The sequence below is a fragment of the Oryzias latipes genome, chromosome 18 (genome assembly GCF_002234675.1).
Source record: "Oryzias latipes chromosome 18, ASM223467v1".
Classification (NCBI taxonomy): Eukaryota; Metazoa; Chordata; class Actinopteri; order Beloniformes; family Adrianichthyidae; genus Oryzias; species Oryzias latipes.
In genome coordinates, this window is record NC_019876.2 from 20173628 (window position 1) to 20295523 (window position 121896).

The window sequence follows — 121896 nt, forward strand, 5'->3', positions numbered from 1 at the left end:
CCCTTTGGCGGTTCTACATTGCCTCTCCATCCAGGTGCCACCCCACCCCACCCCACCCCACCCACCTACAGACACACACATTGACCACATCGTTTTGCGTTCCCTGTTTTTATTTGGCCATTTTACACAAAAATTAACCAAAAAAAATGCATGAATTTTATGTACTTTTACAGGGGTGTCAGGCTCAATTGCACAGGAGCTAAAACACACTTTAGGAATGCAGTCAGAACAGGATAAACATTTATTGAACACACTAAAGCTAAACCTAACTGAAGGTAAACTTTTTCATCTTTAAAACTTAACTTTTTGAAGATAAATATGAATAAAAACAGATAGGAGTATTGATCCAAAATAAAATCAACTTAAACCTTAAATAAAACATTTTGCTCTCCATAAAAATGTATCCTGCCAAAATTATACAAACATAAACATGCTCCAGAACAGAACGAACAAAGACTGGAAATAAAAATAAAATGTGTGCTTTTCAGTAATAACAAATAAAATCATTCAGTTTTCTTTGCTCTTTTGTCCAATTTTCAGAGTGGAAGACCTGGCATTGATTTTTAGCAACAATCCAAATAATGGATTGGATTTATCTGCGCTTTTCAAGACAGACACTCAAAGCGCTTACAGTGTGTCCATTATTCATTCACTCCTCATTCATACTTGGTGACGGTAAGCTACGGTTGTAGCCACAGCTGCCCTGGGGCAGACTGACAGAGGCATGGCTGCCATTTCGCGCCTACGGCCCCTCTGACCATCACCGGGACCCTTCATGCACATTCACACACCAGTGGAGCCCCACTGGAGGCAAGGAGGGTGAAGTGTCTTACCCAAGGACACAACAACATTTTTGGCTGGTGGGAGCGGGGATCGAACCGCCAACCCTTCGGTCATTGGACGACCCGCTCAACCACCTGAGCCACTGTCGCACTGTCACAATGGGCTGCAGATCTGACTTCTTCCTCCTGAAGTCCACGATCACTTCTCTTGTTTTTTAGGTGTTTAGGACCAAATTGTTGTCTGCACACCACCACACCAGCCTCTGGATCTCATCCCTGTATGCCGTCTCATCACCACCAGAGATAAGCCCCACCACAGTTGTGTCATTGGCAAACTTAATGACTGGGTGTGTGTGCTGATACAGTCATACGTGTACAGTGTGTACAGCAGAGGACTCAGCACACAGCCTTGTGGGGAGCCGGTGTTTACACTCAGGGCTGTGGAGAGATGAGGACCCACTCTGACTCTCTGCACTCTGTCAGAGAGAAAGTCTCTGATCCAACAGCAAGTGGTGGGAGGAAGTCCAATATCCAACAATTTTGCTGACAGTCTGTCCGGCAATATTGTTTTAAATGCAGAGCTAAAGTCGACAAAGAGCAGCCCCGCATTACTCCCTTGTGTTTCCAGGTGGGAAATGGTGGTGTGGAGCGCTGTGGCAACGGCGTCCTCTGTCGATCTGTTAGCTCTGTATGCAAACTGTAGTGGGTCGAGTGTAGGTGGGAGGTAGGACATGATGTGACGTCGGACCAGTTTCTCCAAACACTTCATAATCCCTTGTGCTATCCTAGGCACTTTAACATTGGGAGTTGGGTCATCTAGACCCACCAGACAGTGCGCTGAACCTTTGTTCTTCAATGATTTGTGATCTTCACTGGTGTCCATGGATTACATGAAATCTTTCCACCTTTATCCACCTTTGTCAAGGTAGGGAGAACACGTCAATGGAAGGGTGGGGGTCATCTAAGATAGCACAAGGGTTAAAACAGGTGTCAGAGCTACTCGTCGGTAGTCAATGAGGCTGTTGTGGCAATTCTGGCTGACTTCAGGCATATAACAGAAAAACAGAAAAAAGAAAACCAACGCAGATCTATTTTCCCCAAGCGCTTGGCCGGCACCATCTTTAAATTGCTGACCCTGGGCAGCTGCCCATACTGCCTGTACCCAAAACTGCTACTGCCTTTATTGATTATTTTTACAAGAACACCAATTCACTGGTGTCAGAGACTGATTTCAATCTCGTGTCGTAATACGTAGGTATAAATATTGGAGCTGCTGCTGCATAAGAACCACAGACTTCAATGCCTTCATGGACCAGAAAGGCTGCACCACAGGGAAACACAGCTGGGTTCCAAAGCAGGTACGTGCATTAAGACCCAACCAGTGACAGGTAGATCTGAAGCAGTTGCCTCAGAGACTAAAGAAGAGAGGAACAAATCAAAAGGTGAGACAGGATGTAATGACCATTGTTGTTGTATTGTTGTAGTCTAGTGGGCACAGTTTTTTATTTTTTCTTAACACACAAGAAATTCAAAGAAAATAGTCCTGCAGTAACAGGGACAGGGAGTATATTTTTTTCAAGATCCAATCCGATCATCTTTTGTAAAGCATTTCCAGTGGTCTTTTGATAATGATTTTGCTGTTTTTAGCTAAAACTTAAAAAACCTGTGTCGTGTTCTAGGACACAGTATCAGCAGAAGGCAGGATATCATCAAAAATTATTTTTTGAGTTGTTAGTGGGACTGTTGCCACGTGCCCTCCCCTCTGCTGAGAACTTGGAGCAGGCACCTTGTGCCCTGCCCATCCTATTTTCTACGCGACAAATATACTCTTTTGCAAACTGTTTTTTTTTCATCTGCTCCTGATTCAATAAATACTCAGAAATTGAATTTTGAGCTTTAAATTTAAAGTGGGCTTTAAATGTTATTTAGTCTCATCAAGCTGTGTTTATACCAAATGCAGTTCGTGCAACAAATCTGTGTCGGCCGCCCCTCTTTTGCCACGTGGTAAATTCTCTGCTCGCCGCCTGTCCAAAAATGTGTCCATAAGCTTGAACCGTGTGAAGCCGCGTGTGGGAGGAGCTACCAACTCAAATTTTTTAGCCTGATCGCTACATGGATAAAAAATGGAAGTTCAGGAGGAGAACTATTGGATTGATCCACCATATTGGATGTGCATTCTACCAGCTGATCAAAACACTGAAAATGTCAGAAGTTGAGTCCCTGAATGGTTGATGCACTGCAGCGACCTCTCCAAAGTTTGAATTTTTAAACTTTGTGAAATTGCGCCGTGCCATTCAGACCGCCGCTCTGCACTCGTCGCTCGAAATGCGCCACAGGATCTCAGATCTGTACCATTGACTTAAAATTAAAACAGTGGCTCAGGAGCGGGTCAGCGCTTTGATCCCCGCTGTCCCCAGCCAACTGTTGTTGTGTCCTTGGGCAAGACACTTCACTTCCTCCCTGCCTCCAGTGTGGCTCCAGGCAGGCAATGTGTATGAATGACCCGGAGATGGTAAGAGGGACCCGTAGGCGCAAACTGACAGCCACACCTTTTTCAGCCTGCCCCAGGGCAGCTGAGGCTGCATTAGTAGTTACCATCACCAAGTATGAATGAGGAGTAAATGAATAATGGGAAAATTGTAAGCACTTTGAGCTCCTGGAAAAGCACAGATAAATCTAATCCATTATTATTCCACTTTCGGCTTCTCCCATCAGGGGTCGCCACAGCGAACAAGTCACATGGTAAATTTGGCAATGTTTTACGCCGGATGCCCTTCCTGACGCAACCTTCTCAAACCGGGCTTGGGACCGGCTCAGAGGTAGAGAAGGGAACAGGGAGCAGCCCGGAGTCGAACCCTGGTTTCATGGACGCCGCAAACCAGCACGAGCTAAACCAGCTCCCCAATCCATTATTATTATTATTATTATTATTAGTATTACTATTAAAACTGGCAGCCTCTCCTGCGCGAATTGTGTTAGGTATGAATGCAGCTTGAAAATCTGCTCGCCATTTCTGACTGTTTGCATGTCTTCCCAGGACAAGAAGAAAGTGGCATGTCGACATGACTGGCATCAGACCCGAAATGCTGTTGTCATAACAATTTATGCCAAAAATGCACTTCCTGAATTCTGTACAATAGAGGCCAACCAGACAGTGGTGAGTAACCCAAAAATAATGGCACTCGACACGCCAAATGGTTTTGATGCTTCAAATATTCAAATGGTTTTGATACTTCAAATATTTGCCTTTTCCACATTTCATAAAATTGTCTGCTTGCAGGACTGATTTATAAGTGTAGCATCAATGGCGTTTTACAAATCTTGCATTTCAGTTGTTAGCACAAATAGGTTTTAGTGGTATAGGAACTCTTAATCTTTGGATCTGGAACTCTTTTTCACCTAACTATGACATTTTTTGTCAGAGATGAAAAAAATGTTGAGGTGTTACAAAAATGTTCTGTTGTGTCTCACAAACACTGCAGATGCTGATTGTGTCTTTAGACTAACTGTTTTAATAACTGAAAACCAACTGCATGACAACAAGCTATTTAGTGATATTTACCAGCCAGTGATTTATTTAGTCATATTCCACATGTTCCATTTTTTAGCATCATCTTAACCTTGTAAAATAATTTTGATAATCAAACAACTATTTTAGAAACATATTAAAAAGCTTTGTCGGTTCATGAATTTCAATGAAAAAAAGCAGGACAGGTGTCATCCTCACTCAGTTAACACTGCAAAAATGGATTCTTAAGAGGGTAAAAAGACTATTGTTTTAATTTCTGTCTTGATAAAGAATTTTTGCCAGATATTTGGCCCATTTAAAGATTTTTTTTTTAAATGTAACATATTTTTCACTTACTTCTGGGGTTCCTGTTTTAGCAGTGTTTAAATATTCACATAACCACAAATCCTCCTTTCATCAGAGGAAACTGGTGAAAAAGAATGTATTTCTTAAAGAAGAAATTTAATTTAACCCTCCTGTTATATTATGGGTCAAACTGACCCGGTAATGCTTTCTTTTACAGTACAGTACTTACAGTGTACTTAAGTGGTATTTACATGGTACTTATTGTGTAACTACTGGGTGCTTACATGGTACTTTCTATGGAATTTACTGGGTACTTACAGTGTGTTTACATGGTACTTTTTTTGTGTCTAGTCTGTACTTACATGGTACTTACCGTGTATTTATGTGGTCCTATTTGTTTCATACCTATGTGATACATACTGGGTATTCATATTATTCTTACTGGGTATTTACATGTTGTGCAAAGGTGTTTTTGTGGTACTTACCACATGTATGAACTAGGTAAGTACAAATAAAGTACCTTGAATTTAAGTCTGAACTTGTATGTTTCATAGTATTTACTATGAATTTACCACAGAAACTACCCCTTAAGTACACTGAAACTGGACTGTAAAAGAAAGTCAGCCCTATTTCCACTCAACTACATGGTACTTTCATTACTAAATACTGGGTATGTTCACTTGAATATTACTTGGTACTTACCCCTTAAGTGCAATGAAACTGGGCTGTAAAAGAAATTCAGCCCTATTTCCACTCAACTACATGGTACTTTCAGTAGTAAATGCTGGGTATGTTCACGTATTACCTTCCTATACAGTGTACATACACACTTGGTCTTCCGACCTTACCAAATGAGACAATGCTAACTTGTTGGTAAAGGTGAAGTAACTGCATTGTAAAAACATATTCTGGCCTGATTACTTCTTGTAACATGAGGCAAATGTAAAGAGAAACAAGACAGCAGTGAAAACAACAATCTTTAATGATACACTTCTGCAGCATGCAAAGTGTCAACACAATGACATTTTTTTAAAAGTTCTCAACGAAACAGTAAAAAGGAGCATTCCAAAGAACACATTATTGGCCTGAGGGTCGTGTTTTTTGTCTGTCAAAATTCCTTCAGCAGAGTTTGGTAACAGTGCAGGACTTCTTCAAGGTTTGTAACTGCAAGAAAAATCACAATATGAGCTAAAATGAACATAAAAAGCATAAAGACTTTGATGAAGAACAAAATATATTTTACTTATTTAATCATTTCTGTAATGAATTTGATAAATCTCTGTGAATTCTTTATTGCTTTGACTGCAATGCTTGAAATCAATCAATTATCCTCATTTATAAACATGACAGATTATTCACATCTCGATATTTTGTTAACATAAACAAAAACAACAAAAAAGAAAATAAAGAAAAAAAAATCAAAATTGCCATATAAAATCTAATTTGTTTAGACAAAGAATGACAAAAGTAATGTTTTAATTGGCAATTGCTGTGTGTATTTCTTCTTTATAAATGTTATTCGCACCTACAATTTGCATTAGCATGAAAAACATGGCAGTGTAAATAAAAGGAAAAAAAGAAATAACAAGGCAATTTCAAATTCAACACAGTTACTCACAAAAATATGAGCTGTTTTAAATGTTTCAAACAATTACCTTCACTGTTGGGTGGTATTGTTGTCTCTATCATATTTGAAAAAAAAATAAAATAAAACCAGAGAAAGAAAAGAAAATGGGGAGAATGCAGTTAAACTCTTCATTCATGTAAATAATATGTCCACTTAGTGGATTTAATTTACTTTAGCTTACTCTCCTGTGACTTCACGGATTCTTCTGGAATGTCTTCACCATGGCATAGCTCTTCTGAAGCGGTAAAAAAGACGGAAGTACATCATCATTATTTTAAATAAACGGCTTTCGACTTCTGCAGCATACAAAGTGTCAACACAATGACATTTGTTTTAAGTTCTCAACAAAACAGTAAAAAAGAGCATTCCAAAGAACACATTATTGATTATTGGCCTGAGGGTCGTGCTTTTTGTCCGTAAAAATTCCTTCAGCAGAGTTTGGTAACAGTGCAGGACTTCTTCAGGGTTTGTAACTGCAAGAAAATTCACAATATGAGCTAAAATGAACATAAAAAGCATAAAGATTTTTATGAAGTACAAAATATGTTTATATATATATATATGTTTGGGGCTGCACAGTGGCGCAGTGGTTAGCGCTCTTGCCTCACAGCAAGAAGGTCCCCAGTTCAAGTCCCAGCTGGGGGACATAAAAAACACAACATCAGTGGGGGACCTTTCTGTGTGGAGTTTGCATGTTCTCCCCGTGCATGCGTGGGTTTTCTCCGGGATCTCCGGCTTCCTCCCACCGTCCAAAAACATGCTTCATAGGTGGATTGGCAACTCTAAATTGTCCATAGGTGTGAGTGTGAGAGCAAATGAATGTGTGATTGAGGATATTCTACCCTGTGAAAGACTGGCAAGCAGTCCTACGCCCAAGTGGCCGGGATAGGCTCCGGCAACCCCGTGACCCCGAAAGGGAATAAACGGTAAAGAAGATGAATGAATGATGAATGAATGAATGAACAAAATATGTTTTACTTATTTAATCATCTCTGTAATGAGTTTAATAAATCTCTGGGAATTATTTATTGCTTTGACTGCAATGCTTGAAATTAATCAATTATCCTCATTTATAAACATGATGATAAATTATTCAGAACTTAATTTTTTTAAAATATTGTTCTAAACATGAACTTGTTTTAATATATAATGTCAGGAAAATATGTAAAACAACAAGGCTAAATATTTACTTTTAATACTTAAAACATCCCGAGTGTGTGTTTTTGTTAAGTAGGTCGGGGCGAGCAAAGATGCAAATTCCCAGCGCACTTGAATGCAGCATAACTACCCCCATGGTGAACGTGCATTAATCCGGAGATCCTCGACGCGCTCAACGGTTTGAATTTCTCTTCATTTGGCAGGTAAGCCAGTGTTTTGTTTTTTTAAATATTGGATACATTATATGTAAATATTTAAACTGATCAAACTTTATAAAGAAGCTAACCTCATGATTTCAAGCCGCTCTCTCTGTATTTTAAACCTGACGTAAGAGCATGTCTGCAACCTTAATGCAATAATTTTAGTTATTTAAAAATGTATAAATTTTCAAAGTTTGTAATGAAAATCTACAAACATTGTTGTTACTTACCAGGAGAGAGGCACCTGTTAAACAAGCACGTAGCCTAAATTATAAAGTCTGTGGTTCTGTGCTCGTTTGAGCGCACATCTTTCTGGGAAAATCAAAGAAAGGCGTTTATTTAAAATAATGATGATGTACTTCCGTCTTTTTTACCGCTTCAGAAGAGCTATGCCATGGTGAAGACATTCCAGAAGAATCCGTGAAGTCACAGGAGAGTAAGCTAAAGTAAGTTAAATCCACTAAGTGGACATATTATTTACATGAATGAAGAGTTTAACTGCATTCTCCCCATTTTCTTTTCTTTCTCTGGTTTTATTTTATTTTTTTTCAAATATGATAGAGACAACAATACCACCCAACAGTGAAATTAATTGTTTGAAACATTTAAAACAGCTCATATTTTTGTGAGTAACTGTGTTGAATTTGAAATTGCCTTGTTATTTCTTTTTTCCTTTTATTTACACTGCCATGTTTTTCATGCTAATGCAAATTGTAGGTGCGAATAACATTTATAAAGAAGAAATACACACAGCAATTGCCAATTAAAACATTACTTTTGTCATTCCTTGTCTAAACAAATTAGATTTTATATGGCAATTTTGATTTTTTTTTCTTTATTTTCTTTTTTGTTGTTTTTGTTTATGTAAACAAAATATAAAGATGTGAATAATCTGTCATGTTTATAAATGAGGATAATTGATTGATTTCAAGCATTGCAGTCAAAGCAATAAAGAATTCACAGAGATTTATCAAATTCATTACAGAAATGATTAAATAAGTAAAATATATTTTGTTCTTCATCAAAGTCTTTATGCTTTTTATGTTCATTTTAGCTCATATTGTGATTTTTCTTGCAGTTACAAACCTTGAAGAAGTCCTGCACTGTTAGCAAACTCTGCTGAAGGAATTTTGACGGACAAAAAACACGACCCTCAGGCCAATAACGTGTTCTTTGGAATGCTCCTTTTTACTGTTTCGTTGAGAACTTTTAAAAAAATGTCATTGTGTTGACACTTTGTATGCTGCAGAAGTGTATCATTAAAGATTGTTGTTTTCACTGCTGTCTTGTTTCTCTTTACATTTGCCTCATGTTACAAGAAGTAATCAGGCCAGAATATGTTTTTACAATGCAGTTACTTCACCTTTACCAACAAGTTAGCATTGTCTCATTTGGTAAGGTCAGAAGACCAAGTGTGTATGTACACTGTATAGGAAGGTAATACGTGAACATACCCAGCATTTACTACTGAAAGTACCATGTAGTTGAGTGGAAATAGGGCTGACTTTCTTTTACAGCCCAGTTTCATTGCACTTAAGGGGTAAGTACCAAGTAATATTCAAGTGAACATACCCAGTATTTAGTAATGAAAGTACCATGTAGTTGAGTGGAAATAGGGCTGACTTTCTTTTACAGTCCAGTTTCAGTGTACTGAAGGGTAGTTTCTGTGGTAAATTCATAGTAAATACTATGAAACATAAAAAGACTTAAATTCAAGGTACTTTATTTGTACTTACCTAGTTCATACATGTGGTAAGTACCACAAAAGAAACCTTTGCACAACATGTAAATACCCAGCAGTAAGAATATTATAAATACCCAGTATGTACCTCATAGGTATGAACCAAATAGTACCACATAAATACACGGTAAGTACCATGTAAGTACAGACTAGACACAAAAAAAGTACCATGTAAGTACCCAGTAAATTCTATAAAAAATACCATGTAAACACACTGTAAGTACCCAGTAAATTGCATAAAAAGTATCATGTAAGTACCCAGTAGTTACACAATAAGTACCATGTAAATACCACTTAAGTACACTGTAAGTACTGTACTGTAAAAGAAAGCGTTACTACTGACCCGTTCTGAAATTTAAGAAACTAAGCAAAAAAATAAATTGGCACAATTAGTGTAATTGACTTATAAAACACATTATTCGGTAACACTTTTTGTAATTTAAATAGAAACAAACATTAATGCTGTTCCTCAGAAACGACCATAACCTGAGGGTTAAACGTTCACAAATGACATAAATTTGAAATAAAACCTGTTTGCAAAAAAGCTGTAAAAAAACAACTTTTTTCCTTATTCTCAACAGCTCTCATGTCAAATCCAGTTTGACAGAGAAAAGATTTTCAAGAGGAACTTCCACCTCTGGGGGGTGAGTATTTAGAAATGACCTTCCTATAAAGCTGCAACAAAATAAAATATACGGTTTTATACTATTTACATGCAGATCATGAGGTCTGCCTCATGCTTTGTGCAACAGGAAAATGAGACATGTGTTTTCAAACTGCTCTGAGGAAGAAGTGGGCTCAGGGTACTTCACTTTCCTTACATCTTATCCAGTGCTTTTTACTATTTACTTATGATCACATGCTTTCCTCAATCTCATTTCACTAGTTTTATTAAAAAAATAGAATGAAAAAAATAAAAGTTGGGATGTTGTATAAGCCAGCTTACAATTTAAGAAAAGTTCTTTTAATGATAAAATGTATTTTATGGCAAAGTGATTACCTCCATCAGGAAATTGTTTTCTTGTTGCTCTTTTTATGAAAAATAAGTGAATGCAGGCTCAAATCAAAGCTAATCCATGTCAAAGATTATGAAATCAGAATGAATCGTGTTTCCAGAAGTGGAGAAGAAGCTGGCCATGATGCTTGGTCATGAGTGGGTGTAAAGTCCCTGCTGGCAGTTACCCAAAAAGGAACAGCACTCACATTGTTGTTGTTCACCTTTCGGCATATCCCTTGGGGTCGCCACAGCAAATCAGCTTTCTCTAATTGGCACAGATGGTTTGGCAGAGATTTTTTACGCCGGATCATGCTCTTCCTGACACAACCCTGTATTTTATCTGGGCTGGGGTCCACCACAGGTAGACCCAGAGTTGGGGCCCTTTGTGGCTTCATAGTTAGGCAGCAGGTTCTTTATTCCAAAACAAAATGTAACTCTGGGTTTTGGACAAAAATTAGTGATAAGGAAGATAAAAATCAAAAACAACTTGCACTATGAATGTCATTGGGATTCTTCTTTTAGCCAGTCACTATCAGATCTTCCAAAATGATAAAAGAAAGGAGTGTAAACAAAACAAAAAAGAGAAAAAGGTAAAACAAAAGGAAAAGAGTACACAAAAATAACTACAGCAGGTGCTCTGTGGCCAGAACTGAAACAGGGATGATGGCGGAGGTGAACACAGGCCACATTAGCTTCGTCGAGCACTGCTATAAAACACACATAAAATGCAACGACACAGTTGTATAAATCAAAATACTAGTTACACCGGACATCTTAGAACTGAATAGATTGTACAACAATTACAGTCAACATAACTTTTATTTTTACCTTTTAATGTCTGGTAATGGCTCTTAACCCTTGTGCTATCCTAGACACTTTACCATTGGGATTTGGGTCATCTAGACCCACTAGACAGTGCGCTGAACCTTTTTTCTTCAATGATTTGTGATCTTCAATGGTGTCCATGGATTACATGAAATCTTTCCACCTTTATCCACCTTTGTCATGGTAGGGAGAACACGTCAATGCAAGGAAGGGGTCATCTAAGATAGCACAAGGGTTAACGTCAGGTTTCAACCGTCTTGAATCCTTGCCGAAGATCAAAAGAATTGTCCAACAGTTTTCACTCCTTACCCAGAGTTCACCACTTCTTTGCTGAACTGGTCATTGAAAATGCAGGGAGCACCCTCTAGTGGCATAACCATGTTCCTACGTATTTCTCCACTTCACAGCTACACAGAAATAAAAAAATGCCACAAAGATCAATTGAGAAAAAATGTTATCAGGAATATTATTCAAAATTGATCAATATTTGAGGCAGCTGCACATAAAATCATCAAAGGGTTTTTAAAGTAATTTATTTAACCCTTGTGCTATCCCAGGCACTTTGACATTCGGAGTGGGGGTCATCTAGACCCCACAAGGCAGTGCGCTGAACTTTTTTCTTCAATGATTTGTGATCTTTACTGGTTTCCATGGATTACATGAAATCCTCTCCACCTTTATCCACCTTTGTCATGGCAGGAATAACACGTCAATGTAAGGGTGGGGTCATAGGATAGCACAAGGGTTATACTATTTGTGTTTTAGATTTGAATATTCAAAACATAAATTTAACCCAACCAGACAAAAAACTGATATTGTAAAAGTGGTCTATGCGTTCATGTCGGCTAATGTGATGTGTGGCTTTGTTTGAAATGTTTTGATCTCTTTGTTTTTAGGTTATTGATGTCAATAAAAGCTCTGTCAACCTGGTCCCTTCCAAAGTAGAAATAAGCCTTCACAAAGCTGACCAGGTGTCCTGGGGCAAACTGGAAGACACGAACTACAAGCCCGAGCCAGAGCCTGTGGAGGAGCCGGACAACGAAATGCCAGAGTCATATCAACCGGACTGGGACATTGCAGATGATGACATCAGTGACTCAGATGAAGAGTGGGCTTACGACACTCCAGAGAACAGAAGACAGGAGAGCAAAGAGGATCAGGAAAAGATGAAGATGGAGGAAACCATGCAGAATTTGAAGAGGAAGCAGGTGGAGGAGGAGATGAAGAATGCAATGAGGGAAAATCTGAGAGCAGAGGAGGAGAAGAAGAGGCTAGAAGAGCAACGGAAGCAAGAGGAAGGATTTGAAGATATGCCTGATCTTGAGGACCATGATGCAGATGTAGAGTGATTGTTTAAGCATGATGAAGAAAAAAAGTAGAAAATAAAACAAAACATTTACGTCTAAAGTTTTGTCATGGATTCTTTGAAAAAAATGTATTCTGGAAGTAATTTCTAACATTACAGGTTTGTGGGATGAAAAAAAAATTACGATGTTGCTAAAACCCAAGAACTGGTCTTTTCTGTTTGTTTTCATGTCATCTTTTCTCTGAGTGAAGCTAAAGTGGAATTTATCACAAGTATCGACAAAAACTGAGACAAACAGCCCAATCAGTCCTTTGAGTTTTTCTGCAATCGATTGTTCATTGAAAGGTCTTATTAGAGAATCAACTGGTGCAATGATTCGCTGCTGCGGTCAACAGTTTTGTTCCTTAAGAATCGCAAGTGCATACATGTGAGCTTTTCATCATTACAAGGTCTCTTCCGACTCTTTGTTCTTTACTGAGGCCTCTTTGTGCTTCAAAAGAAAAAAAACAACACTTGATTTAAGCATTTGTAATGTAACTGTTTTAACATTTTCACACACATCTGTATCATAAGCTTTTCTTAGGCCTAGGGAAATATGTCAGGGATTTTGAATGTTAACCCTAAGAAAACTAACACAAAAACGTTTATTTTGGGAGTCGGGTAGGAGAGGAAAAAGGAGCCTCTGAGCGCAACATGGTCATAGGCCAGCAGGTGGAGCAGCATTCTCTGCAGAAGAGAGGAAAGTTTTGTGTCAAACCACACTAATGCATAATGACTGTGGGGCTCACTTTCTTGTCCAAGGGATGCTCATGGCAGTAGGAGTCCAAGGCAAAAGAAACTGAAGGATTGCAAGAGGCCTAACCACAGAATGAGAAGCATCATCTTGTTGGGGTTTTGCTTGACATCAGCAAGTCTCTCCTCTTCAAGATCCATGGGGAACAAAAGAAATTCTCAACTCCAAACACTTCTTTACCCTTGTGCTATCCTATGACCCCACCCTTACATTGACGTGTTTGAGAGGGTTAGAGAAGCAACAGGTAGAAATGGCCAGGTCGACACCTCCTTTTCGACATGGCATCGATTTTTTAGTATCCGGAAGTGTCACTCAGTAGTGATTTGAGCCTCATTACTTCACACCACTTGCCGAGCACATTGACAATCTGTCAATGGTCGAGCTGTCTGATGCGCGATTTGAACAGAATAGGTGCAGCATTTTACCCAGGCTTTATCACGGACCAAAAATTATTGCCAGTATGGGTTCATTGTTGTGAAATCCTGGCTCTTCTTAGCCCTACTGCTATCCTAGGCACTTTGACATTGGGAGTTGGGTCATTTAGACCCCACAAGACAGTGCGCTGAACCTTTTTTCTTCAATGATTTGTGATCTTCAGTGGTGTCCATGGATTACATGAAATCCTTTTCACCTTTATCCATATCCTCCCTACCATGACAAAGGTGTCATGGTAGGGAGAACACGCCAATGTAAGGCTGGGATCATAGGATAGCACATGGGTTAGAGATTCGGCTGTTTTGGATTGGCTCACTAAAAACAGCCTCCTTCGGGTCCCAAATGGCTGTAGAGTTTTTTTGTTGCTCTATTTAATTTATTATCAACAGTATAAGATTATTCATAAAATAATAAATAATATAAGACATGGGTTTTTATACATATAAGTGTATAATACGTTTGTTATTTATTCCTTTCAGTTAAAATGTACAAAATAATAATTACAATTCCACTTTTCATTACTTACATTTTAATCTTTCTCCTTTTAAACAAATTTGAATTTCATAAAACACAACATAAAACACTGGAACCACAATCCAAACTAAAAGTTAAAATGTGCAAGCCAAAAGAAAAGACTTTCATTCAGTCTAAAGGTTGGCATTTGAAAATACCAAATGTCTCAGCTCTGACGAACTGATCTGTTTTTTTTTTTGTATTGAGCTGCTCTGTTTTGGAGATCATTCTCTCAGGTGTCTGTACAGGTTGGTTGTGGAGCTGATTTTATATGTATTTTTTTCCTGCAGACTCTACAATTTTATATGATCTTTTATTATCAAAAGAAGTCAAATACACTGACCAAAAATATAAACGCAACACTTTTGTTATTGCTCCCATTTTTTATGGTATGAACTCAAAGATGTGAAACATTTTCCACATACACAAAATAACCAGTTCTCTGAACTATTGTTCACAAATCTGTCTAAATCTGTGATAGTGAGCACTTCTCCTTTGCCAAGACAATCCATCCCACCTCACAGGTGTGCCATATCAAAATGCTGATTAGACAGCATGATTATTGCACAGGTGTGCCTTACACTGGCCACAAGAAAAGGCCACTCTGAAATCTTCAGTTTTGTTTTATTGAGGGGGTCAGGGGACTCAGACAACCAGTCAGGTATCTGGTGTGACCACCATTTGCCTCATGAAGTGCGACACATGTCCTTCGCATTGAGTTGATCAGGTTGTCTATTGTGGCCTGTGGAATGTTGGTCCACTCTTCTTCAATGGCTGTGTGAAGTTGCTGGATATTGTCAGGAACTGGAACACGCTGTCGTATACGCCGATCCAGAGCATCCCAAACATGCTCAATGGGTGACATGTACGGTGAGCATGCTGGCCATGCAAGAACTGGTATGCTTTCAGCTTCCAAGAATTGTGTACAGATCCTTGCAACATAGGGCCGGGCATTATCATGCTGCAACATGAGGTGATGTTGTTGGATGTACAACAATGGGCCCCAGGATCTCGTCACGGTATCTCTGTGCAATGCCATCAATGAAATGCACCTGTGTTCTTCGCCCATAACATACACCTGCCCATACCATAACCCCACCACCACCATGGACTACTCGATTCACAACATTGACATCAGAAAACCGCTCACCCACACGACGCTATACACGCTGTCTGCTATCTGCCCTGAACAGTGTAAACCAGGATTCATCCGTGAAGAGAACACCTCTCCAACGTGCCAGACGCCATCGCATGTGAGTATTTGCCCACTCAAGTCGGTTACGAGGACGAACTGGAGTGAGGTCAAGACCTCGATGAGGACGACGAGCATGCAGATGAGCTTTCCTGAGACGGTTTCAGACAGTTTGTGCAGAAATTCTGTGGTTATGCAAACCGATTGTTTCAGCAGCTGTCCGAGTGGATGGTCTCAGACGATCTTGGAGGTGGACATGTTGGATGTGGAGGTCTTGGGCTGGTGTGGTTACACGTGGTCTGCGGTTGTGAGGTCGGTTGGATGTGCTGCCAAATTCTCGGAAACGCCTTTGGAGATGGCTTATGGTGTAGATTAATGGACATTCAATTCCCTAGCAACAGCTCTGGTGGACATTCCTGCTATCAGCACGCCAATTGCACGCTCCCTCAAAACTTGCGACATCTGTGGCATTGTGCTGTGTGATACAATGCCACTGAGTCCCCTGACCCCCTCAATAAAACAAAACTGAAGATTTCAGAGTGGCCTTTTCTTGTGGCCAGTGTAAGGCACACCTGTGCAATAATCATGCTGTCTAATCAGCATCTTGATATGGCACACCTGCGAGGTGGGATGGATTGTCTTGGCAAAGGAGAAGTGCTCACTATCACAGATTTAGACAGATTTGTGAAACAATATTTCAGAGAACTAGTCATTTTGTGTATGTGGAAAATGTTTCACATCTTTGAGTTCATACCATAAAAAATGGGAGCAATAACAAAAGTGTTGCGTTTATATTTTTGGTCAGTGTAGTTGCATATTTTGCTTTTTTTCCCAATACTGTCCCTCATTTTAATTACTTTACATTTTTGTGTTGCTGTAATTTCTTGTTTTCCCATTGCGCTTTCTCCGGCTCTCCCTCATACTCAGTTCATGTGCTGTTGCGCATGCAACGACCCCCACTCCCCACTTAGCGCAAACTTCCCTCTCCCACGCTTCATTCTCGACCGAAACATAACTAGTGGAGATGATCAAGATCATAGTTGCCAATTGTGTATCTATGCTATACTAAAAGGTTGCTGCTAGCAGAGCTCTGATCGCACCACCTGAACTTGGCCCCTTCTGTTTCACCCCCTTGCTCTGCTGTCTTCAACCAGTTTGAGCCTGTAACTCTTACCCTTTTAGAGGATGTGGTGGGTCATCTGAAGCCCTCTGGCTTCCCCTGTGATCCTATTCCTGCAGGATTTTTGAAACAAATATTGCCTAGTATAGCTCTGAGTGTTCGTAACATCATAAATGTCTATCCTCTGGTGTGGTTCCTGTTAAACTTAAACATGCAGTAGGTTTACCTCGTCTTAAGAAAACGGGTCTGGAACACTCTGTGTTAGCCAACTATAGTCCCATCCCTAAACTGCCACTTCTTTCCCAAATTTTTAGAGAGGATTGTTTTTGTCAACTACAGTCGTTTCTGGAAGAAAATGACACTCTGGAGAACTTCCAGTCTGGCTTTCAGACTCCACAACACAGAATCTACACTACTGCTGTTGTGGTTCTGCTGGACGTAACCCTTGTGCTATCCTATGACCCCACCCTTGCATTGACGTGTTCTCCCTTAAAGTGCCAAGGATAGCACAAGGGTTAACTGCTACTTTTGATACAGTGGACCAATAGATTTTAATACCGGTATCTTGTTTAAACGACGTAGTTGGCATTTGTGGAACAGCACTTGACTGGTTCAGGTCTTATCTGGCTGGTCTTTTTGTGTGAGCATCTTGGATGCTGAGTCGTCTTGTGCCTCCCTGTCATGTGGGGTCACTCAGGGTTCAGTTCTAGGGCCACTGCTGTTCTCTCTCTACTTGTTGCCTTTAGGGTCTATCCTTCAGAGACACAACATTGCCTTCCACTGCTATTCTGATGATTGCCAGATCTACTTATCGCTAAAAAAGAACAATAGCTTCTCAGCTAGCACTCCTGGATTGCCTAGAGGACATAAAAGTGTGGTTGGCTCTGAATTTCTTAATTTTTACTGAAAACAAAACAGAGGTTATAATGTTTGGATCTAGTGGCCCTTGTGAGTCCACTTTTGCTGACCTGGGTACACTAGAACCATATCTTAAACCAACCTTGGTTTTAAGATTGACAGTGATTTTAAATTTGATGGACAGTTTAGATTAATAGTTAAGTCCTGTTTCTACCACTTAACCCTTGTGACCCCACCCTTACATTGACGTGTTATCCCTACCATAACAAAGGTGGATAAAGGTGAAGAGGATTTCATGTAATCCACGGACACCACTGAAGATCACATATCATTGAAGAAAAAAGGTTCAGGGCACTGTCTTGTGGGGTCTAGATGACCCAACTCCCAATGTTAAAGTGCCTAGGATAGCACAAGGGTTAAGACGATTGGCAATGCTGAAATCATTTCTTTCTAGGCAGCACTTAGAAACCTTGATTCATGTGTTCATCCCTTCCCGTCTGGACTATTGCAATGGACTTTACTTTGGAATGAGTCAGTCCTTGCTCTCTCAACTGCAGCTGGTTCAGAATGCTGATGCTCGACTTCAACTGGGACTCGTAAAAGAGAGCACATCACCCTGGTCCTTGCATCACTCCACTGGCTGCCTGTGTTTTATAATGTTCATCTCAAAATTCTTTTGTATGTTTTGAATTGTCTACATAGTCTTGCCCCTCCGTACCTCTCTGAACTTTTACACCTTTATTCCCCCTCTTGGTCCCTCAGGTCAGCCGACCTTCTGCTCCTGTAGGTACCGAGGTCCAGGAGGCGGCAAAGAAGGGTCAGGGTTTCTCTGTTGCTGCTCCTCAACTGTGGAACAACCTCCCTCTGAACATTAGAGTTGCCCCCTCACTGAATACTTTTAAAATCCGTCTTAAAACCATTATTATTCTGTGGCTTTTCACCCCAGAAAGACTTAGTTTCTTTCTTTGTGTTTTTAAACTATCTTTGTCACATTGATGCCTGTTTGTTTTTAGTTTTTAAAGATGTACAGCACTTTGGTCTGAGCTGCAGAAAGTCCAATGCATCTGTGCTGCCTTCCTTTTCCTCTTCCAAGTTTGCTTTCCAACGGTGCTGACCTGTTGCTTGTGTTGGCCAAATCGACAACTCGTGAAGCACTGACCAACTTCAACACAACTGGGCTGAGATGGACCCTCTGCTCGAATCATTTCAGTCAGAAATAGTGACATCTGCTGGTTGTCTGTTAGTAATGTATCCGAGCACACATGCAGTCACAACCTCATGAATTCAAGAAGATTTTAAAGCTCAGTCACAGTTTGTGTTTTTATAAGGTGTGTAATTGTCATTTTATATGGATAATGGTTTGACAACTATTTGATGTGGCAAATATGTTGCAAAGTAATATTGGATTTAGATATCATCATCATCATTATTTTGAATGCACTGTAACCCTTGTGCTATCCTAGGCACTTTAACATTGGGAGTGGGGTCATCTAGACCCCAAAATACAGTGCACTAAACCTTTTTTACATGTGATCTTCACTGGTGTCCATGGATTACATGAAATCCTCTTCACCTTTATCCAGCTTTGTCATGGTTGGGAGAACTCGTCAATGTAAGGATCAGGTCATCTGGACCCCATCGGATAGCACAAGGATTATGTAATTCATCTTTGTCATGTGCTTTATTGATACGTAAGGATTCTTATTTCTGTCTGATAAAAGTTAAGAAAATGATAAATAATGTAATAAAATGGTTACGGTAGATCAGGGGTGGGATTATATACGTTTGCTTCCTTCCACTCCCTTTCAAGCCATATTTGATTGTATGAATCTATAACTGATGATTGTATTGTTTTTGTGTATTATTCTTATTTGATTGCTTGAAATAAACCATTTCAAATCAAATCAAAATAAAAAAAATCGTAGGTTTCAACTTGTTAGCTCAGGATTCATAGCCGTGATCCTTTCCACACCTGGGACACCTCTGCTTGTCTTTACAGACAGAAGCAGTTTATCCAAATCTCTGGCAGAGATAATATCTGTTGGATTTAGGAATCTATTCCCTCACAGTGTACGAAATGCATCCCAGGTACACCCTGTACGGCATGATCCCTCCTGTAAATTCCAACAGTATGCTCTCAGAGTCTCTCTTCACACCATCACGAAAGACACTTAATCTCCTTGCTTGTCTTAATCCCCTCGTATGTTAGCTTTGAGTTCTACAATGGACAACTCCACTGGTGCAACAAATCACTCCTCTCTGCCCCTGACCTCCCAGTCTACCTAGCTCAGGGGTCGGCAACCCATGGCTCCGGAGCCACATGTGGCTCTTTCATCCATCTGATGGGGCTCCCTGTGACTTTAGAAAATAATGAGTATTTTGTAATAATTTTATTTTCGTTTTTTCATTTTTCATGGCATTTCAAAGTCGCTGCTGGCGCCGCACAAGGCGTGTGCCACATAAAAAACAGCTTCGTAATGATCTTGTATTTATCGGGCGAGAACTGCAGAGCTGATAGCAGGAGGACAAAAGTGGGGCGGAGTGATCATCTGCCGGGAACTTGACGTGCCGCGGGGCAGAGAGCAACTCGCTGATGACAGAGTTTGCGCCAGTGTTGCCAGATAGAGTCACAGTTTTCCAGCCCAAAAGTCATATGAAAACCGCCAGACCCAGCCAAAAACCGCCCAACATAACTTTTGTTGATGTTTTTTTTTTCCGCACTGGACTGATTTAACAAAATAAAAGATTTTTCTAAATAAAAGATAGTTCAGACTAATAATAAAATGTGTACACTACTGAATATTTCTTCAGCGGGTCACCTTCTTCCATTCATTTTCTTAACCCGCTCTATCCCCGCTATAACCTGCGTCCTGCTCTTTCATCCTTGTGCTTCGCTGGAGACCCCGACTATCGTATTTTGCGCTCTCTGTGTATAATACACTGAGGAGCGCGGGGGAAACAAATCTCAGCTGCAGAGGATGTGAACAGGTGAACAGGTAGAGAGGAAAAGCAGGTAAAGAGGCAGAGGAGGGGCTTTGGCTTCAAACTCTGTCAGAGAGATGCAAACACGGGCGTCAGATTGAGATGCAGCTTTCCCTGCGGGAGTTGAAGCAGAGACTTTCTCTGGGATGATTTTATGAACTCAAACATGGAAACATGGTTACCAAGTAGAACTCTTCAAAATAATAAACCTGATCTCTCCACATTCTCAGTGTCTACCATGCATTGACAAAAACATCGCTCCATGCAGCGATCAGACCAGAACCAGTAGCTCCTCCCACACGCGGCCGTGGTATCATCCTTTAAAGAACACAATGTGCATTTGCAGCGACGTATGCTTCAGACGATGTCCGATTGGCCAATCTACATGTCAATCAAGTCCTGTACTTCTCAGTGAGGATTTTGATTGGCTGGTGGATTTTAAAGAAGTACTTTTATTTTATTTTTTTAAATCTTTTCTGGCCCGCAATCTACACTCATGTCATTGAAGATCGACCGGTCGATCGCGATCGACATAATGAGCACCCTTGATATAATATATACATGCATAATATATATAATGATGTCAAAACGGGTTGTGGCTCCGGGTGCTTTCTTTTTTATTAGGGGCGGTCCCAAATGGCTCTTTGAGTAAAAAAGGTTGCCGACCCCTGACCTAGCTCATACTAACAATATTGTTTCCTCACTTCTCTAATTTTATAGGCCTTCTCTCTCTGCACCTCACTCTACAAACAATCAACAGATTCCCATGTCTCAAGACTCTAGCAAATTTGATATCCCCCACTTGATTCTTAAGAACAGTCGTCGGTTTTATCCCACGTCGTTTACTTCAGAAAATCTAACAATGACCATAACCATCCCCTCCCTCTTAACCCTTGTGCTGTCTTAGATGACCCCACCCTTACATTGATGTGTTCTCCCTACCATGACAAAGGTGGATAAAGGTGAAAAGATTTCATGTAATCCATGGACATCAGTGAAGATCACAAATCATTGAAGAAAAAAGGTTCAGAGCACTGTCTAGTGGGTCTAGATCAGTGTTTTTCAACCAGTGTGCCGCGGCACACTAGTGTGCCGTGGGAGATGGTCAAGTGTGCCGTGGGAAATTGCCCTCATTAATCATTAACTGATCTAAAAACATTTCCCATCTCCAGGAAATCAGCTCTTTGTTCATCCAAACAGGCCCTGATAAAACACTTAGTTAGGAATATAAAAGATCTTAAAATTACTTTTTCTTTGTGTTTATTTAATTCTATTAGGCTACGTTCACACTGCAGGGCTTAATGCTCAATTCGGATTTTTTGAAAAAATCCGAATTGTTTGCTAGACCGTTCACATTTCCAAGTAAATCCGAACTTTTGTGATCTCCAGTGTGACCGTGACACGACCCAAACGAGACCCGCATGCGCAGAAGCCAGAAGAATACTCAACGGTGAACGACGTCACTTGTTTGCGGAGCAGATGTCAACAACAGTGTTGTCAAAAGCGGAGCTCTTTTTGTAATATTAAATTTATTTTCACGAAGGAGCAGCACAATTACAATCTTCTCATTTTAAGAAGGCAATGGAGTCGGGATCGTCTGTACCCACTGTTGTGGAATGGAAATGTGTATGTGTTGGGCCCGCGCGCCCGCGTGTGTGCAAGCGCGTGCCGCGATAGAGAATAGGGGGGGGGGGGCAGTGTGGGCGCGCATTCATGTTGTGTGTTACGGAGGACGGTAATAGAAGAAGGTTTCCCCCAAAATAAATGCTATGGACTCTTTATCAACCCGTTCTGGAGAATCTAAGGATCAGAACAGGGAGGAGGAGGAGGATCGCCTCGGGTCCCCTGCGCTTCACGACGCTGAAGTTAGCTTCCGATTCACAGCTTCCGATTCGCGAAGGCACTAAAGGAACATTCCGCTGCATTTTTCGCATTAAGATCACCCAAAACCGGGTCCTGTTCAAAAACCGCTGGACCTGGACTGCTCAAACCTGGATTAAATTATACATTAGATACTAAAGAACACATTAAATATAGTTTCTGATTTGTGAAACCTTCCTCTGATTTGTGAAAATCTGAAATAGATTGATGTTTATCGCATTTTACGCACTGAGTCCACCTTAGACCAGGTCCTGTTCAAAAACCGCAGGACCTGGACTGCTCAAACCTGGATTAAATAATAATTTAGATAGTAAAGAACACGTTAAACCCAGTTTCTGATTTGTGAAACCTTCCTCTGATTTGTGAAAATGTGAAATAGGTTGATTTTTTATCCCATTTTACGCACTGAGTCCACCTTAGACCAGGTCCTGTTCAAAAACCGCAGGACCTGGACTGCTCAAATCTGGATTAAATAATAATTTAGATAGTAAAGAACACGTTAAACCCAGTTTCTGATTTGTGAAACCTTCCTCTGATTTGTGAAAATGTGAAATAGGTTGATTTTTTATCCCATTTTACGCACTGAGTCCACCTTAGACCAGGTCCTGTTCAAAAACCGCAGGACCTGGACTGCTCAAACCTGGATTAAATTATAATTAAGATAGTAAAGAACACATTAAACACTGTTTCTGATTCGTGAAACCTTCCTCTGATTTGTGAAAATGTGAAATAGGTTGATTTTTATAGCATTTTACGCACTGAGTCTCAAAATCTCAACATACAAAAGAAACTGGGAAACAGATGTCAGATTGGACAAATAGTTATGGTCATGGTTAGCATGTACCACTGACTTAAGTTTTGTTTTTCTGTTCAATATTTCTTGGTTTGTTTTCTGATTTACTTTAAAGTCCCTGTTATGGTGTTTTCCTTAAAGTTGTCCTTCCCTTGTCCCCATTATCCTTAAATTGCATAAAATTCGATGAAATGATACTTTTTCCCACAGTGGTGTTTGAACAGGACCCGGTCTGAAGTGGACTTAGTGCGTAAAATGTGATTAAAAATCAACTTATTTCACATTTTCACAAATCATAGGAAGGTTTCACAAATCAGAAACAGCATTTATTGTGTTCTTTAGTATCTAAATTATTATTTAATCCAGGTTTGAGCAGTCCAGGTCCTGCGGTTTTGGACAGGACCTAGTCTAAGGTGGACTCAGTGCGTAAAATGCGATAAACATCAATCTATTTTAGATTTTCACAAATCAGAGGAAGGTTTCACAAATCAGAAACTGGGTTTATTGTGTTCTTTACTATCTTAATTATAATTTAATCCAGGTTTGAGCAGTCCAGGTCCTGCGGTTTTTGAACAGGACCTAGTCTAAGGTGGACTCTGGGCGTAAAATGCTGTAAAAATCAATCTATTTCACATTTTCACAAATCAGAGAAAGGTTTCACAAATCAGAAACTGTATTTAATGTGTTCTTTAGTATCTAATGCATAATTTAATCCAGGTTTGAGGAGTCCAGGTCCTGCGGTTTTGGAACAGGACCTGGTCTGAAGTGGACTAAGTGTGTAAAATGGGATAAAAATCAATCTATTTCACATTTTCACAAATCAGAGAAAGGTTTCACAAATCAGAAACTGTATTTAATGTGTTCTTTAGTATCTAATGCATAATTTAATCCAGGTTTGAGGAGTCCAGGTCCTGCGGTTTTGGAACAGGACCTGGTCTGAAGTGGACTAAGTGTGTAAAATGGGATAAAAATCAATCTATTTCACATTTTCACAAATCAGAGGAAGGTTTCACAAATCAGAAACTGGGTTTAACGTGTTCTTTACTATCTAAATTATTATTTAATCCAGATTTGAGCAGTCCAGGTCCTGCGGTTTTTGAACAGGACCTGGTCTGAATTGGACTCAGTGCGTAAAATGGGATAAAAAATCAACCTATTTCACATTTTCACAAATCAGAGGAAAGTTTCACAAATCAGAAAACGGGGTTTAACGTGTTCTTTACTATCTAAATTATTATTTAATCCAGATTTGAGCAGTCCAGATCCTGCGGTTTCTGAACAGGACCTGGTCTAAGGTGGACTCAGTGCGTAAAATGCGATAAAAATCAACCTATTTGAGATTTTCACAAATCAGAGGAAGGTTTCACAAATCTGAAACTGTGTTTAATGTGTTCTTTAGTATCTAATGTATAATTTAATCCAGGTTTGAGCAGTCCAGGTCCAGCGGCTTTTGAACAGGACCTAGTCTAAGGTGGACTCTGGGCGTAAAATGCTGTAAAAATCAATCTATTTCACATTTTCACAAATCAGAGAAAGGTTTCACAAATCAGAAACTGTATTTAATGTGTTCTTTAGTATCTAATGCATAATTTAATCCAGGTTTGAGGAGTCCAGGTCCTGCGGTTTTGGAACAGGACCTGGTCTGAAGTGGACTAAGTGTGTAAAATGGGATAAAAATCAATCTATTTCACATTTTCACAAATCAGAGAAAGGTTTCACAAATCAGAAACTGTATTTAATGTGTTCTTTAGTATCTAATGCATAATTTAATCCAGGTTTGAGGAGTCCAGGTCCTGCGGTTTTGGAACAGGACCTGGTCTGAAGTGGACTAAGTGTGTAAAATGGGATAAAAATCAATCTATTTCACATTTTCACAAATCAGAGGAAGGTTTCACAAATCAGAAACTGGGTTTAACGTGTTCTTTACTATCTAAATTATTATTTAATCCAGATTTGAGCAGTCCAGGTCCTGCGGTTTTTGAACAGGACCTGGTCTGAATTGGACTCAGTGCGTAAAATGGGATAAAAAATCAACCTATTTCACATTTTCACAAATCAGAGGAAAGTTTCACAAATCAGAAAACGGGGTTTAACGTGTTCTTTACTATCTAAATTATTATTTAATCCAGATTTGAGCAGTCCAGATCCTGCGGTTTCTGAACAGGACCTGGTCTAAGGTGGACTCAGTGCGTAAAATGCGATAAAAATCAACCTATTTGAGATTTTCACAAATCAGAGGAAGGTTTCACAAATCTGAAACTGTGTTTAATGTGTTCTTTAGTATCTAATGTATAATTTAATCCAGGTTTGAGCAGTCCAGGTCCAGCGGCTTTTGAACAGGACCCGGTTTTAGGGTGGTCTTAGTGCGAAAACTGCAGCGGAATGTTTCTTTTGTGCCCTCGCGAATCGGAAGCTGTGAATCGGAAGCTAACTTCAGCGTCGTCTGCGCTTCTGAGCACGGTGACGGTCGGAAGGAGAGAAAGAAAAAAAAGTTATAGCTGTAAAGGTTCAACACCACGCTCTGCCATTTAGCTGGAAAATTTTTCAAAAACCGCCCAGTTGCAATAAGAGCCCTGGAGTTTGGCCTGAAAAGAGCGATCAGCCCAAATATTAATCCAATCGGGGATCTCGCTTCCCTTCCACTGACTGATCTCAGCAGCATCGTCCACCATGGTTGATGTTTACGTTCTCGTTCCCGCCTACTTTAACGCAAAATGATGACGTTTGTTGCGTGTCGATGACGTACGATTCGGAATCAAGTCGCCTGGCCGGTCAGACGGCGGTCGCAATTGAAAAGAACGGCTACAATTCGGATTCAGGACGGCAAACCCACGGGGCCTGGGTCGCAATTGAAAAGATCGGATCTGTGTCATTCAGACTGTCATGAAAAGATCGGAATTGGGCCACTTAGGGGCAAAAAATTCGGAATTGGGTCGTTTCAGCCTGCAGTGTGAACGTAGCCTTAAAGACATTTTGATAAGAATCACGGTACCGCGATTTAGCTGCAGCTATAACTGTGTAAGGAAAAGTCCCGCCCCTTTAACTGTCTCCACCAATCATTCTTGAAGGCTTAATCACATGTCATCAGTCTGACCAATCAGAAGTGGTTAAAGTCTTCACTTCCTTGTTCTTTATTCTGCTGATAAAGTCGTTCAGTTCTGAAAAAAATACCAGCTAGAGCTCGTCTTTAGCTGGTGGTTCATCTCTTAGAAAAAAACAGCCGCAACTTCCTGCTTTTTCTGCCACAATTATCTCAAAACTCCACGTGAGATTGCGCGCGGGGGGGGGGGGGGGGGGGGGGGCGCTGTCGATCAATACAGACCATGAATTTCTGCTTTTGTTTTTTTGGGGGATGCTGGTGTGCCGTGGGATTTTTGTCAGGGTTAAAGTGTGCCGTGGCTCAAAAAAGGTTGAAAAACACAGGTCTAGATGACCCAACTCCCATGTTAAAGTGCCTAGGATAGCACAAGGGTTAAGCACCGTCATTCATTTTATTGCATCAGCTCCGTTAAAACTATTCCTCCTCTTTTTCCAACCTGTATCAATCCCAAAGCTCACCTCCATGATATCCTCACTGTCATACCACCCAACATCTCCCCACTCCTTCCGTCACAACACAGCTGTGCCTTCCCCGCTGCTGTTTTTACATCCGGTCTCGTTTTTGCCATGTCTCTTTCATTCCTTACACTGACTAAAGTGCCGCACTCCTTATGAAGGCAGGCACACAAGTGGAGTAAATAAACTCTGATTGCTGAGATGATCTGCTGAAGTGAGCTGCTACACTGGCCCAGGATCATGACATAATGATTCAGAAAGGATAGGTTCATAGCCAGGATTGCCATGTGGAAACCCAAAGACATCAGGGTTTTTTTTAAAAATCTAATATAAAACAATTGTAGCCTAAGTTAAAAATAAATGAACCAAAGCTAAATTTAGGTTGATAAAATAGGTTATAAAATATAGTAAGCTTTATTTATAACCCCATATTTAGTCAGATCATTGATCCAAATTGTTACTTTTTTCTTTTGAGTCCTGTTTAAAAAAAGAGTTTATTTTATAATCGTTTATACTCATTTGTTTTAGTCTTGACTAAAGATGCAATTTTCTTTAAGTTCTGTAATATTTTTCTGTTGTACTCATGTCACTATTATATCAATGTAGTATACATACTGTTATATAGTGTTTGTCAGTTAATGTACTTGCATAGTTTGACTTGTTTTAGACTCCAGTGTGTCCTGCTGTTTGACAGCACATATGCTTCTGTAACCCTTGTGCTGTCCTAGGCACTTTAACATTGGGAGTTGGGTCATTTAGACCCACTAGACAGTGCGCTGAACCTTTTTTCTTCAATGATTTGTGATCTTCACTGGTGTCCATGGATTACATGAAATCTTTCCACCTTTATCCACCTTTGTCATGGTAGGGAGAACACGTCAATGTAAGGGTGGGGTCATCTAAGATCTTAGATGGGGTGGGATTTTAAAAGTTTGCTTCCTTCCACTCCCTTTCAAGCAATATTTATTAATATGTCTAATTATCCTAAGTTTGATTCGTCATTGTATGAATGTATAACTGATGACTGTATTGTTTTTGTGTATTATTCTTATTTGATTGTTTGAAATAAACCATTTCAAAACAAATCAAAACCCCACCCTTGCATTGACGTGCTCTCCCTACTATGACAAAGGTGGACAAAGGTAAAAAGATTTCATGTAATCCGTGGACACCAGTGAAGATCACAAATCATTGAAGAAAAAAGGTTCAGCGTACTGTCTAGTTTGCCCTTTTTTTTGGTAAACTCTTTTTTTAGTTTAGTACTCAAAGTGTCAAATAAAATCAATATCTAGCCCAATGCCACCTATAGAACAGGTATGTTAGATCAGTGTTCCACAACCTTTATGTGGCTGCGGACCAGTCAACCCCTGGGGATTTTACCATGGCCCGGCGGAAAGGGGTGGGGGTTGCCAGGAATGCGTAACCCTTGTGCTATCCTAGGCATTTTAACATTGGGAGTTGGGTCATCTAGACCCTCTAGACAGTGTGCTGAACCTTTTTTCTTCAGTGATTTGTGATCTTCTCTGGTGTCCATGGATTACATGAAATCTTTCCACCTTTATCCACCTTTGTCATGGTAGGAATAACATGTCAATGTAAGGGTGGGGTCATCTAAGATAGCACAGGGGTTCATTTTGGTCCAATTTTAAAAAGAAAAAATACCTCTGATCATCCTAGACACTTTGACATTGGGAGTGAGGTCATCTAGACAAGACAGTGTGCTGAATATTTTTTCTTCAATGATTTGTGATCTTTACTGGTGTCCATGGATTACATGACATCCTCTTCACCTTTTTCCACCTTGGTCATGGTAGGGATAACACGTCAATGGTCATCTTGACCCTGTAGGATAGCACAAGGGATATTAAAAAATAACAGATTACACCAGTGGAACATCAATCTCTGGTAACATAGTCTGCCAATGAATGTTATGAGTATTAGTGTAAACAGGCTTTTTTTCTTCTGCAGCCTGGTGCCAATTGATCCATGGACCAGTACCGGTCTGCGGCCCGGTGGTTCGAGACCACTGTGTTAGATTACTGCTTATGCTGATGACCTTGTTCTTTTTCCTTTACAACTGCGGGAATTAAATAAATAAGCAACACAAAATTCACAATTCAATCTTTTGTTTAATCTCCAGAAGGTTGCACTGACTTTGTCTTTGTTATACACTGACAGTAGAACACCAAAAAAAACACCTCGCAATATACAAAGTCGTGCAACATCTAGTCTGGCTCCCAGTCTTGATATGCTGTTCTGATGAGAGATTGGGGGGGCATTCGCAGTTGTTTATTGAATATGTTTGGCATCAGCAGAGTTCAGCAGGCATCTCCCCCTCTGCTTCAGGTAAGTTTTTGGAAGAGATTAGTCCAAAACAAAATCTTTGCACTTTAACCACCCCCCCCCCTTAAAAGAAAAAAAAGTATATATAGCAAAAAATAAAAAAAGGTTTTACAAGACGTTAGAAAGAAAAAATATTGATTATAACATTTTTCAAAATAGGTAAGCACTTATCAAAAATGGCTTTTATGTATGCCAGTTCCTGGGCAACTGTGCAGTCATTTCCTGGTTAAATGAAAAAGCAATGCATTAAAGATTAACTTAAATAATGACTTTGCACAGACTGAACATTACTCTTGTTTAAACAACTCATTCAAAGTGAATAAATAACACTCAGGAATTTTAATAAGTTGCCTCAAAAGAACAACTTACCTGTGTGGTTTAAGAGTACCTTTTCTGCTGCCAAGACATCTTTCTACACTGAAGTGAGCCATCACATGTACATAGGAGCAATTTTGAACAACACTTGCTTCCGTACCCCTTAATATTGAGCATTCTTTTATGTTTGCATACATTAAATATTACCAATACTTTTATCTCTATACATTTTTCATAAATAGTGTCATTGTTAAAAAAAAGTATTTTATAAACACTCCAAATCTAAAACGTACCGACGCACTCACAGAAACAACTCTCCCTGCCCCTTTAAGTTTGCTTCTTTGTAAAGTGCAAGGCAAGATACAAGTACAGTAAACTTTGAAATGTATGCACATAACAGCTTTTGCTTGTAAAGCGCATCAGAAGTTTGCAAACTCCCAGAGATGCTCCATTTGAAATCCAAACTACAGACTTGGCACAAAACCACTAAAGCCTCAAAGGTGAAGAGCGTATAGCTGGCACACTATGGATACAGAAGCACAATCCTACCACAGTTGAACATCTACAACGACTACATCCCATAAAGGGTTAGTCTGACGAAGGAGGAGGAAACAAACAAAATGACTCCTCTAAAAAAAAAAAAATTTGTTCCCTTATTGGAAATAAGAGCAGCACAGATACAATCCTTCACCAATTTTTTTTGTCCAGTTTACAGAGGCGATAATCAAGCTTGACTTCACTATAATTTTTAATTTTGCTTGTTGATTTTAGCTTAGCAAACATAAAAAATAAAGTTACATGGTGGTTCATTTTTTTAAACACTTTCTTTGAAAATGTTTTTGCCCTGCAAATGATTTTACAGAACTTGCAACTAAACTCACTTTTCTGCATAAATTGGTCCTTTTCCGTCTTTCACCAGGTAAACATTATATATATATATATATATATATATATATATATATATATATATATATATATATATATATATATATATATATATATATATATATATATATATATATATATATATATATATATATATATATATATATATATATATATATATATATATATATATATATATATAACCAGAACAACCAGAACAACAACTAAAATTCAAAACTTTGAGGCAATTTCCACTGTACAGTAAAGGAAGGCTGTGTTTGCACGTGGGACACGGAGGCCAGAATTCACTGGCTGCGACCACGCATTTCCTTGCTAAGAAATTATTAAAAGGAGGAAGCAGCAAAACCAGCACAACTTTAGAGACTGCCATCAGAAAAATAAGGCATACAAAATATATATTTATTTCTATTTTTGAAATAGTTAATTTGAACCACAGACAAGGCAAAAGTCAATTATATAGTAACTTGTAAATTACAATCATAGTAGTAAAAATAATACACTTGAAAGCTGTATTTTTTTTAAATTACTCTTTGATGCTTCCTCCTTTTGAATACATCTAGACACTGCAAAAATAAATCAGACATTTAATCTGATACTGTACTGTAAAATAAGTCACGATTCCAAAAGAGAAATGCACAGAGAGAAGAGTTTTAACTCCCAAATAAGTCACATTTTTAAACTGTATGATGTTTGCTTAAGTATTGGAGGCAGATCATTTCAAGAGATGACAGGGGAGGGGGTCAATTCTTGATAAGAGGATTTCTGGCACTTGCCATCATGTTTGCAGCACTGCTGCAAAGCATCTAACCAACACAAGTCACCACAGCTGAATAAGAACCACTTTAGGATCACAACAATAAAGCATTGTAAAATCATATGGAACATGATTGGTATTCACAGGTTAATACAAGTCCACACAAGTACATTCCTCTGTATATATTTTTTGCAACATTTACGATATTCTGCAGTTGAATAGACAATGACCTCCTCAATTTGTTCATTTTGTTGATTTGTTGCAGACGAAGATTCTGTTAGAAGCAACGTAAGCGATATATGCAGTCCAAAGGCTATGCAGAAGTTCAGGAGAAACCATAATCCAAAGACTGTAAGAAATTCAGACAGAACAAAGAAAATGGCTGCCATGGCATGCAAGGAGAGCACCACATAAATGTTTTTGTTTTTCTTTTCTCAACGCCTGCCTGCGTTGTCTGCCACACCCAAAAGAACAGGGTTCCAGCAGTGGAGGAATGCAAAGCAATGACAGACACCTTGAAAAAACTATTCAAGAATCAGAAAAAAGCCTTCTCTGGCACATCTGCAAAAATGGATAACAAAAAACTAAAACAGGAAAAAATTGGGAAAATGTTCACTCCTTTTTAGCAAATCCACATGGCCAAGTGAAAGGAGAACAGAAGCAGTGCTCCTTCCTCCCTGGATGTTGGAGCAAAAAGAAAAAGAAGACATCTCAGGACTTCAGTTGACTGAGGAATCTGCTTCAGCAGCTACGCCTTTCATATCCCACAATCCTGCAAGACAGACATAGTAATGAATATTAAATATGTCGGTAAGAAAATCTTTGCTGGATTAAAAATCAAGCCATAATCCCGATATGGGCTGACTCTGAAACAATTCAATGTGACACAAAACTGCTGAATTTCCCATTTAATCTTTTTAATTTAATTTTATTTTTTTAACTGAAAAGGAAAGGAGGGAAGAAGAGAGAGAGATGTTAGAGAGGGGGGTAGTAGGGTGACCATAGGGGGGGGGGGGGGGCATGAAGCAGCATAAAGCAACAAGTTGCTGGATGTTTATCAATACGGTCAGGTTCAGAAGTAATACAAATCCAGAAGGGGCGGGGCCTGTCCACAGACACACACTCAAATGTTATAAACACACCTGTTGGCTGCAAAAATGTCCACATGTCAACATGCACACAATACCGATAGTGTTCACACACGCATACTTATGCCCTTCAAACCAACTAGTGTGAAATATTTCATTCAATCACGCAAAGTGTTTGTGCAAAGGTGAGCTAACACCTGTGCTCAGGTGAGTGTATATGTTTTTCTAAAATGGATGGATGAATTTCCTATTTAAAATTTGAATTTACAGTAGTTAACTTTGTACGCATTGCATGTATATTTTGGACAAAGTTTATCTACAGGTTGTAAATAATACAGTTATTCGTTTATCATGAGAGGTTACGTTTAAAAAAAAATAGCCCACAATAGGTGAAATCAACAAAGTAGGATTATAGATTTTTTAAGGCAGTAAAACTCCTCACAAGACATTTTATACAACACCTTTCTTAGACAGACATATATATTTTCACACTTTTCTCTCTTGTTTAAACATTCAAAGTTCAAGCCTTCAAACCTACAAAAATAGGTCCAGTATTATAGAATTTTTCTGCATAAATTCTATAATACGACCAATTTTAATTGCACCTTTTTAGGACACACACACATGCAACACAGCGGAAGGGGGTTGGTCACGTTGTTCCCCGTCTCCGGCCCCCCAAACTGGGTCAGGCAGGCCGGGGGGTGGTGCTGGGGCATTAGTGGTATCCTGGTGGTTCATGCACCCCTGACCTTGCAGATCTTTGCAAGCAGTGAGGGCGTCCACAACATCTCAGCTTGGTGAACCGTATCCCCCAAGTAGCGGGTAGGGCCCTTTTTCTAGGCACAGCAGGGCACCCAAATATTTCCATCGTTGCTCACAGCAACTGCAGCCTGGTCCTCGGGCTCACTGTCCCCTGGCCCTGTCTGGAGCCTCTGCTGGTGTCTGTCTTCCCAGTCGGGTGGTCGGTTTCTGCCTGCTTTGTCCTCGGTGGGGCTGGTGGGCAGTGCGGGATGGCCATGGGGGGTCCAAGCCTGCCTTTGTGGATGGGGGCTCAGGACTCAAGGGTGGTGGCGTGCCTTTCATCTGGCCGCCGGTTTAGGTCTTGTGCGTTTGGGGCATTGGGTCTGGGACCAGAACGCCTTGGGGTGGGGCAGGTCCGTGCTATGGCGGGGGCACCAGGTCTGTGCTTTTTGTTCCTTATCACTTCGGCCGGGGGGGCTGTCCTCTGGCTCAGTGGTGGGGATCTGGTGCATGTGAGGGTGGTTGTTCCAAAGTCTTTGTCTGACGGGGGGGACTCTTGGGCGCCTGGATCGGCTGGGCTGCTGCGCTGTCTACAGCTGTCTCTGGGGTGTGGGGTGTAAGGTGCCAGGCCTCCTGCCTTTGCTAGAGCATTCAATGTGATCAAGGTACACTCTAAGAAGCACACCACCTTCATTCAGCCCATCTGCTTATTCACTTTTGCACAATTATGGGCATGGGTGTTGTTATAACACCCCTGTCTGTATGGCTGTCTTCCACACAGTGCGCCCTGTGAGATAAGTCTTCTATATATGAATATACTTGAGACCTGTAAGTGGTTGGCTGCATGCTATTTGTTGGTTTGTATTGGTGTGTATGTGAGAACTAAGTCATGCAATATAATTGATACTCTTATGTTGACTCTGTAGTATCGACTGCTCCCCTACCCCCTCTATCTCCCCCATCTTAACCTCTTACCCCCATCTCTAACATCCCACTCTCTCTCCCTTGTCTTTTTTCCTGTCCAGTCTAACAAGCAATGCATACAAAAATTATTATTATAAAAAAGTGTTTATTCAACTCATTAACAAAGTTTGACTTAGCTGTCTTTTTTTTCCCTCAATGTCCCTTTTAGTCAGAACTCTATATTCTTTTTTTTTTTTTTAAAGAAATTAAGAAGATTTTTATTTTCTTATACCAGAGGGCCACAATAGAGGGGAACATGAGTCACATGTGAACCACAGAGCTTCAGGTTGCAGACTCCTGATGTAGTGAGTGATTTGATTTAGACTGCTGCATTTGCCTAAATTAACCATCATAATAAAACACATTTCCTTGATAGAGAATCTTTTCCCCTTTCTTAGGACTTCATGTGGCACACTCAGCTCCTGTTGAATTTCAAGCCATAAAACAGGAAAGTGACCTTATGGTCATATTTTCTGAGCCTGCTTCTGCAAACCTGTAGATGTCTACGTATCAATTCTTTGATCCTTGGAGGGAATCCTTTATGATGTTCTTACCTGATAAAGAACTGTTAGACTTCTGCTTGTGCAGCTTCTCTTTCTCCTTCTTTACTTTGGGTATGATCTTTAGCTTCATACTACTGCTGCTCTTACTGCTCCTCACAGATTCCTAAAATGCCGAGAGAAATTTTGGATGTACGCAAAGAAAATGTCAAAATAAGAGTTCAAATGAGCTCTGCCCACCTCTTCCGAGCACTGCATGAGCGGACAGATCCAATGGATGTCATCCAACTTGTGGAGCTCGGCACTGAGGCTATTCAGAGTGGAGCGAAGCTCTTCTTCCTCTGGAGAATCCGCCTGTAGAAATGAGAAATGTTTCTAATTAACTTGTATATATTTAAGAACTGTGTCAATACTTTATTTACACATGCAGCTTGTGTAAATAACTTGATTAATATTTTTTCCTGTGTTTATCAAGCATGAACATGCATCTTTTTTTTACAAATTTACTCAATTTTCTTTTTATTGTTTGTTTTATAAGCTTAGGAAAAGCAGAAGCAGGACAAAAGTAAGCTAATGTTAAGTAAATCTTTCAGTGAAAAAGTGCACTTTCATGCAAAGCTTTCTAAAACAAACTGCCTGAAGTAAAATGTCAGACAAAGAAACTAAAACGTAAGAAGATACAGATGCAGGAAACAAAGATCAGCAGAGGAGACGATTAGAAGCTGCAGATTTGTACCAGTAGTTCTCCATCGAGGAGCATCCTGGTCTCAGCCTGAAGGACTTTACTGCTGTTGACTATTTCCACGGCAGTGCTCCGACTCAGGCACTAACACAAATAATGTTTTGTTACATGTACAGTCATTAACAAAATATCAACAACCAATTATTTTCATTGTCATCGTGTCCGCAAACATGCTCATGTAAGACACGGTCAAATAAGCAAAGTTTAAAGCTGTGAGATTGTCATTTTTTTAAATTTTCATTTGACTTTAAGGGTGTATTCGGACTGTACAAATTTTGTTCCCTTAACCCCAGGGGTGTCAAACTCATTTTGGTTCGGGGGCCACATTCAGCCCGTCTGATCTCAAGTGGGCCAGACCGTAACATAAAAGCGAAATAACAGCTTTGTTTGAGTTTTTTTTACTCAATTTGAAAAAATGCCTCAACCAACATAGTAGCCTAATCACTTGGGACCAATGGATCTCGAATAAAATTAATTTCAATTAAAAAAAAGTTGGTCTATTTAATTTTATACAGACTGAATATTTTACATCTGACACTGAAGCAATCCAGAAACCTTTCTTTATGGTAAGTCTCTTAGTGGTATTGAATGTTATATTCTTTGAGCACTGTGATGTTGATGACATACAAAGCCTTTGGGTTTTACATTCAGCTTCGTGAAAGAAAGAAAAAACTCTGTCCATTTTTCCTGGAATGCTCTTCACTCCACTTGTTTGACAACATTTTGGTCATTAGGGTGTTGCTACTGATCATCCTTATAGCAAAATAACAGCGGTAAGGCTCATAGGGAACCAAAATGCGTCTTACCCAGACACAGAGCTGTTAGGTTTCACTTTTGGCACGTGCAGAGATATGCTGTTTCAACTGTTTTGCCTTTCCTTTGCTCCCCCTAGTGGCGGAATTGCGCATTTCGGTTATTTCTTTAAAAAATCATAACTCGCCACAGGAATGGACTAAAAACTTGCTTTCTTTTTTAATCATCCTTAACCCTGCTTTAACCCTTGTGCTATCTTATGTCCCCACCCTTGCATTGACCGCCCTGCAGGACGCATCCACTGTACCAAAGCAGCAGTAAAAAGTGTTGTGCCTGACGTTGATACAGGCGTTTAAAATCGGTCAGCAAAATATAAATATTGAAAGAACTACCCCAAGAAGGACTGCAAAGCACAGGACTTCCATAATTTCTGTCACCAGCTGCTTTACTGCACCCAATGAGTGAAGAGATTTTTATTAATGTGGTTTTGTTTACTAGCTTTGGTTCGAATCAGGAAAGGCCACTGAATACAGACCAAACAAAAAGTTCAGAACTTGATCTGGACCAAATTAAATGGACTGGGTCCGGAACAAACAGTTTTCTCAGTCTGAATACACCCTAATATTCAGAGTTTAAGTGTACACAAAATATAAACATTTTGATAATTGGTCTGTTTTTTTTTTCTTTTCACTAACTTAATCAATTTTTTCACTTTTCTGATTGTCTTTCCTCCTTTCCTCGACATCTTACCTCAGGACTTGATAGCTTGGCCTCTGTTAGCACCAGAGCTGTGGCATTGACAGCATGAGCAAGTTCCTGCTCCACCAGCTTGTGAGTTTTGGCTGAATCGCGGATTCTTGAAGAAAAAAAATACATAAATAACCCACGAGGATTGAGGAAGTCGGGCTGTCTTTGCCACGAATACATAACACGAGGATTATGTGTGTTATTTTTAAAAGAGGTTTTTCACCAAACAGAAAAATGTCTTATTTGACTCACATTCTACAGTCTTAATTCCACCTTTTTACTTTTACTATAACTGTTAACCATGGTGCTGGTTTGAAGCATTTATAATAATATGATAACATGATAAAGCCCCTTTAATTGAATTACTTTCAACACATTCAGCACAATCCAAATGAGGAGTGACCTAAGGAAATGAGTAAATGTAAATTCTTACGCACTTGTTAATGAGTGTGTCGGCGATGATGCCAAGCTGCTGCACCTGAGCACACTCTTCCTCGGTAAGGTACTCCATGGACTGCTGGGAGTTTAGGCGCGGTCTTGCTGCCCGGTAGCTGTCAATCTTTCTCTTGTCCTCCCACGACTTCAGCGTGCTCTCAAACGCCTGCATGCACAAAAAGGCTGAGCATTCAGACATTCTGTCACTTACTTTCAAAAACCAGAAAAGCAAAATGAATAAGATTGCACTAAAAAAATCTAAACAGATTCCTTAAAAGGGAATTGAAAATTGAAAGGTTTTCATGCATTTAAGGATCAAGGAAGGCGGGGTTCAGCAAAACTATCGTTATTTGACATTCTGCACACTGTACTTAAAAAGGTAAAAAAATCTGAGCCAACGGTTTTCACTAGCTGCAACTGTGAAGGAGGGAAACCATGGATCAACAGCCCAAAACTGCTGGGTCAGGACAGCTCTCAAAGGTCTAAGCAGTATGAGGAAAAGAACACTGGGTAAGGACTTCATTTAAGGAGTCTTGATTGAGTCAACGAGAGGGCAGGGCTCAGCAGAGAGGATTTCCAGCATTTACAATAGCAGAGCTGTTACAAGCATCAGTCTTATTTCCCATAAACTTTACAGCAGACATTTACTCCAAACTCTGACTAGGCAGAGTTCCCCAAAAGTCAACAGATGCTGGAGCTTACCCGGTCTCTAGTCAGCATCTGAGCACGGTTTTTGTGAATGATCTCGACAACACCAGGAGGTTGGATCCAGGCCTCTCCATCCACTTGAACAGGAACACCCTCCTCTCCCAGGATGGTGATCTTCACTTGACGACACTGAAAATGAGACAGAGCAGGAAAGCAGCAGCTGTCAGAGGAGTTTCCCACTGTCATGGCTACAGAGGTCTAACTCAGGGTCAGAAGCTGTACTTTAAAAGAGATGCATGTAGCCCTGCTGACAGACAGCAGGATGACCTAGTTAGTGGATTAGGCAACTACTTCCAGGTAGTTTAATAAGGCTACGTTCACACTGCAGGGCTTAATGCTCAATTCCGATTTCTTTGCAAGGCCGTTCACATTTCCAATTAAATCCAAACTTTTGTGATCTCCTGTGTGACCGTAAATTGACCCAGAAGTGACCCGCATGCCCCGAAGAGCACTCAACAGTGAACAATGTCACTCGTTGTTTGCGGAAGTAGCTAACGTTAACGTTAACATGGGATGTGTATGTGTTGGGGCCGCGCGCTTGTGTGTAAGAGAGAGGAGAGAGGGCGTAGAGCGCCGGAGGGAGTGTGTGTGTGTGTGTGTGTGTGTGGGGGGGGGCAGCGGAAGTGTGTCGGGTGCATTTGTGTTGTGTGTTACGAAGGAAGGAGAACGGTTTTAAAAGAAGACTTCTCCCAGGATAAATGCTATTGACTCTTTATTAACCTGCTCTGGAGAATCCGAGGTTCCGAACGGGTAAGTGAACCCCGGAGGAGGATCCGCCTTCGGCCCTGGAGAAGCCGGTCTCCCCCGCGCTTCTGACCACGGTCGGAAAGGGAGAAAAGTAATCGCGGGAAAGGTTGAACACCACGCTTGGCCATTTCCCTGGAAACTTTTTCAAAAACCGCCTGGTTGCGACATAAGCCCTGGAGTTTGGCCTGAATAGAGCTGTCACCCCAAATATTAATCCAATCGGTGACCTCGCTTCCCTTCCACTGACTGGTCTCAGCAGCATCGTCCGCCATGGTTGATGTTTATGTTCTCACTCCCGCCTACTTCAACGCAGAATTATGACTTTTGTAGCGTATCAATGATGTACGGGTCGGATACATGTGGCCTGGCTGTTCAGACGGGGGTCGCATTTGAAAAGATCGGATCGTTCAGACTGTCATGAAAAGATCAGATACAGGTCGCATGGGGGCAAAAAAAAATTCGGAATTGGGTCCTTTCCGCCTGCAGTGTGAACGTAGCCATCTTTTAAATTTCTGTTATACAGGACAAATATAGCAGAACTGTGTTTAATAGAATGATTTTGTCACTGAGGTCTGATTCTTTGTATGAAATTTCCTGGCAGCTCTGCAGAGCTCTTCATCTCCATGCTTGATTTATACACTGATCTGTGTGACACAAACCACGCAAGCATCATAAATGATCAGCCAGGTATTAGGAACAAAAAAAATAAAAACAACAGTATCGGTAAGTACATGTATGAAAATTTCAAACGTAGTTGATAGAAAATAATGTTTCTTTGGGTTTACAGTTGTTTTTATGAAATAATTTTAATTGCTTGACCTATTTTCATAAAAAAAAATGTAAAAATAACAGACAATGTTAAAATCCCACTCCAATAATCTTTTAATCTTTTTAAATGTATTATTGGTCTTTTAAATATGTTGTTTTTATTCAAAATAAAAAAAACAAAACCTGTTTAGTTTTCTAGAGCAATTTATGCAGGGGCAGGAGTTCATTAGAAATTTACACAGTCTCCCACTAGCTCACGGCCCCTTACTCCCCCAACCTAACATTACTGGTGCAACAAAAGCGATGAGCAATATTTAAGCTCTCCAGACGTACAGTGTTGAGCCAGATGTCAGCTAAGATGAGGAAAACAAAAACGTTGCTCACCCAGCCTATTTTCCATGTAACAAATACGAGCATTTTAAAACAGCATTTTTTCATCTGCTATAATTCACAACGATTTGAATAAAGAAATATTCAGAAATGTAATTTTAAGATAAATTGTCTTTATATATTTGTCCTCCATCATGAGAAAATGCCGCAAAAACATGTTGAACACCGAAAACATGTTTTGTCAGAGTCAAGCTGAGATTTTTTTAAACTGTAGGGAGCAAAGGTGTTTTTACAGCTTTTGTTTAACATTTCCCTTCTAATGCACACTACCTCACAAATGTGTTTGGCATTCCAAGCTGATAGTAAAAAAATACAAAGCAGTACATTTCTAGTGGCACATTACCTGTGCAATGCGATGGTGCTGCAGGTTAATGACTCTGGACATCGCCATCTGCATGCTCCCGAACACCGCCACCACCTCCAGCTTCTTATCATCAAATGATGGTGCTCCAAAGTTCTGTAATACAAGGAAAACTCTCAGACTGAGTTTCAACCAGTGACACTGTGGGATAAAGAAGGTTTTTTTTTTCTTGTGGAACTCTGTTGCACAGCACTCACATTATCCTCCTTGGTGCCTCCCCAGAAATTAATTCCCCCTGCATAACTGGGAATGTTGAGAACAGCCAAGCCCTGCAGACTCGGCAGAGACATGGGAATCCCGTCACACTGCAGAAGCAAAAGAAAATCAACTCAGGATCTTGCAATAAATCGGCTTATAACAGCTGAAGAGGCCTTTTATTTTATTTTTTAAACATTTGCTTTAAATAACTGAAATAAGTGTGTCTGACCTCCAGCTGAACTCTTTGCTCCAGATTTTTGTAAGTCTTCTGAACAAGTTCTTTGGTCCCCAGGACTCCATACCACATCATATTCTTAGTGCGACTACTGCAGACAGAAACGGGAGGAAGCGATGAGTCACATCTGATCCTATTTTTTAAAACATTATGTCAATAATTACAGTAGACTGAATTCAGGTGCTCACAGTCTTGTAATTTGTGGAGGGTTTTTGTGTGTGTTATATTTGACATGCTGCTTTCTTGCTTTTCCTGAAAGGGCTACAAGAAATTATCTTTTTACGGTGGCCCAGAAGGGTCACAACACAACACATTAACTTACCACACAACACATTAACTCACAACACAACACAATAACTTACCTCACAACACATTAACTCACAACACAACACAATAACTTACCTCACAACACATTAACTCACAACACAACACAATAACTTACCTCACAACACATTAACTCACAACACAACACACTAACAAACCCCACAACACATTAACTCACAACACCACACTATAACTCACAACACCACACAATAACTCACAACACCACAATATAACTCCCAACACCACACAATAACTCACAACACAATACTATAACTCACAACACAACACAATAACTCACAACACAACACATTAACTCACAACACCACACTATAACTCACAACACCACACAATAACTCACAACACAACACACTAACTCACAACACAACACACTAACATACCCCACAACACATTAACTCACAACACCACACTATAACTCACAACACCACACAATAACTCACAAGACAACACATGAACTCACAACACCACACAATAACTCACAACACAACACATGAACTCACAACACAACACATTAACTTACCACACAACACATTAACTCACAACACAATAACTCACAACACAACACAATAACTCACAAAACAACACATTAACTCGCCGCAGTGTCAAGCTTTAAAGAACACAATTTCTAAGAGTCGGTCTTGGCGTTCCACACCCCCAACAACAGGTTAGATGACAGAGCCCGGTCCATTAAGCGTCTCTGCCGTTCACGGAGCTTCAGTACATAGAACTCCAACAGCTACACGGCCTAACGTAGTCCGCTATTATATATTCATGAGGGAAAAAAACTAAAACCGCCCAAATTATGCATTTTGACCACAAATTTAGAACCAAAACCGCCCAATCTGGCAACACTGCTGCTAGCTTCTCTTGTAGAAAAAACATGCTCCCTCCACAGCTCACTGTGACGTTACTTTCTATTAGCGTAGTTAGCCGCTCAGCCCAGTGGAAATTTCAGAATAAAAGCACTTCCATTGCAGCTTTACTTCCATTGTGAGTTAATGTGTTGTGTTGTGAGTTATTGTGTTGTGTTGTGAGTTAATGTGTTGTGTTGTGAGTTATTGTGTTGTTTTGTGAGTTATTGTGTTGTGAGTTAATGTGTTTTGTTGTGACAATTTCTGAACTGTGAGTTATTTATATGAACAGGATCTTTACATTCAGGCCTTTGAGGAACGGAAATGTGCTTTTTTTAATACCAAAGGAGACTTTTAAATGAATAAAAAGCACTGATGGAATTGCAGCCCCCATCAGAAGACAGTCTCGAGAACAAACTTTTTTAAATAAACATTTTTTTATTCTTAAAAATTTCAGATTTTTAAGTCTTTACTTATACTTAGATGTACAACATCTCAAGTTATCCCTAGTATGTTGCTCTGTATCACACACAGGATCTGGACACACCTCCTTTTCAAACATTTGGCCAGCAGTGTGCAAACTAAAGGGTTGTGTGTTTTCATACCTGCATTTCTTTGGGTGCTCATCTCTTTTGTTGTTGAACTCCAAGGAAATTTTGGCATCCAGGCCGATGCCAAAGTAGTTATTCATCACACACTTCTCTGTGCAGTGTCTTTAGAAACAGACAAAATGAATATTAAGGCAGGATTGTTTTAGCATGAAAGTATGGTGGGTTATAATCACCCAAGCTTACACAGAATCCTCGCTGAAGGTGACAGTGCTGATGCATTCAGACTTTTCCAGCACAATAGGGGACGTTGGACTCATACCTCCAGGACCTGGACAGAAAAAAATAGTTTGTGACATTTGTGTCCTGTGGGAAAGAAGCCAATTCGTGTTTTTGAAGCCTGACAAAATTGAATATCCTAAGTCTTAAAGGGATGTTTCCTAGTTTCCCCTGAGTTCAAAGCACAAGCACTCTTACATGAATCTGCCTCCTTCAGCTCGTCGCTGTTCTCTCTCTTGATGGAGGATGAGGACGGCATTCTCTGGACCTGCGTGTGTCTGTTCTGTTCATCCACCACTGGCACAACAGCACAGTCAGTGACACGTACACTGGATGACTTCAAATGAGGGCACGCAGGCTGCAGTCTTACCTTTCTCAGCCTGCTCGATGATCTGTTTCAAAGCTTTCTTTAGGCTGTTTGCCCTGAGCATCAGCTGCTCTTTAGATCGATATGTTTTTTCTTCTGAGTCTGACTCAGCCCCACAGTCATTGGCACTTGAACCACCACCCTCCTGGCTGGGAACTGAACCTGCTGGCACCACCTGAAAGAAAAAAAAACACCCTTTTATACTGTAAGGGACATATTTAATCTTTTATAACCATTTGTATTATTTTTGATGCACACATGAGACCCCCATCTTATTAGCATGATCCGAACTTTCCTTAAAAACTAGGGATGTAACGATTAATCGATTTATACTCCTATGATCCAACCAGATCAACCTGTCTAAGACAAAATCAAATCAATAATCAAATCGATACTGGAAAATACAATTTGGATTGAGACGTGGTTGGTATATTTTGCTATAACGTACAAACGACCAAGGGCATCACAGCAGACAACACACGTGATGGCAGCAAAAAACGATCAATTTATCATTGCAGTCCAATGTGTGGAAACACTGATTTTTGCAAAGACATGTGACCATACAGTGTGTTAGAATGTTCTAGTAATGTTACGTTTGCATAATTTTGATGTGGAGAAACAACAGTGGGCTGAACTTTGTGAAACTAAAATGTGAATAGATTTGCCAATAAGTCTTGTTTACTTTTTTGAATCATATTTAATTTACTCTTGATTATCTTGCAAGAAATACAAGGAATCTGGAAAACGTCACTTGCACTACTTAGTACCCAGGTATTTAGCTCTGTGTCACAACGGTTGTATTTTTGGCTAAAGATGTCCTGGATCGATTTTAGGTAAGTGAATCGGATCTAATCGGATCATTCAAAAGGAACTATAATCAAAAGAAAATCACATTGGCAATCACAAATATTGAATAGAATTGTTTTTTTCAATGAATCGTTACACCCATATTAAAAACACAGAACTTGGTCCATGTTTTCTGCCCTGTAGTTCATCATGATTCCATTAGAGGCAGTAGAAGGGCTTTTAATGCTCATTTTAAATGATTGCTTTCATGAAATCTTCAAAATTTTATTGTCAGGAAAGCTTCTGCCAGTTTTCACAACTTTATGGTGAGAAAAACTAATTTCTTGTTATTCATTTATTTGAATGACTCCCGCCTTAGCATACAGACCATACAGCAGCACCTCAACTTTCCTCGCCTTTCTCACATCGCCGGATTCTCTCTGTCTCCCATACAGGCCTCCAGACTAACTTTTTTCACTAGGAGCACAGTGGCCCCCAACTGAAAATTTTAGGGGCACAACCAGAAAATTTAAATGTAAATCAACATGCTAACCAAATCTACAAATTTCCACTGTATTACTAATAAATACTTTAATAATAGATGCAGAAATTACAATGTGCTGTTTCAAATGCAGTGTCACATTTTATTCTGCACTTTTGAAGATGCAACAACAGGTAAACTGAAAAAAGCATCGCTGTCATGACAGTACAAATAAGTAAAGAAAACGGATGGAAATTTATCTTTGTGACAGCAAATAGGTGCAGCCAGGATCCACAATAAGCGTGTTTGAGATCACCCAGGTGAACTCAACGCTGCGCAGATCACCTGGTGTGTGACATATTTTTGTTTTTGCTCCAACATCACCTGTCAATCATCACAAAAATATTGCGAGAAAGGGGTGGGAGCAAGGGGCAAACCTACCCGGACACAGCTGAAAACTGAACTGACTGAAAGCTGCCCTATAGACTACAAAACATTGCATTATGGGACATGTGTCCTGATGGTTTGTGTAGTTGAGTGATTAATTGAAATAATTTAAAATACCAATTCATTAAAAAAAGGCTACATACATCACAAAACATTAAAAGGGAGAGAGGAATATTAAAACTAAATTGAATGTTAAGGACAACTCCAACTTCCTGTCCTCCTTCAGTCTTGCTGCAGATTCGCCTTCATCTCACAGGTCGCAGTCTGAAGCCCTGCCATACATTATGTACTTTGCAGCCGCCCGATCCCAGTGAAATCTGCTTCCTCAACGTCAAATTTGTCAATTTCCATGCGGGAACCTCCCAAATGGATAAATAAAGTTGTCTATCTAAATTCTTCAACCAGCTTGATCCTCTCCCAACTTCCTTGATTAAATCATGTCTCCCCTTTCTCCTACCCTTTATCTCTGCAATTATTCATTCTTCACCAACAACTGGAAACTGTTCCCTCAATTCTTAAAACTGCTGCTGTCAAACCAATCTTAAAAAGAAAAGACAGCTCTGATCCTAGTATTCTTAGTATTTACCGTCCAATTTCTAACCTGCCATTTATTTTCAAAATCCTCTCAATTTAACCACCATCTCAAGCAAGATAATCTCTTTGAACCCTGTCAATCCAGTTTCCACCCTTCTCATCAGAAACTGCTCTCTTAAAAATCTCTAATGACCATCTCCTTGCAGCTGATTTTGGACTCATCAGTATCTTCGTTGAGCTGAGTGCAGCCCTTGATACAATATTTCATTCCACCTCATATTGAGACTATAGATTTTTTTTGATGGTTTGTCGGTCATATGTAAACCATCAGTGATCTTAACGTAAAAGAATACGGTCTTGATTCAGTTGAAAGAAGATGATACCCCATTCTCTGGAACAAACATTCAAAATAACAATTTGAACTATGGTAACACAAAAGAAAAAACACAAAAAGCAATTAGGTTGATTAGGGAGAAAAAAACACTATCAACCTCTACCCTGAAAAAGGAGAGAAAAAGAAAAAGGAAAAAAAAAAAAATCAGGTTGCATTTCTTCTACAGCTGAATTTAAAGAGACTTCGGGATGTCTGATAGGATATGAAGCTTTAGGCCCTTAGGTTTGAGATCCCTCACCATCAGAGCACCTGAGAGAAGCGATGCAACATCCTTGGATGATGGAGTTTGATAACTACGGCGGACCAGGGAATCTGTCGATACTGACATATAATCCCACCAATTTGCATATAAACGTCTTAAAGAACGCTATGGGGTCTTTGCCCTCTACGGATTCTTTTAGATTGAGGGTCCTCCAAATCGGTTATTTTAGCTTCGAGTTAAGTATGTTGCTTCTCCAGAGCGGCCACTTTGCTCTTTAAGGGGACCATTTCGTCTTTCAAGCCAGAGATGTGCGTCTCTGCTTCGGTCTGTCGGGATGCCAGTGAGTCAGCAATCGCAGCAACTTCTCCCATGTCTTCTTACCGATGCCTTCATTCTTTGCATTCAGAGTGGACTCAAACTTGGAGAAAGCTTCGCTGATGGATTTTGTGTATGTTTTCCCTGTTCACCAACCACTTTGGCGATGTAGTTTATCGGCCTCTATAGGGAAATGTCTGAAATCCCATCGCTAGCATCTAATTTAGCATCACTTCTAACATTTGCTTCAACCAACGCAGCAGAGTCTACATTTACGCAGAGACATTGGAAGAGTTTGTATTATTTCAGATGTCTCTGCATGGTTGAAGTCAGGTGAAGAAGGCAATGGCACACTATGGGGAATTTTTACATAAAAGTTAAAGTAAAGAGAGAGAGAAAAAGCATGTCTGGTCACACCAGATTCATGTTTTTTCCCCCCATGCTAACAACTTTTTGCACTCATTAAAAGCCTCTTGTTGCTCTTTTTCCCAAAACCATTTAACATCAACTTGTACAATGGTGCCAAAACAGTGCTTTGACCTGGTAGAAAGCGTCCATAGTAGTTCACCAGCCCAATGAAAGATTGTAAATCCTTCACATTGGATTGTGTTGCGGCCTCTTGGATGGCTCTGACTGTGTCCAATGGGTAGGTGTACTCCACTTTGATTGAGCACATGATTGAAGTATTCAATCTGTGATTTGTTGAACTTATTTAAAAAAAGAAGACGATTGTATACAAAAGGTCCACTGTGTGTTTTGATTCTTGTGTACCTGTTGTAGCATGCTCTCACTTGCATCCTGTGAACTCCATTGTCTAGATGCTCCATCTTTTTGTGCTGCTGTGTGTCTTTGTCCACAGTCTCCATATTAAAAGCAATTTTAAATGCTCTAGATAAATAATCTAGATTTATCTAGATTAAATGCTTTAGATGCGATGAAGTGCAAGATCGTCTCTCCCTGTTCTTGACTGCACTGGTTACAAGGTTTCACAGTAGACTCCTACAGCGCTGAGCAGCACAGGCAGCCGCTTATCATCTCTAACATCATTAGCCATTAATTTTCAGGTTTGAATTTAAATTTTCCAGAGAAAGGCATATCCTTGTCGCCAGTTTAATTTTACATCTTCCAAGCAGGAGATTTCTAATAATCCAAACACTGTTGTGGAAAAAATAGTCACTTTTAATCATATCAATACGAAGAGACACAACTGTCGGCTCAAGGTCTGTGTGGTGCCTAGCAACCGCAGCGTCTCAAACTGTCAACTGTCACCAGATGGCACACTCAATACATTACATCTTGTAAATTGCAAAATGCATATTCATTTAAATTATGGTACCAAAAATCCATTACAATTTAAAAAGGAACTGATTTAGCTTTTTTGTTATTTACTTTTTAAACTTGTAAGATTGAATCATACCTTTTTATATTGAAATTTAAGTTGCAAAATGTATTTTCATATTGCAAGCCTGAATTGCAAATTGAATTGCCAATTGCGAAATGTATTTTCAAATTACATGATGAAATTGCAAATTGAATTGTCAAATGATAATTGCATATTACTGTGAATTATGACTCAAAATAACTTCCATTTTAGTGAACTCAAATAATGCCAGACTTCTTAACATACCATCGAACGAGTGCAAAGAGCATGTGGTAATTGAGACCATCCTATGCTTCTGATGTAGCAAACATGAACCAGTAAAAAGTTGCAACAATTTATTTTGTTTTATACAAGGATAGACAACACTTGATGTCAAATTATATGCAAGATAATTGGCTAGAATACTGCATACATCCTAAACTGGGTTTTGAAAATATACAGACATGTTAAGAGCTCTGTTGTTTTTATTTTACAGCAGCTGAGTACATCTGTTAACAGGTGAGCCTATCTTAAGTAAAAAACACAAGAAAGGAAAAATCTGCTTAGTTTCTGCCTAACAATCATCATACATTTTTTAGGAAAGAAAATAAAGTCTCCCAAATGCATAATTTGAACACATTCTTGACAATGAAGTCAGAGTGGGATTAAAGCATATAAAGATCATGCTGACGAGATGCCAACCTCTAAAAGAATATAGCTATATTTTATGTGCTTTCAGAGAGCCTACGTTTTTTTTATGCATTACTTATCATAATGAATATATAGTTACCTGTGCTTCGGCTTCCTCGCTTAAGGCTTTGACCAGGGAATCAAGTTTCTCGTTCAACAGTGCACACTAAGTGAACAGACAAAGAAAAAAGGAAGTTTATTGTCTAGTAACTCGTATTCTTAAAATCACATTATGTAAGGATCTGGAGGAATCAGAGAAATGTTGATGCTGCACAGAACAGTTTACTTCATTCCTGCAATTATGCCCAAAACCTGCCTGAAACCAGGCTCAAAAACACCTTTTCAGCTCATTGGCAAGGTTTGCAGAGACCTGAAAATGGTTGTTAAAACCAGTTGTGCTTGGACTGTAAGGGTGAAAACAAGCAGGAATCTTCCCCCTAATGACCACAGTTGGGAAATGCTGGTTGAGCAACACAAGTAGTCCAACCAGGTGAAAGTACAAAGGCTTGGCAGGGAATTAAAATCTTTTCCTGATAGTCTTATCTCAGAGTCTGCCAGTTTTCTTTTCTAAAGTCTGTTAAGCAGTGAGTGGTTACACCGTACCTGCAGCAACATTTTCACAAGTTTGCACTCAAACGTAAACCTACATTTGCCCTCATTTTATTGTTATACAAGCACTTACATAACAAAAGTTACACAAACCAATTACCTTCTTTGCCATGGCATCTGCCTCCTCCTTATTCTCTGTGGCTCTCTCATACGCCTTCCCCACCTCCGCCACAAAGTCATTCACCGTCCCACACAGAAACCTGCCGGAGGAAGACAGTGTGGTGGGTGACACTCCACTTTTCACTGATAATTCATCGCAGGACTGTTGATATGTTAAAAATTTGGTGATACACTGCAGTGGAAATCGCACACACAGCCTTCTGTCGACCTTACTATCTTCTTATTGGCTTTGTCGTCTTGAACAGTCACTGTTTACTCACAACTGATACACTTGTGTGTGACTCAACGGGGAAAATCTCAGCTTGTAGCAACCTTAGATACATTACACTGAAAAGAACATGATCACAGTCCTTCTTTGTAGTTCAGTAATGCTCACGTTATCTTGGTTCACATCTATTTCAACACCTCAACATAGTAAATGAAATAAAAATCTGTTTTAAAAATGGTAAACAAGCAAAAAAACATTATCCTATAAATCGTCTATCATATGGCCTCTGGAACACTGTCCTACTTTGTTTTTATTATTGTGAGTGTGACACAGATGTGACACCAAGCAATAAACTGTCATAAATAGAAAACACCACTTGTATGAAGATGATCTTAAGAGGAATTAAGTATTAGGAATCGCATAGATAGCATAGAGGACCCAAGCTCTTGTGAGAAACCACTCGTTGGGTGTGAGAGGGGCATTTTTTTGTTCATATTATGTATATAAAAAAAAAAAAAAAACTCTCAGCCTTCCGCGGGTGGTTTCTCACCCAAGCTCCTAGCATACAGTCTCAGGGTGCTGGACAAAAAAAAATATATATATATATATATATATATATTTGAAATAAATAAATCTGTTCTCTAAACATCCTCCGTGTCTTCAATGCAATGTAATGAGACACACACAGACAAAAATGTGAAGGTATCTGCTGTAAATCTATGACGTAAATTAATAACAGGATAAATGATCGGCTAGTCAGTTAGCATGTATCCTTATAGCTTTCGAAAGTAAAGCAACTGACTGCTAAAGTTAATAAAAGACAAGTCCTGAATATTATTATTCCTATTCGACCCCAAACTACAATATCAGCTGTCTGACAACAGACCAGCAGTTGCCCAAATGCCGGCATACATCAAAGAGCTCTGCGGCGGAGCTATTGGTAGCCTAGCAGGAGCTATCGTTCGTATGACAAAGCAGCCTAGTTATCATAAATCTTTTGATATTTTTCTTATATTCATTGAGACAGTAATAAAGTGATCATTTTTGTTTTTCATGTTCCTTTTTTGAACGAATATGGGTCACAGAGACACGGAAGTTACCGCTGAAAGCGGCTTAGTTTTGCCGGCGTACAGAGAGCATATCCGCGTGAATGACTTATGACGTGAATAATTATTGCGTTCGAACGGATTAATTATTGCGTTCGAACGACATAATTATTGCGTTCGCACGAGTTTATCATTTCGAGGGAACGGAATAGTATTTTGACGGAACGCAATAGTATCTTGTGGGAACGGAATAGTATCTTGTGGGAACGGAATAGTATCTTGTGGGAACGGAATAGTATTTCGTGCGAACGAGATAATAATCTGTGGGAACAAGATATTAATCTGTGGGAACAAGATCTATTTTTATATCTTAATATATATAGTGGTGGACAAAACAGAAACTGTTTAATTGCAGTGATTGCCTCAAAAGGTTGTGCAACAAAACATTAAGTTATGGAGGTACCATCATTTTTGTCCAGCCCTATTTCATTAGTTTGTTTTTTTAAATAATTCTGTTAATCAAACACTCAAAAGTAATGGCTGATTTTTATTATTTAATTTTCAATATATTTTAATTTATTGTTACTTTTGAATGTTTTAAGTCATTTCAGTGAGCATTGTGGACTTTCTTTCTTTAACCGAGGGGGACCAACAATTTTGTCCACCACTGTATCTAGTGTGTATGTAATATTATATCAGGAGTGAACTGATTTGTCTAAGACATGTTGGGACAAATCCACCTTAGGCCGATTCACTTTAACATCTTTCAAAAAGAAAGCCACTGTACACAAAACAAACAAACACATCCTCCATCCATCAAGAGCAGTTCTATGTTTTAAAGAAAGTCTTTCTTCGTTAAGGCTGGAATTCCCAGAGGTGCTTTAAATGTGTTGCTGGTCTGAGTAGCAATTAGTATTGCTTTAAACCACAAGCGAAGCTAGATGTGCTCTGTATCGAGCACCTTATTTTCCCAGAGGAGGCCTACTAATATTCTAAAGCTCTGATGATGACCCCTAATTATGGATACGCCACTGTCATTCACCACCACACCCTAGAATACTTAAGTACGTGTCTTAAAGAGGAGCCAAAATTCCTTGCAGTGCAATGCCTCACTCTATATCGGTGTTACAATCTTTCACTTCCTTTCCTCGTTATTTTCTTCACTTCCTTCTCAACTGTCGCATTGTTTTCAACATTTCTGCTAATTAGATGTTTTTCCATGTTACTCTCCTCCTAAATCCGCTTATGGCACTTACTTGGCAGAGGATATGACGTCGCTATGTTTGTCCGAGTCCAGGATCTTTGCAAGATGGGAGGCCACGGAGTCTGCATACTGAGTGATGTGAACCTGTGGTGTTCAAAGAAGAGAACACAGGTTGTGGGCAGCAGGGTTTTAAACATTTGATAATAAAAATCTTACGAGCAATTGATTAAAGACAGCCACTACAGAAGGAGACTCTCATAGGCTGCATTTGTGTTGTCTTAATTAAAAATGTGCTTTTATGCGAGTCCAGTAAATCTGATTGGTGTCAGAGAAATTCTGAGCAAATTGAAGAAAATGGTTAAATATGCTAAATATAGGAGTAAACTTGCCTTTCAACATTCTCCTGAGTTGCAATCTATTTCTTAGTTTTGATATCTGTACGAAAGCCAACACCCTTAGGTCCCCAAATGATAAAACAGCAAAAAAAAAAAAAAAAAGAAAGAAAACTGTAACAAAGTGGAAGGTTCGTTTTTAGACTTAAAGACCCACTCCAATAAATATCATGTTATTGGGTGCATGTTCTGATCAGTGACGTGCGGTGAGGTTGATGACTGGTGAGGCACTGACTCCTCTGGAGTCGGATTTACAATGAAAGAACTAAATATTTCACCTTTCATCCAATGGCAGCTAACAGCTTATAAAATACACACAAGAACATATTTGTCCTACAGAGAATATTTCTTTTATAGACATGGATAGAACACTCTTCTTGTGTATTATTCATATGTACTGTAAACAAATTAAAGTATCCCTTGTGCTATCCTAGGCACTTTAACATTGGGAGTTGGGTCATCTAGACCCCACAAGACAGTGCGCTGAACCTTTTTTCTTCAATGATTTGTGATCTTCACTGGTGTCCATGGATTACATGAAATCTTTCCACCTTTATCCACCTTTGTCATGGTAGGAATAACAAGTCAAAGTAAGGGTGGGTCATAAGATAGCACAAGGGTTAAACAGAAGTGTTCAGCACACATTTGACCCCTAACTATTTCTTGTGTTTTTACAACTTCAAATTCTTGAGCTTTAATCAGTGTTATCAAATGTTGTCTGTGAAAATGATCATAAAAATAAAAGAAATTATTTTTTATTTACATTTTTTTCACCCATATTATTTTTTAAAAACAAACATTGAAAAACATGTTTGACCTTACTTTTTGAGTCCATGTGTTGATCCTTCTCCACAAAAAAGCTCTATGATTTGTTGGAAAGTCTTCCTTATTTTCCTTTAGTTTAATTAATTTCTCCCTCTTAATGGAGACCTCTCCTCTTTCTGTTCTTTTTCTACGGCACCAGTGTAGCTACAAAGCAGCTGTCAGCTCATGTCTGCCCCCTGCTGGTGAGGCATGCCTCACCTATAGCCTCTACTGCGGGGCTACAGCAGAGTTTTCAGCGCACGTGTCTGTTAACATTGAGCCCTGCCGTCAGACATGAGGCACAGCGCTTCAGAACCTCACCCAGAGTTTCCGCTCCGTCTGTGATCACGCACACTTTGGTTCAGCGATTATAACCTCAGAAACTGTGGAAAACGTGTTGAGTTGACTGAAAATGTATATTTAACACAGATCAGTAAAAAATAATATCTACTTAGGCTAAGTTCACACTACAGGCTGAAACGACCCAATTCCGATTTTTTTGCCACTACGCGACCTGTATCTGATCTTTTTATGACAGTCTGAACGACACAAATCCGATCTTTTCAAATGCGACCCAGGCCACTTGGGTATGTGGTCCTGAATCCGATATGTATCCGATCTTTTCTTTTTGGGGTGACAGCTCTATTCAGGCCAAACTCCAGGATTCATATCGCAACCAGGCGGTTTTTGAAAAAATTTCCAGCGAAATGGCCGAGCGTGGTGTTGAAACTTTCCTGCAATTACTTTTTTTCCCCCTTTCTGACCGTGGTCAGAAGCGCGGGGGAGACCGGCTTCTCCAGGGCTGAAGGCGGATCCTCCTCCAGGGTTCACTTCCCCGTTCGGACCCCCAGATTCTCCAGAGCAGGTAAATAAAGAGTCAATAATATTTATTCTGGGGGGAAGCCTTCTTTTATTATCGTTCTCCTTCCTCCATAACACACAACATGATTGCACGCCCCCCTCATTCCCTACCTCGCTGTACGCACTCTTTCCTCTCTCTTTCACACGCACATACACATCCCATTCCACAACAGTGGGTACAGACGATCCCGGCTCCAATGCCTTCTTAAAATGAGAAGATTGTAATTGTGCTGGCTCCTTTGTGAAAATAAATGTATTAATGCAAACAGAGCTCCGCTGTCGACAACACTGTTGTTGACATCCATTGTTAAGGTTAGCTGCTTCTGCAAACAACAGTGACGTCGTTCACCGTTGAGTACTCTTCTGCGCATGCGGGTCACTTCTGGGTCATTTCACGGTCACACATGAGATCACAAAAATTCGCATTTAATTGAAAATGTAAACGGCCTTGCAATAAAAAATCGGATTTTTTCAAAAATTTGGAATTGAGCATTAAGCCCTGCAGTGTGAACATAGCCTTAATTTACTTTTTTCTATTTTATCACGATAATGACAGGTGAGGCTGTGCCTCACTTGCCTCACCTGTATGTAAGTATGTATGAATGTATCTAAATGTAAGGAAATGCGTCGCAGAAAATAAAGAAATTTATTGCAATTTAGCATTTGCTTCTGCAGGTTCATGGTGGTGGTGTGAGCAGTAGCAAGAAGACTGAGAAAAACTTTTTATTCCAGATACAGAGCTACCTTTTTTCAATACCTATACCACTCTCTGGGTTTTAGTTCAGATTCCTTTGGTTCCCACCTGAATCAATTGATTTTCAGTAAAAAGTTTCAAAAATAGTTTCTGTGAGCTTGTAAGTTCTGGCTATTTTGGAGGCCATCTGTCGAAAGAAAAGCACTTCATAAGAGGTGATTACCTGTGGAGGTGAGTCAAGGCCATCGTCTTCCTTCACTATCGGGGAGTCTTTGTTAGTGGTGGGCAACTCATAGGTCATAATACTCCATCTAAATCAGACAGATTTCAGACAGACAAAAGAGTTTTTTAAGCTGACATCACAGATCAGCAATCTTTTATGCCTTATGCCATTTCCTTTTTATCTGGTAATTAACTACAACTTTTGAACAGTTTTCGCCAAAAACAAAGATGTTAAACCGTTCTTACCGGTCTAACATTTTGGTGGTGGCTCTCTCCAGCTTTTCCAGAATCTGCAACAGCTGAGCGTCGTCATCACAGAGGCCTCCCCAGCCAAGAACACGAGCCAGATCATTACCCGTGCCCAAGGGCAACACGCCGAGTTGACACTGAAATGAATACACAAATATTACTATAATCAGATTAACATACAGTCACGTTCGGGAATGTACAGTTTATTTTGTAATTTTTTTGTCAACATACAGGATTTTTTTTTATCTAACTTTGTTTATTGAACATTTTATATATTAACAGACATATACAGAGTGTATAATGAGATATCAGAGCAAGGACAGTGCTGTGTAAAAAAAACACTCGAATGTCAGCCCCTCCCACCCACCGCCTTCAACAACCCCCAAAAGCCACGACAGACACACAAAAGAAAAAAAGGGGGGGATAAGTAAACCACTTTGTCATTTAGAAATAAGAAAATATATAATATAAAACAAGGAGGCTATGTATTGTAAAATAGGGTCCCAGGTCATATGAAATGCCCTAAGTGAACCTTGATGTGAGTACCTTAGCTTCTCAAGTTTGAGATTATAAAGCGCCTCACAGACCCAGCGGACATGCAAAGCAGGACAGGGGAGCTTCCAGTTCAGCAGGATCAGCCTGTGTGCTAATAAGGTGGTGAATGCAATGGCCCGCTTCAGCGCACTATGCATATCTGGGGTTGGGAGAATACCAAAACTGGTTTGATGGCGTATCTATATGCTCACAATAATATGTCAAGTATATCTAACCAAAGTGATACAAGCACTGGACATGACCAAAACATATGTGCATGATTAGCAGAAGTGAGGAGACATCTGCCGCAGGCATCGCTAATAGAAGGATGTATTTTGGCCAGTCTATAGTGGACCCTGTAAATAATCTTGCACTAAATCAGTCTATGGTGGGCGCAAATAGAGAACAAATGGACAAGAGACAATGCTGACTTCCATTGTTGTTCCATCATGTGATAGTTAAGACTCTTTGTTTCGGGCAGATCATTTAGTTAGAAAAATAGAGTTAACTGCGACTGTATAAACTCTTTACAGGATTCGTCCACCAGGAGGATGGCATAAAACCTCCACTGGTTCAAGGGGCGAGGCTGGGAGAGTAGAGCCAAATCAAGAGGAACCGGTGAATGATTCGATATTGCTATACTGTGATAGTCGACAGAAACCAGATTAGAAAGGAGTCATAAGTCTAAAAGAAAAAATTCAATGCGAGAAAACGTGCCATGAACATGAGAGAAGAAGGAAAAAGATTTTCCTCCAGGGAATTAATGCCTCCATGGGTCAGTAAGACCACACTGTTGAGAGAGAGTCGATCACTTTTTGGCTGCTTTGGCAAGAGGGGCAGAAATGTTAGAGGATCGATCAAGTAACATACAAGATTTTCTTTAAAAAGAAATCGAATTTTCTCCTTCGTTCTAGAGTATAAATAATGTTTAGGTAAGAAATAATAAAAAAAAAAAACATGTATTGCAATATACTCCTTTTATTTACTTTTTCATGATAAATCAGACATTTATTCAAAATAATGTATTTCCATCAATAGATCTAAATCCTTTCTTTTCTCACGAAAATATTTAAACGCTTCATCGTCAAGACAGCTTAAGACTACGGTCACATTTGGCAAATTGCCAGCATGGGGCAATCCAACAGCAACATCAGCAGGTGGCAATCGGGCAGTGGCACTTGCATTTTTACACAAAGTTTTAAGAGAAAGATCAAATTAAACAGCGACCAGACAATTTTTTAACACTGGGGAGTGACCACCCAGGCACATTTTGAGGTTGTGAGGTGGCAGTCCAGTGGCACGCGGGTGGCACAAAGGAAGCAGTGCGATTATTGGATGGAAGGGTCTTTAAGTTCCCCAAAATCGTCTGATGATCACTAATTCTGCCATCCCCTGCCCCCACGTTTCATATTTTTAAGATTTTGTTATCCAAGGTACTAAGAGGAAAAAGGTCCAGAGAAAATGTAAAAGCCAGTCCTGCAACAGCAGTTAGGACAATGCCCACAGCCATCTCACTGATGCATCAAATTATACCATCACAACCTCCTCCTCGTCCTCCTCCTCTACCACTTTTCTGCTCTCACCTGTTTATGGAGGTTGAGTTTATCCAGCTCTGAGAGCACCCAGCCCACGCTGCCATCTCCTCCGCACACTAGAATACGGAATGTCACAAACTTCTGGAAGAGCCGCAGGCTGAGGTAGAAGGTGGGGCGACACCAAAATGTAAGGAGGGTAAACAAAGTGTTCATAGGGGCCAGTTATCTGTTACTTAAAAACTATCAGCTATCAAACTGGCAAGATGTTTACCCCAGCTCTGGACCTCCATTCATCAGGTCAAAGACCTGAGCTGGGTTGAGAAGCTGTTTGAACTTTCGAAGGAACTTGACTCCCTGGTTGTCCCCACTTTTGGAGTTGACAAGAACCAATAGAGGGCTGGAGCATGAAGCAGAGGTGGCCTTCCAGAAGCCTTAAATAGAAAAAAGAAAAGAAGAAGCTATTTTTGACTCAAGCTAAAAAAATGTAATCAGTCAGATTTAGACCTGACACTCACTGTTCACAATGGGAAGACTACACATGTCAGAAATAAAATCCTCACTTAAAATTCAAATTCTGAAAATATTCTTACTTTCTCTAACTTTTCTTTTCTAATTACGTAAAGTTTTTTAAAAGTTAAAAAAATCAAAAGCCTTTTGCTTTTAAAGGCAGTCATAATAGATAATAATTTTGAATTAACAGCATTTCCTGGTCTGATTTGAACGGTTCTGCATTTAAAAGATTCAAGAAAGACTGAGTTGAAAGGTGAGATTTCTGAACTTTGCGTTTACTTATTGCAACGCTGAGGAATTGTGTTTAAGAGACAGTATCTCACCATCTGAATCAATGCTGTTAAGTGCAGTGGGGGGGATGATTGAGACTCGACATTGACCCAAAGGGCAAACCTTCCCCATTTGTTCTTTACAGCCGTTGTGGACCTTAAAGAAAGAACAAAGAAATTCACACATACATAAGTCACTGGTCTCCATAGCAATTCTACAATTTTGGTTCAAGCAGAAAGGTCAAAACATCTCTCTGAAATCCACCAAATGCTAGTTCTGCAACCTTTACAAATTCCAATCAAGATTCGTGTGTGGTATACAGTGGTTTAAACTGTTGGCTGATAGGAAGTTTTAAAACCAGCAGAACTAACTGTGTATAAACTGCAAAAAATGGAATCGTAATTAAAAAAAGAGCCTTCCCTAAAAATTTTTATTAATTTCTTTATCACAAGAAAAATATCAATACCGTTTTTTAATCGCAAAATAATCTTGGTTTGAGAAATAACTTCTTGGTAAGACCATTTTTCTTACCCCAGTGGCAGTTTTTTTTTTGCTTATTTAGAATAAATCTGCCAATGGGTCTGTTTTTGAAGTGCTGTAGCCCCATGCCACCAATATGTTCTGGAAACTGTTAACATACCAGAAAGACCAGAAGAAATTTTGCATATCCCCATTCAAATTAGACTCAGATTTTGTCAAAAAATTTTTCTTTTTACCATCAAATCTTAGCTTAGAATTCTAAAACAAATTTAGCATGTGAACGTATTAAAAAATAAACTCATGCAATCAAATGCACCATGTTCTGGGGCAGACATTTCATCTGTTGTAAGGGGGTGAGCCCATTCCAGCCATAATAGGGCACATAGAAAACACACGCTGAAAAAGTTTAAGTCTCTAAAAGACAGTAGAGGCATTTTGCTGGATCATAGAAGGAAGCTGGCGTGCTAATAGAAAACCATGCATGCTTGTACCTTAATTATTCAATCCAAAGTAAAATTGCCGCTTGTGGAATTACTATGTTTTTTTTTTTATTTTGTTTTACTTTTAAAGTCTTTATTTTAGCTTTTGTCTCTCTGGCAAAATGCTAGCATCATATACGTAAACTTATAATAGCTGTTAGCTGACGGCATTGATTTATGAACAAGCTGACAATGATTTGACAGAACGGTTTTTGACAGGACAGGGCTAAAACCGTGCTCACTTACAATGGCTTTGCACCAGAGGCAGCGCCAGTCCTGCAGCCGCCGCACACTGCCACAGTTCTTGTCGCACACCATACATTTGGCACTGACGGGTAAGTTTCCTTCCAGCCACTGGTGCGGCATGGACACCTGAAAGAACGCATAACCACAGACATACATACATTGATTTTTTATTTGATCTTCCAAGTTTTTTGACAGGAAACGAAGGGACAATGCTTGTTAAAAACAATAAAACGTATGTAATTTTAAAACACAAACAGGGCTGGATTAGTAAAGCACATTTTCTTACCCCATCATCATCCTCAATGATATCATTCCCTATGGAAGCCAGTGTAGTCCATTTACAGTTGTTGGTGGAGCGAACAGCACAGCGCTTATGAGCTTTGAATTTACAAACTGCAAGGAACAGATAAACCAGTAATTTAAATATGAGGGTGCTGCTGATAAATGTCACTGAAAGCCATCTTGGTTGATCAGATTAAAAGTGAACACCCTCAGGTTTATGCCTATATGGTGAATATCTTAAAGCCTTTGATTTGGTGGATGAAAAAGCCAGTTCCTATAAATCTGTAAGGTGCCGCAACTTAAATGAAAATAAAGGCTACTTTATGAAGGTAAAAAAAGTATAAGAGGGTTTGGTTCCTACCTGTTGGGTAAGGGCTTACTTTTTGACCCATGTAGGACAAAGATATTTGTGGTTGATTAAATGCGGATTTGGAATTGCCTACTTACTGATGTTCACAGTTAACATACCTGATTTCAGTGTGGGCCCAATGTGGTTTACCTGTGAGTTGAATTGATGGGCTCCAAGTGGGTATGTCCATGGTTTCTATGGTGGCCCCAGATGTTTTGACCAAGTGGGATTTGCCAGTAAGTTTGGCAGGACCCAGCTGGGCAAAGTATACCTATACCTAAATAATAATATAGGTGGGACCCAGATGAGGCTACATTCACACCGCGGACAACGAGGACAACACATATTCAAGCGCCCCCTTCCAATGAAAAGTTTATGTAATGCAAGTATATATGCTTCTGCATTCAAAACCTTGGCTTTGACACATAGCTATGCAAGTTTCCAAAACGGTTTTTGGGCTCTACACACAAAGCGCATGAAGGAAATATTAATAATTGGGGTTTGTGTCCGGCCAGAATTATATGACACCAAACTTCCTTCAATTAAAACAAAAAATTTACATACACCAAACGTTTGATTGGAATAAATCATTTTGACATGCGCAGAACTGTCTAAAATATTTAAAACGGTCGTAGAAGTAGTGGAGTTCTGTTGTAAACAAACATGGCTGCTTTGGCGAGATGATCCTCTGAGTGTGCTTTTGTTATTATTATTTTTAGTAAATGACTATCTGCTCATAATTTCCTAAATACATGCAACCAGTGTTGAGCTCTTTCTTTGGCCACACATACCCAAAGGAGGGGTTAAGTTTGGACGCATTCAAAAAAACATGTTGCAGCACGTAAATATGTGCAAATGACATTGGCCTTTGTTTGTTTTTTGTTGCTGAATTAACATGATTAATTGCAAGGTTTCACAGGAATGTTTGGCATTTCTGCATTAAAAAGCCGCTTCCGGAGCTCACGCACTGTCTCAAAGCCGCTCCTCTGCACAGAGACGATGTTCTCACAGGAGATACAGTTCTCCGGCAGCTTGCTCGCGTAGAGCAGCCGGCCCGAAGCCTCCTCCATAGCACACACATCGTCTTTGCATGCCGTAAAAACCAGCACAGTAATGACCCAGAATCAGAATAAATTGTTTACATTCAACACGATTGGATCATCAATCTGCATAACCCACCTATCCTGTTCTGAAGGAAATTTTGATTGGATGAGTCTAATCGAGTCAGAATATTCCAATTGCCGCGTTTATCTGACGCATTTTTATTCTGATCAGGCATTTATTCCGATTAATGTAAACACATGTAGTGTCAGCCCCTGTCTGCTCTTCATAATGTGACAAAATTCCAGAAATTACCACTGGAGGAAGGTTTTAAAGAGAAGTAAATTGCCATTGACAACTATTTTAGAAAGTCAAAAATAAATCATATGGAACCAGTGGACAAACCCGCTGAGAACCCACATTGAATAGCCATAATGTTCCTCATTGCGGTTCCACCTATAAAATTATTTAGAAATAGCTGGGTCCTATATGGGTTCGATATATTCTGCCCACCTAAATTACAGGCAAATTCCACTCTGTGCCCATATGGACAAAACAATTGCAGCCAATTCAAGAAGCCAGTCCAGTAGGACAAATCATGTCCTACTGGACAAACCCATGGACGCATAGGTTTAGCCCACAGGGGGGCTCATACTTAAATGTTCACTCAGACAGGATTCCTTTTTCAAGGTCTAAACTTTAAGTCTCAGTCTTCATAAAAAAGGAGTCAAGTTCTTACATTTCCTCTAAAATAACTCTAGAGGAGGTAAACTAGAGGCTGTTGACCTCTCTAGATATGTTTTTATTGATTATACAAAAGGAAAAAAAAGGTTTTCATCTGTGTCAGTGTTCAACCTGTAATAAATCTTGCCTCGCCTTGCAAGAAAGAGCTGTAAAATCACATCTTTATGGTTGAATAAGAAGAGGAGACAAAACGCCTAATGTTGAACCCACAAAATGGCTGAGTTGGACAGAAAAAGAAAAAAAAAGGGCAAACCATTACAAAATTAGGGGCAGCTGGCTGAAAACTTCCAACAGAATTGCCTACAAAATGTGTGAATAAGGACATGAATCCTCAAAACTGAGAGTCTGTGTACCTTCACAGGACAGGCCGTGGGAGGTGACGCCTGGCAGGGCTTCCCTGCAGACGTTGCAAAAGGTTGGTCTGGCGTGCGAACAGGCGTACCAGTTGTGCATCCCAGAAAAATGTTCCATGTTGAACTGACTGGCCTGCAGTGGAGATGAGAAAGAAAATAAATTTGTTTTTTGTTCCACATTTCCTTAGAAAGGAAAGCTAACATTTTGTGCACAAATAATTTTGTGTTTATACACAGCTTTGGAGTTTATACATGCTACATTGCTCAAGTCATAAACTTGCATCTATAAAACAAGAAAAGAGAGTAACTTTCAGCGAGGTATTTTAGTATAAAGAACAGGCATGTGCAAAGATTTATTTTACTACCCTTATGATTGGAAACGGGCTGTCTGAGGGTGAAAAATGGTCAAACATGTATCAGGAACGCAGGTGGCCTGCAGGAAGTATGAAGATCGTAGACTGCTTGGTGAGCGAAAATCTTAATGTGCATTTTTTTTTCATTTTCTATGGGCATCCTGCCTGTGACAGGTAGTCATAAACACCATGCCCATATGTTATTAGTGCGTGTAACATACATTATCTTTACAAATACTCCATAAAATACAAAGTGTATTTGTCAAGAGAGTACTACAATACTATACTTACAAATACACTTACCACTTGTGTGACAATACTACGTTCCATTTTTATGAAGTCCCTTAAGGGACGGCGAAACACAGCTCTGCTCCCTTTAAATACACACTAAGATCAGACCTGTTTACGACATTCTACGGCAGGGGTTCTCAAAGTTTTTGTAGCGGAGGGCCAAATTAAGAACTCAACATTAGACTGGGGGCCAATTTTGGTGAAAAAATGGAAAAACAGATGTTTTTAATAACTTTAATGACCAAGTGTAATTTGTACAATTAACCAGGCCCTTCAAATGTTTTCCCAGTTGCGGTTGGAGGTTGCTGCCCAGATCTTCTATTAGTATAGTAATTGTATCATTTGACAAACTTTCTTTTGCTCTGGACAAACAATGTCAGCTACTTTCAGCATACATTCTTTTTACAAACTCCCTGTCACTTAAGGGCTTGCTACGCCGGGCCCTTTCCAAAGCCACAACATAGCTACTAGTTTCTGTCACATCTTCACTGGATTTAGCCGTTTTTGTAAACATCTGCTGTGCAGCACAGCCTCGTTGTAGTTGTTGGAGCTTATTGTAGCGCTCCTCGCCGGTAAATTTGTTATAGTTTTTATGATTTGGTACATAGTGACGATTTATATTGAATTCTTTGAGCATTTCATTTACCTGCTTGCAAATCAGGCACATGACTTTATCCAGCCGATGAGGTACGACAAAGTAAACATTTGTTTACTTGTTATGGCTCTCTCTTGAGGGCCACAACAAGTCTTCTCGCGGTTTCGTCATTGGTACCCGGGCCACACTTTGAGAACCCCTGCTCTACGGGGTTGGAAAACCCTTAGCACACGTTTAGGTCAACCTCCTGTATGGGTGCATGCGACTAAGGTTTCACGGGGGGCATTCTAGAAATGTAACAACTCTGGAACTTCCAATTCTTCTTAGATGTATGAAGAAACTGAGCTGTTCATCCTTGAAAGCTTAAGTGTCTATATGTAGGAAACTGCAACATAGCTCAAGTTAACCCTTTAAGTACAGATTCATAGAGCCTTTCTGCTCTATTGCTGTTGTATTTTTTGTGAAAGCATAAAAGTAATTTCACTAAACTTTTGAAAAAGAAAAGAAAGAAGGATTTAACCCACTTTGGTTATAGGAGATAAATCAGTCTGGAATAAGAATGTGCAAAAGAGGACAGGACAGTAGGTGAGAGATAAAGAAAAACGTAGGAAATGATCATTCCTGTACTAAACAAAAAGAACAGCCTCTTTAGCACACTGGGTCACAGTTTGAATAATGTGGGCAAATGGATTAAAATGATGGAGTGAATAAACCTTGATGGAATGAGATCAAAGAGGCAAAAATAAGAGAAAGATCCACGCACACACACCTCATAGGTTTCCCATTTTTGTACGGATTTGAGAGCGGTGATCCAATCCTCCATTTCCTTCCTGCTCTCTGCGCACAACATTAATTTACGAAATGGTGTAATCACCTGGAAAAACACAGACAGAGGAAAAATAAGACAAAATTCTCAGCTTGCTTTGAGGGAAAATTCTGTTAGACTAACACCAAGATGAATTTACATTTTTTTCCACATGTAAAATTATCCTTTAGGAATGAATAAATATGAATTGGATCATTTAAAACTACAAATATATCTTTGAAATTTAATTTTGAAGGAATGTTTTTTTAAACCCAGGTGACCAAAATAATGTATTCAAGACCTGAAAATAACAGAGCACAAACGTTGCCAAAAAGCTGGTTGCTGTTTCAGCAGTTTGATGATGGAGAACATATAGAAAATCAAATGTAAAATTGCAATTTTAAGTATTTCTTTATTCACTAGATCCAAAACAGAGATGTGACAAACAACACCAACACTTTAGCACTTTAGCTATATTTAAGCTACATTTACTTTCAACTATGACTATCACCTCCCAGGTTATATTCTTGTTGAAAAGACTGTCATCTTTAAAAGAAAAAAAAGATACATTCAAAAGAAATTGTTTGTCTGTTGACAAGACAGAACCTATCAAAGCTCAACCCACCAACCCCAATTACTGTCACTGGGCAGCCAGTCTAAACCACCCTTTGTGAAGTTAAATGAATGTATCAGCCACTAAAACCTGTGGCCTCCAAACCACTGTCCACAAAACCAGCAGCTAATATCATGCTGTTTACACTTTATGACCTTCAATTTTAAAAGTCAGAATAAAATATTTTTAAAGCATGCACTTAAGATTCAAGTAAACCACAAAATGTCACCTTTCTATTTTCTAATCTAAACATTATCAGCATTTAAAGGCCCACTCTAATGAAAATCATGTTTTTGGTGTTTTTAATATGTTCTTACAGTATTTTTCTGATCAAGGAGGACAGTAAATTAAATGTAAAATTGCATTTCTGAGTATTTCTTTATTTGCTAGATTCAAGTATGTCTTTTTTTTCCTCAACTGAACAGGCATTTGGCTAAAAACTCTATGGCTGGATAACTTCAATATGGCTCGCCATTTTTGTTGCTCCAGTAATGTCAGTGTGGGGGTGGGAGGGGCTGTGGGTTAGCAGGAAAGAATATTAACCGATAGCTGGGAAGGGTTACTCCATGTCAATAGTCCCACCTACAACTCAGAGGTAAATTTCTAATGAACTATTCCGGCTCTGCAGAAACTATGTCCTAGAAAATGACACAAGGTTTCTTTGGGGCTAAAAATTGCATAATTATAATTAAAAGACCACTGGGAACATGCAGTGGGAGTTTCAAAACTTTTCAAGACTTATGCAAAGTTCAAGACTTGTGCTTACAGTAAAGCTGTTGTTGATGTTTTTGGTGCTGGTCTCTGCCACACTTGCATCCGATAAGTCCACTTCATCAAAAATCAGGGACTGTTAAAACAGACAAAAAAAAAAAAAAAATCAATTATCTTTTAAGAACCACATTTCCAGAAACTTCTTGACCATATCAAAGTTTTAATAAAGTTTTTTTTCCTGAACAGAATACAACACTCAGAGTTGAAATGCTCTTGCCTTGCAGTCTTTGGCATAGTAGAGCGTCCTCCCTCTGAGCTTGAAATACCTCCTTTTCCATCTCTGGAAGGAGCTGGTCTGCTTTAAAAGGATCCCCTCCTTCACACTTTTCTGTTTGCATGCAAAATATAAACAAAAAATAAACATTTCAGGCAGCATAAATAAGCGGCATTAGATTAAAAAAAACAAATTTAATGAGTCAGCGATAATAAATCATGAAGACAAGTATTTTATAATATCTAAATCAAAATTTTTGAAAGATGGACAAAAGATATAAAACTAAAAATAAGTTTTACAGGCAAAGCTATTTTACTTTTAATACAAAAATCTGTCATTTCTGAGCAAAAATGGAAGCTGTGAAAATATAGTTTTTGTTTTTTTTGCTTTTCATTTCTTATTTTAAACTGTGTCTTCTAATTTAGTCATTTAACTAGTCTCAGAAGGTATGATGACAACAACCTTTCAGGGTTTTCTTTAACAGAGCTCAGCATGAAAGACAAAAGAAACTCAAGACTAACAATCAGCATGACAACAGGCCACGGACTTTCACGAGAGTGGGTGTTGCAGCTCTTAAATTTGAACAAAGTAGTAAGTAAAAACAAGATTGATCAGCATTTCAATGCACAGACTAAATCACACAAACAGGCTACACAATCGGCTGCAAATCATAAAGGGGGTGAAGTTTTCAAACTGAGGCAATACATCAACAAAGGTCTAGCCGGCCACCAGGAGTCTGGTGGGAGACTTGCAAAGGAGCGCAAAAACTTTTTTTTTCCCTGAATCAGTTGAACAGGGAAACGTGAGAAGAAAAATCAAGCAAGATGAAGTAAGAAAGAGGACTCTGAACTTGCTAACCAACATTCTAGAGATAAAATCTAAAGTGCAATAAACCAGTTGTAGCTATCAGGATGTGACAGTTGCCTGCAAAAATGCAAACCTGACTAAGTAGTCATATATATATATATATATATATATTACTGAGCTATTTTAAATTAAGATTAGCTAGATTTTTTCATGAGCCACATATATGTCACTGAGTTATTTTAAATTAAGATTTGCTAGATTTTCTCATGAGCCACAAAGCTATAGTCTACAAACATGATTGGTGAGCTGCCTGATGTTACAGGACATAGAATGATGTCTGCCACAATTAACTTGTCCATTCCAGAATCAGATCTATATCTTTGCTTTGTAAAATTTACTTTAAACGCCTGCTAAAATATCAGAACAGATTCAAGTTTAGGTTAAAAAGTAATCTGAAACAACAGTGCTGACAATAAACAAAGATTGACACTATTAAAGACTAAAAAAGACTATTGTTAAGCTACGTTCAAACTGCCCTCGGCAATGTGTGTTCAAGCGGCCATTTCCAATAGTCTATCTAAACGCACGTAAACGTTTCAGACTTTCTGCCTCTCACCTTCACATGTAGCTATGTAAGTTTTTACAACAGGTTTTAACTCTTTGTACAAAACACGCTCGGATTTAGTAGACCAAATCCAATGCCATCCATACGTCACTGTAGTGATGCATGGTTAGCATCCCCTTAATTCACAAAAGTTTGAATTGGTACGACACAGAATCGTCACATATCGGAACAGACCTGTAAAATAAAAAAGGGTGGAGCAAGATTCACAAGATTTGCACAGCTTCGAGAAGAAGAATCCTCTCCGTGCTCGCCCATTGTGAACATCATTGGCTAAATTTAATTTAGTTCAATTTTATTTACATAGCCCAATATTACAACAATAGTCGTCTCAGTGGGCTTCATACTGGTAATTGTATAGAAAACATGAAATCATAAAGAACATGAAGTCATTGAATACAATAGGTTGTGTCTATACTAAACAAAACTGACTAAACTAAACTGGGCCTCCCTGCCTTTAGACCCTCCTACTCGGAGGGAAAAACTCCTAAAAAAATTGACTCTGGGAAAAAAAGAAGAAACCTCAGGAAATGCACATTAAAGAAGCTGCTTGTAACAAATTTCTTGAATGGACATCACATGTCGAGTTTGTTCGTACCTTTCCAGCCTTTTTGGTAAAGTTCAAAATACATGTGAGAGATGTCATTTAAAAAGGACAGTTTTTATATCTAACAATAAAAGTCAAAGTACTTACAAATGTCAAGATGTCTAAACACATCTTTCGGGTTTTTTCAGTCACACCATACGTTGGATCTGCCTCAAGTTTGAACAAATGAAATTGTAACCAGGAGAGTAAATAGAATATACTGCAAATATGACTACATAAACACAGGATTAAGAGAAGTCAATGGTCAATACCCTGCGGTGACATTGAAGCCACACCTTAAGGCTCTTCTCCTGCCTGAGGGTTGCAACAGAGTCGATAAAGCACAGCCGAACTAACTAGATCTTCATAATCATCCTCATGCACATACACAGACTGATGAGCACTAAAGTGCATGTACACAATAATCACAATAACACTCCATATTTACTCATTTGTGAAAAGCAAACTGCCATCAAGAGCTCTGAAGGGCAGCCACACAAAACCCAGCCTGGGAATAACCTAGGACTTATTCCATTCTGACTTGCATTTGACAATCTAACCAAGTGCAAAGACACAAGGAAGGATTTACCTTTACACTGTAAGCATCCCACCATTAAATTACTGGAACCTGACAGATATGCACCACAGGTCACTGTCATTGGGATAATTGATCATGTGAGACTGAAGCAAAGCAGGACGTTTTAACTGGAGTGTGATAAAAGCAAAGTGTCAACAATCACAGCCTGAAAAACAACTAGCATTTAAAATACAGGTTCAGCACCAAATGCATAAGGCAAATTCAATTCTTTACTTACGTCTCAATTGCACACAAAAACCATCAAAGTCTTCACTTGGGGAGAGAAAGGTCATGAAGGAAGGAAAAAGACAGTGAATCAAAAAGATTTGTGAAAAGAAAGCTTGGGGAAATGGACAAAAAATAATTTACATGATTTAAACAGTTAGCTTTTTCATTTCTGTTGAAATTATATGGGCCAATGAGTTGCAGAGTGCATAAATGAAAGGTTGGTAGGATAGTTGTGGGTAAAAAAAGATATTGGGGGAATCTTGAAAAAAAACTTGGACTGCAGCAAATTGGGGTCTGAAACAACTTTACTAATGTAATATTTGTGACACAAAGCTTTTGTTAGTCCTATGAAGATGCATTGTAAAGGGCAGATACATGTTACATGTGAATGAAAAAAGGTGAACATTTTCCAATTTGATCTCTTGACTGAACAATCATGTGAATTGGCATTTCCTACCCCATACTGACCTCCTCTGTCCCATTCGCTGCAGACTTGTCACTAAAGCTGGATTCCAAATCATCTTCTCTGAAGCCAACACACCTCTGCCTTTCTCTAAACAACAGTTGTGGGACACAGCACCCGCTGGCCCGACAAAATCCAAACATTTGAACACGCGGATGAAGCTGTCTTGACAGAAGTAGTCACCAGGTTGGGTTCTCTCAAAGGTGAGTTCAAAAGGTTGAGACAAGATTGTGCTCTTTTTAGTCTATTTGGATCTTCTCATCATTGTTTTCCTCCTTCTAAAACTTAAAATAAAAAGAAAACTATCTGCTTTTCTTAGCTTTAAGTCCTTTCACGTCAGCAGTTCTTCAGGCAATGGGGTTTTACTTCCTCTTTCTTGGTCAAGTAGCCACACCCCCCCAGGTGTGCTCCTCCAAACCTTTCAAGCATATGAATGAGTGTCTTTCTTCCCACCTGACACACGAGCACGCCCTGATGAGGTGGAGCATGCAAATGAGCCTGCCATACAAAGCCAGAATGCAAGATGGTGAACCTCTAAGTAGTGTCTCCTGTAAGAACAAGAACCAGCCTTGAGGCTATAAATAGAACTGGAAAAACTTGTCTGGTTAAAACAGGCACTCTTGCAAGCTTGCACAAGCTTTCTTTGTTAAACGCTGCGTTCATTTATTGAGTGTAGTCAAAGACTAACATAACCCCTCAACACTTAAGCCCTTATCTGGACAACTAGTTTCATAAGGAGTTAGCAAAGAATGAAACAGAGTTCAGGCTCAACAGTTAAAGAAAAAAAAGAAACGTGCGCATGTCAAAAAGCTGGTTGCACTCCATTAAAAATAGCAGAAAATGTCACTCAAATTCCTAACGTCAGCCTTGAAGAGCTGCTCTGACTCTGTGAGTGTGTGCACTCATGCTGCTTTTCTGCCTACATACCATCATCAGACTGCTTATGGTGTCAGATCAGCATCTTGTCAGCCAAGGAAATGACAGCCCGTGCAAGTGAAAGTGTGCATGTGGATGTATGCGTGGATAATGCCATTTCATTCTGCCTTTGATGAGCAGAAGCTCTCTTTTCCCTTCAGACTTGCTCACTGCAACCGGTTCTGATTTCACCCGAGTGTCTCTAGTGATAATAATAATAATGATGGATTGGATTTATGTGCGCTTTTCCAGATGCTCAAAGTGCTTACAAAGTCCATTATTCATTTACTCTTCATTCATACTTGGTGATGGTAACTACTGATGTAGCCACAACTGCCCTGGGGCAGACTGACAGAGGTGTGGCTGCCAATTTGCACCTATGGCACCTCTGACCATCACCGGGACATTCATGCCCATTCACACACCAGTGGAGCAACACTGGAGGCAGGGAGGGTGAAGTCTCTTGCCCAAGGACACAACGAGAGCTGACTGAGGGGAGCGGGGATCAAACCCCCAACCCTTCGATCATTGGACGACCTGCTCAACCACCTGAGACACTGCCGCCCAAGTGACGGATTCTCCTCCTCTGGTCCCTCCACTCAATTTGTTGTCTAAAAATTCAATGTCCCAACCTGTTAAGGTTAATTCAGTCACATATTAATTTATGGAATTTTGTTTTTAACAGTCAACATAACAAACAGCTGATGAGAATAGGTAAACACTGTTAAAAGAAGGTTGTTTAAATCTAACTCAATTGGAACAAATAGATCAGAAAAGATCATTCAAAATAAACTTTAAAATTATCACTAACTATGCACAGTTGTCTTAACATTAATGCTATGTTCACACCTGGCTCAAAAACGTGCGTTTGAATGGCTGCTTCCCATGAAAAGTTTATGTAAACGTGTGCATTTGTGCATTTCAGGCTTCCATGTTCAAAAGTCAAATGTTTAAGTCCATTTGCAGGCTTCACATACAAAACACGCTGCAACTTAACGTACACTGAAAGAAGGGAGTCTGCTTTGGTAGTGTCCTTTTTCAAAACACGGGAGTACCAACTGTTTAATAATAGATCTTAAAAAAATATGGCCAACTCTTTTTAAAGCATGACAACCAGTGTACAGGCTTCACAGACACATTTCTTTTTAATTAAGCCCTGATCCTGCTTAAATCATTCCTAAGCAGAGCCCAGTATGAACACACATCACACATGCTGCTTTCCTGAAGTCCTGTGATGTATCTAATAAAATCAACGGCAACGCCCCCATATGCCATCCCAAAAATAGCATGTTACATAACAGCTGCAATATCTAGCTGACAGATATCGCTGCAACACTTGCTCGACAGCAGTAAGCTGGTCAGGGTGTGACGTGTAGGCCACCTTGGGACCCAATTAAGTCACTAGGGGGAAAAACATGTTTCCATTAAAAACAAATCTTCTTGTGCGTTTTAATGCCAGAACAAGCAAAAAACAAGGTGAAAGTAATGAATCAGACAGGTGGTGACATAACAGACTGCAAAAGACTTCCTGACTTGTCTTCATATTTTCTAACACCAAACGGTGAGAGGGAGCAGTTGGTTAGAGAGAAATCAAGTTCAGGTCAAGACCCACTTTATCTGAATGTGTGTGCGTCAGCCACACTTTCTCTGGGAGAAACTTTATTTACTCGCTATCATTTTGTTTGTTTCACTTCATTTGTCACAACACCATTGATAAAACAGAGTATAGAGTAGAGTAAAGTAGAGTTTGCAATTTGCACAGATGCATCGCACCACATGTACATTTGAATTCTTGTGCATTTACCCCAGAGTCAAGCTTCCAATAAAAAAAAAAAAAAAAACTGTACATAAGGAAATAAAAATAAAATAACAATAATGATAATAAAATAGGACGGAGTAATTGAAAGGGTTTTAAAACTCTCATATTGCACGTAATATTATAGCAAATTTTGTAGAAATTGAAATAAAAGAAAAGATGTATATCTATATGGTTTATATATATATATACATATATATATGGTTTATGTATATATATATATATGTATATATCCTCATAACCTCTGGTCTATCCGTAAGAAAGTCTAAAATCCAGTTGTGGGTGGGTGTTGGTATCCCGAGGTCAGAGGGGGAGACATAGTTCTGACTTCTGACAGCAGGAGAGTACTTATGGTTAATATTTTTAAAGATATTTGACTTGAGTTTTTCACAGAAGCGAGACTGCAGGCTACAAACAAAACACTGCTGTAAATTCTATGCGTTTCTATGTGTTGTTCAACACTCGTTCATATTTTCTTTAGCAATTGCTCTTCTACAGAGTATGTATAGGAGTATGTATGTAAAGGTATTTTAATATTGTCGTGGGACAAATGTGAGGTCTGTCCATTATTTTTCTTTAGATCTGTTCTAAAAATGAACATGACTTCATTCTACAGAAAGCAGCTCGTGGACCGCAGCGTAGTGCTCCACCTGCGGACAGATTTCTCCATGACCTTGGGGAAAGTGACGATGAATTCCCTCCTGGACTAGGTGATTACACAATCACGTTGTGCAGAGTTTCAGCTTGTTTGTGATTTTTATGAATGTAACAGTGTAAAAACATGGAATAGATAAAAACTGTGCTCTTTTACAATCAAATTTTTTCTAAACAATGTGACGAAATCAGCTGCAGTGAGTGAACAGATGATGGGAGCAGTAGTGATGAAGACTGATGGCATCATAAACATCTTAGCTGCAAAAGGTAAACCAGCAGCTCCGCCTATCTGCTGGGCAGTTTGACAGGAATAATAATAATGGATTGGATTTATCAGCGCTTTTCCAGACACAAAGTGCTTACAATGTGCCCATTATTCATTCACTTTTCATTCATTTTTTTTTTTAACTTGTCCTGTCCAACAGCTAGGCAAACAGATGAGAGCTGAGGGCCTCTTGTGTTGGACATATTTTATTTTAACAAGAGGGGTTATTCATCTTCAGACAAACCAATGGTATGTCTGAATAAACCCCTTTTGTATTTGAGGCCAAACTTTATTAATTTCAATCATGTTTGAAAATCTTTGGTGTTGGACCGGACGGAAAAGGAAAGAGGGGAAGAAGAGAGAGGGACGTTAGAGAGGGAGGGGGGGGGGTAGGAGGGTGATAATAGGAGGGGAAGGGGGGTAAGACCATGAAGCAGCATAAAGCAGACAGGTTTACTGGTTGTTTATCATTACGGTACGGTTCACTTTTCATTCATACTTGGTGATTGTAGCGGCGTGGTTGCCAGTTCACATCTACGGTCACTCTGACCATCACCGGGATCACACATTCATGTGCACGATGCTTCATTCATGCTGGTAGGCAGTAGCGTTAAAGGTCTTGCCCAAGGGCCCTCACTGGTGGTGTTAACCAATTCAATTGCTTGCGTCACCCCCCCCGAACCCTGGTTTCCTGCATGTCAGTCCTTCACCTTACCACCCTAGCTACCCAGCCGCTTGAACCAACAAAGCCGTTCAAGCACAGGGAGTCTGCAGAGATGCTTAGGGACACTGACCAGTGGTGGAAAATGAGCATAAACCCCGAAGATTTTCAAAATGAGACTTAAACATGGTGAGTGCAACAATCATCGGTGCCCACACTAAAACAGCAACTGCTTTACTGCATTTCACAATCAGACTAAAGAAATGCACACTTTGTGCATTGAATTCCACGGAGTTTTGTGTTTATGTGTTTTTTTGGTTTATGGTAGTGGCTTATTAGTTTTGTCAGTCATTGAGTGAAAATACAGGAAATAACTGTGTTGCATTAAAAAAAGTCTCTTCATGCAGTCGGTGAGAATGAGCTGGGAACAGGTGTTTTTTCATGGATGCGACAAACCTAAAATTGTATCTATTTTTTGTGTTATTGTCAAATTTACTATCTCAACCTAAATTAGCATCTTGAATGCAAAAAATATAGTTGAAATTTTTGTTTTATAATTGGAAATAAAATTTCACTATAAGGGGTAAAGCGATGTATAAATGGCTTATGATGATGAAACCCTTTTTGGTCACTGCTTTAGATTGGGGGCTGCAAAACACTCTCTAAACTGTTAACAAGGACATTCTTAATCTATGTATTAATCCCTTTGAAGTATTTTATAAATAGATTGTGAAGTTGACCCACTATTTGGACACGCTTTAGAGTAGAGGGCGGCAAAACAGACAAAGAGATACCTGCATTTTTGCAAGAACAGAAAAACGTCAGAACTTGCTAAAAGAGAAACAGTCAGGTATCTCTGAGGGGTTAAGAACAGATGCCGAGCTGAATCCTGCAGACAATAAACATCCTGACCTTTCAAACGTGGCTTCGTTTAACTAATCAAGAGGTTGTGCTGTTTCGACATGGACACTGCTGGAACTGCAAATGAGCCTCACCCAGTCTGACCAAATGGAGAAACAAAAATATTGCAGTTATGTTTTTCTTCCAGGAGATGGCAGACTTAGAAAGAGAAGGAGAATAGGGAAAAAGCAACCCAAAAAATAAATAAAACAACAGAAATAAAGGATGAGAAACAAAATGACAGAAGAAGTGGACGGAAAAGCGGTTAAAAAAGGAACATTGGATCAGTAGCATGTATCATCTTTGGCAGAGTTTTGTATTTGGGTTTTTTAATAGAAACACACACTGGGTTCCTCCATGTGGACGTACAAACCCTTTTCCAAATGCACAACTACCTTGTATTTCAGCAAGCTTCGCTACAAAGGCATTGTTTGAGCGTTGCTGTTTGATCCTACCTAACATCACACCAGCAAAAGGAAACATCTGCAAAGGCATGTGTGGTACAGTTTGATGCTGTCATTTTCTAAATTATGCTGACGATGGCATGTGGTGCTCAGGATTTGCAGAAACCAAACACACAAGCACAGATCGGAGGTAATAGCTGACCAACGTCAGCTGAAAAGTGGAACTCATATTCTTTTCTTTTGTCTTACTGGCATCTAAAGTTGGCAATGCAAAGGTATGTGAGGTTCCCATGGCAACAGGGAGACGTTTAACTCCAAGCTCAAGATCTAAGTGCTGTTACATGCGCACTTTTGTTGAAAAAAAACTTACACACACACAATATATGTATATATATATATATATATATATATATATATATATATATATATATATATATATATATATATATATATATATATATATATATATATATATATATATATATATAAGTGTATAAGTGTCAATAAATAATTTGCGAAAAGAACAGCTTGCAACGTTTATAATGCATAAACAAAATGCCTGACCATGCATATGCACTGCCTACACACAAACACACATACATTCAGAACTAGGCGTGGGAGGACTTTGCACCATGGCGACCACATCCTGTCTCATGTACCTCCGTGTGTTTATTAATAGACACACAAAGCAGTGATATGTACAAAAAAGCACCCAAAAAGACTAGGCTGCGAGATGGACAGATGGGTGGAAACATCCAGACACAACACTTGCAAATATTTCCTTAAGTTGAGCCATTCTCCATGTTTGGATATTAGTGTGCTTGGGGAAAGATCATCCATTTTCTATTTCTTTGGCATTGAAGGACGCATAATCTGCTGCTGCTGGTTGGGGGTGGGGTAGATAGGAGTGTATTTCAGGGGTTGCCTGGGAGCATACGGAACAAATCTGGGTCTGATGCTGTATAATCCTTCCATAAAACACACACAAACACACACATTTGGTCCAAGCGCCCAAGCATGATGCACTCATCAACAAACCAACAGGCAATTCTTAGCCAATGGGAGATCGAGAATGAGGAAGTTGAAAGTCTCTTAATGAGCTTTTTCAATTAGCATCTTGTCCCAGTTGTTGATGAATTTGTGATGCTAACCATGCTGTTTTGCCCTGATGTAGAGGTATCAAGCATTTACAGGATTTACATCAGAAATGAAGAGAGAGTACATTGTTGAATTATCATGGAGAGGAGGTGGAGAAAAAAAGTAAAGAATCAGTTGGCGGGACAAATGGAAATAAGAGGACACAAAGCCAGGAGGAAAAGAGCATGTGCTGTAATGCAGGTGAGGCAGACAAGGAGCAGAGAAGATAAGGCAGAGAAGATAAGACAAGCCGCGATGAACGCTGGTGAGTCGGTGCGATGCTGCCAGTGATTATCCTTAACACTTCCCCTCTGCTGTGTAATCTTCTCTCATTGCTGTGAGAAAACATAACACAGCATGGTAGAGTCTTTCCTGTGTGCATGTTCTTTATTATCTCAACATACAATGTGGGTTGACCAGCTTTAACCAGTATCAGTGTCTGTGAGACATTGCATGGGCAGAGATAAAACACAAGGGTTGCTGTTTTTCTATTTTCATTTTTGGAATGAAGATGTACCAGAAATTCTGTCTCTTGCACACAAAATATAAAAAAATGCTATTAGGAAATGGTACGTGCTTGCAAATGAAGAGTGAAAGCTTTACCCAAACATTTTCTCGAGTATTGAAAAAGTCATAAAACAGAAAGTAACACGCAATCTCGTCAATCAACAAGTTTTCCTGTTAAAATTAAACCAAAACTTAGCGTTAGCATTGCAAATTCTATTACATTTCATTAGCAAGTGTGAGGCCTTATAGTGTCTGTCTATAATAAAGGTTTTTTGAAGCTACTATAAACTCTTTAGCCAGGAAAAACAGCCAGACAGAACTTTATTGATATTTGCATGCTGTGTCTGCACTGTCAGATCGAACATCAAGTTAAACTGGAATGAATGCATGTAAAGTAGCGGCACTGCTACCAAAACAGACAAATGGAGTGCTTTAGACATGTGTCTAACTGAGTCCAATTCACTCTGCATATTAGAACATTTTACAGTAGTCTTTTAAGAAATAAACAATTTTACATATTTCGGGCAACTTGAAAATGTAACTGGCAGATAAGGTTGTAATGTTATTTAGGTGTGTGGTGAGGGCTGTCAAAATGTGAGATTGCCCCATGTTGGCTGTCACCTCTGAAATCAAAAATAAGAAAAAGGAATATGGACCGTGAAAGATAATACGAAATGAATCAAATCCCCATCCAGGAAGGCTTTAGAATACTTCATTGATATGCTTTGGACTCCCACGAAAAAGAACAACTAGTTATCACATGTCCCTTTCGTGCAACTGTTGTTTTCTGCCTCTAGGCATCTTAGCTGTGCTGCTTTCACAAAGGTGTAAGATATCATCCATCTCTGTTTCTTTTACAGAGATGGAACAAGTGCTGCTCATAGAGGTAGGACACAATTGCGTAATATTTGCGGAATGTTGCTGGTTCAGATTATGCTGCGACATTGTTCTGGTTTAAACTTTCGTTTGTTTGAAAATCACGGGCAGTTATTGACCTGATTTTCTGGCTATTTCTTTTCACCTTCAGTAATTTTTTAAATAGCAGTTGCGTTTCTGTACCCTCTGTTCTGCAGAGACCTCAAAGAGGTCGACACAAAAAAAATAAACCAAAAGTAGATTTCTCTTTAGTGCAACATACAGACAAAGTAAGCGTGATCTAGTTTGTCACCAGGATTTTTCTTGGTCACAACAAGCAAACATTCATGTCTCCCATGCTGCTGCCAACTCGCTTTTTCTCTCTTCTTACTGCTGAGATATCTGTTTGCCATTGTTTGGATTAACAATATTATTGTCAACACCATTTCGAACAAAACACCTTGGGACCTCATCATTACAGGTGACTTCAACCATGTATCATCTTTACTCCCTATCTTATGTCAGTTTGTACCATATTAAACCCATGAAAAGAAAAAGATGGACTATTTGTTAAGAGTAAAGCTCTACAGCCCTGCAACTACTGGGAAGGTCAGACCAAAAAACTAGTACTGCTTTCACAAAATACAAGTCTTAAAATCAGCAGCACCCAGTTATTCAGGGGAATGTGAGTAAATGTGGATACAACCAAAAAGCTGGAGGCCACAGATTGGGATGCTCTGCATGAGCCACATGGCTCTGATAAGGTCTCAAAGTAGACAAATCAGACAATTCCATACCCACTAGAAAAATCCGCTGTCACCTACAGAACAAACCATGGGAAATCATTGACTTTAAGGCTCCTAAGAACGAAAATAGGATGACCTTTAACTCAGGAGACTGAGCAGAACTCATGCAGATACAAACTGGAGCACCAAATGGAGGAAAACCCCACAGGGACATCTGGAGTGAGACCAGAGATCATCAGCTTCCAGAGGAGACTGATGCTACATTCATACTGTGCATTGGACACTCAGACACTCAGCGCTTTTTTGAAGCGCTGAGTGTGTGGTCTTGAATAAGCTTTTAGTATATAATGTTCACACTGGACTGTCTGTGTCCTGATACTAGCACATGTGCGTCACCTGCAATTGAAAGAGACTTGGTGCAAAATGTGAAAGCAATGCAAATCTTGCTCCAGGACTTTCTTTCACAGCTCTAATCCAATATATGAAAGACTTGTCATAGTTCTACAAACTGCAATTATTAATTTCTCCTTAATGATCAACTTTGACACAAATGGCACCTCTGTGAATTAAAAAGAACACCATCCATTTCTTAGTCCCTGATTGGTCAAAGTTCAAGTAGTTTAACTTTCAATACACGTTTAATGGCAGCAAGTAGAGCCCAAACCGGTCGTAGAAAGGTGCGTAGCGATGCGTGAATATGATAGTTTTTAACATGGAAGCCTGAAAGACACAACAAACATGTTAACATAAAATTTTCATTGGTAGGGGTCCCTTGACGACGCATTGATGAGGGTGGTGTAAACGTAGCTTTTAGGGGGATGATTAAAAAAGACCTAAAAGTTTCACATTTTTGGGGGCGGGAGTGGCTCAGGCAGTAGAGCAGGTTTTCCAATGACCGAAGGGTCGGCGGCTCAATCCCCGCTCCACCCAGCCAGCTGTCATTGTGTCCTTGGGCAAGACACTTCACCCTCCCTTGCCTCCATTGTTGCTCCACTGGTGTGTGAATGGGCATGAATGTCCCCGGTGATGGTCAGAGGTGCCATAGGTGCAAAATGGCAGCCACACCTCTGTCAGTCTGCCCCAGGGCAGCTGAGGCTACATATGTAGTTACCATCACCAAGTAAGTATAAATGAAGAGTGAATGAATAATGGACAAATTGTAAACACTTTGAGCACCAAAAAAAAAGGCGCAGATAAATCGAATCCAATATTATTATATATTATTATTACATGTTTTTAATATGTTCAACTCCAATCCTACCATGCCTTGCAGCCCTTCCACTGCTGCCTCAAGGAGCAACCTCTCACCTCCTCCCACCATCACCTGTCCCATCCGTCCCACTGACACTACAGACTTTTTCACACCTCCCACCTTTAGGACATCCTCACAGTGACCACAGTCTTCCACCATCTCCTGCTGCGCACACCTCTGCGCATTCCTCTTCAGCTCAACTTTCCACCTCAGACCATGACAAACCCCTCCTCCAGCAAAAATGGGGCTGAACACCATAGACCTCCTTTAGCGTTTTTAAAGTTGGGGTTATGCCTAAAAACTGTGTGTCCTTAAATTACTTTTTTTTTTAACCTTGTGATGCGCACATTCAAAAAAAGCAGGGATGGATAGAAACTCTTTTTTCTGTGTTATTGTAGAGGAAGAAACGTGTCTTGCCCAAACTCTCAATAGATAATCCAAAGAAATCCTGTCGGACCAAGAGGCTTAGCTCTAGCATTTTTGCTGCCACTGGTCGAGTATTTCATTAAATATTTAAATCTCTTTCCCAATTTTTCTACGGATACAGACAACTTTAAATTTATTGACGATTCCCAAAAGTAAATTTTATTTTATCTGTAAATAATGTTTGTCTGAGGCTCTAAGAGCTAGATTGAAAGACTGAAACTGTTGTTTTCTCATTATTATAACAGGAGAAAAAAGTCTTTTCATGGCTGCCCATGGGGGCTTTTCCACTCTTTAAGATACATTCAGAACACCATATCCTTGCTGTAGTAAATTAAAACCTGGTGCAATAACGCAAACACTGATTACTACTTTCCCTTAATAAATTGTTTCCTGTCACACAGTAATAACAAAATCAGCTTTTGTTATGTCCTTGTGCTTAAGATAACAGAATACAGATATCAGATTGAGAATATTAAATGCAGATCATTAGATTGGATCCATGTAGATCTGGACCACAGGTAAATCAACATGGTTCCAGTATGACAATCAGTTTGTGTGTGTTTTCTCACTGACTGATCAGGTTGTAACTGCTCTGCTCAGTTTTTGCAGTTAATCTTTTTTTTTGTGTTTTTTTTTTGTTTTGTTTTTTGCAGCAGCAAGTGGTCGGCCACAGAAGGACCCTGCAGCACCTTATATCTATGGTGCCTTATATCAATTTTGAGCACAGGCGGATGTGGAAACTGTAAATTGATTCTACCCACTGAACCCTGAAAGTGAGAAGGAGCTCTAATCCGCCATTTGCTAATAAAGACATTTCACCTTGGAAATTTTCTGTCACAATGCTTGCTTTTATCCTGAATTGTAAGGAGTCCTGGACATGACATTCATAAAAAAAGGTTCCATCAAATTAATAATCTGTGGCCACAAATTGTTTTTTGTGCGGACCAACTTACATTTCATGGCCAGTAGTATTTTGTGGGGGCATATTAGTATTTTTGGCACAAGTGAGCATTTTGTGTAATCAAACTAGCAGTGGGTGCTCACAAATTAGTATTTTGTTGACACAAATTAATATTTTTACAAGCAAATGAGCATTTCTTTACACACAAAGAAGTATTTTTTGGGTGCAAAATTAGCATTTTGTGTGTACAAATTGTACTAGGATTTAATGCACACGAAATGCTAATTTGAGCAAATAAAATTCTAATTTGTGAGCATAAATTGCTAATTTGTGCACACAAAATGCTAATAAAATGCTAATTTGTAGCCGCAAAATTTTAATCTGTGCTTACAAAATAATAAATCATGGTTGCAAAATGCTAATTTATGCACACAAAATGTTATGCTCATTTGTTCCAACGAAATGCTAATAAAATGCTACATTGTAGGCACGAAATATGAATTTGTCCACACAAAATACTAATTCGTGACCACAAATTTTTAATTTAAGGTAACAACTAATTTCTTTATTTTTTAATGTCATGTTCAAGGCTCTGTATATTTGTAATGACTAAACACATAGAGATTCTGCAAAAATCAACAAATAAATTGGCTTGATTGCAGACATTGTATGTGTAAACAGTAAGAAATGATAGTGTAACAGCTCAACACTTATTGAAGCTCTAATTCATGAGGGATACTGAATGTGACAGAAGAGCCCAGAGCCTGAAAACTGGTTCTGTGACTGCAGAGCAGGGACCAGTCATCACATATCATGTCAAAAAAGATGAATTACAGGGTTTCATCTTGTCACAAGCGCCCGAGTCTCTGCAGCTGGTCAAGCTTCACCCCATTTCTAAAAAAAGGACACAGCTTTCCTTTGGCAACCCTAACTCCTAACAAAAACTCATTTCATGGGGAGTCTGTTCCTTTCCAATTTCATTCATAAAGGTCACATACATTTGCAGCACAGAATGTGATGATCAGAATTTATTCTCAACCACAGCAGGAAAAACTGAAACTATAGTCTCAACAAAAACTATTCAAACTTTTCTGCAAATTGATTTTTCTTCAAATCAAAGACCACATTACACAATTTTCCATAACCAGCTATCATGATCATCCAACTTCTGCATTAAAGCAACCTTTGCATATACAGCTTAACTCTAAAGGTTGATGTAAATTGAATCACACGATTAAAATGTATACATGCTCTAATGCTCTGATACATTATCATACTTCCAAAAAAAAAAACAGCTGCAGCAGAAACATATTGTTTCTTAAACATTAACTTATCACTGGACCACACGGATGACTTTACAAATGCTTTTAATTCAAACACAAAACATTTTAATTCAAACACAAAACAATAAAATGAATAAAATAATGGAGAACATATTAGTCCCATCTGATTAACTGGGGAGGTTTCTGCACTCAAGCAGCATAATAAAAAAGGTCTAACCTGACATGGAGCCTCTTGAAACAGCCTGCATAGACCCTCTGAAAACTTCTCACGACTCATCGCTCATGAAAAGTGACACACCTCTTGTGCTGCCACTACAGAGTTTCCGTTTAAAACCGTGTCAGCTTACTGGGTCGAGACCCTGTTGCCCTCAGCGGTGTCAGCGCCCCATAGGTTCAAACTCAAAGACACTCAGCGCTTACTTTACAAAGTGGCTTCGATCATCATCCTTTTCTGACTTTACTCGAGTTTCAGTAAACAAAACAAAAAAAATCTACAAAAGCTTTACAATCGTGTGGAAATCAGATGGCACATACACGTGGAAAGCAAGCAGTGCAGATCAAGCAGTGATTGCATATTCTGTCTGGTCAGCTTCACATATAATACACAAAGAAGAAATTTACATCTGTATCCATTGGGTACTTTTAAAGAGAGATTAGGAGTAAGAATAGCTTTGTAAAAAAAAGTACTCTAATGTAAAATAAATATGCAACAATATTAAAAGTAAAATGGATAAAATAAGCAATTTATTTAAACAATGTAGCTTAATGAATTCATGATTACTAAGATTTAGTTAGCATATGATATTTTTTACTCAACTGTGCTGACATAAAACAGGATTCATGTGGTTCATCTTTCGGCACATCCTTTCAGGGGTCACCACAGTGAATCATTCGCCCATTGTGCTGGGCAGATTTTGAATGCCCTTCCTGACACAACCCTGTATTTTATCAGAGCTGAGGAACCACCACATGAAGACCCAGACTATGGGCCCCCTTGTGGCTAAAGAGTAAGGAAGTACCGTGAAGGGTGTTTTCCAAGGACCCACATTGGATGAAGCTCATTCCGCCCCTGGTAAACAAACCATGGTTTCCCAGGCACCAATCCTACACACAGCCAATTGAGCTTTCCAGCTGCTAATAAATAAGATACATACATACATACGATATGCCAAGGCCTGAAAGCTAAACTCATGCAGCTGAGAGACATGAGTCTCTCTCATGATAAATTTATATGTAAAATAAAGGAAAACAAATAAAATCTTTTTAATAAAACATTTAAATTTTCCACGTAATACTCTGGGAAAACAATTTTATCAGCAGGTCATTTTCATCTTTACAAAAGCCTAAAGTCTCTTCAGCCCTCTAAAAAATAGATAGTGTCAGAACAGAAAAACTGGCTTACAGAGCATCAACTTTCAATTAGAGTCTGTGCTCACAAGAAGCTTCTCAAAAACACCACTAGATTTAAACAACACGTAAGTGTAAGTGAGGTTGTGAGACACAGACACGTCGTACAATTTTGTTATTTTTTTATCCGTGCCGCATAACGAGACACAGAAAAGCATGTAAGAAGCATTTTCAGTCGTGTTAAAATACATATTCTAACAAATAAACAGCTAAAACCTTTTTTTCCTTTTTGATAACTTGCTTTACATTTGTCTGCGGCTCATCTGTTGCTACATTTCTACACTGTTTACATCACTTGACCTCCAGCTACAGTGGCTGCTTCCTTCTCTAGTTCCACTCTGGCCATGAATTGTATTCAGACTGAGGAAAGCAAACCGAAGCTCAGTCCAATTTGAAACGAACCAAGATCACCTAGAAAGATGTGACAGAGAGCGGTTCCGGGTCCCGGACCAGGGTTCGCTTAGGTTTATTCAGAATTAGTTCCAGGTTATTGAGGGAAACCAAATGTGTCCAGTCTGAATACACCCTCAAAGCTATCCAGTAGCAGCATTTTCACTTTAAGAAAATATTTTTAAGATAAAGAATGTTTCTACAAAAAAGTAACCATTTCTATGCTTCTTTATATTAATGTATTGCTCCATCTGTCTCTTTGTTTCCATCAGTGCTTTTCTTTCCGTTCCTACCATTTTCCAACCCTCCCATTAACTTCAATTCTTTGCCTTCAATCAATATCACTCTTCTGTCTCACCCTCCTAAAGTATTCCTCCTGCTCTGTCTGTACTGGCCATTTTTTTACTGCCTAATCGATACCTCTTCCGGTCCTCTCTTTTTTTCTCCTTTTTATTTCTTCTTTATACCTTCTCCTGCTCTTGTTCTCACCCTTCTATTAACCCTCTACCTCCCACTCCTCCTGTTCTCTATCAGTCTGCTTAATCAACCCTGCTTTACAAGGTGGAAACAAATGCTCCGTTGACGATAAAAAACTGTGAAAATGCTTTTAGCAAACTAATAACACTGTCATCCCAAGACATAATCTTAATAGGAGAAAAGCCCCATACTTCCTAATTTCTTTTTGTCTTATTCATGAGCCTGTTTATCAGGGAGCATCCCTACTCACTCATATATTTTTAAATAATTCTTCAAAAGAGGTCAGAAGACAGAGAGAAAAGAAATTGCAATACTGAAACTTCTGTTCAATACACCTGTTCAAACTAAATGTTTGAACAAACATAAATTGGCATCAACTTTCAAGTTTTTAAAGTTTTGCTGTAATTTGTAGTAAAAATAATACAAGTGTAATAGTATATATAGGGGTGTGAAATATTTAGATTAAATAATAATTGATTGAAAAACTGTTTTTTTAATCTTTTTAATCTGTAACTAACTATATTTCATGACCTTAGTTAGCAGGCATTTTACTACAAGAATGAATGACTGTCCAAAATTATAAATGTTCACAGCTTTCACCAGTCAGTGGGACACTTGAGCTTATTTGTCTTGTTTAACCTTTGATTGTTCTTTTACAGCAACTATTGGGCTCACACTGCATCCAGTCTGCCTCCGGAGCAACTCACATTGGCTATGGATGGCTGCAGTTCTGCTACTGCCCAGGTTCTGTCCTTTTTAACGTTGTCCTTATAAAAAGCATGTGCAGTATCATAAAGAATGGACTGGTTCTTGACCTCTGTGATCAGCCTCTCGTCGTCCGGGGTGTTAAGTGACCTATTTGACACTCTACCACACATTTTGTGACCCCGTGTCAGCGAAAATGATGTAATGTCTACACCACAGTGAAAAAATAGCAAGTATAGGAGAAAATAGGTTTAATTTTGAAAAAATTACTGGATGCACTTTAAGTTGTTTAATTTGCCCCAACATCACAAAAAAGTGCTACACAATTTGAAGCGAATGAAACTAATTCAGAGCGCCGGAGTGGCCGGACCAGAGAGGCAGGAGTGGACTGGTTACTGTGTTAGTGCCTCTCGCACTTTTCAAGTTACATAAAGACTCCGGCAGCTGCATCGCAGCTGAACTGAATGCAGTGTGAGCCCAGGGTAGAGAACAATAGTTTTACTTTAGTCAGAACTGAACTGATAATGAAAGTAAAACATTATTTTGCCCGTAAGTCTTTGGTTTTCCTGAAGTGCAAACCACATCAAAAAATCAGTCGACGCTAAAAAATTCTAAAAGTCCCAAAGACAATAAAAAAAAAAGCATTACATTTTAAAAAAATTAAACAAAATTCCAGAAACCATGTAAAAAACAAAAATGAAAAAAACAAACAAACAAGCAGAAAAACATTGTAGAAAACAAAAGTCATTTCCAGAAAACAAAATGTTAACTGTGGCATATTTCTGTTTGGACAATGATATTCAGCATCGGTTCCTGACAAATAATGTTCGGTTGGAATGATGGACAAATGGTAAATGGTAAAATGGTGTATACTTATATAGCGCCTTTCTTCCTACAAGGACAAAGCGCTTTACAGTCACGGACCCATTCACCCAGTCACACACACATTCACTCACACATTCATCCTCCAAACAGTGATCACGACAAATATTGCATCTATAGTGCTCCTTCTTGGCATTAAACCATACTGCTGCTTACAAGTGTTCACTTACGCTATTAGTCTAGCTTCGTCTACTATTTCCCATAACATTATTGTATGGGTCATCAGCTTTATTCCTCTGTAGCTGGCACAACTCTGCACATCTCCCTTTTTCTTAACATGGGCACCATAACACTTCTCCATTCTTCAGGCATCTTCTCTCCACCTAGGATCCATTGCAGTTGCCCTGTTGCTCGAACATTTTTCACCAGAATGTTGTGATAGTTTAACACGAGTCATTAGATCAATCTGAACGAAACGATACGACCCATGATACAAATGTTTTAGGAATGTGGTTAACGAAAATCCACTGTTACCAAGGAAATCCAAAAATGTACGTTTGACAATGTACCTTCTGAAATTGACAGAGACCTATTCGTCACCTCCAGGTGACCAAAAAATAGTGTTGCTATGGAGATAAAACCAACAGAAAAACTGACTTTTGAAAAAAGTGTAGTGGCTTGTAGCAGCTGCCCAGCAAGTGAGGGTGGGTCAAAAGAGGGGAGGTAAAGACCTGCAGTGCCACAATTGTTCATTGCATTTACCATTGTTGGAATGATAAAAGTAACTAAATTAAAACTGTACATTAGTAAACTAGTAAACTCTACCTAATTCTAGCCCTATTATCTCTACATATAGCTTAAACAATACACTTGCCATTTTTTTGCAACTCCCTCCCCCCTCAGCTTGCAGCACTAGCAGTTCTCGAACCCCTGCTTGTGAACCACTGGTTAAATGCAGAACTCATGAAAGACATTCAATACTAATATGCATTCCTGGTTCCCTTTTATTGGTGTTCAATGATCTGATTTTTAGTATTTCTCACAAAGAAAAAATGTCCTAAGTAAAGGAATTGAGTTTGTTTTTCTGTCATTGTAACAGTGATGAATGAAGCAGTCCTAAAAATGACAGGATTTTTTAATCAACTCCTTCTTCTGTGCTGAGTTTTGCATTAAAGCTCACATCCAGGAGGTCCACAACTCGATGCTTGCATCATCACTGATCTGCAATTTGTTATGGAGGTGTTATGCTGTTGCAAAATTCTACTATTGTCTTAGCGCATCAGTCTAGTTTTAAAATATTGTTTAATGAATTATGTGCATAGTTTTGTTTTTGTGCCATGAAAACTGCTAAGAACGACAGGATTTTTCACAGGTCATATTCAAGGTCCATTTTAAAACTTTTGAGCAATTACTCAAGCAATTATTCAAGTTTTATTAATGAAATGTTTTCATGTGAAAGGAAAATCTAAATGGTGCAACCCCTGAAGGGCAGAAAGCTAGATAATGGAAACAATGGCAGCCATGTCAATTTGTAAGTATTCTAATAAAGGTAAAGATAAGTAAAATATGTTGTTCCTGAATGAAAGGCTGCATGGTGAAGCAGTGGTTAGCACTCTTTCCTCACAGCAAGAAGGCCCTGGCACAGGGACTTTCCTATGTGGAGTTTGCATTTTCTCCTTCTTCTGTTGACTCCAACAGACTGGCGACCTATTCAGGTTGTGTCCTGAATTTACCAAACAGCTCCAGCAACCCCATGGCCCCAAAGGGATTCAGAGAATTTAGCTCCATACTAATGGTAGCAACATACATCCCTCCACCACCAATAGGAGTGAGGCTCTGCATGAACTACACCAGCACATCAGTGAGCAGCAGACAGCACACCCAGAGGCCTTCCTCATCCTGGCCGGGGACTTCAACCATGGAAACCCTAAGAGTGTGTTTCGACAACTCCGTGGACATATCAACTTCCCCACAAGAGGTAAAAACATCTTGGATAATGTTTACACCGCACACAATGGAGCCTACAAAGCCCTTCCCCTCCCCCACCTGGGCGCCTCAGACCACACCACTGTCATAATGCCAGCATACAGGCCAAAGGTGAAAACCATCAGACCAGCTAAAAAGGTTGTTCGGGTGTGGCCTGAGGGATCTACTGAGGCTCTACAAGACTGCTTTGCCACCACTGACTGGAGTATATTCAAACAAGCAGCCACCTATAATGACATCACTGATCTCCAGAAGTATACAGAGACTGTCACATCCTACACGAGGAAGTTCACCCTTCGAGGCAACCAAAAGCCATGGCTGACAGGAGACGTACACAGACTCTGGAGGGAACGGAACGCTCCCTTCAGAGCTGGGAATGAAGCTGGTCTAAGAACAGCCAGGGCTGTTCTCCCTGCATGCTTCAAAGCCACCACCATCATCCCTGTCCCAAAGAAGTCATCTTCCTCCTGCTACAACGACTACCGCCTGATCGCTGTCACCCCCATTCTTATGAAGTGCTTTGAGTGGCTATTCATGCATCACATTAAGTCTACCCCCCCCCCCCCCACTCTGGACCCCTACCAGTTTGCATATCGGTCTAACCAATCGACCGATGATGCCATCTCAACAGTAGTCAGCCCTCACCCACCTAGAAACAAAACACTCTCAAAACACTCTCATGACTTTAGCTCCGCCTTCAATACCGTCATCCCCCAGCAGCTCATCCACAAGCTGGACCAACTTGGACCCAACACGTCCCTGTGTAACTGGCTGCTGGACTTTCTGACTGGGAGACCAAAGGCAGTTTGTGTCGGCAGCAACACCTCCAGCACCATCACAATGAACACAGGGGTCCCCCATAGATGTGTGCTGAGCCCCCTTCTCTTCACTCTGCTGACTCACGACTGCACCCCAACATCAAGCTCCAACCTCTTCATCCAGTTTCCGGATGACACAACAGTGGTGGATCTCATCAACAACAACGATGGGACCACCTACAGAAGCGAGGTGAACAGGCTGGCTATGTGGTGCAAAGACAACAATCTCCACCTGAATGTGGAGAACACAAAGGAGATGGTTGTGGACTTCAGGAGAACTCACACCCAGCACGCTCCACTGATCATTAATGGTGCTGCTGTGGAAAGGGTGAGCTGCACCAAGTTCCTGGGGGTGCACATCTCCGACGACCTGTCTTGGAACCACAACACTGCATCACTGGCCAAGAAAGCCCAACAACGCCTGTACTTCCTCTGCAAACTGAAGAGGGCCAGAGCTCCTCCCCCCATCATGCAGACCTTCTACAGGGGCGCCACCGAGAGCATCCTGACCAGCTGCATCACTGTGTGGTACGGAGCCTGCACCGCATCCTCCCGGAAGACTATGCAGCACATTGTAAAAAAAGCTGAGAAGATCATCTGTGTCCCTCTCACTGGCCTCTCTGACATTTATCACTCCCGCCTCACCCGCAAAGCCATCAGGATTGCAGGGGACCCCTCCCACCCATCCCAGAGACACTTCAACCTGCTGCCATTAGGGAGGAGACTCCAAAGTCTCCAGGCCAGAACCAGCAGATTCAAGGACAGTTTCCGCCATCAGGCGATAAGGAAACTCAACTACCTGCCCTCGCCCCTCGCCTAAAATGCAGTCGACGGGCTGCACGGTGCCGCAGTGGTTAGCACTCTTGCCTCACAGCAAGAAGGCCCCCGGTTCAAGTCCCAGGACATGGAAAACACAACATCAATAGGGGACCAATCTGTGTGGAGTTTGCATGGTCTCCCCGTGCATGGGTGTGTTCTCTCCAGATCTCCGGCTTCCCCCCACCGTCCAAAAACATGCTTCATAGGTGAAGTGGCAACTCTAAATTGTCCGTAGGTGTGAATGTGAGAGTGAATTGGTATGTGATTGTGGACATTCTACCCTGCGACAGACTGGCGACCTGTCCAGGGCTTCCCCTGCCTTCGCCCACAAGTGGCCGGGATAGGCTCCGGCAGCTCAGTGACCCCGAAAGGGACAGAACGGAATAGAAAATGAAGAAAGAGTACTATCGAATTAATGTAATTCAAAATTGTCCATACTTATGTTCCCTTTCCTTTTCACGGTGGTTTCCAGTCAGAGGTTCTCTACTAGGCAGCTATAAATTCTACCTAAATCTTGGATAGTTTTGTTTTTTAATCTAATTTTCTTTTTTTAAGAAAGTGATTGACATACTTGGTTAACAAACAGGTTTTTTCATTATGTATTTGAAAGCCCAACTAAGGTATCATGTAAGACTAATATTTGGACCAATCAATATTTGCTGTTTAAATATTCATACATTTTTGAACAGAAGTTAATCTGACTATAAAATGTCAACCTCTTCTTCAGCCTTTCTTGGAAGCACCACTTTGTGGTTTAGGTGCTAAAAAGTTAAAGCAACTCTATTAAAAGGAGTATTGAGGGGCATGTTGTGGCATTTGGGTGCAGCAGGAGGGCACAGTTCAGGCTCCTGCAATGTTCCAAGTTTCACCACAAAACCAAGCAGGGAGACCAATTACAGAAACAGCAACCTTCGCCCAGGTTGGTAAACAGAAAGAGATGCAAATTGAGTGTTGAAATGCTGAACTTTGGGTTGAATTACACTGAAACGACTTGCACAAGCTCAACGGCTACTGTTGCAAAATTCATGTGTATTTATGTAAATGCTGTGGTTTTAAGAAAGCTTCCCTCCCATCTCTCATGCTAATGACAGAACTCTTCCAACGCCTCATCCAACTATCTCCACAAACTGTTTTTTATTTCCAAACTCACTCTTACCCCATTCTTTTTCACTACTTACTTCTTGAGTTAAACTATTTATAGAGAAAAATGCACCAAGTTTAAATCCCCGAACTCTGAATGCATGTGAAACGTCCACAGGAAGATGAATCTGCCCTCTAAAGGAACACACATGCCTGGAGACACCCAAAGCCGGGGTGTTTTGACAACCTTCCAACACGCCGCTGGTGTATTCATTTAACAAAACTTGCCTCTAAATATAGAAACCGCATCCCTGAAGAGGCTCTAAAAATGGACGGGGGCCCTCATGACTGTGGACATACTTTTATTACATACATATGAGAGGAAAATCCTTCCACGACATGTTTGAATATTTGTGGTTAGAACAGGGATTCCTCTGGTTTTAGTTAAGGAGGGAACTTAGCAACAGCATCTCTGAGAGACTAATGTCACTCTGTACTCTGAGTTTTCAGCAACGCTGAGATCCTTGTAAAACACACTAAGAATAGCTGTTCTTGAGGTAATACTGTGAGCACAGTCCTCTCACAGCAGAAAACAACATTTTATACCACATTCAACAGAAGAACAGCTTTTGTGATGAAAGCCTGCAGGCAGCAGTCTTTGCTCGTGAGCTGTTCGCAGTAGATATTCTTAGAAATCACATCCCAACTCTTTTTGAAACTGCATTGTCATGTTTTAAAACATGCCGTGTCACAAACAGGACGTGAGAGTGCAAATGTTTAATGCATAACTTTAGTTGTAGGTGGGATTCAGAAATAATGTGATGCTTTCTGTCACACGTTCAACAAGTTTTACATGAAAAATTACAAGTTTTTATTTAAAGATGATGAAAATGGCGTTTTTAATATGTTCTTGTGGCATTTTCTGATAATGGAGGACAAGAAAATAAAGCTCATCTCATTTCTGATAATTTTTCATTCAAGCTGTTGTGAATCAGGAGCAGATAAAAAAAACATTTGTCTGAAAAAGAGCTTCTTTGTGAGGTAGAAAAGACGCTGTGCAAGCCACAATCTGCCACAATGGAGAATTACTGCAAAAAAGAGAGCTGACCATGGTCCCAAAGAAAAACCATGTTAAAGTGTCAAAGAAAGACATCAGAAAAACGCTTGAAGACTTGACTGCATGTGTTACCCTCATCAAAGCTGAGTTAATACGTTTTTGGAACTAGCTGAGGAGCTTTTTTGTATCACAATTATAATCAAATGTTCATAAAATAATTTTATAAAGACGTCTTCAATTTATATTCTCTTGGTCGAAGTTCCTTTTGTTTATTAACAGAAATGATTCCTATTGTAGTCAAAGATTCATGCTAATCCAATTGCTCTGTTTAGTTTTTTAGAAGAAAGGGAAGCTGAAAGCGTTTTAAACATAAATATGCCTTAAAAATGTTTTCATTTTGGGTTTGTGCGAACCATTCAAGAAAAAGAAAGTTACCATTTATTTTAACACACACCCAATGCTAAGTTAGTACTTGACTGTGGCTCTGTACTCTTTAAGTGTAAGCTTTACACAACACAAGAAGAGAAATAAAATATAGACAGTTTTAACTTGGTTCAACTGAACATTTGAAACTACAGGAGTTTGAATCTGAAGATAAAGAAGAAGAACAGAGGAATGAGAGTGATGTCAGTCACAAAAGGAGAGACTTAGACATTTAAGTGAAGTGTTGAGGGTTGCCACTGTCTGCTAACAACACGCCCTTCGCCCCACTCATGCTTTCATAACAGGTGGGTTCATGTGTATGTGTGTTTGAGCTGGTGTGTGGCCATTTGTGTGATGCTACGCTCTCTTAGTGTATTCCTGTGTGAGTGTGTTGCTCAGACAAGCACCAGATTGCTGCACAGCAGGCCTGTACAGGCACACTGACAAACTTCTGCCATGACCAGAGAAGATTGAAATATTTACAGGGGAGTGGATGAGACAAAAATGAACGCCAAAGATTTGTGTGAGAAAAACACAAGAAAGGACAATAAACGACTATAAAACTAAAACTAGAAAACAGGAAGGGAAAAAGACTGAATGCAGAAAATGTGCAAAAAGAGAATCAGCACAACGAAAAACCGCTACAAGGGAGAAGTAGAAAGAAAAGGAAGTGGATCCATAAACAAAGTGAGAGAACAACTGGGGGTTTACCATATAGAGTGACACTGTTTCTAGAATAAGCCCAGTTTCTCAAACATAGACATGTCAAGACAAAAATAGACTTTCTGCAAAGCGTTTGCTGAGTGGTTAGTGGTGGTGCATGACAAACATGGGTGTGGGCCCTTTTTGTGTGCGTGTGGTTTTTTCCTGTCATAGGTGCAGAAGATTCAGCACTCCATCTGTGTCTCTGATTCCCTAGACTGAAGGGAATCCTGCGCTGCAGAGGCAGCACCCCTCAGCTGCGCACGCAAACACCCAACAAAGGGAATTTATCACCATCGTATCACATAAACACGTCTAGTCTCTCAATTGCACACTTGCTGCACTCACATTGCTGCGTTGAATTTGATAATAATAGTTGATAATAATAAAAAATCTTTAATATATTTAGCTAAAATTTACTGAGGAATGTGCCATGTTTGCACGACCTCTCATCAACTACACAAATAATTCGATTTCATGTGAAGCCCATTTAAGGCTAATTTTTAAAGCTTTGTCTGCCCAAATGATTTAATATCAGATTTTGGTATCATACTTTAACTGCTTCATGCTGTATGTCACTAATTTTGAAATGTACCATCAAATCCAGGACTCAATTTAGCACAACCTTGAACAGAAAAAAAGAATTATTTTTTTAAATCTGTATTTGGAAATCAAGTCAGGCATGAAGGGGTTAAGGGTGGGTGTAAAGACATTACAAAGTTATATGTCTGTTATGTGTCCATGGACAGAAAAGCATGAGTTTAGGTCCTGATAAAAATATCTTTAGTTAATACAAAGAAGAACACAACCACAGTGACTGCTGAAATGTCATCCACTGATGTTGTGCAAATATGGAGCAACATTCCAACCATATTAAAAAAACAAAACTACAACTATCTGGTCTCAAAAAATAAACCCAGTTATCACATTGAGTGTGTTACAGTTCACAGTGTATGGTTTTCATATACAGTGTTTTCCATACCATAAGGAACATTTACAAATCTATATATTTTTTTCTTCAAAAAACGACATTGCACCTTATAATCTAGGAATCTTTTATAAAGATTCATTCTGGTTGTGTTTACTGATGTCAAAGTGATCATGAGAGGTACACAGCGATTTGGTTGGGTGGTATTGTGAAAAGGCTAATTTGGCTAACATGCAGCGATGTCTGACTCTCATGTTCTGTTTTTTACAGAACAAAACAGGAGAAATGATTACATAACACTAATGGGTTGGGCGTAAGCTCAGTCACAGTAATGTTTGTTTCAGTGGTATCGGTTTGTTTTATTATGTTTTGCAAACAAGGTTGAGAGTAACAGGCATTGAGAAAAACGCTAACGCTGCTAATGCACGAAGCGTGGGTAATAGTTTTAACGTTTACTGTGTAGAGTGCTACAACGAAGATCTAGAGTTACTGGGAACATAGTGCTACTGACTAGTCTTACTGACTAATGTTATCTCTGACACCTTTGTTTCGCTAAATGCGCCTTTTGGTTCGATGCACTTAATATATAACATAAGATAAGTAATTAAAATTGAACAATCATTGATAGTGCGCCTTATAATCTGTACAGCGGAAGAAGATGGAGGGATGGATGGATGTCCCAGTACAGTCTTTGGATGTCTCACGATACATATTCTATCGGGAGAAACATATTGTGACATTTATAGTATTGCTAGACTCTTGCCAATAACACCCATGTTATTAACTGTGTTATAATGACATTAACGTGCACAACTATTTGCATATGCACATGGATTTTGTTCAAAAGGATATATCCTCATGGAATTTGACTTTTTGAGTTGATTTGTCTCATGGTCTTTGCTGTGAGGCTTTTGTGTACTGTAAACGCACAACAGGACTTTTAACGTTAAAATACCAAAATGGTGGCAGATAGCCCTGTCCAACAACGTCTTTTATCTGACTTCTGTAACATGTGTATGAACAATAAAGACAAAGATGTAAAAGACTTGTGGCAGGTTGCAATAAAGACTTTTTTTTTACAGCTGGTCAGGATTTGAGCATGTGTCATTTCAAGGCAGAGGGGCTGCGTGTCATTTGAACTTATAAATTAAACTTGTAAAGTTAGTTGCTTCATTACCAATTCTTTAATGTTCAGGAGAGGACCACACAAAGAGTATCTGCTTTCTTTCTGATAACTTACAAATAGCTTCAACTCTAATATGATTAACTTTCTGGCTGAGCCTCAAGCTCGATGACTAAGGAAAGAAGGTGCCAGACATCATGTAAAGCAGGGGAGAGCAAAAGAGATAAAAAAGGAGAGAATTTGGCAGATGTGCATATGTTTGGGGAGGTGCTCTATACTTTTTTAATGTAGTATTGTATTTCTTATTAAATAATTGTCCCTGGTCGGATCTGTTGGAGGGCCAGGCCTCATCGCAATCCGAAAATACTTCTGCAAGGCACGAAAAAGTAAAGAAATGGCACTCCAATGCAATTAGATGGACATTTCAATTAATAAATATTCAACCTCAGCTCTTAGCGTAAATGCACACTGTGTGTAGCAACAAAATGCTGATTTTAACAGTCGGACAAAGCTGAGATGCTGTGATAAAACTATCTGCTAGAGTTGCAAGCTGGTTCAACACCACAAGCACCACATCTGCACTAAATGAGACGCTGTTAACCTGTGCTTCTTAAGTCAAAAAAATAGTTGCTCCAGATACAGAGGAAAGTGAAGCTCAATGCTAATTACCTTGGAAAAATACAATGTCACCAATGCAGCCCTTTAAAGACCCACTCCGGTCATCTTTTGATCTATCGTAAAATTGTTCTTGTAATTATGAATATGCTATTTTTAGGACATAATTTCTGCAGAATGACGGTAGTTGATTGGAAATTAGTCTCTGAAATGTGAGCAGGACCATTGGTGTAAGTCTGCCCCCTTCCCCTTCCTGTTTCTGAGACCTTGGGGCTTGGAGCAGGGAGCAGGGCATTTTCTCTTTTTAAAACAAAATGTTTTCCACTGCACCTGATTTGAATAAAGAAATACTCAAAAATTCGATTTTAAGCTTCATTTGTTTATATATATATATCCACCATCATCAGAAATATGTCAATGGGACATTTTTCAACAGAGTGTGTCTTTAAAACAATTTGATCCACAAAAAATGCAATTATAAAAGGAAAAATCAACAAAAGTTGGTTACTATAAACAGGCAAAACAAATATGAAGACTAAACTGCTCCTATAGGTATGGTGATCACAAAAACAAATGCTAAACCTTTCTCACATTCAAACAAAATCCAGTTAAACAATTCCTGCATCTACGTATTCCCTAATTTAACAATAAAGTATTTGAATATTATGAGATGTGCATTTTTTGCCTGTATCCTAGCCCATTCATACAGTATAAATCTATTAATTGTTTTTAATTTGACATGGAAGGACTTATCTATAAACTGCAATATACTCATTCTACTGGAACATGCAATGGAAAGTAAAGGTTGTTGTTCACCCTTCAGCATACCCCTTCAGGGGTCGCCACAGTAAATCAGCTTTTACTTATTCGCACAGGAGTTTTGTTTTTAAGAGTTTGCTAATTGGGGCATCAGCCTGTCAATACACTTAGCACTTCATTAGATATAGTGCAGTGCACCTCTTTTTCTCGATAATATGTACAGTATCTTACCGTCAAGTGTCATGTGTGTTAAAAAGGAAAGTATGCGATTTTCAGACAGGAGGCCACATCCTTCCAGTAGAATCCAGCTGACTCCGTGAATGGTTTAGCTGTTGAACTCACTGAAACTTTCAGGTTTTCACAATAGGTCTGAACAGTTTTCTTGGCTTCACCATTCCTAATCAGGATGGACAACACTGACCTTTGAACTACTTTTGCATAAAAGGCACAGAAAACCTGTTTCTTCTCCAGCAGAGATGCTGGACATCAAGTTGCTCAAGAAGCCGCCTGACATAATGCTTCCAACTTTTTTGCAACACTGAGACATGCTATGATATGAATATTATAACTAAGATCAAACCTAAAAGTGACAACGGTTAGTAGTGGATCTACATAAAACATGCTTTCATCCTTCAAACAGGTAAGGATAACTTTAAAGATGACCTAAAATAAAGTGTGATGCCAACAACTAACACCCTTTATTCGTACTCACTTGAATGGTTCTTTATACTATCAATTAGCAAAAGTATCTATTTTTTTTACAAATGGGACACTGAAATTAGAACTATAAAGCTATCAACAAGCATGTGACGCGTATTCAGAACATCTAGGCTCTGGGGTTTATACATTAATTGTCTGAGTTTTTTCCCAAGCATACAAGACGTCATTAGCCCAGAGCCTAATCGCCAAAGATTACTGACTTATTCCATGCACATTTTTTTGTGATGCTACGTTCTCACTGGGCAAGTGGCGCATGTTCAAGAACGTGTTAAACGTGGGTTCTTGATCATTCAATTAGCCTATGGAGTTTACATTGGACAAGCAAGGAGGGGCTTCTTCTTTTTCCTTTTCTACTGTTAACTAGCAGATGTCCCCCGCCTACAGTTGGAAGAGACTTGGTGTGAAATGTCAAAGCAGTGCAAATCTCGGGAAACTTGGTCCAGGCTTCTTCTTTCACAGCTCTATTGTGCTGAAAAGTGAACAAGATTTCGATATATGAAAGAATTGGTGTGATATAATTCAGGCACAAACCGCAATATTTATTTTTCCATTCATGATTAATTTTGAAATGGTTGGCACTTCTGTGAATTGAAATGCCATCCACATTTCATGACCAAATCCAAGTCTCTGATTTGATTAAGTAGCAACATGTATTCATGTATTCAACGGCCACACGTTTTGTACGTGAGTCTGAAGACAATTGCAACAACTTGCATAGGTAGAGACAGCGAGATTTTTGATTGCAGCAGCCCAAGCATTTATACATATTTACATAGACATTCATTCATTCATTCATTCATTCATTTTCTATTCCGTTTTATCCCTTTCGGGGTCACTGGGCTGCCGGCCACTTGTGGGCGAAGGCAGGGGACAACCTGGACAGGCTGCCAGTCTGTCGCAGGGTTTATTTACATAGACTTTTCATTAAAAATGGTCACTTGACTTGGCTTTGCCGAGGGGGATATTAACCTAGCTTCATTGTGACCATGTGTACAGGCTGTTAAACTTCCCCTTTAACAAAAACAATGTGTATTAAGTCTCTTAACGCACAGTTATTACTTCATTAAAGTGTTAGAGGTGAACCAACAAAGCAAAACTCTGCTATCAAAAGATAAATAAGATTTGCTGCTGTCTTTTAGAGAAACTGGATTTCACTATTTATTCAAGTGGATTCTTTAGTTTAGTTTAATGTTGGGATAATTTCCTTCCATACCTTCCTTAATGCCAATCAAACAGAACATCTGCAACAACACTGTGCTATCCAATTCTGAGACACTGGCTGAACCATGAATTTTGGTCACTTTTTAACAGCACTGATGACTGCCAAACATAGCTGTGCATAATGTAAAAGATAATTAATCAACAGCAGGTTGATTAAAAAATTTTTTTTTCAAAGATTTTATAAAAAATATTTTGTAAAAATCTAAAGAGACTCCTGGAGGGCCATGGAGCAACGCTAAAGGTATGCATACCCCCACTTTTAAGAATCTATGCATTGGATCAAGATTAAACCGGAAAAAGAAAAAAATGTAATGCAATCACGTGTCTCTTACAGCAGAAACTCAAACTATTTCTGAGAAAGGTCTAAAATTAGACCACCTCTGCAATGTCTGCACATCTAACTGCCTTTGTAACCATTCAAACCACAAAGGTAGCATTTCTGAGCATGACATAATGTTGTGCAGCAGAGAGAAGTCAGACACGCAGAACAAATATCTTCCGATTAAGAGCCAGAAGGGAAAACCAATGATGAACAATTCTTCCTGTCACACTGAAACAATGAAAAATGCATTTTTACACAGTGGGTAGGAAGTATTAGGGGCTGTAATAATTACAATAGTTTCAGCTAATGTAACTGTCAGGAAATGCACCAGAAAGAGGATGTAATGAGAGCCAATCATAGTTTTTCAACCGCACACGCCTCTTCATACATACCTACACACACATTTATACACACAGGAACTTCACGTTTGCATTTTACTTGTCCAAATCAGACCCTCGCTCCTTATGTGGGTCTTCAAATCTTTGATCTAAAAGTGCATCGACGCACAGATTATTTTCACAATAAAAACCCACTCAAACACATCCGCACAAAAGCAGATTTTGCAATGCAAAGTATAAACGAAATCAAGAAATCGATCTGATTCCTCCGGACAGCAGGATTGCAAAGACAGCATGTTCAGATGTGTGTGTTTCTCTACAGCGTGTGGGCTGTGGTGAGTGTCTCTTGCTTCCTGTTGAAGAGGTTTCAAGAGAGGCTGACAAAAACCCAGAGAGTCTATTTCTGGCCATGAAGAGACAGAAAGAAAGATGAAGTGATAAGATTTAAAAAAGAGATGCAACTAAGCAAAAACATACAATGAAAAGAAAAAGGACAAAGAAGGAAAAAAACTACAAGTCAAAGCTAAATGAGTTTAGTGCATTTCTTGCTACAAGACACCCTCAGGGGACAAAGTGTGCCAATGACAGCAGCAGAGCATCAGAGAAAATGTTGTGGCCTCTGTGTCTCATTATTAGAAACACCCTTCAATGACCTAGTAGCAGCTTAAAATAATAGCATGTCTCTTCTTAAAGCTCAAACCATCAGAGTAGCCCAAGAGTCGGGCACTAATAGCATTCAATTATGAAAAAACTGTGAAAAGTTTAAAGGAAAAAACTGTTGACATGTTGAAGTTTACTTGCTGAAAAACTAAATTTTATGCAAAAGAAAAAAGCTTAAAAAACAGAAGTTTGACTAAATAAAAGACAGAAAACATAATTAGAGTTTGTTGTAGACATTGAACTCACCACAGTATCTCTGAATTACCCCTATGTGTGAATGTAAATCTTTGTGATTTAGTGTTTAGGCCTGCAACAGGCTGGCGACCTGTACCTCATCTTTGCCCAACAGTCACCAGGACAGGCTTTGGCAACCCCCAAAATGGATTCAGAGATATAAGATGGATATAAGATCATAAAATGTAATTCTCTTCAATTTGGCCTTCCATTTTATGTTGAAACATAAAAATAATACAGGCTTATTAAAATGGATGATGACCAACAAACACCTTTAACAGGTGAGCAATGAATTAGTTTTTGCAGCACATTATTTCATTTTTCTTCTGTTGGGCAGAGTACAATAAAAAAACTCAGAATTTATTAAATGTACTGAGCATACAGATTAAAAAAAGGACAAACATTCCTCAACCAATAGGATTGAGACACATTTTGTTTTGGCTTCCAAATGTTATTGTCGTTAAATGCAAAAAGGTCATTTAGTCACCCAGAGGCAAATCAAAGAAGTAAATGGGGAAAAAAGGACATACATTTTTACAATTTAACTGGATCTGAGCAGGTGAATGAGCACAATCCACAAATAAGATGCTAAACAGCTGAAAGGCCTGAAAGAATATTATATTAAGCTTAAATAAGAGATTTTACTTTCTATTAATAAGTGAAAAATGGAAAATCTGGTGACAGAGGTAACTGGACACACAAATGAATTTATAATGAGATGTGATTAATAAAACACGTTTAGCACATTAGCAGCTCTACGTACACACTCAAACATACAGGGCAAGTGTAAACCTGGCAAAGCATCAGTGATAAAACAAAGACACACAGCAGCTGCTCACAACATAGCCAACCCAGCACACACAGACACACAAAGATCCTGCTGCCTCTTCATCATTAGAACGTTTCTATCAGCACGTTACTATGTTAGAGACAGTCAGTTTAGATAACCCACTACCCTTCCTTTTTCTTTCTTCCTTTTCCTATGCGCATGTAACACACAGAGTCAACACATGCTTGCAACCTCATTAATCAGCTGTTGCATAGAGGTGTTTTCAAATATAGGCAGGAAGAAGTAACTCAATAAAGCAAAAAAGTAGAAATAACTGGTAAAGGAAGTCTGAAAAAAATTACCCTCAAAAGTTTTTGCATCTGTTTAAAAAACTACACCAAAAAAAAAAACAAGGCATCAGTTTTCAGGTCCCACATCATTCTAAGACTTTAAAGGGCCTATACCATACAAAATTAACATTTGTTTTAATTTACTTTTATTTATCCCACTATGGGGAAATTGTTCTCTGCATTTTGCCCATCCCCTGGGGGGAGTGGTGAGATGTGGACTGGTTGTGCTTGGGGGGTGTCAGCTGGCTGGGGAGAGCGGGGATTGATCTGCTAACCCTTTGGTTGTTAGATGACCTGCTCTACCGCCTGAGCTAAACTGCCACCCAAGTGTATTTAAGTGAATTATAAGTGGTATTTTGATCCATTTACGCATTTCTGAGTATTCCCTCTAAAATCCTGCACTCTGGGCACCACTAAATACACACCCTGACATCTCCACTTCATTATGGGAAAAATTATATCAACACCTCTTTTTCATATTGATTGTATAGTATTTGGGAAAAAAATGGAGGTGTTTCTAAAGAAATGAGGGCTGGAAAAAATAAATAAGTCTTATTCAGATAATGTTTCAAGACATCAGTTGCAGACTTACAGTGGAGAAGACCATTAATCGAAAGCACAGACATAGAGGTGATCGTACATCCAAGATATCAACAAAAGCATTCAATTATCTTCTTTCTTCTTACCTAAATATACTGTGTTTCTTTTGTTAAGTTTTAAGCAACTAGATCATCATGCTCACAAATGTCAAGACGAATATCTTTCAAAGTCAAGCACATTGACTTTGACTTAACTTTCATACAGGTCTGAACGAAAGTTAAGTCAAATTTTATTACATTATACTCTTTTAAGCCTAATAACAAGAAAAGTCTGAGTAGTTAAGGAAAGGAAGGCGGCAGCCATGACGGAGTACTTGACACAAATGCAGAAATATACAATAAGCAGGTTAAATCAAAAGGGTTGTTTCCATCCAGTAGGTCCAGAGACTAGCCCTGCTTAGCACCCCTGCCCCCCCATCCCCATTGATTAATTTTCCTTATATATGTCTTCCATCATCAGACAAAGGCCACAAGAACATGTTAAAAACACCAAAACATAATTTTCATCAGAGTGGGTCTTTAACCAAGTCCAGTTGAATGCTTTTTTACCCACTACTTTGATGATTTGTGATAGTGACTCAAAGAAATGAGATTCAAATTTGATTAGAAAGGCTGAGTTATGATTGTTCCTAACTTATTCCTGCACTGGTTGGTGTTACTGACAACTACGTTTGAGTATATTAGTAAAGCAACTTTTTAGTGGCTGGATAGCTCAGTTGGCTGCGTGTAGGACTGACACATGGGAGACCAGGGTTCGTTTTGCAGGGGGCGCGATGAGCTTCATCCAGTGTGGGTCCTTGGGCAAGACCTTTCACACTACTGCCTAACCATGTAGCCACAAAGGGGCCCAAGTCTGGGTCTCCTGTGCCGGTGCCCAGCTCGGATAAAATACAGGACTATGTCAGAAAGGGCATCCGGCGTAAAAATCTGCTAAACCGCTGAATTACTGTGGCGACCCCTGAACAAATATGCCAATAGGTGATCAACAAGTAAAGCAACCTTTTGACATTCATAAAACAAATCAATACATTTGCCTTAAACAGGGCCAATAGATAGTATGGTAACTAAGAACATTTTAAAACACTTTTTAGTTGAAACAATAGGAGTTTTATTTTAATAGAGGAACAACTCTTTAAATATGCTTTTTTCCTTCAAATGTTATATCAATGTTGAGACCTACATATCAGTATAATGCTGTACAGTCCTTCAAAAAGATTTACTTCAGACTTTTTTCTGACACCCCCTGCGAACATTGTTTATTTTGCAGTAACAAGTGTTAATACTTTTATAGTTTTTGACAGGCTGACATCACCTCCAGGCCTCAGCACAAGAGCATGAAGGATGACGCAACAGCCACATAAAAAGTCACATTGTGACAGCATTGCTATTGAATGTAGTAGAAAACTAAGCTGTATATATATACATTGAATTTATATGTGGTTTCTCACCCAAGCTCAGGTCCTTTACCAGAAGCGTGGGACCCTGAAGGTCCAGTATCTCAGCAGTATATCAGCTGTGCCTCGCACTTCACTCTTCTGGACATAGATTATGAACAGAGATCAGCTGTAGCCACTCCTCCAGCTTGGGGGTAACTGCCCCAAGTGCTCCAATTACCATGGGCACCACTGTCACCTTCACTTCCATGCTTTCTCAAGTTCTTCTCTGAGTCCCTGGTATTTCTCTAGTTTCTCATGTTGCTTCTTCTTGATGTTGCCATCGCTTGGTACTCCCACATTATTATTATTAATCCACCACTACAATGTCTGGTTCCCCATTACCATCATGTCAGTCTGAATCTGGAAGTCCCACAGGATCTTTGCTCTCTCATTCTTTACCACTTTCAGAGGAGTTTCCCATTTTTACCTTGGGGTTTCCAGTTCATATTCTGCACACATGTCCCTGTATATTATTCCAGCCACTTGGTTGCAGTGTTCCTTGTATGCTTTTCCTGCCAGCATCTTACACCCTGCAGTTATGTGCTGGATTGTTTCAGGTGCCTCTTTGCACAGCCTACATCTTGGATCTTGTCTGGTGTGTTAGATTTGAGCCTATATTGCTCTAGTGCTCAGGGCTTGTTCCTGTTCTGCCAGGATGAGTGCTTTAGTGCTGTCCTGTAGGCCAGCCCTTTCTAGCCATTGGTAGGACTTCTTGATATCAGCCGAAGTGGCTGATATGTCTGGTGATTGTGACAGTCTGGTGGTACATCCCATGCAGGGGTCTGTCCCCTTCCTTGTGGCTAGCATACAACCTCAGGGTGCTGGATTTGGGATGGAACCCTACATGTATACTTTCATGCCTTAATATCTGTGGTCTTTATCTCTTCCTTTGGCCATCTTATTATTCCTGCAGGGTATCTGATAACTGGCAGTTCGTAACTGTATATTGCCTGGGTCCTGTTCTTGCAATTGAATCAGTTAGTTCACAATTTTTCAAAATAGAGATATTATACGTTCTATGGTCTTCAAGGGAAAAGCTATATGATTATGTGCAAAAAAGTCCCAAGTCCGTTGTAATGTATTGACTATGCTTGACATTTAAAATGTATTAAGTACAAAATTCCTGGACTTGGGCCTCTCTTGTATGGGTTTTGCTTTATCCCATAGATGGCAGCAGTAGTTATCCAATATGGCAGCGCCCCTGTTTAATTGGAGAAGGGCCCAAGTGCAGAGACTTTTGTTTGCTAGTCCTCTGAAATTATAAAAGTGAGGTGCTTCATATTATAGCATTTGTAAGCTATGAACTGATGCTAAATCTGGGTAAAGTATTAATCATTTGGTGTAGACTCCCTTTAAGCTATGCAATTAAAATCATTTCCTGGAAAAACAAACCTCTTGGACTTAGGCCCCCTTTGAACTAACCGATTCAATTGAGCTGGCTTCTCAGGACTTGACTTTCTTGTTGGGGGTAATGGGTTGTTGCAGCTTTCGTCATTGCCTGTTCCAGGTTTCCATTTGCCAAGCAACTTGTAACTGTCCAAAATGTCTGCTTTTGTTCCTTCTGGGTGTAAGACCCCCTCTCGTGTGGACTATCTTGACTTTCTTTGTCAGCATCTGACTGTATTTCTCGAGCACGAATGACATTTCGATGTCAGTACTAGGGTTGTGCTGATGGACTGGGTGACTGACCTCACAATAAAGAGACACCATCGTGATGCCACGCCCCCCCGACAATATCATCGTCCATCCCGATGGTTTACTGCAAACATCGTCAACTGCCAATATAAGGGACATCGCCCAACACTAGTCAGTACTGTAGATTCTGGGAGTGTGGATCAGGGAGTCAATGTCACGCTTGCTCTTAGCATATAACTTGATAACTAGGGGTGGCCGCAGTGCAGCAGCAGCAGGGTGGTCGACCTCTGATCGAAGAATTGCAGGTTCGATTCCCACCTTGCCTGCCCATGTGTCGAACTGTCCTTGGGCAAGACACTGAACCCCACCTTGCCTCTGGTGGAAGGTTGGCACCAGTGTTCGGCAGTGGAGCCACCACCAGTGTCTGAATGTCGGTGTGAACGGGTGAATGGGATTGTGACTAAAGCACTTTGGGCTTTCAAGTGAGGTAGAAAGCGCTATTCAAGTATACGCCATTTACGATGTCATCTATGTAGAGGAGGTGACTGATGGTGGCCCCATTTCTGAGTCGTTATCCATAGCCAGTTTCATTGATTATTTGGCTGAGGGGGTTCAGACCTATGTGGAACAGCAGTGGGAACTAGGGTTATGCCGATGGACGATACCATCATCCATCTTGATGGGGGACTGACATCCCGATGAAGAGGCACCATCGTGATGCCACCCCCCCGCCACGCTGCGAGTAGACACGCAGTAGCTTGTTCCCCTAGAGCTGCGGGACGGATCGCAGTCCTAAATATCCCACACACACCGCTCATGTAACAAAGCACCCCCCCTTCCCCTCAAACACAAAGCTGTAAGTCCACGCTCCACCAGTCCACTTGACTAGTTGAGTGCGGCAGCGGACCACTTCTTTTCTATTCTGTTAATTTTTTTGTTAAAGTTTCTTCCCTGGTGGCCTGGGTCTGCCAGACTTCAGGCACTACAACTGGGCAGCCAATGCCAGGGCTCTCACCTACTGGAAGTGTGAGTATTCTGATGTGGAGACTAATCCCTTATGGGTGCAGCTGGAAGCTAACACTGCAGGGAAGTCCTCACTCCCAGCCCTTTTGTTCTCAAGCTCTGCCCCAATATCCAAAATACACCACCACAATTTCATTCTAAAAAATTCCCTTCGCATCCTACACCAAATGAAAACAGCATGCCAGGCTCCTTGTGCCTCAATGCAGGCTCCCATATGCCAAAATAATGTATTCACCCCCAGTAAACAAGATGGAGCATTCACCATCTGGAAAGAAAAGGGCATTAGATCTTTTTCAGATCTGTTTATTGATGGCCATTTTGCTTCATTTACATTGCTTAGTTCCAGGTACAGCATTCTTAAGTCCCATTTCTTTCGTTACCTTCAGGTCAGACACTGTGTCAGGGCGTGGTGTCCAAGCCTTGACCTCCCAACTACACACCCCTTCTATGAGCTCTTCTCACTTCCCCCTGACTCCAAGCCGATCATATCTAAATTTGTTTCTTGCTTCTCTACTGTGGTCCCCTCTGACTCGATTAGAGATGCTTGGGCTAGAGATTTGAACTGTGAGGTACCTGAGGGTTTCTGGAATGAGGCACTTTCAAAAATTTACCGCTGCTCCATCAGTTCCAGACTCAGGTTGATTCAGTTTAAGGTTCTGCATAGACTGCATTATTCCAAAACGAAGCTGAACAAAATCTTTCCAGCTGTCTCGGCTACCTGTGACAGGTGTAAAACATCAGAAGGTACGCTGGGTCATTTATTCTGGTTTTGTCCATTGTTGCACAGTTTCTGGAGTAAGATTTTTAAATGCTTTTCTGATGCATATGATAAAGATATTCAGCCCAATAGCCACCTGGACATCTTTGGATGTTCTTCACAAACTTCTCATTTGCCACAACATATACAGACAGCGCTACAGTTGGGAATGGTGGTGGCCAAAAAACTTATTCTTCTAAATTGGAAATCAACAACTCCTCCCTCCTTTGAACATTGTGGCTGGCTGAGATCTTATATGCCATTGGGCTAGACAGGCTGAGGCCCTGCAGATTTGGTTCACAGTATAGATTCAACACTGTTTGGAAACCCTTTCTGGTTCGCTACAACATAACTTGAAGGTCTACAATTGAAGAGGTGCCGGACCTGGGTCGCAAATGTAATTTTTCACCCCCCTCTCTTGTACAAGTTTTGTCTGACTGCAACATTTACTTGTGTATTTGTTTATAGATTAGTATGATAAATATGGCAAGCTAATTTATTTTTTATTTTATTTTTTTATTTATTTATTTTAAATTATTTATTTTTTTTGGCATCTTGCCTTTTGCAAGTGTCATGTCTTTTGGGGGTTGTCTTGTTGTTCTTTTTCCCCTTTGACTTTGTTTGTTGTTGTTTCACATCATATGTTCACTTAAACTTGAAAATAAAATATTTAAAAAAAAAGTTTCTTCCCTCAGTTTACACTGGATCATTGCGGATGAGTCATTAGTTGGGAAATAAAATAAATAAAGTAAAATAACGAATAGCAACTAGAAGGAGCTGCATTTCCAGAAGAAAATGCAGGGTTGAATGCTGTATTGCTGAATGAAAGCAGAAATATGAGGAAAAAGCTGAACATTGTAAAAGTAGAATGTCTAAAATAGGTCAAACATTGTAGAAGGAGTTAAGCATTAAAGCTGAAATTGTTGAAAAAATGGCTGAACTGTTGAAAATGTGAAGATGTTGCTAATATGGCTAAAAGTGCTAGCACTGAAATCAGCATCATCAACTGACTCAAAAAACACATTGTTTGAGAGTATCATATTGGTAAAAGCTACATGTTATAAGTTGATAGAAAATCCAATTTTTTCAAAATGGCAGCTTTTCTATTAATTTTATCTCCATAGCAACTATTTTATGTTTGGGTCGCCTGGGGATGACGAACAAATCGAACAAATTTCAGACAAATTGGAAAAAGTAAACCTTTGGACGTCCTTAGCAACGAAGTTTGTTTGCTAACCACGCCCACATTCCTTATATGTCCAGATCCAGTGAATTTCAATATGTTCAGTTCTAGCCATGGATGAAGTTTATTGCAATATTTGCTTCAGATTTTGTCAAAAAATGGCTTTCAAACTGTAGGTAGTGTTGCCATCCCATAATAATTGCAAAATCTATGTTGAAGTCCAAAGCCTTGTGAACATTTAAATGTTTGAACGGTGTCTCTAGCTGAAAGCATGTTGAAGTTACAATTGTTAAAAGAAACAAAGGTTTTCAAGGTTTATCCTTGTATTTAAATGGAGCATAACTCCTGGAAAATCCTGGAATATCCTGGAATATCTTGAAAGGTTCAAGGATTTGAAGGACCAAAAGTTATAGCAGAAAGGATTAAGCTTAAAGAGTTGAACATTTTAATAGTGGAATCGTTAAAATAGGTAAAAACTGAAGTTTAAAGTCGCCTCACATTTAAGCACAAAATGGCCGCCAAAGCGTAGTTGGTGTTGCCATCCCATAATAATTTCAAAACTTATATTGAAGTCCAAAGTCTTGTGAGCAGTTTAATGTTTGAACGGTGTCTCTAGCTAAAGGCATGTTAAAGTTATATTGGTTGAAAGAAACAAAGGTTTGCAAGGATTTTCAATGTATTTCAATGAAGCAAATATATTGGAAAATCCTGGGATATCTTCAAAGGTTCAAGGATTTGAAGGACCAAAAATAGCTGAAATGATTAGGCTGAAAGATCTGAACATTGAAAAACTAAAATGGTTAAAATAGGTAAAAACTGAAGTTTTAAATCGCCTCACATTTAGGCTCAAAATGGCCGCCAAACCATAGTTGGCGTTGCCATCCCATAATAATTTCAAAACTTGTATTGAAGTCCAAAGTCCTGTGAGCAGTTTAATGTTTGAACAGTGTTTCTAGCCAAAGGCATGTTGAAGTTATTATGGTTGAAAGACACAAAGGTTTCAAGGATTCTCTATGTATTTTAATGGAGCAGAAATCTTGGAAAACCCTGGAAAATCCTGGAATATCTTGAAAAGTTGAAGGATTTGAAGGGCCAAAATTCATACCTGAAAGAAAGTGAAATAGTTAAAGATTTTAATAATTTTATGGTTGAAAAATTTGAAGTGTCCGAACGGGGTGTCGAACCGGGCACCTCATGCACCATGACTTCCCTATGTATTTTAATAGGGCAAAAAATCCCGGAAAACCTGGGATATCTTAAAAAGTTGAAGGATTTGAAAAACCAAAAGTCATAGCATTAATAAGCTGAAAGAGCTGAACATTTTAAAAGTTGAATGGTTAAAATACGTTAAAAATTGTAGAAGGAGTTAAGTGCCGGAAGATAGCATAAGAGGAAAACAAAGGGTTGAATGCTTTATATTATATAAGACCGAAAAATTAAAAATACCCCCCCCCCACGACGATATCATCGTCCATCCCGATGGTTGACGGCAAACATCGTCAACGGCCAATTTAGGGGACTTCGCCCAACCCTAGTGGGAACAGAGCATCACCTTTGTATATCCCACATTTGATGGACTCTTGTGCAAGTGGCTTGCCATTGGCTTCAAGGGTGGTTTTTCACAGCTTCATTGAGTTTCCTATGAAGACCCAGGATGTGCACAGGTTGGTGTGTTGTGACCTGCAGTCTTGAGCGGCTGTTCTGTCAACCAGGAGTTGGTGTTTGGCTCCACTGGAATCTCTACTAATGCCTTTCTGTGCGTTGCTCATGTATTGATCCATGTGCCCATTTATCTTGGTTGCCTGACATGAGCTCCCATATTGTGGGGAGACAGGTTATTGACCGGTAGTTGGATGGTACTGCACCCTTTGAGGGATGGTTCTGGATCAGGATCGTTTGCCCGTTCGTTAGCCATTCGGGGTGAGTCCCATGTCTTACAGGCTGGTTCATATGTGCTGCCAAGCATTCATGGAGTGCAGAGAGTTTCTTTAGCCAGTAAGCATGTATCATTTCAGGGCCTGGTGCTGTCCAGTTCTTCATACCTGAGACTGTTTCTTGGATGTCTGCCACTGTGATGGTTACTGGATTTTGTTCAGAGAGGTTTCTATGTCCTTTTCTCAGAGATACCTATTATGTGCTGTCTCCTTTTCCCATATACTTTTCCAATACTGTTCAGTTTCCAGCCTTGGCGGGTCTGCTCTGCTGCTTGACCCTGCCACTTAGCATGCACTATCGCAGGTTAAGTTGCGAACAGCCTGTTTATCCATCTGGCTTCATTGTCTCTTGTGTACCTCAACAGTTTATGCAAAGACTGAGGTTCAAGGTAAACATAATCTATGCCATGACAGATGGTATTTAAATTACAAGGCAAAACACTGTTTTTTCCAATAGATGCGTTGGCATTTTTGAATCACTGTTGGGATTTTATGGGTTTTATGTATGTTTATGGTCAACGTGTCAACATGTTTCTTGGTGATGTAACTTTGAGACAGAACATTATGGCACAGCTGATTTGAATGGGGTTTTTGCATGTAGTTCCTGTTTTAAATCAGCATAGAAAGTGTTGGTGTTTCATCTATTCTTGGATCTAAGCTGACGGAATGTGTTATGCTTTTATTTCAGAAACTCTGTATCTTAGCAATGAAAATGTTATCTAATTAGAATAGGAATATGCAATACTGACATAATAAAGATGTAGTAATTGTATAATGCCATACCAGTTTCTGCAGCTAACTAATGATAAAGAAGATGTCTACTTATAACGACAAAAGCATAATAGCACAACCATTTCCATATACTACAATTAGTTAGGGGGGGTCTGCCCTAATTTCCCATAATGCCTTTGTTTACACTCTCGCCTACTAGCTTACAAAGCCTTACAACCCCACACTTGCGTTGAAACAAAAATGGCAGGCAATACTGTAGCTCTCCAGCCATACAGTTCTGAGACAGATGTCAATTCAGACGAGGAAAAGAAAGTCGTGCATGGATCTATTTTTCTGCGAGTGGATGCATTGGAATGGAGCGGAGCAAGGACCTAATGACCTGCCAACTGTCATAACTACAAGCTTTTTTTAACTGCATTTTTTCATCTGCTCCATATTTACTTTGTTTTGAATCTAGAAATACTCAGAAATAAAGGTTTAATCTTAACTTTCATTATACACTTATATGACCTCCTTCATAAGAAAAATATTACTAGAACCAGTTCAAAACACCATATTAATTGGATTGGGTCTGTAAAACTGTTAAAGCATCCAAAAAATTATGAAGAGACTCCTTTCAAACTGAAACGTTTTACGCAAATAATACGCTGTGGAGGTTTGCTGAGTATAAAGGAGAGAAAAATAATTTGAGAAAAATTTGGACAACAGACTAAATAGTACAACTGCATCTTCAACAGTCCCACCAGCCTGTTGGGATCAGAGGATGCTTTTTGCTCTGAGAATATCTTACATAACTGACTCTGAAGTTGTCATTCTGCTTCTTTTACATCCTAATTCTCTACCCTTTGTCCATCTTTGCCCCCCCCCCCCTTCCTCATCTTTTCCTGTTCCTCACCCACATTGACCCACACACTACTGCAGCATCATATCAACCCAAAGGCATAAATCAAAGTGCATGCAGACACACAATGGTAGCCATCCCACACACTCCACACCCTCCTCAAGCTGTTTCTGTCAGCCTCACTCCGTCCACACAAACACATATCTATAACTACTCCTCATCTCTGTTGCACAAAACACCCACACAGATTTCTGTACAGGGAGCTAGAAGCATATAAAAAAGAACACAATGGGTTTTGTTTGAGCAAAACACTGCAGGAAACCCACCGGAATGGGAAAAGACATTACCTATTGGTCACTAAATCCAGCAGTTTACACAACCTGGAGTTGAGCTGTAATTTAATAAGGAAATAGGTAGGAAATTGTTAGGAAAAGTAGCAGTTCCCACTGAACAAAATGTGTAAATAAATAAAGATGGTAAGAACACTTACGACATCAACAGTTTGCCTGAACAGATGACTAAAAGTCAAGGCTGTGTTAGAAACATCACAAACACATGGAACTTGCAAAGGCAGTTCTGCTTTTTCCGCGTTCCTTTATTTTTTCCCAGAATAAATAAGAGCAAGGCAAACAAAAAGATGAAAATTCTTTGAGCGCAAGCCTGATCCAGTCTATGAGCTGACTGGAAGAATTTCTGACCAATCAGCATTGACCTTCGCTCTTCTGCGCTCTGTTTCGAGCGCAGAAGACACAGAATTTCTCTCAATTGAAATTTGTTTTGATTGCACATATTTTTCAGTTTCAAGAGCAAAAATTGTTTTTAATGCAAACATTTTTACGTTTCAAGAATAAAATTGTTTTTTAAGTACATGTTTTTGAGTTTCAAGTGCATTTTTCTGTTTTACATGCAAAATAATTGTTTGAACAGTGAGTGTTGCGCTTGGAATAATGCTCGCAAAAATCACTACATATTGTAGGTGTGTATGTGTGTGCATGCCTTTGTGTGTTGAGGGCTTTTGGGCAATCACAAATGAACTCTAAGAGAGCAAAACCTTCAGCCCTTCTCAATGACAGGCTAAAGGCATTCTCCAGAAATGAAAACCAAGAGGACACTTTAAGCAACAACTGTTACTCAATTTCAGCACCAAAACCCAACTACCTCATGTAGCAAAAAAGCTAGCTGATGATAAATAGGACACAAATTGGTGCAGCAAGGTCCTACTTCCCAAATTTAATGCAAACCAGGAAGTACCGGTGGTTGCAGTTCCTCCAATGAATAAAGGCAGCTTGCTGAAGGAAGCATTTCTTGGTTTATTCCCATTTGAAAAGATCACGTTTTATAACAACAATAGATGTAAAAAAACTGAATTGTAAACCGATGCTGAAAATTGAGATACACTTGTCATTTCCTTTACAATAACCTGGATGGAGTTATGATTCGTTATTGTATAATAATAATGGATTGGAATAATTTATCTGCGCTTTTTCAGACACTCAAAGAGCTTACACTTTATATCCATTATTCATTTCGTCCTCATTCATTCTTGTTGATAGTAAGCTACCAATGTAGCCAAAGCTGCCCTGGGGCAGACTGAAAGAGGCGTGGCTGCCAATAGACGCCTACAGCCCCTCTGACTGTCACACAACAGTGGAGCCACACTGGAGGCAGTGAGGGTGAAGTGTCTTGCCCAAGGACACAACGACAGTTGGTTGGAGGGAGTGGGGAACCGGCGATCCTTCTTCAATCATTGGCCAAGCGGCTCAATTACCTGAGCCACTGCTGCCCTATACACTGTACTTTTGTCATTTTTGCAACATTAACTTAAATCCATCCATGTTCTTAATCCCCCTGAGTCCCTTTCGGGGTCTTTGGGTCACTTGAACCTGTCTCAGCCACTGTTGGGTGAAGGTGGGGTACACCCAGGACAGATCACCAGTCTGTCACAGCCACACACTTACACACAAATTCAGACCAACAGACACTTTAGAACAGGGGTGCTCATTACGTCGATTGCAATTGACCGGTTTATCTTCAGGGTAGATCGCAGGCCAGCAAAGATAAATAACCAAAAAAATAAGAATATACTTCTAAAAAATCCGTCAGCGAATAAAAGTCCTCATGGAGAAGTACATGACTTGATTGACATGCAGAACGACCAATCCAACATCCTATGATACATACGTCACAGCACATTCGTTTATAAATACACTGAGCGCAAATTCTGTCTGTCATCAGAAAGGCTACCTGCCCCACGGCACGTCAAGTCCCCCAGCAGAAGACCACTCCGGCCCACTGGAGTGTTTATTGAGGCCCAGATCACCCTGCGTGCCTCCGCGGTTCCGGCCTGATGGATCCGATCTTAATGACGGAGCAGTGTTTTCCAGTGTTTCTCGAGCGCTGCCCACGGAGCCAGCAGCGCTTTAGGAATGCCATGCTCCCCCATTTCACCGTTTACAGCAGAGCATGAAAAACGATAGTCGCTGCTTTCTGATTTTGTAATAAAACGCCTCATCTGTTAATACTAAAGTACCTGCTTACATATTTTTGTGTACTCCTGTGTAGTTTTTGAGATTTCAGTGCATAAACAATTTTATGTACTAATACTTCATAATACTATGTTTATTAAACAGTATTTTAGTCTCAAAATACTTTACTGATTACTGTTTGTTGTTGAACTGTGGGAGAAAACTGGAGTGCCCGGAGAAAACCCACTCACGCACGGGGAGAACATGCTAACTACACAGAAAAAGGAGCCAGCTGGAATTTGTACCAAGTCCTACTCGCCATGAGGCAAGAGTGCTTACCATTGCATCACCTTAGTGAGTTTAAGAAAAGGCGAGATCGGTCATCTTGTCCATGATAATGTCCATGTTACATTTTGTTGTCATTCAAGCCATTTTTATTTTTAAATCAGAAACAGAACAGAAAACAATATGACCACACTTTTGCAAAAAATGCAAAAAGCCAAAACAAACCTACCAGGTTGTTTTGCTTTCATTTTGTCTATGCTGTCTGTCTTGTTTGAAAGGCACTGTAAAAGGCTCCCTTACTTGGTTATAGTCCTTTCCAGCATTTCCTCAGATTTTTTCAAAAAGTTTTTCTTTTGTAGTAATTGTTGTACTTTTGCTTTTTTTCCACAGATTTGTAGCTATGTTAGTGATTTTTACTCAAGAGTCAAGATTGTGAAAAAGAAAGTGGTGGGGTGAGGGGACATAGGGAAATAGTGTGTGTGCATGTGTGTTTGTGGGAAAGCACAGTGCTAGACCGCCCTTTTTTAACAAGCCTATTCACGTTTCGCACAGGTTAGTTTTTGCTGAGGCAAAAAACTTGCAGCACCAGTTCTTTAGAAAATATCAATTTAATGGATGGGCTGCCCATCTGCACCTGGGGCCGGCATCACTCCTTCTCTGGCCCTGGGACGAGGAGGGCCAACCTTTTGCTTCGGGTGACACCTTCCCTGGCTGCTGGGGATGGGTGGCCGGCCCCATCCTAAGGGCTGTGGGAGGGGGGCTCTTATAAGTCTGGGACCTTGGCGGTTTGGGGGGTTGGAGTCTCCACTGAGAGAATCGTTGGGGGCTCTAACTGGCCGGGCTGCCTCGGTCCTGTCAGAGCCTGACCAGCGCTCTCGCAGGGGCAGTGCTTGGGTGCGTGAGCCTGGACTTGCCCCTGGGGCCGGCTATCTCGGCTCCTCTCTCTTTGTGTGGGGTAGGGGGTGTTAGGCCTGGGAAATCGGCCCTCCTTGCGATGAGGCCCCTGGGCTGGGGAGACTGGGGCCCAACGCTGGGGTAATCATCTCCCAGATTTCCTTAACTCCCCTTTTCCCCCTTTCTTCTGTACCCCCTGTCTCTAACATCCCTCACTTCATTCCTCTTCTTCTTGTCTGTCTGGTCCAACCACAAACAGAATACAAATGTAATCAATTTAAATAAAGTTTAGCCTTTACAAAAAGGGTTTATACAAACACACATCTAGTGTGTTAGAAAATCTCAACCCCCCCTGTTGTAACAGTAAAATTTGTAACACAAGAGGCATTCAGCTACTATCTATGTACTCAGCTGTTAGACAGAAAAAGATTAAAAAATGAGTTTAAAGACCCACTTTGATGAAATCTTGTTTTTGTTGTTTATAAAAGTTCTTGTAGCATTTTCCTTGTGATGAAGGACACGTTTAAATAAAATTAAAACTGCATTTCTAAGTATTTTCTATTGAAATTGTTTTGAATCAGTAGCAGATGAGAAATGCTGTTTAAAAAAGCTTGTAGTTGTTATGAAAAGTCTACAATCGGTAGGCCAAGCTCCCTGCTGCTCTATTCTGATGCATCCACTTCAGGGGTTGACATAGCCCAGAAATTTGCACTGGCCCACAGGGCCAGTAGTTTTTGAAACTTACTGGCCCTGCCTGAAAGTTACTGGCCCGACACCGCGCATAGCGGGACCCGCTGCTCCGCAGGTGCTTGCAACTTTAGGGGGGTCCGGGGGCATGCCCCCCCGGAAACTTTTAATATGGTACAATTTGGTGCATTCTGGTGACATCACTTATTTCTACACTTTTCAATGACTGAAAATAGACCATATCAAACTTAAATCTGCTCTAGTCTGTTTCAGATGTTTTGAAGAGAGCACTGCAGTGTAGTAGGTAACACTAGTTCAGAAGTTTTCATGGTGCTTCTAACGGCAAATATCGCAATAAATCATAAACCTTAAATGTGTTAAAACAATCTAATGGCAGCTTGAACCATTTAACGAATCAAATAAATCCCTTAATGCATTTGACCAATCGGATGGACGCCTTCACATTGTTGACCAATCAGATGGAGCCCTGTTATGTTAGATGTTTGTAACCTATGTCAACGTGGGTCATTTGGAGTATAATTTTTAAACTGGGAATGGTTATTTGGTTATTTTGCTGTTTGTTTATATACCGCAAATTATATCGTTATCGCAATTTTAATCTCTGATATCGCATATCGCGAGTTTTCCTCATATTGTGCAGGTCTAACTGAGATCATTCAGCTAACTAGAAATACTTACTGCTTACAGTGTTGTAAAGAAAAACTAAATTAAGTAGTTTAACATTTTACTGCATTTGAGTCTGAGATTCAGGTATTTGGAGTTGCCTTTGATTCTTTGACATTCATCTTAAAGCTTAGTGGATACAGTTTCATCTTCAATGCATTCATTAAATATCTTGCTGTCCATACTACTAATTATACCCACTACTCCATCCAACATATTCCTATCTATTCCTGCCATGTCTTCCACATCTCTGACATGCTTCAGTCTCTCTTCAGTGACGGTGTCGGATTTATAATCAAATGTAATATTAACCCACTGGCTTGTGCCTTCGTTGTTGCTGTTTAACATTGTTTTGTATTGAATTGTTACATTCAATAAAGTTTGAAAAAAAAAAAGTAGTGAGCGCGTGCCGCGCGGTGCTCGGCAGTGAAAGCCGCGCGCGCGCAGGCGGGAGAGAAGGAGAAGTGATCAAAGGTTTCCCATAGAAACCCTTGAAGTCTGAACACAGGACTAGCAGAAAAACTAAATTATGAAGACGAGGTAAATCTACACGTTTTTGCAAAATTTACTTTATTGAAAAAGGTGAAGAATATATAAACCGTTAGATATTTTAGTGGCCCGAGCGGACAAGTGAAAAGTAAAGTCTTGTGGTCCGCACTGCTCGAAAAACAGGACCGGGCCAGCGGACAAATGGCTATGTCGAGCCCTGTACTTGTGCGTCCTCATTTTCCTCCTCCGAGCTGGCATCTGGATCAAAACTGTAACGCTAGATGGCTCCTGTGTTGCTGGCCATTTTTGTTGCACTAGTATTTGTGAGGTTGGTGTTGTGAGGGGCTGTAGGCTAGCAGGGGAAAGTGTAGACAAAAGGATCAAGGGAAATGAAGGAAGGGACGCTCTGTGCCAATGGTCCCACCCACAACTCAGAAGCATATTTCTAATGAACTCCTGCAGAAACGATGTCCTAGAACAGTGTTTTGTAACCAGTGCCGCGGTACATTGATGTTCCGTGGAAAATTGTTCATTTTCACTAATCTAAAAATAATTACCATTGCCAGGATATCAGCTCTGTGTTCATCCAAAAAGGCCCTGATAAAACAATGAGCAGCTAGAATATGAAAGATAATAAAATACTATGTTCTATATGTTTGTTTAATTCTATTTGATTCTATTAAAGACATTTTGATAAGAATGACGGTATTGTGATTTAGTCAAAAGCTGTTTATGAAAAGTCCCACCCCTTAAACTCTCTCCACCAATCATTCTTCTAGATTTGAGCACTATGTTATCAGTCTGACCAATCAGACGTGGTTAACTTCCTCACTCCCTGGTGCAGACATGGCTCAAAGTTTCTCAGTTCCAACAAAAACAGCAGCTCAAGATTGTGTTTAGCGGTGTTGCTTTCCATCTCTTGTCAGAGCGTGTACAAAGTCCTTTAACTAATAAAAATGAAAGATGTGTCTTTCCAGCTTCAGAGCCACTGTAAGCACTACATCTCCCATGATACATCGCGTTACAGTGACAGTGTCTCTCTTGCGCCACTGTTAACCTTCATGAAGCACAACAAACGCAAACATGGAACAGACAAATTCTATTTTTAAACTTTAAGCCCTTTTGAAGAAGTTGAAGTCAAGTTTAAATAAAAATAATAAGAAACAGGATTATGGTTAAGTGGCCAAAAGACATATTTAAACAAAATTGAAAATAATTTATTCAATCAAAAAACTTTTTTGTTTTAAAGTTACATCTTTTATTTAGATAAAAGAAGAACTTGAATGAGCATGAACAAGTTGGTCTAATTGGCTTTAAATATCACGTGCGCAACAATCTTTTTCTTTTCTCGGCCTCCGTGAAGAAGCTCCTCTTTGGTTGCTGCTGTTTTCATGTCTGCTTGTTGCAAGAGATTGGCAGGCTGATCTTACTCCGGATAAAGGAAGCCCAAGAAAGCAGAGAGCTGGGAAAATAACGTCTCGATCTTCTTCTTAAATAAATCGTCTAAAAAAACAAATTCGAATTAATTGATCAAATTGATTTATCGCCCAGCCATACAACCAAATTACAAAGCGGTAAAATGAAACGGAAATGTCTCTCCTAATAATAACAAAACAGCTGAGGAACAGCTTTAATTAAATGATTCTGTAATGTCATATCAACGCTGATAAAAAGTAGCAACTTTTTAACAAGTGCACTAACAGAGAGCAGTTTTAATAAATACGGTAACAAGCAGGAGAAAGCGCAGAAGTAAATAGATGGCTTTCCTCCAACATCGCCGACTGTAAACACACAAATGTTCACAACTGAAGAAACATAAAGCATTAATCTTCTTAAAGCCATTGTTGTCACTCAGCTATAATCCAGAGTCTGATGACTTGTTTAAACCATGTCACATGACTGAAGGCACATGCAGTCTGATCAACACATACACAGAATTAAAGAAACTGAGATATTGCAGCAGCTTTTACATCCACAATAGATGCATAGCAACGTTACCTTAAAAAAACACGAAACCAACACTGGTTTACATTTGAAATGATAAATTCACCTTCTGACGGAATGTCACTTAAATGGGATTGGCTCATGAATGCATTTTATATCCCACAGATGCACTTCAGGCATCAGCACCTACATTTAAAATCACCCTGGTCTATTTTCAAGGACCTAGAAAATTATTTCAGCTGGGAGTTATGTGCATTTCCAGTTGGGGTCAAAAAGGTGCAACAGCCTCCATTAGACAAATTAAGTCGGTAGAAGCTCCTGTCTGCAGCAGAAGTGCCACAATTTTCATCAAACAGTCTACAGAGCACTGAAAGCAGGAAGTATATTTTAGCATCCGTTAATGTTGCACATTTCTGAGGGTGTGTGTTTTGTGTTTGTGCCATAAAATGGAGCAATTTCAGATTATGTGACATGTGTTTTTTATTAATCAAAGTAGCTGATTTAGTTCCATTTACTTTGTCCATACATAAGTAGTTCTGAACATTCACACAAGATTTTTTTTGAAGATTTTCTTTTATGAAAGTTAAAATTCAAATCAACAAACATAAAAACTAACAGGATCATTTAAAGGTGATGGGAACACAGAAAATCGAAGGAGGTCAGACAATCAGATCATCGCCTGCATCTGTAACTGACCTTGTAACCATAGCAACTCGCTCTCATGTTCAAATGCACACATTGTGTTGCTGTCCAATGAGATTTACCAATCAATACTATGGTGATATCCAATACCATTATCTCCATGGTAGCAAATGAGTACTTATGAGAAGTTCTCCCCGGAACAATGGGGGTTGCCGGATATCCCTCGCCTGCCATTGATTGAAGTATGTTTTACAGTTGACAGTCGAAGTAAATAACATACAGTCATTTATATCATTTCAACTTACTGACTCTTTGTTTATGCCACTTCTATTTGTGTGGGACTTGTGGAATCAACTTTTGAAGGGAAATCTGATTTTCTTTTTTCCTTTTTTCATTAAAGCGTAATTCTATGAAGTAGATTTGACCATTTCTTTGGAAGTAACAAAATAAGAGGACCATTATTTAGATATGTATCTTTCTCTTGTGTTGCCTGCACTGATTTTTTTATATGAAAGTGCTATATAAATAAAGTTTGATTGATTAATTGAAGTTAGATTGATTTGGATTGATTGATAATATTATAATCTTATTGAATAAAAAGTTATCAATGCTAAATATGACATACTCATGTGCATGTGTACCAAAAAGAAGTTCATCTCCAGCAATCGGTAAGAACCCAAGAAGCAGCTACCAGAAACTGGATGAGACTGGAAACTGATGTCTAACCACTTCCTTTACAAGAGAAATAAGGACAGTGGCGGTAAGGCAGTAACGTGCAGCAGCCAGGAAGTGTTTCAGGTGTCAGCTGATGTCGACTGACCTCAACAGACAAGAAGTTCTTCTGGTTAAATAAAGTTCTGCCAATAAAGATATATTCTAACGGAAAAAACAAGAACTGTTCTACTGGCAGACCAATAGTCATCCAATACACTGTCAAATTCAAATGACCGTTCTAGGTTATATAATAGTCCAAGTTTTTTCGGAAAATGTTCTTAGTCAACGAGGGAAGAAAAAAATGTATTACGTATTTAAAAAAAAAATAAGAAATACATATAAATATATATATATATATATATATATACATATATCTACATATATATATATATATATATATATATATATATATATATATATATATATATATATAGTATAAGTCTTACTAAAGCTTTAAAAAATAGCGAATAGAAACCTGTATTCAATCCTCTTGTTCTTGTTTACATGTTAATACCAAACGGTAAAAAATAAGCATTCAGTACATACAGTTGAATCTCAATGACAACTCATGTACAGGTGTGTGTTTCCAAAGAGTGTCTTTTCTTACCTTTGCCCTGATCTGTCCTGAGGTCGAAACTTTGCGTATCAACTTGTGGGACGTCTCTTCTTGTTCTCCATCACTGTCTGATGACTCTTCCCCTCCTTCTCCTGTCTAAAGTGGTTAGGGGAGAAAAAAGAAGGCATATAAGTAAAGGTTTTCCCTTTACTTAATTCCAAGTCAACAAAATGGTAACTGTGCATCACATCATTATGAACCAGACAAAAATCTTTTCATAAACCTAGACAGTAACACCAATCTTTGTATAATTATTTTATATGGCTTTGCAGATTAATATAATCAGAATACAGTTTTTCTTCTGTGTTGTTCCTTGAACTCAGCTAAATTATGGTAAATAAAAAACAAAACAGACATGCAAACTGATATAACAAATGTAAAAATGTATTATGACAAGCTAGGATAAGCCAGGAATGTAATCGGACCCTTCGGTTAACCAGAGGTGACCCTCCATCAGACAGTGATAGAACCTGACCAGAACGGAGCTCACACAGCATCAGTGCGTGAAGCTTAAGAGAAGTGGTGCCACTTAAACTTTGAACAGAGGTCTTAACTGAGCAGATACTCACAATATGAGTCCGCTCAGAATCTGATTGGGGTGAAGTCAGTCCCTCGCCAGGACCAGCCACATACAGGACATTCGGGTTCAGCTTGAATGCCATGATGAGCTTACAAACCAAAGCTCCAGTAAGGAGGATGATCAGCAAGATGGGAGGAAGGAAAATGAGGGGACAGCAGTGTAATAAAGCAGTCTGAAGAGTTATAAAGGAATAGAGCTGAAATGGAGAAAGAAGGAGAAGGAGGAAAAGTGTTGAGTGGCCAAAACGTTGTAAACTAGAGAGGATGATGAAAAGGACAGCAGGTTTCCAGGACACCACATGTCCTTATGCCAACTTATCCATGTCAGTCAGCATCTGCAAAAGATCGAAGAAGATTTAAATAAAAGTCAGGAACTTCGATGTTCTGAAGACTAGAATGGAGACGTGTTTTAGTCTCCCATTACTTTATAGTTTAGTGAAATGGCACCTGTATTAGTCGTGATGCAACCTATTCAGTAAATCCCGATGATGATGATGATTACAGCCCAGACTGTTGGCCCCACATTGTGCATATCAGTGCGGCATCGGGGCTGTGACGCGGAGTCTGCAGAATCAGAAACAAGCTGTTTATGCCCTCCTGTTTATTCATTTCTGTATTTATAGACAACAATCCCCCCCCCCCCCCCCGCCAACGGCATGCGCGCGCACACACACATTCAAAGGAGATCTTGAAAACAAAGCTGCATGCCTGCATATGCGCTTCCTTGATGAGAATGTGGCCACCCAATTCAGAAAGCAGCCTGGCTGATCTGGCTTCACCGCCGCCCCCGGTGACAACTAACTAACTACAGCGCAAAGCTGCACGGCGGACTTCAGCAACAACACGGCGCGCGCACGGGAAGCGTTCCAAACAGAGTTCTTCCTGTGTCACCTGCATGCGTCCACACCATAAATGATGTTTTAAAACGCGATGACAAAACGGCGATTAACATCAAGCTGCTGCGCGCTACGTGATCATTCATTCCGTCCATGTCGCCTCGAGCTTTCAGCGGACACAAACGCATCAATGGCTCCGATTGACGCTCCGAATCTTAGCGTCCGCCGGCTCAGCTGTCATCCATCTCTGCTACCCGAACCCAAACCTCCTCCGCACGAACGCAGCCACCTATGCGCTCACTAGTGTCGACCAAAAAAACATAAAAAGAAAGAAAAAAAGGAGAGCGAGAGAGAGAGAGTCTGTCGTGGCGTTCACCTCACTAGCTTCTCCTGCGCCGGTCGTTCCTCAGCGGCGCCAGCTTTCCCCGGCCTTGGAGGGACTCGTGCGCCGGGTTGGGTTGCTCCGTGGCGCGCCGTCGGTCAGCAGCAGCAGCAGCGGCGGGCTGGTCTCTCCGCTGGTGCTCGCCTTGCAGGAACAGACGCGCTTCTACGCATAGCGTCGGAGCGGATCACAGTCACTCAGGTAGAGAGAGAAAGAGAGAGAGATGATGTTCCGAGGTTAAGCGGAGAGCAAGTACACGCACGCACGCACGCACGCCCGTGCGGGAGGAAGGACACCAAGAGGCCGCAAATATACTGGTATATTTACCCAGACTGACAGAAGAATTCGGAATCTGCCTTGGTAAGATGACATGACAACAGGTGTAGAGCTTTTGTTTCAGTATCAGGACTGACGGCTCTAAACATAACATTTATATCCTGCTAATCAAAATTCACCTTCTTAGTGTCTTTTATTTGTTGATGATTCTTTTTTTTTGTTATTTTTTTATTTTTTTGTGCAAAACATTTGTCCCACTTAGAGCATGTTTCCCATTAATAAAGATCCTGATCAATCCGTCTGAGGCAAGTTGTCAATCGAATAGACCCAAACCATTGTAAAATCGTTTCAAAATAAAATTCTAAGATTCTATACATTTTGGAAAATACCATTTGGATTGAGGCACAGTAGGTTTTTTTAATACTATAACATAAAAACAATCAAGGGCCATTACAACAGATAACACACATGTGATGGCAGCACAAATTGATCAAGCCACCATTACAAACCCTTTACCCCTTGTGCTATCCTAGGCATTTTAACATTGGGAGTTGGGTCATCTAGACCCACTAGACAGTGTGCTAAACCTTTTTTCTTCAATGATTTGTGATCTTCACTGGTGTCCATGGATTACATGAAATCTTTCCACCTTTAACCACCTTTGTCATGGTAGGAATAAAGGCCCGTACACACCGGGACGAATATTCGCCAGCGTTTTTCGCCACGTTTTTTGTGTTCACACCCAGGCGATTTTCGCTGACGATGAGCGAGCGAACATGCAATTTCATTTCCTGACA

At 39.7% G+C, this 121896-nt stretch overlaps 2 protein-coding genes across 4 annotated transcripts in view; one reads left to right on the top strand and one right to left on the bottom strand.

The window, feature by feature from the left end:
• Positions 1-12551, top strand: part of LOC101164846 (cysteine and histidine-rich domain-containing protein 1) — a 20733-nt gene extending 8182 nt beyond the window's left edge. Inside the window, exons 8-11 of the mRNA XM_023966334.1 lie at positions 2038-2140; positions 3820-3939; positions 9904-9966; positions 12041-12551. Coding sequence (XP_023822102.1) covers positions 2038-2140; positions 3820-3939; positions 9904-9966; positions 12041-12493 — 739 coding nt within the window. The 3' untranslated portion in view covers positions 12494-12551. The remainder of the gene's footprint in view (positions 1-2037; positions 2141-3819; positions 3940-9903; positions 9967-12040) is intronic.
• A 17949-nt stretch (positions 12552-30500) lies between these two features.
• LOC101165102 (diacylglycerol kinase delta) lies at positions 30501-121673 on the bottom strand. 3 transcript variants are annotated; one of them, XM_023965923.1, is made up of 32 exons: positions 120818-121672; positions 120053-120169; positions 119596-119940; positions 119018-119122; positions 64740-64850; positions 64518-64598; positions 63103-63207; positions 61095-61227; positions 58612-58718; positions 58326-58451; positions 57174-57276; positions 56612-56771; positions 56389-56497; positions 54269-54408; positions 54024-54111; positions 51102-51193; positions 48572-48671; positions 47963-48028; positions 42657-42828; positions 42485-42583; positions 42254-42338; positions 42065-42172; positions 40261-40357; positions 40031-40138; positions 39816-39929; positions 37562-37696; positions 36862-37025; positions 36428-36533; positions 34919-35008; positions 34423-34536; positions 34237-34348; positions 30501-31662 (listed from the first exon to the last, which is right to left on the bottom strand). In XM_023965923.1, the coding sequence occupies exons 3-32, from the start codon at positions 119686-119688 to the stop codon at positions 31610-31612; spliced, it is 3276 nt and encodes a 1091-aa protein (XP_023821691.1). In that variant the 5' UTR covers positions 119689-119940; positions 120053-120169; positions 120818-121672; the 3' UTR covers positions 30501-31609. The 3 variants fall into 3 exon arrangements, with proteins under 3 accessions (XP_023821691.1, XP_023821693.1, XP_023821692.1); XM_023965925.1 differs by lacking the exon at positions 34237-34348 and having other exon boundaries at positions 120818-121673; XM_023965924.1 differs by lacking the exons at positions 119018-119122; positions 119596-119940; positions 120053-120169; positions 120818-121672 and adding an exon at positions 68025-68418.
• Positions 121674-121896: the final 223 nt, after the last annotated feature.

What these genes read in the sequence shown, in the direction of transcription:
- LOC101165102 (XM_023965923.1), bottom strand. Translation starts at nt 119,688, where the DNA reads ATGGCATTCAAGCTGAACCCGAATGTCCTGTATGTGGCTGGTCCTGGC. An exon ending in ACATCAACAACAGCTTTACT is followed by an intron (nt 63,208 to 64,517) that starts GTAAGCACAAGT and finishes GTGTTTTTCCAG; the next exon opens with GTGATTACACCATTTCGTAA. An exon ending in ACCTTCAGCGAGGATTCTGT is followed by an intron (nt 42,173 to 42,253) that starts GTAAGCTTGGGT and finishes CTGTTTCTAAAG; the next exon opens with ACACTGCACAGAGAAGTGTG.